The sequence below is a fragment of the Carettochelys insculpta genome, chromosome 18, assembly GCF_033958435.1.
Source record: "Carettochelys insculpta isolate YL-2023 chromosome 18, ASM3395843v1, whole genome shotgun sequence".
NCBI classification, from domain to species: Eukaryota; Metazoa; Chordata; order Testudines; family Carettochelyidae; genus Carettochelys; species Carettochelys insculpta.
In genome coordinates this window covers 27,590,352-27,712,247 of record NC_134154.1, presented here as the reverse complement: position 1 = coordinate 27,712,247, position 121,896 = coordinate 27,590,352, and the positions used below count along the sequence as shown (strand labels likewise).

General features: G+C 44.1%; 6 protein-coding genes and 1 non-coding gene across 11 annotated transcripts in view; 3 read left to right on the top strand and 4 right to left on the bottom strand.

Annotated features, from left to right (window-relative positions):
- Nucleotides 1-1,387: 1,387 nt before the first annotated feature.
- NAA25 (N-alpha-acetyltransferase 25, NatB auxiliary subunit) lies at nt 1,388-51,385 on the top strand. Of its 2 annotated transcripts, XM_075012476.1 has the most exons (24): nt 1,388-1,463; nt 5,887-5,972; nt 6,831-6,969; nt 8,987-9,105; nt 13,507-13,581; nt 14,319-14,426; nt 17,051-17,129; nt 18,378-18,489; nt 21,014-21,103; nt 22,238-22,407; nt 23,568-23,680; nt 26,134-26,341; nt 27,660-27,749; nt 29,275-29,455; nt 31,983-32,082; nt 37,903-38,054; nt 39,158-39,283; nt 39,596-39,839; nt 40,045-40,168; nt 40,527-40,592; nt 42,298-42,395; nt 42,900-43,010; nt 44,099-44,245; nt 48,168-51,385. In XM_075012476.1, the coding sequence occupies exons 1-24, from the start codon at nt 1,406-1,408 to the stop codon at nt 48,288-48,290; spliced, it is 2,919 nt and encodes a 972-aa protein (XP_074868577.1). In that variant the 5' UTR covers nt 1,388-1,405; the 3' UTR covers nt 48,291-51,385. The 2 variants fall into 2 exon arrangements, with proteins under 2 accessions (XP_074868577.1, XP_074868578.1); XM_075012477.1 differs by lacking the exon at nt 13,507-13,581.
- Nucleotides 51,386-54,486: 3,101 nt separating this feature from the next.
- ERP29 (endoplasmic reticulum protein 29) lies at nt 54,487-60,514 on the top strand. Its single transcript, XM_075012526.1, has 3 exons — nt 54,487-54,741; nt 56,572-56,710; nt 57,962-60,514. Exons 1-3 carry the CDS (start codon nt 54,613-54,615, stop codon nt 58,462-58,464), a joined length of 771 nt encoding a protein of 256 aa, XP_074868627.1. The 5' UTR covers nt 54,487-54,612; the 3' UTR covers nt 58,465-60,514.
- A 3,323-nt stretch (nt 60,515-63,837) lies between these two features.
- Nucleotides 63,838-92,585, top strand: TMEM116 (transmembrane protein 116). Of its 3 annotated transcripts, none has more exons than XM_075012611.1 (11): nt 63,838-65,011; nt 65,970-66,016; nt 66,377-66,440; nt 71,164-71,295; nt 78,004-78,108; nt 85,319-85,368; nt 87,654-87,737; nt 87,842-87,980; nt 89,214-89,358; nt 89,498-89,571; nt 91,939-92,585. In XM_075012611.1, exons 1-11 carry the CDS (start codon nt 64,535-64,537, stop codon nt 92,137-92,139), a joined length of 1,518 nt encoding a protein of 505 aa, XP_074868712.1. In that variant the 5' UTR covers nt 63,838-64,534; the 3' UTR covers nt 92,140-92,585. The 3 variants fall into 3 exon arrangements, with proteins under 3 accessions (XP_074868712.1, XP_074868713.1, XP_074868714.1); XM_075012613.1 differs by lacking the exon at nt 63,838-65,011 and adding an exon at nt 65,168-65,414; XM_075012612.1 differs by lacking the exon at nt 78,004-78,108.
- Nucleotides 67,605-67,664, bottom strand: LOC142022909 (small nucleolar RNA SNORD44). The gene has a single exon (XR_012648072.1). It is a non-coding gene; the product is annotated as a small nucleolar RNA SNORD44 (small nucleolar RNA).
- Nucleotides 92,586-95,668: 3,083 nt separating the features above from the next.
- Nucleotides 95,669-99,072, bottom strand: LOC142022832 (disintegrin and metalloproteinase domain-containing protein 9-like). The gene is given in 4 exon segments (XM_075013051.1): nt 95,669-97,410; nt 97,413-97,535; nt 97,538-97,897; nt 99,054-99,072. Coding segments are annotated over 4 exon segments (2,244 nt in total).
- A 1,423-nt stretch (nt 99,073-100,495) lies between these two features.
- Nucleotides 100,496-102,703, bottom strand: LOC142022463 (disintegrin and metalloproteinase domain-containing protein 9-like). Its single transcript, XM_075012313.1, has one exon. It carries the CDS (start codon nt 102,701-102,703, stop codon nt 100,496-100,498), a length of 2,208 nt encoding a protein of 735 aa, XP_074868414.1.
- Nucleotides 102,704-109,180: 6,477 nt separating this feature from the next.
- The window catches only part of MAPKAPK5 (MAPK activated protein kinase 5), a 29,792-nt gene continuing 17,076 nt past the window's right edge, over nt 109,181-121,896 (bottom strand). The window contains exons 8-14 of one of the 2 annotated variants that reach the window (XM_075012314.1): nt 120,679-120,759; nt 117,391-117,578; nt 114,670-114,790; nt 113,838-113,968; nt 111,020-111,141; nt 110,051-110,155; nt 109,181-109,375 (exon numbers count right to left, since the gene is read on the bottom strand). In XM_075012314.1, coding sequence (XP_074868415.1) covers nt 109,281-109,375; nt 110,051-110,155; nt 111,020-111,141; nt 113,838-113,968; nt 114,670-114,790; nt 117,391-117,578; nt 120,679-120,759 — 843 coding nt within the window. In that variant the 3' untranslated portion in view covers nt 109,181-109,280. The remainder of the gene's footprint in view (nt 109,376-110,050; nt 110,156-111,019; nt 111,142-113,837; nt 113,969-114,669; nt 114,791-117,390; nt 117,579-120,678; nt 120,760-121,896) is intronic. The other variant, XM_075012315.1, reaches the window with a different exon arrangement.

The window sequence follows — 121,896 nt, the reverse complement described above, 5'->3', positions numbered from 1 at the left end:
GCATTTGTTTTTGTTGGTAGTGCACAGCTTCACATGCCTTGGTGCACATAACAAAATTTATTCCACCCATGGATGGTAAAAGTTAGGGGAACACTGCTGCACAGGCAACCTTTAATTCTGGCATTTCCTAACTTTTGAGTGCTTGGCTTTAATTTTAATGTGATTTTTATGTATGTAATTTCCTCACTTTTTGAAAGAGCAAACTGAAAAGACAAATTCTAGCACACGGTCTTCCACATACTATGTGCCCACTTTCTCCGATTCCCAACCTCACTCCCTGTGCTCCTTGTCCAATATCCGTGTTCTCCCAACTCCATGTCCCAGTTTCTTTATCAGACGTTCCCTATTCTCCATCTCAAAACAGCAAAATTTGGCAAAATTATAAGCAACTGAAAACTGGGTCTTATAATGGAAAGTGGCATGCAATCTTAAGAAGAGATGATACTACCAGACCTCCAGGTAACACCCGACTTAAATCTTTCCAAGTATTTAGGACTCGTTTAACCAGCCAGTGAAAGTAAGACTGGCCAGACTGGATCAAGCCAATAGTCCATCTAGCCCAGCATTCAGGCTTCTCATGCTGGTGCCAGCTGTTTGACGGGGAATTAACAGGACAATTGTCCATCGATCCCTCATGCTGTCCTCTCTCTGCCTCTGCACGGGCCTGGGGCGTGGAGGGCACCAGAAAAGCAGCGGCCTGCGGAGTGCGACGTGCCGCCGGCCGGCAGCCGAGGGCTTCATCCATAAGCCTTCGCCTGCTTCCAGGCTCAGCACCCCCAAACAACGCCCCCACGTGCTTTGCGAAGCGATGACACAACTCCCGGGCCAAGCACATCGGCGCTGCCTGGCCGCGCACCAGCGCCTGGCCCTCGCTTGCCAAGGGAGGGAGCCACGCAGGGCCTCTCCCGAGCGGTGCTGGGCGCGGCCAGGGGCCTCGCAGCTCCTGCAGCGCCAGGCTGGGCTCTGGGCAGGCAGCCTCGGCGTGCAGCGGGCACCGACCGGCCGCGCTGGAGAGCCCCTGTCGCCCGGCAGGTGGCGGGGGGGGGAAGGCGGGGAGATGGGGCGAGCCCCCGACAGTAGGTCCCGGGCACTACGGTGTTACAAGACGTGGGGGGGAGAAGGGAGAGCCTGTCGCGATAGGCGGCGGGCGCGACTAGGCCCAGGCTAGCTCCCGACTGGCGCGATCACCACCAGCCACATCCGGGGCGGCAGACAGAAGACCCCTGCGCTCGCATCGCGCCAAGCCCCGAGGCGATAGCGGAGAGAGGCGGGAGGCGGCTCCCCTGACCGGCGCGGGAAACAGGGGCCGGGCCCGGCCTCCTTTCCCGCCCCGCCCCGCCCCTGGGCCGAGCGTGGCCGGTCCCGCCGGCGCGGCGGCTGCGCACTGCGGTTCTGCGCTCTCATCATGGCGGCGCGGGGCCATGTGCAGGACCCCAACGACCGGCGCCTCCGGCCTATCTACGGTACCGACCCCTCCCTCGCCCCCGGCGCGCGGCCGCCCCCGCCCGCGCTCCTAGCAGGCCGCCGCGGCCTCGCGTCCTTTCCCTGCCCGGGGAGCCCCGCCGGGCCGGGCCGGGCCGGGCCGAGCCTCGCCTCATCCCACCGCCGCCGAGTCCTGCAGCGAGCGGGGCTCAGACCCCGGCGGGGCCAGGCGCCCCTCGCCAGCTCCTTCCCTAGGCCCTTCGGCCGCCCCTGGCCCCCTTAGTCTGCCCCTCTGTGCCCCCCACACGCAGGGGCCCCCTGTGAGGCCCCCACGCGCCCTGGGGGAAGCTCCTGAATCCCCCTTTCCCCGGGTAGCGGGAACAGATGCCCCAGTGATAGGGGCTTTTCCTGTTCTTTTCTCCGGCTCTTACCCTGCCCCCCGCCCACCACCGCTAACACCCCCCGCCAAAAAAAAAGTGTCCCTATTTTTCACACGTGCTGTGGGGTCCTCTTGGTTCCTGTACGGGCTCTGTTGTGCTGGTTTGCATCTGGTTTTGGAAATAACGTGAGCAGGGACAGGTCACTCTCCAGCTTTCCTCCCTGAAGCACGTGGGGGGTGTAGAGAGGCTTTACATAGTGCTGACCCCTGCTTGAGGTCCAAGGCGGGGAAGGAAATTTCACTCCTTTTCTCCTTTATATACAGGTGATTAAACAAAAGTCCTAAGGGCAGGATTGCTCAGGGAGCTGTTCTTGCTAAGTGTTGGTGATTTTATTAACATGGGGGGAAACTGAGGGGTTGACCCTTTCTTCCTCTGCCCTCTTGGTGTTTGGCCTTATGTTTTTGTTCCACTTTCAACACCAAAACTGGTACTGTTCAAGATGAGTCCCTGCCCCTCTTAGCTTGGTGTGATATACACAGTGGTTTATATCTGCATTAGGGAGCTGTGGAAGCTATTGTTTTTTGCCTTATAGTATCTACTACTAAGAACTGGGCACTGTCCTGTGCCATGAAGAATTTCTTTCTTCTGTACTTGCAACCAAAAACTGATCCCTGACTTTAAACATGACTTTCTTCCCAGCTTTAGAGAATGTGTTCATCCCATCCCATGTTTGTATATTTTTTTCTTTAGGTTGCATTACCTTTTGCCAAATATATAATCCCACGTTAACTGGTTGTGTAGCTTCCATATCATCTGTCTTTTCACACTTGGAAACCTGTCAGTACTCTTTTTTTTTTTTTTTGGGTGGGTGGGGGGCTTCCAAACAGAATTTCTTAATGCAAAACATCTTTAATGGGACAACTGCCATGTTACTTTTCTTTCCTCGTAGTTCAGAGAATTGTGTTCCCGGTTTATTTTGTTTTGCACAAAAGACTGAGAGACTTGAAAGAGTGGATGCATATTTTTAATGCAGAATTGAGCTTTCTTTCCCCATCTGCCTTTGAAAACAAACATCACGTCTTCCCCATTTTTAAGGTAGAAAGTCACTTGTCTGTGAAACTAAAAGTGGTGAGAGAAGACACATGCTCCTTAGAGCTGTGCATTGAAACATTGGGGCACCTAGGAGTCATAGCCGTGGCTATACAAAAATCAGTAGAGAAAGCAGTGAAACTTATACAAGAGAGTGGTCTCATTCAGCAACCTCATGTCTTATAAGTCTGCCCTGAAAATATCCTTAAGTATTGCATGTAGTTTTTCTCCAACATTATTAGGAGACACATTTGGTTAAGGGAGTAATAGAAAAAAATTGCTCTGTATTTGTGCGTGTGCCATGCTGGGATATGTTAAACTTCTAGAATCCCAGAACAGAGAATTTAGAGGGTCCAGAAAATTTTCTTGACTTCCCGTATACAAATAAATCACTGCTTAAAAAGACAAAGGGAATTGAATTTGGTTAGGGATGAACATGTTGTCTTAACTGCACTGTTCATGTTTTAAGTACTTGTCCTGTGAAGAAGACTTTGCAGGTAGACCCACGTATCCCAGATTGAATTCTGGTGAAGTCAGTGGGTGCAGTTCTCTTTGTGGGTTTGTGTGTCATAGGTATTTCTGCTTGTTGTTAACTGAAATACTGTGAAAAATAAAACTATAAAGGCATGGTTATGTAAAGAAAAATAAACCCTTTACAGAAATTGCAATTTCATTGCTCTAGACTTGTTCAGTATGAGGAGTTGAACGTTTCTAGGACATGCTCTGTTTGTGCATTTCAGTGTAGTGATAACATTGGCAGATTAACTTTTTAAACTGGAGAAAATTCAAATGTTAACTGTTAGAAATACTTTAACTTAAAAAATGACCTAAATTAACCCAGAAGACACTGAAATATACTGACTTTTTAACAGAGATGTATTTGTGTTTCAGCCCCGGGTAGTAGCAGTCAGAGAAAGTGAAGCCTTTTAAAATGCAGTGTGCTGAGTGTGTAGTGTTGGTTCTAGAAAGTATCATTGGGAACCTAAGATGCTGTTTTTAATATTTGAGATATGTAATCTTTAGCAAGCTGAACTTAGTTTCTTAAAAATGTAATCATGCAGCTTTAATTAAAGGCCAAAAAGTAGATGGATTTTGTGTGAGGTCGAGGTTCTCATTGCTTGCTTGTAAGATAACTTTTCTGTTTGTACCAGTTTCTTGATTATTCAGGATGCCTTGACAGTTTTGTCTGTCCTTTATCTTAATATGTTGTATATTAATCAGGCAGTTAATTATGTTGCATTTCTATTCATTTAAAATCTCCACTCTCAGCCTTGCTATTAATAATTTGTAATTCTTGCATTGAAGCTCTTCTGTGATAAATGATAGGTGCCAGCTCTTTTGATCTGAGAAACTTGTTCATGTTGTTAACAGGATGTTCAGTAAATTTTTAAGGTTTAACACCAAATTAGAAGGCATATGAGAGAGATTGCTGTGTATCCTGCTCAGAACAGCCTCTTCTTACACATTAATTTTATCATTTTACACCATTATTTTGTTTTAGGTAATACAGATGGATAGCACAATTTGCACTTAACCTTTACAGTTCCCCAAAATTCAGTTAGTAGTAGTTCAGTTCTTTAGCATAGACACTACCATGGAGTCGAATGTTAAAGGTCACCTGAATGTAAATCTCAGTGAATTTTGTAGACTATGGTAGGAAATTACTAAAGGATGAGTACTTAACTCATTGGACACCATCCTCATAAGAAATACAGTTCTAGCAAAATAAAGAAGTGTATAATTTAATTTCACTTAGCTAGTGTTGGCTTCTCACCAGGATTTAGAAGAAAATTAGGACCACTTCACTTATGCTTCATGGCTTATTGGTTACATCCTAGTTGTTAACCTACGCCTAGAGCTTGTCTACACTTAGGCCCCTCCTTTGAGAGGAGCATGTGAAGGAGCCTGCTTGGTGAATAGCAATGAGGTGCTGCGCTGCACATGCAGCACCTTGTTAGCCTAATTCCTGATGCGCGATCTTCAGAGTTAGCAACTTTGAAGCACTGGCAAGCCATGTTGGGAGTAAGGGCACTTCAGAGGTGCACGGGTACTTCAAAGTGCCCGTGGCTACATGGCTTGCCTGTGCTTCGAAGTAACTAACTTCAGAGTTTGCGCAGCAGGATTTAGGCTAGCGAGGTGCTGCATATGCAGCGCAGCACTTCATTGCTATTCAAGCGGGTTTGTTCACATGCCCCCTTCGAAGGAGGGGCCTAGTGTAGACAAGCCCTAGGCGTAGGTTAATAACTGGGACGTATACATGAAGCGTATGTAAGTGGTCCTAATTTTCCTCTAAATCCTGGTTTACATGCCCCCTTTGAAGGAGGGTGCTAGTGTAGACAAGCCTCTAGAGTAAAACAAATCTCGCATTGTCTGATGTGATGTGTAGACTAAGTGGGTTTATTGTTCTGTTCTCAAATTATTCACGTATTCTGAAATCAGTAATTATTAAACAATCTGAGTGTATCCCATTGGATGAAGCACTGAAATAATTATGAAAATGAGAACAGAAAAACACTGAATAGCCAAATTTATATTTTAAAAGTACGTCTACATTGCAAAGCAAAAAAACAACAAAACAAAACATTGGCGGTAAGTTTCAGATCCCCCGTCAGCTGACTCTGGCTCATAGGGTTTGCGCTGTGGAACTAAAAGTGGTAGTTTAGATCTTCCTCCTCAGACTACAGCCCAGGCTCTGAGATCTGCCCCCTCCCTAGGTTTCATATCTGAATCCATTGTGCTGCTTAGACTGTATCATGAGCTTTCATCAGGAAAGACCCAAAGAGTCTCTTACTGTATTAGGATGGCTAAAACTAGAAGAGAAAAGATATATATCTTAGCTACATAATGGAGATAGCCACTGACTAGGAGTTCAGGCATTTTGAACTCAACTTTATTTTGAAACAAGATATCAAACCTTCTCCCCTCCTTGAAATTAGGAAATGGAAGTACATCTTTTCTTGGCTCTCAGTTGTAATCACTTTGTGTTTTTACGTAGATTATCTTGATAATGGCAATAATAAAATGGCAATCCAGCAGGCAGATAAGCTGCTAAAAAAACACAAGGATCTTCACTGCGCTAAGGTAAACTTGATTGCTCTTCTCTGTTATTTTACTGAGTGAACGCATTTCTGAAATTTTGGGATGTTCCGCTGTTCCATGCAAGGTCCCAGTAATCTGGGGCAGGGAGGGTGAGGGGAAGGTTATAGAGTCCATAACGTTTCCTGAAAGCTTTCAGAAGGTTACTGGAACTCTTTAAATTACATAATATCATATTTGTTTGGAAATCAGTAAAGAAATGTTACTTTCTAAACTTTAGAATTCCACCCTTGGCTGCTGTGATGTTACCAGGGTATCTGCTGTTCTGTCCCTTTCCCATACTCCTGGGTAGTGATGGAACTGCTACATGTCTGAGGTTTCCCAAGCTGCAGGAGAGTGAAACTGACGAAGATATTTTCAGTTTCTCATCTGACCACCTAGTTCTGAATAGCAGCAGTGGAAATTGGTAACACTGGTGGGTTCTCACTCTGGTACAGTAGGGACAGTTGTGCAGCATCGCAAACACGGAAACAGCAGTCTGTAACTGAAGAAGGCAGCACCACATCACTTTACACTTGTGGCTTTCAGCCTTTTTTCATTTGCAGGCCCATAAAAAATTTCTAATGGAGGCGCGGGCCCCTTTATAAATCTTAGGCATAGATTGAAAACAACAGTTTCTCACTCTTCGTATTTGGAAGTTCCCCCCCCGCCCCCACAATTGCAAGGGTTAATTTTTTTTTAAAATGAAAGTTTAAATTCTCTAGCAGTGACTTAGTCAAGTCCCTTTCTCACCATGGGCAACTTGAATTTTAATGAAATAAAAGATCTTTATTAAAAATAAATTTTTCCTCTGTAGCTCTTGGGAATTTTTTTTTAATAGCTGCTTCTTTGTTACATATATAGGTGTTAAAAGCGATTGGCTTGCAGAGAACTGGGAAACAAGATGAAGCATTTACTCTCGCACAAGAAGTAACTGCACTTGAACCCACAGATGACAACTCTTTGCAAGCATTAACTATCCTTTACCGGGAAATGCATAGACGTAGGTTTTTGTTTGTTTTGTTTTGTTTTGTTTTTCCATTTTCCTCCTGCAGATTTCAGCTTCTTGATTATAATTGTCATTTTTGCCTGGTCTTTCTTTAAAATGAATGATCTGAAATTCAAAAGGAAGTGTACAAAGTACAGTTTTCAAACATGGGCTCTTTAATTGGTAGTTCAGACAGGGGATTCAGGTATCCAGTTTGGCACAAAAATGTGGCACAAAACTGCGTAACTGCCCCTTTGACAGAAAGGTCTCTATTTGAAAGATGTCCTGGTTAAGTTACTATTATTGAAAATTGGGTCTACAATAATTTTAACATATGTTAATTATATTATCAAACAAGTTCACTCAAATTTATTCCAGCAAAAACAATATGAAGTTGTCGTTATGCTAAATAGGAATGATGTAAATCATATGAGCAAATATTATATGTGAACTTCAAAGAAGCAGGCAATGTAAAATAATGTATATAGACACAGTCAAGAAAGTTAGCTCCTCAGAATGGCTTTAGAAGTTGTGTTGCAGACTTGGAGGAGAAATCCTGACCTCTCCCTTTCCTGTAATTCTTCTGAAAACATATTCTAAATCAGAACTCCTTGGGTGATACACTAATCAAAAGCTGTGCATGCTTACTGTGAAAGAGAAAGCATACATGTGTTCGTTCATCTGCAGCTCAAGGAGATACCTTACCACTATCCTGAGGATGTCAGTGATGTTTGTCATCAAGTTTATTGCAGAAAATTATTGCAGATTGAGAAGCTGATTATTTTGGCATGAGGAGATATAACTGTCCAGCCCCATTTCTTTGACATAGCAATCTCTTGTGTCCTTTACTAGTTAATTTCTGGTACATAAACTTGGTTTGTTAAAACACCTTTATTGTAATAATAATATGAAACATTTTCATATCTGCCTTTAAATTTTTATTTCTACAATTGCCAACTGATACACCCAGAAATTACTTAGTTACTTTTATGCTTATATTTTTTCTGGTTTATTACACTGTCGAGTATACAAAATCATACTAAACCTTATTAATAACTTGCACATATATAGTGCTTTTATATGAAGAATAATTCAACTTTTAAGAAAATTACATTCAGTAATGATTGTGTAAGTACAAATACACTCTTTTTTTTGGGTGCAAAGGGAAGAAGAGATGGTAAAAATCAAATACAAACATTGTCTAAGTATATTAAATATCTAGTCCTAATAACTTTATATTAATAAGTTTTTTTCTTGAAATAAATTATCTTTTATTACATTATTAAAAGAGATTGAAAGCCTAAGAGTCACTTTTGGAAATATCAGGGTATTGTAATGTATGGCATAATCACTCCTAGTACAATAGGCAGCAGTTCTTAAACTATGAGTTGAGACCCTGAAGTGGATCAGGAACCTATTTTAATGGGGTTGCCAGGACTGATGTTAAAATTACTGGGGTCTGGGGCTAAAATCCCTCAAACTCGTCTGTCTGGGTCTGAATCCTGCAGTCCTGGGTGGTAGGGTTCAGGCTTTGGTATCCATCTAACCCCGCCCTGTGCCCAGGGTAGTGGATCTCAGGCTTTTTAGTCATGGAGTGATTTTTGTTGTCAGGAAAGGATCACAGTGCAATGAGGTTTGAGAAGGGCTGTATTAGAGGAAGTTTCCTTAAAATACTTTAAATGTATTTTTTTTAAAAGTAGACAGTCTGCATAATGCACATACGAATTTTGAATTGGTGTAATACCACAAATTGGGTGATCTTGGAAGTTTTGTAACTTCAACCTGAAAGCATTCAGTATATTTCTGAAAGTTTGTTTTTCTTAATGCAGACTTTAAATATACAATTTCTTTTTCTTTTTTGCCTTCTGTGTGTTTGTGCTGTTTGGGGTGCCAGGGGAAAAAGACCACTTTCCGTGGGTGTTGAATGTTGTTGAATTATTCTGCAAAGCATTCCAGATCTTATCTTGAGAGAGCTACTTTATAAATTTCTATCCCAAATGTGTATGAACTGAAACGTCTGTTTTTGGTTTAGCGGAGTTGGTAACTAAACTTTACGAGGCAGCTGTAAAGAAGGTTCCCAACAGTGAGGAGTATCATTCTCATCTCTTCATGGCCTATGCCAGGGTCGGGGAATACAAGAAAATGCAACAGGTACCTTCACGCATTTCAGCTATAGTAATGAGAGGTGGTGCAGTTAACAGTGGCAAAGGCAGAGTTATTGAGAGAAGTATGTTTTTTGTTTTGTTTTTCCCTGAGCTGATGGTTGCATATGAAACACAATAAATAATCTGTTTCCTTAAGGCTCTTTCCTGCATCAAATTGTACTCGTGATCAGCATCTTTTAAAAAAGGATATTTAATATTCTAGACAGCTGAGCTGAATCAAAACTAAAATTCTGTTTCAGGTTAGATATTTGATACAGGGTTCGTTAGAACAACTGCTCATATTTGTGGGTTTTTTGTATAGAAGACAATTGCTTCCTTTCCCCTTACAAATAGAAATATAGCTTTATGAACTGTCATCTGTACTGATGCAGTATGCGGTTGGCCTTCTTTGCCTATTAGCTTCCTGTTGATACCAGAGTACTAAGTTTAGACACAAGGTAGTATATTAACCAGGCTTATTTAGCTTCACTGGGAGCTCCTGAGGGCCACAACCCAGTTTCAACTGACGAGATTTTAATTTTTCTTTCTTGCCTGCACTCTTAGACATCTGAAAACCAGCATGGTGTTAAACTGTGCAGTTTGTATTTTTATGGAAGAAAAGCTTAGTTGTTTCTTCTTAATGTGCATCTTGGTTTTCAGTTGGCAAGATCGTCACATGCCTGTTAGTCTTGTTTTTCATCTTTCCCAGATTAGGTGCCTAGAGAGTGCCTATAAATGGAAGTCTCTTTTCAAAGCGTACACATACTCTTTTCTATGTATAAAAAAATCAGAGGGAAGCAGGCAAATTGATCCAAGCTCTCTTTTGACAGTATTAGGATCTTTGTACTGCGATTCGAGTCACATTGTCACCACAACCAAAAAATAATGGAAAATTTGTGATTGGTCTCTGCATAGCCTAGCTGCGAGTGGCTGAATCATTGGTGTAGATGGTGCCTTATAGAATGATAAGCTTTTGATCAAATGACTCTTCATAGAAGGTTTAAATCTGCAGTGTTGTAACATCATTATGTGTCTGATCTCAGATCTGTCCTGAATTGGTAGGTTAATTTAGACTGCTACTTTAAAATAATTCTTACTGTGCTAAGTATCAGAGGGGTAGCTGAGTTAGTCTGTATCTTCGAATACAAGAAGTCCTGTGGCATCTTATAGAGTAACAGATACTTTTGGAGCATGAGCTTTCGTGGGCAAAGACCCACTTTGTCAGATGCAACTGCTGAAGTGGGTCTTTGCCCACGAAAGCTTATGCTCCAAAAATATGTCAGTCTACGAGTGCCACAGGACTTCTTGTTGGTCTTACTGTGCTATGTACTTTCCATATTAATTTTAAACAAGCTGTAGATTTGACCACATCACTAAGATACGTTTTTAGTTTGCTAATCCTTAACTTTGCTTGACGGTGGTTGTTACCCACTTGACCCACGTTAGCAAGACTTAAGTCTCAAAATAGCCAACTTCCACCTTCATGACTTTCTAGCAGGCTGAGACATTGCACTGACATACGTACCCAGACCAAGTTATAGCATTATTAATAATAGGGGTATGCAGCTCCCTGCACAGTGCTATATGGCAATATGGAGAAATATGGTTATTTGTTTGACATTCCTGCAGACAAATAAAACAGTTTTGGATTTACAGTTTTTTTACATCTTAAAAGGGCCAGATTCTAGTCTGATTTGCAGTGGGTTCTGCAATATTGCACTTATGCAAAACGGCAATTTTTGAGAAGTGCTGTGATAGTTGTGAGTTGGGTATTAATTTAAACTTAAACAGTTGCTTGTTTGAATGTTGGGTATTTTTGCACAAATAGAGGCTTCAAATAATTTTGATTGGTGTTGACTTTAATATATTAAGTATTATAGTTGTACTGATGAATGGAAACCCCAGATTAGCTTTTATGCTTGCTTATATTAAAACAATTGTGTGTGTGCTTTTATTTTGGGTTTTACCCAAAAACTCAGGTTTTTTGTGATTTTTATATAATTTCTATATAATTATAATTTATATAATTTGTATCTAATTCTAGATGGCCCTCTGTGTGTATTCCCTTTAAAAACTTGTTGATTTCAAAAGAAACAGGCATAATTGTATGTTTAATATTTTAGGGTTAAAAGCAATAAGCACTTGATATCTTTATTAATGTCAGGCCATCAGAAAAGGAAGTTTGTTGGTGTCCCAGATTACCAACAATAAAGGTGAAAGTCTAGAAAATGATGACTTGATTAATTTATGACTGAATTAAGCAAAGTCCTTTTTTGCTGCTCTGACAGCAGCATTGAATGCGTGGGGGGGAGAAAAGCTCTTTGTGTAGATTTGCTGGGATGCAAACATCCTTGGTAAGAGAGATAATTATTTGCTCTATGCCGGTATAGAGTGCTACTTTACTGTCTGTATATGAAGTCTTTAAAATTCAGACATTTCATCTTTTAGTAATTGTAAAGTTAACTGAAATAACGAATGGAAAATACCAGTCATACATAGGTGAAGTATGTCACATACATGCTAAGTATTCTGTTCAGACCATTGCACAAACATGTCTGATGAGAGTATCTAGACTAATGCTGCTTTTACATGGCAAATATAGGGTGTTTCTGAATAGGTATGTACTGCTGTACCTAAGGACTCAAACGGAAGCGGGCTTCAGAGGGAGATTAAACAGCGTTGTAAAAATATATCAACTTTTGTTGCATACTGTCATAATTTAAACGAATGGCCTGAAAAATGCAAAAAGGATCAGTCCTAGAATAATCTGAAAAGAAGAAAGTGTGTAGAAATGGACAAGTGATAGTATGTATTTCCTGTAAAAGAAGCTTGCTAATGTAAAATATTGTGTAGTGTGTGCATATGTAATTTTTTAGCAATTTAAAAATCCAGACGTCAACATAAGAAAGTTCAGGCTTCCTATATAGAGAAACGTAATACTCAGGGGATGCAAGTGTTACTAAGAATGACTTCCGTTCTAAGTGAAGTGACTGAAGACTTGTTTGTGTTGATGTTGAGCTATATTTTCAACTTGGCATCCCTTCAGCTGTCTCTTGTCCCATGCCTTCAAAATCTGAACACATGCATGTGCAAGTTAAAAGTGATCAAGTGCAGGTGTTTACATTCATGAAGTATGGGCTTGGTTCTATGTATATGATTAACATGTGCACAAAATGGAGACCAAAGCTAAAAACTTTTCCCTTAATCTGCAGGAGTATGGTGTCTGCGTGCATGCGCACACCCAGTATCTAACTCCATAGACCAGTGGTCTTCTACTTTTTATGCCCAAGATCACTTTCTGAATATAAGGGCAATCCAGGATTTGCCCTACCCCTTCCCCAAAGCCCCGCTCCACTCACTTCATTCTAGCTCTCTTTGACACTTCTTCCACACCCTCACTTTGCTCAGGCTGGGGCAAGGGAGTTCAGATTCAGGAGTGAGTGTGGGCTCTGCGATGGGACTGAGGGGTTCGCAGAGTGGAAAAAGCCTCCACACAGTGCCTGGGAGAGGGGCTTGGGGTGCAGGAAGGGGTGATGGGTACAAGCCCTGTGAGGAAATGTTGGGGTACGGGATGTTGGCTATGGAGAGGAGGTATGGGGTGCTGGTTCTGGGAGGGTGCTCAGGGCTGGGGTAGGGGTTTGAGTTCTGGTAGGAGGCTCCGGAAGAGGACTGATGTACAGCTTCCCTCTGGGATGCATTTACTACAGGCAGCTCCCGCTCGACAGTGCTGCAAGGCTAAGGAGGGCTGTCTGCCTGATCCAGCCCTACCCTACTCCTGGAAGGAGCCAACATGCCCCTGCAGCTCCTGAAAGTTGGGGAATATGGCTCAGTGTGCTGCCCCTGTGTCAGGACCACCCGCTTAGCTTCCATTGGCCACTTTTTCTCTTTCCTGGCCAATGGGGGCTGTGCAGGCAGTGTTTGCAATCAGGAGCAGGCTGCCAACATACACACAGCCTTGTTGGCTGCCTCCGGGAGCAGGCCAACGACATGGGGCTGGGACAGGCAGGTCTCCTGCCTTAGCAGCTGCCCCACTCCACCGCCAGAGATCATGATCGACTGGGAAAGTCCTCAGGATTGACCAGTTGGTAACTACTGCTATAAACGCTTCAGATAAGCATTCCTCCAGAAATCCTTTTCCAGGCCAGCTGAAGTTGTAATACACTTTTTAAAAAAAAAAAAAAAAAAAAAGCAGCAGCAGATAGAGGGAAAGAAACTGCATCACTACTAGTACAGATCTGGGTGGAAGGTGTGTCTTCGGGAATCTATGCAGTTGGGGTTAATCACTTCTTATCTGGTCACTACTCCTAAGGAATTGTGTGTCACTATTGTCATCTCTCTCACTTTCTATGCTGCATCTTATAAATTGAAGCATTTTTGAAATGATGGATACATGTCTTACATTTTTCAGGCTGGAATGGCACTTTATAAAATTGTCCCCAAAAACCCTTACTACTTTTGGTCTGTGATGAGCTTAATTATGCAGGTGAGTACAGCATTGTGATTGAATTAAAGACTTGAACCATGGCTGTACTGATAGCACTGAGTTGTTCTGAGTGGTGATACGTTATGAAGAATACTCGATAACTTTCTTGAATAAGCTGGCTGGCTGCCTGCTAGCAGTGTAGGGTGCTACAATTTTTTGTGCTTTGGCAGCATAAAGACTGAGCCTTCCTCAAATCTGTATTCTCTGTGAGGTTCAGAAACCATGCCCAACGAGCAGCGGTAGCTGGGTTGGCAAGAACATACCTCCCACCAACAGAGCACTGTCTACAGCTGCACTTTTGTCAGTGAGATTTATTTCACTTGGGTGGGGGCGAGATCCACACCCCCTGACAACAGAAGTGCTAGTGTAGATACAACCTTAATCAGGCAAAAAAAAAAAAATCCCCCAGAAACAATATTTGTAGCCTTGGAAAAATTTGGTTGTGAAAGAAATGAATTCATGAAATGGTTGTTGTATTTTCATTGATAACACAGTGTCTTTTACGTTGCTCGGAGACAAATTGTGAAGTGTGAGCATTTCATTGGCTCATCAGGTGCTTACCCAGCAGCATGTTTTACGAACCATTGTGCCCATATTGCCCAAGTGAGGGTAGACCTGAAGGGTATTTTTGGGGGTTTTGTACGTGCTGTGTTTACCTTCTGATAAAAAAGTTAATTTTGAGCTGTACAGTAGGAAAGGCTGATGAAAGGCTACAGTAATTCTTTTCTCTCCCCAAGTCTATTTCAGCGCAGGATGAAAACCTCTCCAAAACTATGTTTTTACCCCTAGCTGAAAGAATGGTGGAGAAAATGGTGAAGGAGGATAAGATTGAAGCTGAGGCTGAAGTAAGATTCGCAGATATTTTCTGTTTGGTTTGCTCATCAGTAGTATATTTTATGAGCTTTATGTTGGGCTAACTGTATTGCTTAATGACTTTGTATAGACTAACACTGAGTCTCATTCCCATTATGGTAGGCTGTAATCTTCTTTTACTGATAAATACACAAAGTAGAACGCTTGCTGGTGATCCAGGAGAATCTGGCTGGGCAGTGTGGGCTCTCCATTTCCAGGTGGTAACTCTCAATAAAAACAGCTCGAGATATTCCTGTTCAAGGGAAACAATTGCTGCTGTTGCCACAGAGATGTGATGTGATTGCTAGCATGAAGGAACGTGGCTGGTGCATGACTAGAAAGCACATGGTGTATGAGACCCTCTACAAAATTGTGACCCGCTCTATGGATAATGTTTAAGACCCCCTAGGATAAAAACCAATTTCACGTCTCAGAAGAACTCACAAGCTACATCTGCGCTAGAGAGTTTTGTTGATTAAAACACACAGAGAGTCTACTCTAAAAATGCATTCTGTTGGCAGTAAATCGACAGAACGTTGCACTTTTGTCAGCAGCCTTCTGCCTCTCCCCGAGGAGGCAGAATGCCTTTCTCCACAGAATCTTTTGGGGCCGGGGGGAAGTCACCTGGATGCTCCAGGAGGCCCTTTATTGAAAGACAGGGCTTCCAGGTCACCAGGCAGCCCTGTCTGCTGTGCTTCCTATAGGCTGTTCTGTCGAGAGAGTGGCTGGGCAATCCAGCCGCACTGTGTCAACAGAGTGGATTGCTTTTTCGATCCGCTTTGCTGTCTGAACGCAATCTGTCAACAGAAGTTTTTTGTCGGAACATGTCTCCAACAATAACGTCTTTTGACAGAACAAAAAAGCAGTCAAATAGCACTTTAAAGACTAACAAAATAATTTATTAGGTGAGCTTTTGTGGGACAGTCCCACTTCTTCAGACCGTAGCCAGACCAGAACAGACTCAATATTTAAGGCATAGAGAACCAAAAACAGTAGTCAAGGTGGACAAATCAGAAAAAAATGATCAAGGTGAGCAAATCAGAGGGTGGGGGGGGAGATCAAGAATTAGGTTAAGCCAAGTATGCAAACGAGCCCCTATAGTGACTCAGAAAATTCCCATCCTGGTTCAAACCACGTGTTAATGTGCCGAATTTGAATATAAAAGACAGTTTGGCAGTCTCCCTTTCTAGAGTAGTGTGAAAATTTTTCTTCAGTAACACGCAAACTTTCAAGTCATTAACAGAATGGCCCACTCCATTAAAATGTTGACTAACTGGTTTGTGGATCTGGAGTGTTTTTATGTCTGTTTTGTGCCCATTAACTCTTTGTCTAAGGGAGTGTGACAGATGGCTGTAGTGGAGACATAACCACAAGTTTAATAAAAATACTATGCAGCTTGTTCAAATAAAAAACAGTACCAGTTTAACCTCTCTAATCCAGAACACTCTCATCTGGCAACATCCGTAATCTGACATTATTTTAGTTAGCTGGATGACCGCTTATCATGGGTATTGCCAAGTTTCTTATGGTCCCATAAAGTTTGTTTACAGCCACGAGTCCTGGCTCTCTGGTTCCGTGCTGTTGTTTACCTCTGATTTACCCCTAAATGTTTTCTAAGGGCCTAGACAATATTGACCTCCCGTGGTCCGGCAAATTTTCTTATCTAGCGCCAGTCAGGTCTCGAGGGTGCCGGACAAGAGAGGTTCAACCTGTAGTCTTCGAGACCATCACGGTAGTAACTTTCCAAGAGCTGGCTTTGGCAAAACATAAAATGGTAAGAGTCTTTCAAGGGACTGTCAGTGAAATACACGTCCCGTTTCCTTTTTGCTGCTGTTATACATACTGGTCATGCTCTTTGGGTTTCTCCTCTTGGTCAAACAAAGCAGTATGGTCAGCAGCTTTTGTTATGTGGTCGTGCACAGTGCAGAAACATCGGAGACAAAAGAAACGTTGATCAGGTTTGTTTTTAAAAATTGATTTTCATTGCTAATTCAACAGGTTTCCCTGCTGTTACAATTCAAAAGAACCGATATAACAATTTTCTGGGAGGTCACGAGGTTAAAAAATAACCAGTAACACAGTGAAATGAGTAAAAATCAACCAGATTCCAGTTTTCTGTTGAACAGGGCAGCAATGTTGATGCATAGAGGGGGTGGGGGAAATATCAGCAATATACTTATCTGCTCAGTTGGCCCTGTGGCCAATGGAAGTTTTGAGCAGGGCTGTTGAGAAAGGAGAGCATGATTGGTGCACATGAAGTAGGAGACTCCCTCAGGCATTAACATGAGGCAAGGTGTGAAACAAGGAGTGAGAGGAGGAAACAGGCAGAGACTATAGTGCATATGGAATGAAATGGTGTGGAAGGAAGTGTGAGGGTAAGTGTGGAACTGCGACAAGTTCATTCCTAGGTGAAGTGATTCCTGTGTAGGGTTTTAACGTCAGGGATTCCTTGGATGTTAAATTATTGCATTTTCCTCCTGGAAAAATTTTTGCAGGCAACATTGATTATTTTTTTCTCCTCTTTCTATCAACAGAAGCACAAACTGCTTTTATTTTTGAACACTCTTCGCTTGTTTTAGTTGCTTATGTCAGTGTATCCAAATCTCTCTCTTCTAAGGTTGAACTTTACTACATGATACTGGAGCGTTTGGAGAAGTATCAGGAAGCCTTGGATGTTGTTAGAGGAAAACTAGGAGGTAATTTACCTTTCAGTGCATTCAGTCAGTTACCAACCCCAGCTGTGTGGAGTATTTTTGCTTTTGCCCCAGTTGGGAACTTGTGTTATGGCGATTGAATTGATCTGCCCACGCACAAGTTTAAAGATAGCTGTAAATTAACCTAACGCATACCAGTAATGCACGTTGAATCCAATTCTGCAGCTGCTACTGGGCAAGATGAATTGTCCCCCTCGTTTCATCAGACTGCTTATGGTATTATTCGCTACAATCAGCAGCTTTTGCATCATCAGTTTCCTTATCTGTGTTAAAGTAGCAGCATGTTGTACAAAGGGCAGCGATCAGATTAACATTACCGGAGCCACAAAATCCCAGCATATCACCTAACAGCTACCATTTTAGAATCCGTGTTGCTTGGGCTGATGTTATGTCCCTTCCTCCTGGAGGATTTTGGGGCTTTATTTTTCTACTACAAAAATGCATTTGTAGCTTGAGATCAGCCAGAAGAGGAAGGTGCTAGTCAGACTCTACATTTCTGCAGTCAGTTTTATGTACTTTCAAATGAGGATTTTGCACCTTGGGCCCAGCAGCTTCTGAGCCATATCTCTAATAGAAAAAAGAGAGCAAAATCAGAGAACACTAGAACTGGAAGGGATCTTGAGAGATCATTGAGTCCAGTTCCCTGCCCTCACGGCAGGACCAAGCACCATCTAGACCATCCCTAATAAAGTCTATTTAACCTGCTTCTCAATATGTCCAATGATGGAGATGCCACAACCTCCCTAGGCAATTTATTACTGTGTTTAACCAGTAGTTGTGTTATTAAGAAGATAGCTTTAATAGTTTCAGTCCCTCCTTATGTCATGTATTGACCAATAATCAGGCATAAAATGTTTTCTTTCTAATCATGGGATCAGTACTTTCTCTCTTGGAAAGTATGTGCCAATCCAGCAAAGAGTTCTAGCACTGTCTCATTGGTTGCGGTACCAGTCCTTACAAATAGTTAAATGTTAGGACTCCCAGCTTTTCAGTAATGAAACCCTCGTTTCCAGCTTCATTGATCTGCAAGACATAGGACCTAATATCTGTTACTGACCTCTTGGTTTAGTAGTGCTTTTTGGCATTGGTCCTGGACTTTGTTCCTGGCCCGCCAGTCACAGAGACAAATGTTTTTCTTTTTTGCATCCTGCCTAGGATAAGATGTTTTATTCTGAAGGTTGTTAAAGAAAAAGGATGGGTGAGATAAATTCACCACTCTTTCTGATTTAGAGAAGTTGACCAGCGAGCTCCAGAGTCGAGAGAATAAGTGCATGGCAATGTATAAGAAGCTGTGCAAGTGGCCAGAATGCAACGCACTGTCTAGGCGGCTGCTTCTGAAAAAGTAAGTTGAAATTTTAGCTGCTGGTTTTGGGGGGGGCGGGGGGGGGGTCAGGGCGGTGAGTGAGTAAGTGAACTGAAAATGAGAAATACGGGCAGTTGTCTTATTTCATTCCTGTTATGGAGCCCATGTGTAGTGTTGAGGTAGAAAAAAGTTAGGGTGGAGTGGTGGGTCCACCTCTGCTACTGACTCACCCTGTGGCCTTGGACAAGTCCCTTCACCTCAGCTACTTTTCTCTCAAGGCTTGAGACTGAAAGATTGAAAAGGCTTTTGAGATCTTCTGATGAAAGGTGATATAGCTGCAAATTATCATTAGTTCGCACAGAGGCTCTGCTAACTTTCACAGTGAACAAGTGAGTTACGCAACATGTGCTTTTCTGAAATAAACTAATTTAATTCTCTATTTCCAGAGCTCCATACCTTGCTCTCCAGCATGCAAATTTTCAGGAAAAAATGCAAACTTGTACTTGAATACTGTTTCCTACAACTATTTCCTACATCCCAGTTCTCTTAATCTGCCAGGATTCTTTCTGGGACTGATTTATACTACTGCTTAAGGCAAGGGTGGGCAATAATTTTGCTGGGGAGTGGCTCAAAGAATTTGGTAATTGGTCGAGGGACACGCTCTTCCATAATGTTAGTGGAGCAGGTGCAGGGTCTAGTATGGAGGCTGGATGCAGAAGGAGCTCAGGCTAAAGTATTGGGGTGCGGGGTCTGAAGAGGAGTCTGGGAGAAGGAAGGGTTGTGACCTGGGGGAGGGGATTGGAGTGCAGGGTCTAGGAGGGTGCATGCCTGCAGGAGGCGGGGTGCGGATGGTTTGAGTTGTGACCTGGGGCAGGTGTGCAGGAGGAGGAGCAGAGAGATGAGGGGAGGGACGGGCCTGGAGTACCAGGTGCAGGCTCTGGCCAGAAGGTACTTACTTAGGCAGCTCCTGGTCAGCAGGCTTCCTGCCTTCTGTGCCCCAACACACAGCTCAAAGCAGCCAGCTGCAAGGACCGTGTGCTTGGCATTCTGCAAGCCCTGGGCTTGGGGGCGGGGGTTGGGTACTCTGTACTGCCTGTGCCACAAGCACAATGCAGGTAGTTCCCATTGGCTGGTTTCCAGCCAGTGGGAGCTGTATGATTCTGCTGGGGGCAGAGGCAGTGCACGAAAGCTGTCCCTGCACCTTTAAAAGCTTGGTGCAGTCAGAAGAGCACATCACACCCGCAACAGGCCACTTTGAGTAGTGTGCAGGGGAGCAGCAATCAGAAACCATGCCTTGGGGCTCCTGCTTGGCTTCAGGATGGCAGTAGGCATGATGTAGCTGTTTGGTGCACCAGATATGGCACATGGGCTGTATTTTGCCCATCACTCACTTAAGACAATGTAACTTACCTTGCTCAGGGGTATGAAAATCCCCCACCAGCCCTGGGTAACACAAGTTATGCTGATTTAAAATGGTGCCCACATTTGATGTTAGGTGTGAGACTGTCCCACAGACACAGCTTCCTCCTCTCACAGATATGGAGTAAATATTCTGATGAGAGAGGAGATAGGAGGAGTTCTGTCTTTACCAAATATAGCTACCGTTGTGGAGCTGTATCGGTGCCCTTCACCCCTTTAGCACAGTAGTGTAGACTTGTTCTGGGAAATGCATCTGCTGGTTTGAACGAAGCATTAAATCAGAACAGAGCAGATGAGATGGATCAGATCTGCCTCTGAGCTGTCGTGAGGGTTTGTTGTAAGGACTCAGGCATAGTTAATGAGATTGTCGTGATCCTGTCTGAAGCTGCTGTCCAAGAGAGCAGGAAAAAAAATCTTTAAGAAAAGGTTGAACAATAACTATAATGGAAATCCTGAGGAGACTTCAGTGCATCAGCTTAGAAAAATCATGTTCGTCTGAGGGTAGAGGAGAACAACTAAGGTCACTTACTATGAATGAAGTTATCAGTTTACTTTATGCATTTTGCAGCACTTCATACATACTCAGTTTCACTGCTTTGTTAATGGTCATCAGTGTTCCCTTTAATTTCTTTCCATCCATGTACAGAATAAGTTTTATGTGTACCAAGGCGTGTGCTGGTGTGAGCTACCAATAGAAACACACGCTGCTGGCTGTGGGAGCTCCATTAATCAGCTGGGCAGCCACCTGAATCTCTTCTGGGCGACCACCCAAGTGCTCAGCTTACAGGGAACACTGGTGGTCGGATATTTTTCCTAGCGCCTATGTTAGCACTCTTACGTTAGGCTTTTGTCACTGCTAATGGGAGTCAAAGTCCCTTTTAAAATTTATAAAAAAAAAAAGTTTTTGAAATGTAAATCTGTATACAAGCTGTTTCAGAAACTTGAATTTCTTGAAATATGTTGGTTTTAGAAACTCCTGGATAACAGTGTCCCTTTCAGATGGGACATTTTCTAGTGGCAGTGGCTCTTAGTGTTTTTTGCCTATGTGATTTAATACTTCTGATTGTTTGTATAGTGGAGTAAACATGCACATGTGAGTAATACTATTCTCACTTTCCTTAATTTTGCTCTTTGCCTGTTTTAGCTCAGATGATTGGCAGTTCTATATAACATACTTTGATTCAGTCTTTCAACTCATTGACAGCTCTTGGACTCCTCCGGCAGAAGGAGAGCAGTAAGTCAGCTACTGTCCTTGTGGGGGTTTTTCTCTTCACACTGTAGATGTCAAAATTATAGTGTGTGTCCACTGATTGTTTTACTTTGGTGCTGGGGTGGGCAAATGCCAGTCCATGGGTTGGGTCTGGTCTGCTAGGGTTAGTCCCTGGCATGCCCCAGCACCTCCATACTTTCCTGCGCTTCTGCAGGTATCAGGCAATCGCAGCTCTCATTGGCTGCAGATCACTGTTTGTGGCCAATGGGAGTGGCGGGAGGGAAGCAGGGCCCTGGTCCCTGATGCTCTCATTGCCCAGGAACAGTGATCCTCAGTGAGGGAGAGCTGCACTTGCCTGGTGCCTCCAGAGGTGCAGGTAAATATAGTGGTGGCCTGTCAAGAGCTAACCCTGGCGGGCTGCCACTTGTTTATTGCCCTTGCCTGCTTTAGTGCATGGATGGGCAACTTTAAGATGGTTGAGGGCCCCTAACCCACTAACACCAATGGTGAGCTGAGAGAGTTGGGGGTTGGGCCCTTCCCCCAAGGGAACGGGAGGAGCAGGGAGAGCTTGTGCTGGCAGTAGCACCTGTCCCTCAGGCTGAGCTCAGCTCCCTGCTCCGGCCTGTTGGCTCTCACCACAGAGTCACATAACACATGCACAGGCAGGACTCTTATGCAGTGTGATGCCCTGTTTCCTTCGACCCTGCAAATTTGCCTGCCCCACTCTGGGCTGCAGTGGGCAAAATAGAACGGTGTGACAGGCCAGATCCCAGGCCCCAAGATGCCCGTTCCCCATCCTTGGTTTAGTGTCTCCATATAGGCAAACAGCTGTGTAAATGCATATTAAGGTAGAGCTCTCTATTTCAAATGTTGTAATGGCTGCCGACAGATGCTGTACCCCAGCTACTTAGCTGTAAAAGCTGGTCCCTATTGCAAGAGGGCACTGATTCCCCCTGGAAGCAGGCATATGGTGCTCATTTTGACTTTTTAGAGCTTCCTTAGCTTTCTACCTTCATGGGTCTGAGTCAGAGAGTCTCTTGAACCTGATTGCCTTGAGGGAGTGGTTCGAAAGCCTCCTGACCACTTACTGACAGTGCCTCAGAAGTGGGAATGATGCAAAAGTACTTGAAATCAATGCTCCTTTCTTTCACTGCGCAGCTCGTCGGAAGGAGAAGTGCATTACTCTACAGAGCAAGCTGTGAAGTTTGTAGAGGAGAGGATAATGGAAGAAGCCCAGAACTCTCGGCCACTTCGGGGACCCTACTTAGCCAAGTTGGAGCTGATTAGACGTTTGCGGCACAGAGGTTGTAATGATGAATATAAACTAGGTAAGAGTCACTAATTGGATGACAAATTAAACCTTAAGGGAGAGAATACTGGCCTAGAACAAGCTCTTTGTACTGGGATCATCAGTGTCATAGTGCCTGATGCAAACTGTGTGCAGGGATTGCATGCATAAAGCATCTTGTGATGAAAGGTTTAATAAATGCCAGGTAGAATTTTTATAACAGTTCTAGAGTGTTTTAGAGCTTTTCAAAGGCATCTAACAGATTTAGGACCACGAGCCCAGTGACTTTCGATGGAAGTAGTGCTTTCATATATCCCTTAATACTTTTGAAAATCCTTGCCTGTTGTCATCCTAATGTAATCGCTGCCTGGAACTACTGTGACAGCCTTGTAAATGGGACCAATAATACTTGTTAAATGCACTTAGTTGGGGGGGGGGTTATGGTTTTTTTTGTTTTTTTTTTTTTTAAAATCCATTTTTTGCGAGTGGAGTAAGAAAAAGAATCGTAGAACACTAGAACTGGAAGGAACCTCGATAGGTTGAGTCCAGTCCCCTGCCCTCTCAGCAGGACCAAGCACCAACGTTACCATCCCTTGCAGATGTTTGTCTAACGTGCTCTTAAATGTGGTTTAACATTAACAAGATTAATGAATGTGGGTAGCTTGGTGGTGGTGGTGGTTGTGATTTTTTTTCCATCGCATTTTTATCAGATGGGTTAATCTTTCTAATTGACTGTAAGATATGAAGTACAGCTATCATGTTTGTAAATCATTGTTTAACTTTGAACATAAGAAACAGCTCTGGATGAGTTCATTTATACTTTTAGAACTGAAAATTTCTCATTAGATATAGAATTCTACCAAGCCTAAATAATTTTGACAGGAAATGCCTGTTTTAAGCCTTTTTTTTCCTTATTTTTATCAGTTTTTAAATTTCCACAAATGCTGGAAAGTATAGGTGGGAGCATCAGATACTAATTGTTTAATGTCTTCTTACACAGCTTTTTTCATTCTTTGCCTAGCTGCACATTTTTATCATCAGTGGAAATACTTTTCCTTCATATTGTGTGCAGTGAAACGGATGCTCATCAACATTTGCTGATAAAAATTTAATCCTTCCAAGCCTCATTATATTGATTTTGCTTCTAATTGATATATTTTAAATTGAACTGGGTTCTTTATAATGGAGTTTCTTTGTTAGGGGACCCTGAAGAACTAATGTTCCAATACTTCAAAAAATTTGGGGACAAACCCTGCTGTTTCACTGATCTCAAGGTATTTGTGGATCTTCTCCCATCCTCCCAGCGTACAAAGGTAAGAACAGAAGCATTGGGCAAAGTAAAAGAGGGATACCTGGAGACTGCTGAGTTTGAGTGTGGTGATGTCAAAAGGAAGTCTTCCTGGGAAGGAGGGAATTATTTTTAAAAAAAACAAATTGCTGAAAATGTGGAATTGTTAATTTTTATTCAAAATTCTAACCAGGAAAACAATACAGGCTTTCTGGAAAAGCAGGAATGCCAAAGTTCTCAATAACGTAGATGACAACATACACTCACAGGGGTTTGTTCCTGCATAATGACTCTCAGGCACAGAGCATTCACTGCCATGAGAGGTTTTTGCTGGAATAATTCAGTAACTTTTTGTGGGACGGAACCTTTCTTTATTTTTCAGCTCTGTGGTGTCCTGTGACCTTATGGTGGCCATGGATAGGTTAAGTCCCTCTGTATTTATTACTGGAAAAATCCTCAGGAAACGCAAAATGTGGTTGATAAATTGCTGATTTTTTGTGGCATCACATTTTGTCACTCTTATTTGGGTTGTCACAGACTGCAATACAAAGTAGAGCCCAAAAGGTCTATCACCATAAAGAGGTTTATTCTCCCTATATAAACATGCACAGCTACTATAGACTAAGTGAGTTAAACATGAGCATCAAGGGAAGAGAAACTTCCATAAAATGAACTTCAGACTCATCTAAAATATCAGAATGAATAATTTTCCCTTTAGGTAATAAGGCTTATGTGACTATTGTGTTAAACATTGTCCTTCTTCCCTCTCTCCTTGTTTATCCTTATACATGCTCTGCATCTAATGGTAAACACTCTGGCCATGTCTACACTAGCCCCAAACTTCGAAATGGCCATGTAAAGGGCCATTTCAAAGTTTACTAATGAAGCACTGGAATACATATTCAGCGCCTCTTTAGCATGCGGGCGGCTGTGGCACTTCGAAATTGACGTGGCTCATCCAGACGGGGCTCCTTTTCGAAATGACCCTGCCTGCTTCGCAGTACCCTTATTCCTATGAGCAGATGGGAATAAGGGGACTTCGAAGTAGGCGGGTCCTTTCGAAAAGGAGCCCTGTCTGGGCGAGCCGCGTCAATTTTGAAGTGCCGTGGCCGCCCGCATGCTAATGAGGCACTGAATATGTATTTCAGTGCTTCATTAGTAAACTTCAAAATGGCCATTTAGATGGCCATTTTGAAGTTTGGGGCTAGTGTAGACATACCCTCTGTGAGGAAAATGTCTTTCTCTTAGTCTCTGTCAAGCATCAGGCACTAATAACACTGCAGCAGTTCCCAGTGACAGAATGGGCACATCAGCATCAATTGAGAGACCTAACTGACATGCCATTTGTAGTTCTCCCAGAATCTGACACCTACTTTATTTAAACTGAAATTGAGAGAGAGGCTTTCAGTAGGGTCAGGAGATGGTAGATGATTTCAGTAGCTAGGGATGCAACAGCTCATTCCCTTGTTCTTCTAGGCCATTGTACTACTACTCAGGGATGTGAGTTGTCTCCGAGGGGTCGCTGCATTAGTCTGTAGCTTAACAAATAACAAGTGGTCCTGTAGCACTTCCAAGACTAATAAATTTATTAAGTAATGAGCTTTTGTGGGCAACAACCACAGAAGTAGGTCTTACCCCCAAAAATTCATAAGCTCCTCTTCTTCGGGTCTTGCCCATGAAAGGTCATTACCTAATATCTCGATAGTCTAAGGTACTAAAGGACTGCTAGTTATGAGGGATGTAACTTAGACTAAAAGTTACAGGCCGTTAACAAAATCTATGTAAACTACATATAGGCATTGTCCATATTAGGGGTTTTTTGGTAAAAAAATTCCCTTTTTTGCTAATGGCGACTCAACTCCCCCAGGAGTGGTAAAGTCGGTGGTCCTACTATAGACAGGCTGCTGCCAGCATCTTAAACCCCATGTTATCTGACCGTGTTCAGAAGAGGTATAATCATTGTGGTGTTAAAGCCATTTTTAGCTAGGGGAAAATAATAGTAACATAACAAGGGTGATTTTAAAAATCACTCATTTTTAACCTCTAAAGTACTTAAGTTTCATTCTAACTCACCCAGGCTTCAGAGAGTTAAATCCTTGGAAAGAGTTGTATGGTTGATGCTGATAAATATGGTATTTTTAATAACCAATAAATACAATTTAATATCTGCTAGGGGCTCTGTATTAGCAAGGAATGGAGCATTCTGGCCATAATCTGGCAAAGCACTTGAAGACATAGTTAACTAAAGCCCAGGGGTAGTCCAGTGGCTTTTGGTGCTTCCTGCATGCTTAGGATCAGGATGCATACCATCTCCAGGACTGAGTCCTCTTAACTTCATATTGCACTTCCCTTATGAAATTGGTAGCAACACCTCTGTCATATCATTCTGTCCCAGTTCCTGAAATGTATATAAGACTTGCTGGTTGCTTGAGGTGACTAAGCACACAGCAAAATTTAATATTTGTTTTTCCTTTCCAGTTCATCAGCCAATTGATGGGGGTTATTCCTTTGTCAGCACCAGCAGAGGGTAAACTTGCATTACCAGCTGACATCAAAGCTTTGCAACAGCACTTGTGTGTGGTACAGCTGACAAGATTGCTTGGTCTCTACCGCGCCACTGACAAAAAACAAAAGCTGAATTTAGTCCGGGAGTTGATGTTAAGATATCAGCATGGATTGGAGTTTGGTAAGAATGTCTTGAAAGTACAGGTTGAACCTCTCTAGTCCAACACCCTGAGGACCTGGCTGATGCCAAACCAGGGAATTTGCTGGACCGCAGGAGGCAGGTTTGCCAAGCATCAGTAAATTTACTGACAGTATGTAAAAAATTAGCCAAAATGGGTTGTGTCCCTAAAGTCCATTTAAAAAAAAATTAGGTGTCTGTTAATTCTGTAAAAATGCAATAAAATTTAAAAACCAGCAATTACTCTATAGCAATTAAATGTCTTCCATGCTGCTTCAGCCATTTTATTGTGGGGCAGTGGAAATTGGATGTTTTAGTTGTTTGTTTAGCTCAATGATTGAGGTGAACCTGAATCACGTGATGTTCTCATCTACATTATCCTGCCGAGTTATTGTCAACACATTGGCAACATGACTAACTAAATGAAAGAGAGTTAAATAGCATATTGTTCTTGTGATGTATGAATGACAACTATTACTTTTCACTTTTGGCCATTTATGTCATCTAAAAATAGTATTAAAAATTATGTCTGTAAAAAAATTTGTAAATTTTTCCAATTTTGTCTGTAAATGAAATTTCTGGGGGTTGGCAACCCTGACGGGAGGTCAATATTGTCTGACAGCATTACCAGCATTTCCACTGCTTACTGGGCTCTAAGAAGTCATGCAGCAGTAAATAACAGCACAAACACTGCGAGCCAGGACTAGTGGCTGTAAACAAGCTGTATGGGACCATGGGAAGCTTCATCAGACCCATGATAAGTGGTCATTCATCCAACTAAAATCCTGACAGATTATGGATGTTGCTTGATTAGAGAGTGCTGGATGAGAGAGGTTCATCCTGTAGGAAATTACAGTTCATTTATATTTAGATTTTCTTATGGTCCAAATTCCCAAAAGCTTGTCACTTATAACATTTTTCTGTTTTCCCAAATGAAAGTAGTTGTTTTGTTTCTGGTTGAAAAACTGTTTTTAAACAGTCATCTGGGGGTTTGTAACCCACACGCTGCAATGCTTAGCTTGTATAAAGAGCCTGAAAGTGAAATGGACCCATTTTACTGTGCACAGTGAGGGTGCTGTAAAAAACAAATGAGCAAGAACAACACGTTGACAATTTATTCACTTTTTATAATCTGGCATTAGTAGCAAAAGTGAGGAAATTTTGGATTTTAAAAATAATCTGTCAGCATCTCTTAGAAATATCTGGTGGGCTGAAAGGTGCCAGTTTGCATAGCTGTGTAAGAAATGATTAGCCCTTCAGTGCAAGTAACAATTTTGACTATGTATGTACTACGCAACACTTTTTTTTTTCCCTTCTCTAGGGAAATCTTGTTTGAAAACTGAATTGCAGTTTTCGGATTATTACTGTCTGCTTGCAGTTCACCTGCTTCTTGATATGTGGCTAGAGGCAGGTAAGTCCTACAGTCTTATTCTTAAAACAATATGTGAATATTTTTCTGTTTTAGCAACTGTGTTCTGCATCCTAGGTACAGGATGGCTGAACCTCACTTCCTTCTAAACTCAGTGCTGGTAGCTACTTATTGGCCAGAAAGTATCTCTCTCAAGTCATGTAGCATTGGTTTCCTGTTTTCTGAGAGTAGCCAGGGTCCTTCTGTTTGAGGCTTGTCCAGGTCTTATTTTACAAACGCTCCTCTAATTGCTTCACTTGGAATCTAGTTACTTAAGGCTAGAACAGGGATGTGTATCAGCTGCTATTAGTTATTATGTATTGCTGCTCTCATCTATAAGAAGATACAGTCTCTGCCCCCAAAGCTGGAAAACAAACAAAACCAACAATTGAGGGCAAGGATACAACACTCTGAGTGAAGGGCTGAGTGGGTGGGTGGGTCAGGAAGTGTCGTCTTCTGTACATTTGAGGGGTGTCTATCAACTCTGCCCAGCTGGTTATCTATCCTCTTCTGAGCTGGAGTTTGCTTGTCCAAACCTTGTCTGAAACTGGAGGTTTGTTATTTTTCAGTCCCGGTAGAATCCTTGCAGCATTACTTTCTTGCTGAGCACTTCCCCATCTTTTCTAAGTCCAGCCTCTCTTCAGGTCCCTCTGCTGTCCCCTTCCCTCTATACAACCTCCTGTTCACTCAAGAGAAATTCAACAGCTCCTACAGACAACTGGCATTGCTGGACTCCAGCAGCTGCAAAGACTTCACCCTTTCGTGATATTAATGTATGGGACTATGGCCACAGAAATCTCCCCAAAGTCTTGGCTGAACAGTGGTTGAAGAGTAGGGAGTTCCAAGGTGGCCCTCCTTCTACCCTCTGGAAGGTGTTTTGACAGCTGCAGGCTCTCCTTTCTGGGGAAGCCTGGGTCCTTCACCCTTGGACATCTCATGGAGGGCTCCAGCCACTACATTTCTCCTGGGAAAGTGGGCAGGTGTAGCCACATGCCCCCAAATTCCCAGCTCTGTTGAGGCTAGGTAGTACCCAGTTAGCCCCCATCCCATGGGAGCTAATCTTCCGATATGATCATAGTCCATAAATCCAAAATGGTCACTTAGCAGAGTGTTATTCTCACTGTCATGTGCTGCTGTTGTGTGGGGCTTACACTGTAAGGTGAATGGCAGCAGTGTTCCTCGTGGAAGCCCGGGTACCTTGAACTAACTCCTTCGAGCAGCTATACAAGTGGGGAAGGGAGAAGGCAAGCATCCTGCTGCATACGGGTTGAATTGTAATATTCTTTATTTAAGATGCCTTCATATCATGTTTTGGTGCTGAGCCTAATACAATTTATCTAGCCATACGTATCATTTAAAGTAGCTGTGCGTGAGCAGAGAGACATACAGGCAGCCTGGAAAGTGTGTCTGAGGAGCAGTGAGAGGCTTTTCAATCCAGGTTAATAGTTTCGCCAGTTTCAAACCTTGCTCTCTATTAAATACAGTGTTCACCCCTAACATCTGTGTGTGCTTGTCTCTTCCTCTCCAGGTGAAGAGATGGCTGTGTGGCAGTCCTTGGCTTTATTAGAAAAAGGATTAACCCACAGTCCTTCTAACGCTCAGTTCAAATTGCTGCTCATTCGAATTTACTGCATGCTTGGGGCATTTGAACCTGTTGTGGAGCTTTATTCCAGCCTTGATGCCAAGCACATACAACACGACACCATCGGGTGGGTAGTATAAACTCAAGATAAGTGCTCCTGTTAGCTCTCTGCTAACCATGTCCAACATTTCTAAATGTTTTATTCTCAGTTTCCTTTACGCTTACAACCCACTAACACACGTTGTTGAAAGGCTCACGGTGACGCACCCTGGGAGTTTTTAATGAGGCCGGGGGGATTTATCCTGGCGTCCTTGGATCAGATTTTCTCTACTGGCCCTATGGTTTTGCAGCATGCTTACCGCCGAGGTCCGTCAACCCACCAGATCTGGCACACGGAGGCAGCAGGGAGTCTCAGCCTGCCCCACCCCCACCTTTTAGAAAATTGTCAGGGCCCCGTCTCTCTTTCAGCAGCTGCGAGCCTGGGGGATGTGGGGAGAGGCATCATGTGCTGCTGGTTTCTAGCCAATGCGGGCTGCCTGTTGGAAGCACAGGCAGTGCACACAGCACCCTTCCCCCAACCCCTCAGTCTCGTTGCTGTTTGCAGACTCACATGGCCCCTGCCATGGCTGGGCAGGCAGGGAGCCAGCCTAAGAAATCTGCTGGGCTGCTGGCTGGGAGTTGCCCAGGTAAGTCACCTGGCCTGAGCCTGCCTCTGGCACCCCAGGCCTGCCTTCCCGTGCACCCTCTGCACCTCCTCGTCCACCTGTAGCCCACTCCAGACCCGAGTCTCCTGCTTCAGGTCACTACCCTCTTGTGCACTAGATTGCAGCCCAAACCCCTGCACCATAGTCCACTGCCAGGTCTCACTCCCTTCTGCACCCCAGTCCCTTCCCCAGGTCACAACCCCGCCCCCTTTCACTCCAGCTCCCTTACAGATATCCCCCACACTCCAGTCCTTTACCCCAAGCTTCCTCCTTCACCTGACCTCCATTGCAGACCCCACACGTCCTCCATTCATACCCTGGAAGAGTGCAGCTCTTGAGCACTTAACCAAATTCTAGGGAATGTCCCCCCAATGGAATATATATTGCCCACCTTGATTTATGTGCTGCATTTGGCTCCAGAGGTAGCCATGTGGCTGTGAGGTTTTGTCAAAATAGCATGTGAGATGGAAAAAAGGTGCTTATGTGAATGTGGCTTCAGTTACACTAGCAGGTTTTGTAGACAAAACTCATGGAGCGTGCACACACACAATGCGTTTTGTCAACAGAAACTGTCCCTAAAAAAGCTGTGTAGACGCTCTGGGGGCCCTTTTGTCCACAGAGCGGGTCAAAGGATCGATCCATTTTTATGTGTGGACACGATCTGTCAACGGACGTTTTGGTGGAACATCTCTTCCGACAGTAACTTCTGTAGACAGATTGCTGTAGTGTAACTGTACCTTGTGAGTTAGTATTACATGTAAAACCTTAGGGGTCTCATTCCCACTGTCCTGTAGTCCATTCCTGGTTCTACCATTTGTTTCTGTTGTGGTTTTATATTGGTTACTTTTAAATCTTGGTACCACTGAGCAAAAGGGATCTGCTTCTGGAAAATGCCCTTTGCATTTGTATTCTTGTTATGTAAGCAGAGCTTAGCTCTGGCATACAGTGCTGGTCATGCAATCTCAGGTCTGGTTTTTGTTGCATACCTATATTGGTATAATTACGTTGCTGAATTTTTCACAGCCCAAGCAACATCATTACACCAAATTAGCCCCCTGTGTAGACAGCGCTGTGTCGGCAAGAGAGCATCTCCCACTGACATAACTGCCACCTCCTAGGGAAGTGGAATAATTAAGCTGATTGGAGCGCTCTTCCGTCAGCTTGGAGCACCTTCATCAAAGCAGTGCAGCTTCGTGAGTGTAGGCTTGCGCACAGATCACAAGTGCCTGGAAAGATTGTGTGTGGAGATCATCTTGAAAGAACTTTCACCCCTTGGAAGAGATGAAAAGAGGAACTCTGTGGCCTGCAGGTTGTGATTAGGCAAAAGTTGGCTTTTAATAATGATAAATAAATAATAGAGGATCCTTGACATCAGTGGTGTCCAAATGAAATTTAACTGATTGCAACAGAACCCCACGCCCCTCAGCCAGGCGCCGTGCCCGAACCAGGCTCTACCTCCCCCCCACACACACTGTGAGATTGCTCACTGGAGCCGTGCGAGCAGCCCCGGGCTGGAACCGCGCTGCGGCTGGAGCTGCTGCCGTGCGAGCCACCCAGGACTAAACCTGCACCGTGCTGGCCACACCACAGCTGGTGGCTGCTGTGGCTGGAGGAGCTGCCTCTGCTGCTGCAGCCACGCGCTTGTCCCGCGGTGTGTTGTGGGGCATGTGCACGGAGCAGCCAGAGGGACGTCCCACATATGTGGCTCTCCTGAGCCACATCTTACCATACTTTACTGCAAATGGGGAGCATATTGGACACTGCAGCTTTACGTTATTTAAAATAATTAGATGAACATTGAGAAATTCCCATTACTTTGTAACTCCCTGAAAATTACATCTGAAGAGAAGTTGTGCTTTGATTCTCTGGTCAGTTAGACCCTTAATGAAGTTAATCTTTTCAGGGCACTGTGTCACAATGTATAACTGAAATTACTCTGTTGTATTCCAGTTACCTTCTGACACGCTATGCAGAGTCCCTGGGTCAATATACTGCTGCATCCCAATCCTGCAATTTTGCACTCAGGTTTTTCCACTCCAACCAGAAAGATGTAAGTGACACTAATTTCTCTCATGACTCTTCCTTGCAAAGCAATTGTGTCTAAGTTACTTTGAAGAGAAGGTGCATCCGACAGAAAGATTTATACAGGATTTGCTGAGGGTGGCTCACAATAGAAAAACTGGACCTATCATGTAGCAACTTGTGGCTATATTACAGATTTGCCTCAGCTTTTTGTTTTTGTTTTCTGTTCAGAAGGGTTTAAAATTCCACTGCCAAACTTCATTGTTTGCTGGAATTTTACTTTTAACCTTTTATTTGCTAAAGGCCAATATATTCTCAATATATTTCCTCAATATTGATCTGGCCATTTCAGATGTAATGGCTAGAGAATAGTGGTTTCTGTATTACTCTACTAAAAAAAACTGTGGTAAGTGATTAGTCCATGATGGTTTAATTAATACTGAGCATTGTGGAAAGTTATGTGGTAGCACAGGATGAGGCCTGGTATACAAATAGTGGGCAGTGCCAGCGTAAGGGGTGCAACTCCAGCTATGTGAATAGCGTAGCTGGAGTCAGTATACCTTAGGATGAGTTGACACAGTGTCGCTGCTGCAGGGAGTCGATGGGAGAAACTCTCCTCTCGACTCTCATTACTCTTCGTATTCTTGTGGCACCAGTGGGAGCACAATCAGCAGTTGATTAAGCAGATCTTTAGTAGACTCACTAAATCAGTCCCCAGGAGATTGATCTCCACAGCATTGATCTCCCAATAAGCATAGACAAAGCCTGATAACATAATGATCCTGATGGCATGAAAAGGTGGTCCTGAAGCCTGGCAATAGATTGGTTGAAGCAGGCTAATTTATGTATGGCTCCTCGGTACCACGGTTTTCACAATTGTGCAGTAGAGAATGAAGAGAGGGAAAATGAAACTAACTTTATTGAAAACTGGCTTCAGTAAAGCAGAACAGAACTAAAAATTAGCTGCAGTAAATCAAGATCAGGATTTCGGATTCTGCAGGGCTAACGAAAAATCATTTCAGCTGCCGCCACGAAGCCAGCAAGGGGGAAAGTGGCTTGGCCTGCAGGGAAGTCTTCCTGGTACGAGTCTCACAACCATGATGGGATGCTTTGAGGTGGGGCTGATGAAAGAGCAGCTGAACTCCCTCAAGGGCATTTGCTACTTCATGCATGTTGGTCCAGCCTCCAGAGAAATTCAGTTGCTTGTTTGTGACTGTTGAAACTTTTAAATTATTGTCACAACACTCTTCTTGGTGCCGTACACTTCCTGAAAGAATCTTCATACAGCCATAGGAAAAATATCTGTTATTCCATTGCATTGTCATGGGAATTTTAACTAGCTAGAAATAGAAATGCTGATATTCAGACTTAGTCTTGGGGATGAGTATTTATTAGGCAATTAACAGAAGAAATTGTTCAAATCTAGAATAATCATTACATGATTATATATACAGAGTTGCTTCCCAGGATGAATTCAGGAGGCACATTTCATACTGTAGAAGGAATATTAATACCTGGTACTTACTTAGTCATGTTTTACAAATGCTGATTCTCCTGACATCCATGAGAGGTAGGTAACAGAGAATCATCCCCATCTTACTGGAGTGCAGAATGGCTGACTTTGCCTCACTTTGGCCATGTCTACACTAGCCCAAATCTTCAAAATAGCCAGGGTGCAAATGGCCATTTCAAAGATTACCAGTGAGGCACCTCATTAGCATGCCGCTGGCTGCAGGTCTTTGAAATTGCCACTTTTCGCTGCTGCGTGGCTCGTCCAGACAGGGGTCCTTTTCGAAAGGACCCCGGGAACTTCGAAATCCCCTTATTCCTATCAGCAGATAGGAATAAGGGGATTTCGAAGTTCCCAGGGTCCTTTCAAAAAGGACCCGTTTGGACAAGCCACGCGGCAGTGAAAAGCAGCAATTTCGAAGAGCCGCAGCCAGTGGCATGCCAATGAGGTGCTGAATATGCATTTCAGTGCATCATTGGTAATCTTTGAAATGGCCATTTTGATGATTTGGGCTAGTGTAGATGTAGCCTTTGAGTCGTTGGCTGAGCTGAGATTAGAATTTAGGAATTTTTGGCTCCCAGTCGGTATCTTACTCACTTTGTCCTTCTAACATCAAATAAAAATGTAAATGTTACATGTACTGTGTAGAAATGTATGTGTGATACATAGAATTCGGTCACAACTACTGACAGACCAAGGAGATTCCTTTTTGCAAAGTCAGAGGTGGGCAATCATGAAGAGTGGGCGGCCCATATGCGTGGCCCTCCTTCACCTCTGTGGGTCACAGCAGCCTGTGGCCTGCTGGGGTTCCACATGCTGACCCCCATCTGCTCCTCTTCCCCACGTGCCTCTTGCACACTGGGGCACTGTAGCCCCGCACCTGTCTGCTGCTCCTCCTGCCACCCAGCACTCTTGGAGAGCATAAATTGTTTAATTCTTGCTCTGTCCCCGCTACTTCTCCTCCCTCCACGAGCTGGAACACCACTCCAGCAGTTCTCGAAGGAGTAGGAAGTGTCAGGCTCCAGTGCCCCATTGTGCAAGAGGCACATGGAGGAAGGGCACAGGTTGCCCTCCCCACACTAAGGTTTTTCCTTATGTGAAGTTGCTGTAATGTTTGAACTCTCTTCAAAGGGTGGAAATAAAGGTGGTGATCTCAGTTGCAAAATGTAGCTGCAACTGACATGGAAAATACCTTGTGGAAGTTGTGGGATGGGAATCCCACGTGTGTGGCAGAAATGCTGGATAGATGACATTTTAACAAGCTTTATCTTATGTTTACTTGCATGTTTTTGGTTTCACTCTGCTGAGCTTACTTGTCGAGGCCTTTGAGACTGATGGGTGTACCCTCATTATAGTGAAAGAAAATCCCGAAGGGAAACGTTCAGTGTTTTGATAGACGAGTCTTGGATTTTTCAGCATAGTGTCTCTTCTTTTTGCTTCATGGAGAAGAGACTCTTGCGTTTGTTAAGCCCTCTTTGATCTGTTTCCAAGTAATTCAGTGGATGGCAGCGGAAGAGACTGCAACTCTGGACACAGTGACTTTCATTGATAAAAAGTTTGACAGCAACAGAAAAAAAGATTTGGAGCAAACACTTAATGGACATAATTCCCTTGGCCAGGAGCACTGAAGACTATAAAGCAGCAAGAAATTTTATTGATTGGGGAAACAGCTCAGATTCAACTAACATCAGCCTGTGTTCTGCCTCTGGACACCAGTGTAGGATAAAGTTATTCTTGTTAGTTTGAATTATAAGAATTCTTGGGATGGAGAAGAACCAGTTGCCCTTTTCAGTAGCTCAGTGCGCACATCTACAGATCTCCAAAATTGCATTCTGTGTGGTGTGGGGACACTCTTGGCATGAGGAACGCTATTGGGAATCTGGTGTGTCAGTTCAGTTTTCAGGATTCATGAAGTACTTCAGTGTGTTGGCAGAGAAACTCATCTGACGGAATTTGAATCAAAGTGGAAAGAGATGCATTAAGACTGTCAACTTCTTCCTGCTAATAAGCCTAAAGAAACAGTTTTGAAGATCTACAGATGTTGTTTTTCTTCTCCTGGATATAGCTTTCCAGACCATTCGTTGAAGGTTGCTGCTGATTTCCACAAGCACTGATTTACTTTGTCATCTGAGCTGAGCAGTTTCCAGTAGTCATCAGTTTTAGGTTTGTTTACTGGAAAATACGCTACTGTAAGCATTATCAGCTTGCCTATTGTATTTGTCTTTAAATCTTGTCTGTTTTGCAAAGTTTGCAAGAGACAAAGGTTCATGTCCAGAGTTTTGTTTAAACAAGACAATATTGTGCCAGCAGTGGAAACATAGGGCTTCTAGTAGAGGTCATGCCTCGAATGTCATGAATTCAAAATCTGCCTGCAATTTTCGTCCCCTCGTGCAGCTCAGTTAGAGAGATGCCTCTTCATCCTACTGGTAGTTCTGACATCAGCTTCCTGGATCCCCTTCCAGTCCCCCAGCAACATCTAACTGCAGTGTTAAAGGAGGACTGTTCTTAAAAGTTACCGTTTTAGCTGGGATACTGCCTGGTCCTTGTTCCTTGCTTTGATTCTTTTTTAAACAGCTTGAAATGTCACCAGAGTACGTGTCTCCACCCTGCTGTCCATATATGGAACGGAGTGAACAAGCCTGTAGTGTTCTGTTCCTCGCACTTTACCTGAAGCAGTACATTTGAGGCTTAAACTGAGCAGTCTCACATAAAAGTGCAGTAGCTTTTAGTGAACAGTACTGATCATCTTAAATTAATGCGTTCTTCAGCTTGCTTGCTGAACATATGCCCCATGTTAAGGTCAGTTAAACCCCCTGGCGAGGTGTCCAATGTTACCAAATCCTGTAGGACACACTATTCAACAATCTTGAATTTTTCTGTTCTGAGAGAGAACCCACAGGGCAGACAGGAGGAAAAGAGGCAGCATGATTGTACTTGATCAAAACAAAAAGACAACTTCATCCTTTTCAAGAGAGTCCTTCTTTAAATCTACAGAATCACAAGTAATCTCTAATTTTCTTGTGTCCGTCCGTCTTTAATTTCTCCAGATACTACAGGCAAACAGAGCACCGAGGTGGCCCCAGGGGATTTAAAAGCCGCGTCGATGCAGTTGAATTAGCGCCCAGGGCGCAATCCCGCAGCCTGAAATGAATTCTGCAAGGCTGTTTATCAGAGGGTATGTTGTTGAATATTGGCATATTTTTCATATTATGCAAATAACCAAATTGCTTGGTAAAAAGACAAAGAACTGGCTAAATGGACGTCCCCTGGTTTTTTTTTTGACAAACATATGATGGCATTTGGTTGTGTTAAGTCCAAGGTTCTAGTCTCTCAAACACTTCAGACCAGAGTGAATCAGTTGGTATATAGTGTATTGTAAACGCACACTAGTTACTTGATCTGGTGTATGTCAGGTGTGAGTTCACCCCATAATGTATCATTTGTGGGGTTTGTTGCAATTTTCCAAAATTTCGTATAGATCGAGTGATTCTAGTAATGTTTGTCTTGTCTTGATGTGTAAATTGCTTCTTATGTCTTTATATTTTGATGTTTACATCAAAATAAGTGCTTGGTTTTGGCACCCTCATGTTACAGCTCTCTTCATGGGAAATCCTTGGAAGGGCCTGAAATATCGGTTTAAAGCTTTTATTGTTGGCTTTTGTTGGAGAGGGAGACACACTGTTGCATGGATTCTGGCGTTCCCTCTGGGATTTAGATTGTATTGAGATGTAACGTGTACATGCTGCATGGCGTTAACCTGTGATGCTGTATTCAAAACCTAATAAAAATGAGAAGCAAAAGTGTAGCATGAGTAATTTTTTAAACCCATGTAAAAGTAACACACAATGGAACATGCCCAAGTCAGATGCAGAAATATCTGGGGTAGATTTATTTTGGTTAAAATGGATTTTCTCAAATGAAATGGTTGCCTCTTTTACGAGACCCCACTTTCTACAGCATACATAACCAGACCCCAAGAAAAGAGGAAGTTGCCACAATTCAAAAAAGCTGTCTTTCGGTTTTAGGGGTGGTACCGACTTGATGTTTCTTATTGTTGGCTTGTTTATTTAATAAAGAAGTTGGTAGCTTGCTAGACACACTATCCTGGGGTGCAGTCTGCTTTTGCTGAAGGAGAGAAGCAATGCTTACACCTCTACCTGTGTGTAGTAGGTCTGGGCAAGCAGAACTGCACCTAGATGATAAGTGCTTGCTAGATGCTACACCTCCAGATTCATGACAGTCACAAATTTCATTTGTTGGATGTAACTCTGTTAGGACTCTGATTGCTTTTACTTTATCATGGCGATTAATACAAAGATGATGTGTGTTTCTTCCTAGACCTCAGAATATATTATTCAAGCCTACAAGTATGGTGCATTTGAGAAGATCCCAGAATTCATTGCTTTTAGGAACAGGCTGAACTCCTCTCTTCACTTTGCACAAGTCCGCACTGAACGGATGTTGTTAGACCTCTTACTTGAAGCTAATATGTAAGTATGGTGGAGAAGAAAAAGCAGTAACACAGGTAGTAAACCAGTCAGGGATTCTGCGTGGGGAGGACATGCATATGCATGTGTAAGCCATCCTAACTCCCTGCCTAGACAGGGCTTGGTCAACAGAAGAATTCTTCCATTACCCTAGCTTCCCCTTCTTAGGGAAATGGATTGCACTTTTGTGCTACTGTAGCGTATAAGTGTAGACAAGCCCTTAGTTTCCCCATCTGTGAGATTTGTGATAATACTAGGGTACCTCAGAAGCAGTTTTCCCTACAAGCTGAGCGTTTGGGCAGCCCAATGGAGATTTGGGAGCTGTCCAGCTGATTAGGAGAGCACCCACAGCGGGCAGCATGTGTTACTTTGGTGGTGCACAAAACAAAATTTATTCTGCCCTGGATGGAAAATGTTAGATGAAACACTGCAAAGAGGGATGATGGGAGTTTTAATGTGTGAGGTGCCTTGAGGGAATATGCTATTTAAGGACAATATAGTTTCATTTATTATAAGAGAGTAAATTCTTTCATATCCAGCAGCCCCGGGACCAGGAGGTTGCCGGATATTCAAATATGTGGATGATAGACAAGTATATCTAGCAATGCATAACACTAAAGAAAAACAAGATTAGATATTAAGAAACAAACAAAAATATATGCAGAGTACTTTATTTATGAACAGCAGTAATACTGTACACTGTAAACTTACACTGTATTTGCTGTATTTATTTGTTTTTACTTTCACTATACTGTACGTATGGGAAACATAACTAAAATTTACATATAGGTAATATACCTGTTGTTGGAGAGTTCCAGGTGATAGAATGCTGGGTATGAAAGAGTCTACTGTAAAAGCTTTCTCCAATACATCTAATCCCTCCAGTAACATTTACTATCTTCAGCATATGATCCAATTAGTCCATGTCAGTTGTTAATTTGCTGTCCCCACTAGTATTACCTCTGCAACATGAGTAGAGAGATTTGTCTTTTATATGTGATAGTTAACTTATGTGCTCTGTAGTGAATATAGACTGTATCGGTGGGTTGGGCTTTCACCTCAACTATTAAACATTAGGTTTAACCATACTAATATTTATGTGCTAGATCAACCAGTTTAGAAGAAAGTATAAAGTCCATGAGTTTGAGTCCAGATGAGGACGACATTCCATGGAAAGATTTGCAGGACAACAGAGACCTGACAGTCTTATTTAATTGGGATCCAAAAGACAGGTGAGTGTAATGGCCTGGTGAGTCTTCGAGAAATGTGTTCTAGGGAGGAAATCATTTCAAGATACATTCCAGGTATCTTTTGATTATTTTCTAAGCTGCCTAACTGTGCACATTTAACAAGACTGTCATTCACATTTTCTAATGTCTGATTTTACTTATTCACACTCATAGCATTCCCCCTTGTTCCCACCTCTCCACGTGTGAGTCTAACCCTTTGCACCAGAGTAGGATAACAGATGTTCATGGACACTTTATAAAACAGTAGTTTTATATTTGTAACATTGTCTAAAAACCTTTGGGGTCTTTCTCTAGGAACATTTCTGAGGAGCATAGGAAGTTGTCGTTGGAGGAAGAAAAGATCTGGTTGAAAATCCGATCTTTAACTTTAAGGCTAGTCAGCGGACTCCCAACTCTTAGTCATACTGTTCATCCAAAGAACTCCGAAAAGACTGCTGAGAATGGTGTCTCGTCCAAAATAGATACAATACGGTCTCTGCTTCAACAACTGGAAGCAGCAGTGGATTCAGGACAGCGGTTTCTTGAGCAGAAAATTCAGGTACGTGTTAGGGAGAAATGATCCCAGAAACTTTAATGACCACAAATGCAAGCACAGAAACTCTGTGCAGCTCGTAACATACTGTAAAATTCACTTAACTGATCCTGAGTTTGTAGAGTGTGAAATCTGAGATGTGCCAAAGACTAAGAGATTTCTGTTTAAGGAAAACCTGTAATATCTTTCTTTTTCTTTGCTTCTTGTCTAGTATCCTGTCCTTGGCCCTCCTCCTACCCGAATGGCTGGCTTCTTCAGTAATGGCAGCTGTCAGTGCCAGACTAGCTTGTTTTATCTTGTTAGCGATATTTATGAACTAGATACCAATGGCCTAGGTAAGTGTTTTGGGCTGCAGGGAGGCTAAACCAACTTGTGTGGGGTGTAGCATGTGGTGGAGGTATCCACACAATTTCAGAATGTCTTTGCGTTTAGCCAGTAAATTATGTTAATGATTTGGAAATGAACTGATAAACTAACCTTGCATATTTTTAAATCACATCTTAGGTTATAAAGAAAATCACTGCTTTATTTAGTCTGTGGTGCTTGATTTTAAGTCTTCCTGAGTTTTCTTACAATATTGATGTTCTGATCAGTCATGCTTGAAGCCTTCCACACAGTGTATATTTTAGTTTGTATTTTTTGAAGCAAAAGAAACATTGGAAAAGATTTATTTGTAACCTTTTTCTGTTTCAGAAGATTCAAGAGAAATCCAGGAGAGGATAGGGAGTAGTTTTAAATCTCTACTAGAACAATTAACAGGTAACTAAGAGTTTGTGAATTAACATTTATAGCATAGGTGACCCTTCAAACGATGATTTAAAAATGAAGGTGGGGACTCACTTAAGCTCCTTTGATAATGTCATCCTTAAATTGCTATAGGCTGAGAATAGCATGTCCTAGTATTTCATTGCTGGCTCCCACCCCTCCCAAAAATATGGATTTATATTAGTCACGCAGGGATTCTGGTTTGGTTTGGGGGTGAGCCACATGATTTGTCTGCAGTTTAGCGATATTATTTCTTTCTTTCCTCATGCCAGGCGTTAACTTAATTTTGAAGCAAAAAGCCAATCACTACAGATGAAGGTTGCATTTTTAAGCACAGAATGGTTTTGTTATCTTATTCAGCATTGTGGCAGTTCTTGTGTGTGTGATTTATAATTTAACATTTATTTAAAGGAGAAGGGAAGACCCTAGAAGACAGCAATGGGCAACCAAAGTTAGGGAGTGGGCCCCTAAGTGGCCCTCCTTCACCTCAGTTGGCTGCAGCAATCTATGGCCCACACTGAGGCACTGGCCCTCCCACTTCCTAGTACTCCCCTTCTGCACCCTCTAGGAGCGCTACAGATCTCATTCATACTCTGTCCCCACTCCTCTCCCTCCCTCCCTCTCAGAGCTGGAACACCACAAATGAGGTAAATGCAGGCAACAGGTGGCGCCCCAGCGGGCCACAAGTTCCCCACTACTGCAAGGGGGATTTGAATCAATTTGTCAGCTTGTAATGGCCAAAAGTTACCATGGTGTGACTGATACTTCGTGTTTTGTGTTGTGAGTTTTCAACTGAGACAAGTTCCCAGCATACAAGTCTGTGTATCACTCAGACCAACCAAGGCACTAACTGTCAACCTGGTAGTCCTAGCGGAGGGAGCAGGGAGCAAATGAACCTTCCCTTCAGTTAAGGTTAAGGCATTCTGATGAGATGCAGATGGGACGTTGGTAGTGCCTCTGCTGTGTCAAGTTTGCATAAGAGGGAGCTGTGTTCACTGGGTCTGTCAATCCTCACCCTTCGCAAACTCTAAAATTATGCACACAAGGTTTAAAAACCTGTAACTGAGTAAAAGCTTTTAGCAAGCTTCAAAGTAAACTTCTGTCTGTAAAGAGCACTGTCTCCATGATAAACGGGAAAACATGGAGCCACCTGAATATCGGTAGGTTGGAGAGCTGGATTCCCCTGCTGAAGTCAGTGATGTTGTGGAAAATGCACAAAGAGATTCTTAGTCAGAAAAACTGGCCTTTTACAGTTCTTTACCTTCCTTATATTCCCCCGTTTCTCCACCTGTAGCTGTCTTTCTTTCTCTAAGCAGACTTGCTGCATTTTGATATAAACCAGTTTTTATTATTAAAAAAACCTGGTGGTGAAACTCCTTCATTGGAAATGTTGAGTTATCTGACTATCCTGCTCCATTTCTGGCTGTATTAATGTGAAAGATGCAGGTAATGACAAACACAGAAAAAATCGCATAGCAAGTTTTTGACAAAGGCTCTGTATTACACATCGATTCAGAAATTATTTTTGAACTGTATCCACTCTAGAAATAGTCTTTGGCCTACTCTCTTTTCATACACTCGTTTGAAATCAGTCCCTTTATAGCTTCATGTAATATATTAAGATGTGTACCACACAGAAAATATGTAAGCATTGTTTTGATCCTTTTTCAGACCTTAAGAACTGTCTTCTTTTTTTCAGACTTGAGCTGCAAATGTAAAGGTGACTTGATGGAAGTCAGAGATGGCATCTTGAAAACTCATCCTAACATTTTAGAAAACTTAGTCTTCTTTGTTGAGGTAAACATTTTTTATTTACTGCAATTCTTGGTCTCTTTGCAAATTCCTGCTGCTGTTTAATTTTTCTGTGATGCAAAAGTCCCTCTTTTAAAACCAGGCTCTGTCTCTTCTGAGTTCTCCCATGTGACTCCCTGACCTCTGCCCTTTCACATTCAGCTTTGTACAAATCATGAGGAGGATGCACATATAAAACCTTAATTCCAATGCTGGAATTAAAACTGGAGAATGCTGAGATTCCTGAAGTTTTATTTCTTGAAGGGGCCTGGTAGTACAGTACATTGCTTTTGGGAAATGAGTTGCCGATGAAGAATGGTACAATGTTTTAGAAATGACTGTGCTCAGGACTTCAGCATAGTAAATGAAATGCACAGATCCCAATTGTTTATGTACAATTATTGAAGCAAGCACCACTCCTTTGCTTTTATATCCCAATTATTGTATTTTAAATCTTTATTAAAAGACACAGTTTTGAACTTGAAAAATGGCTGTTTTTCTTCCTTTCAGACAATATCCATCACCCTATGGGTGTCAAGTTACTGTGATAGTGTCCTGCGACCCTTCAAAGCAAGCTTACAGAAAAAGAAAAAGAAAAAAAAAGAAACCAGTGTAGTTATGGTAGGTGACTTGATGGAGACATAAATTCTAATCTTAATATGCTTCCCTAAAGTGAGTAAAATTTTCAAAAGTACCTGAGTCCCATTTTCAAAAGTGTCCAAGAGCTTAACCTCCAGTAAGGGGCTCTCCTAAACCACTTTTGAAGGTAGGACTTGTAGGTTGCTTATGTGCTTTTCAAAACTAATGGAAACATGCAGCTTTACACAATATCCCATAACCAGTCCTGATGAATGTATGCATTAAGCCATTGAATACAGTTAGTATGATTTCTGTTTAGTCTGTAAACATTTAAGTTCAAGGTTGGTCCAAATTTCAGTGCAAATTGTCCGTTGCAGCCACTTCTCCTCCCACCCCGCAAAATAAAGGCTTCTAACGTGACGATAAATACTATGAAGTTACATAATATTTTTTTCATTTTCAGAGGGATTTTTTACAAACACTAACTGCTATATGACACACAATTTTGAGTAGTCCTGGATGGGAATTTTTCAATAAAATGTTTTCATTTTGAAATACCAGTTGGTCTAAATTGAAACTTGTCATGAAAATGTATCTATTTCAGTGAAACTTTTATTAAGAAGGCTTCTTGGTTTCCAGCTGGAATCAGGCTGATTAGGGATTCGAATCAGGCATCCCACATCCCTTGTGCATGCCCTGACAATTGGATAGTAGAGCCAGATGCTTTCTAGTCTAATGAATGCTTAATTATTTATACCATGTGGAATTGCTCCAACAGGAGTAATTGACCTGTTGACTGGCTCCATAGTCTGATGATTAGGGCATGCATCTGGGATGTGGAAGACCTATGTTCAAAGCCCAGGTTCAAACTGGGCAGAGTTAACCTGCATCTCCCATATAATATCTTAGCCACTGGGCTTATAGAGTTGGGTTCAGTACACAGGAGAATAAAGATAAAATGCTTGCCAGCCAGCCACTCCCTATTTTTACGCTATATTTGAACAACACATTTGTGATTTGGACTCAGAAGAATCAATTTAATTTAAAATAGTGGCTCGAATGTCATATACACAAATATTTAAAATAGGTATAAAAATGTATTCTAATATCCATTCTTGCTGTTTCCATAGCCGCCTGTATTTACCAGTTTTTTGGACTATGTTGTTGAGCTACAGACATTAACTTCCAATGTTATAGATCATATCAAAGGGCTCGAAACAATTCTGACTGCACTTAAACTTGAAGAACTGTCCATAGATGACACTTTACTTTCACAGGTAAGAAACTCTATCTTATTTTGAGAGTTCTTTTAAAAACAAAAACCCTAGAGAATATAGCTTCACCTTCTTAAAAATGGTTTCTGTTGGAAAAGCTTTGTAAACACTGATATGATTGACTCAGTTATTTGCTGTTAGCTAAAAAGGATAGTGTCACAACTGATTGAAACTGACCCAAAGTGGTAGAGTTCTTGCTATAAAATTCCTGCCATGTGGAGTCCAGCTTAGTAACTTACCCTAAATTAATAATTTATTTTTTACTTCCACAAAACGATTGATTTAAAAAATGTGACTGAAACCTCAGAATTCTAAACGTATGCATCTCTTTGAAGTGAGTTGAATGTGTGGAGAACAGAATGTCGTGTGTGATGTGAATTTGTTTCCTTGAAACAGAATGTTCTTATTCCAGCATAGAAAGACATGACAGCATCAAATAATAAAGGCAGTACAATTGTAACAGAAAATCCAGGTGATTCAAGTATTACTTACTAATACAAAGTTCCCAGGAAAATTACTGAATCCATATAAAAGACAAATGACTCTCCAAAGGCAGGAATATGTAGGTGTCAGACATGCAAGGCTCAATATGTGTTAAGATGTATATGAAAATTATTCCCAGTGAAGAAATATCCATTTTGAAGCAGTGAATGCTGCTGTGATTTAAATGAGGGAGAAGATGCCCTGAAGGACCAAGATATTGTGAAATCAGCACATTGTGCTCTAATAAGTCATACTAACTGTACACTTGTTGAGTTTCTTTCAGTGAAATAATGACCTGCCTCTCTGCAATGCCTCAAAATATTGGCTCACAGTGGTGGAGAGTTGAGTTCAGATGTACAGATCTCATATAACAAATACCAAAGCACAGTACTAGTCATTTTTTTATCTTTTAAATGTGTTCAGAGAGTTTACTAAAGTGCAAGACTTGGAATTAGATGGGTGTTCCTGTCTCACCTTAGGTTATGAAAGCTTCAAGTTGTGAAATAATTCAGGTGTGGTGGGGGTTTTTTGAGAACCATGACTTTGTGCTGTGGCCGGGTAGGGAGTACAAGAATTGTTCTCTGTTGGGAAATTTCTTTCCTCACCTAAAATAGTTGGGGGCTGTGTTACAGTTTTTAATTATGAGAATTGTATGAACTGAGGTAGACATGTTTCCAATGGAACTGAAGAGGAAAAACCCCAGCCCGCCGAACTTGATGCCACTCAAAACGCTGTGTGGCAGTATCTATAGCCCCGGAACTCTCATTGGCTTTGAGAAATGAGTGAATAGCAGTTACAGAATCAGATCTGCCAAGGGTGTGTTGCTTCCAGACAGACTCTTACCAGCATGTCTCTTCTGCTATGACTTTTCATTCTTCTAGGAGCTTTACTGACCAACAGACAGACATGGATCCCCCATTAGAACTATAGGGTTTGTTTCAAAAAGACGTTCTTTCATTTAAAAATTACACTTCTGGGTTTGCCTTCAAGTGCTGCATTTTAAATCCCTCTTAGCTGTGACTTGTAACTGAAAGTTTAGAAAAATAAATTGCATTTTTCATTGTGGACCTTGTATATTTGATTGCAGTTTGTGTACTGTTTCCCCCATTTCTGTTTGTCTTTTCTGCTGTTGCTGTGTGAAATTTAATATCCTAAATATGAAAATGTCACTGTACATTTACAAGAACTGTGGCGGTGGGGGGACCCACAAACGAAACTTTTATTTATTTTTTTCTTCATGAACTAGATTTAGTCCCGTCTTATCCCTTTGCAGAATTGCCTAAAACTGCGTTAGCACCTTGAACTGTATTGTCTTTCTGGTTCTTTATTTATCTAAGAGTGGCATAAGCACACTTTCTGCTAACTCGTTCAGTCAGCAGATTCCACATATTTCAATTTATTTCTTCCGAGCATTGGAGAATTTGGAAATCAGAAATGTGGAGGCCTAAAGAAAACAAGTTTCACATGCTTTGATTTTGTGGTATCCTGAAGAATGCATTGACTGGAAGGGGTTGTGGGGTTTTCCTACATGCATACTGTTTGCTATGCTGTTCGTTATTTATACTTTACTGGGAGAATGTCAAACAGTGTGCTTAAGCTGTATAACATTGCCGGGGGCCAGAGTTTCAAAGGTGGGGTGAGGGGGTGCCCAGAGAGTGCTAAATAGCCGCCTTCTGGGACTGCTTTTGAAAAGATCATTGAAGTTTGTGTCAGGTGAATTAGACTTTATGGAACATTTCTAGTGATGCATTAGTGGAGATGTAGCATTGACCCAAGACTTCTAGTTTGGTGCTGATTAACTTAGTCACTGTATGGAAAGAACTAAAGCATAATCCAAGTATTTCCTGTGCACAATGTAGGATGGTGCATGTACTCACTGTTAGGCATTGAATTTTTCCTCAATAATATGGGAGTTATGGTTGCTCCTTACTGTGAGCAACAGACCTGACCTTTTAAATATGCAAAGGGAAGTTGATATCCATCTAATATCGTACTTCAGAGAATAATTCCAAGGAATGTCATTCATAGGTGGGACTTAAGCTCTGAGAAGACAAAACTACTCACAGCAATTTAATTCATGCATGTTTTGAAGAACTTGGAAAATAGGAATTGGGAGGGGTGTCTAGAGCAGTAGGGCACTAATGGTACATCTACCATCGTATGCTTTCCATGGAAGCATAGGGAGAGCATACATGCATAGCCTGCCTGGCATGAGTTTAAGTAGCCATGTAGCTGGGGAGGCACAGTTTAGGTGAGAAGAGACACTCCTGAAGGACATAGGTGTGGAAATGCATGAACCTACACAGCTTTCTCCTTGGCCTTTCTATATACACTGCTATTTTTCACAATGCCTCCCGATTGCTGGAGCCTTTCCTTGCAGCAAGAAGATTCTGGGAGGGAGATTTCCTCTTACTTCTCTCTCCCTTCCCTCTGTCACTCTTCCACGCGCCCCCGGGCTCCCAACCAAACCCTCTTCTCGCTGCATTGAAAGTTTCCAGTAGTATGGAGCTGAATAAGACTTTTTGCTGCTGAAATCTTTGCCTGGCGTGTTTAGCTCTACCCAGGTGGGCAAATTCCAGCCCGTGGGCCGGATCTGGCCTACCTGGGTTAGTCCCTGATAGGCCCCACCTCTAAATGTACCTATGCCTCTGGAGGTATCAGGGGATCGCAGCTCTCATTTGCTGTGGATCATTGTTCATGACCAGTGGGAGCGGTGGGAAGTGGTATCCTGGTCTGTGCCACTTCCCGCTGCTCCTGTTAGCTGCAAATGGCAATCCGTGGCCAACAAGAGCTGCAGCCACCTGATACCGGTGGAGTCACAGGTAAATACAGCAGCAGTGACCCACCGGGGACTAACCCTGGCAGGCCACTGGGTTTTTATTGCCCAACCCCTTAGTGGTACACTGACTGCAGCGTAGACGCAGCTTGCTTTTTGCTGGAACGTCTAGCTGGGCATACCCTACACGACTCCACTCGTGGAGTATTTTGTAGATGTTGCCTTAGTCTTATGAAAAGTTCAATTTCAGCAATTTGTTTTGTATTTAAGAGGGTTTCTGCTTTAATAATTATTTCTGGATCAAAATGTCTCTGTCTTATAACTGACTTGATATTAAGGGAAGCCATCTTTTGGCACTGAATTAGTTACACAAGGATAGTTCCTGCAAGTGTCAGGAAATTTTGTTGTACTAATAATCCTGTGATAGGTAAAAATTAACATTACTGCTTGTGAGGCTTCTTATTCTACACTGATGGGCTTTTTACTATCTTTTTAATAAATTCAAAACTATTATCACCCCCTTACTGATGTATTGAGACTTCAAATGGGACTTTTTTCTCTATTTCACTAATTTCAAAGAAGGCATAGGAATTTTACAGAGAAATTTAAAAGACGAAATGGTTTTTAGCCTGCAGGGTTGAATGACTTTTTTTTCTTGATTTGCAGGAAGAAAACAAGTTTACAAAGACTGTGCAAGGAAAGGTCCAGAGCAGTTACCAGCACTCAATTCAGGAAATTGGAGAGCTGCTGAAAAAGAGACTTGATACCATAAAAAAACTAAAGATTTAACAAATGTACCCTCGGCATAGACTTCACAACAGAGTGACACCATAATCCCAGGCAGAAGCAACATCCAGCATACCATCACTGTAATCCAGAACTTCCTCATAAATGCATGAAGGACTTTAATCATAAAATATTTTTTTTAGGTATTAAAGATCTATTCAGCTGATTAAATTATTGTACATAAACCAGAAGTAGGAACCCTCTGTCAGGGTTTAACCACTTTTTATACATGTTCACAAGCATATTGCAACAGGAAAAAGTCAATTTTCTTCCCTTGTGGTCTCCAGAGACAACTGGAGATAGTCTTTAGAAGCAGCAATAGAAATCCAGTATAAAGCATATATCTCAAAGGAATTGTATTTTCATCACCATACAGTGTTTATAATTTTATATGGTCCTTGCCTTAGAAAAGCTGAAATTGTAGATGCCCACATTCAACTGTACAATATATTATGTGGCCTCTTCCACTGAAGCAGATAAGTTCTGGAGCTGTCTAGTCTACTGACAAGCTGGTTGCCCCACTTGAAATCTGATACCATGTGAGTCGAGCAGAGAGAAGTGACTTCATCTGTGAAGCACGTCTTTTATTTAGACACATACTGCCTTTCCATGATGCTCATCATTAATGGAAGAGGGTCAGAGTAAGTCATACTTACACAATGCAGTTTCCTCTAAAATTGATCCTCAAGTTATTCAAGGAAGGAGGTTGTGTTGGTTTACACACTGATTGTTTCTAGTGGAAAGGTAGTTCTAAAAATCACAAGCCTGATGTATGGCAAACTTGACCATTTCACTTTACAAAAGCAGGAATGGGTGTTTAAGCAAAAAGCTAGGGGCAATATACACAGTGCCTGACATGAAGACAGGATTGACTCTGATCTTATGTCAGTTTTATGTCACACAATAGTCATTGTGATTTTAAAAGGGGCTTGAAACTTTAAGGCTCAACACTGAGGCCTCCATTCCATTAAAATTATTTACCAACTTTGTCTGGTGATAGGTTTGCAGAAGTAATGTTTGCTTCCAGATTGGTATGAGGCTGAGAATGTTCTCTTGTTTGTAACCGTTCCCTTTTGTAACTGATTTTTTATGATTATCTAAATATTTGCATATTAGTCATTCTGTTAGAGTAATGTAACTGCATCATCTGATCCCATAAAATGTGCATCTCTGCTATTTTAATTTAAAGAGGAGTAAATACACACTATAAAACAAATAGGCACAAATATGAACATGTTGCACCTAGGATGTGAGGGACACTTGAGACTTTTACAGATTTCTTATCTTCTGATTAAAGAAAAGCAAGTATAATCTGAAATCTATATTTAAAGTTTTAAGAGAGCTGACAATCCTCGCGTTGTCATCGCTTCTGAATGCATTTTGTTAGACATGCTAGAATGTTGACGAGTATTTTTTTAAAAGCCCTGTGTAAAATTTCAAGTTGCTGCTCTTGCTGGATTTAGTTTTACTTTGTCCTTTCCTTAAAGGGAAAGAGGACTTTCCTATGTTGTTTTGATTGCGATGGATGTGCTTATGATGTAACTGCGGTGTCTGGTAAGTGCTTTGGGCCCAGGGAAAAAAATACCAAATGTATTAATTCTGTTTTATAGTGAAACACTTTTCCTGAGCAAACTGTCTTATACGTTTGTATAGAAATACTTTTGGAAAGTCAAGTGTGCTATTTACATTAAAACAAGACTCATGACTGAAGTTGATCATTTGAAATGCATAGTTTAAGCAAAAGCACTCACATCACTAAGATTGCACAATGACTACTGTGGCACTGAGGTGAAGTCTGCACACACTTTTTTGCTGAAATATTTGCACTTTGCAAATATCCAGTAGGACTTGCTAGTGTAGATGGGGCTCCAGGCATATACTGACACTTATGCATCAAGTTGCAAGCAGCTCTGAACAAGACCAGATCATGCATTACACTATGCTGGAGCTCCAGCCTGTTGTTGCTACCACCAGCAGAGCTGAACAGTAGAAAATCTTAGTGAAGTAAGTTTAGACTACAAGCCTTAAAGCCTTGTGTATGCTAGGAAGCAGAACTTGATAAACATGTTTTTCTGCATCAGTTCCCTTTGAACAGTGGGCTATACATTTGGTTGTGTTAATTTTAGACCACTAGGCTTGAGTGGAACCAGGTATCAATCACACTTTCAGAAATGTCACTGAACGTGCTTGTGTTCAGTCTGCACTAGCATTTAAACCATTGTCAATACCCGTTCAGGAGGAATGTTCATTTTTTCCCAGTGTACAGCTGTTTTCCCATTTCCAGCTGCTGCCATCCAACTGATCCTAAGTCTAAGGTCAAACAATGATTCTTTTGTTACACAGTAGATGTGTATGCTAATTCTGTAGCATGAAAATCAGATTCCTGCTCTCAAAACTCCAGGGCTCCTCTATAAAAGAGGCAAGTAGATGGGTATGCAGAAATGGCTAATTACTGAGCCTTTTGAGAATGTTTCTCAATCCCTAAAAATTTGTGTACAGTTAAATATTTCTTAATAAAAGGCCTTTTCCCCCTCCAGCACATACACTTTCACTGGGATTTGATAGGAAATCCAGGGTATAACCCGTTGCTGCTGTTATCCTTTTTGTGGTGAAACGAACCATGTGTTTAGAAAAGCTACCAAGACTACTGTTTACAGACTGAAAATTATTGCTTTTATACTACTGGGATCATGAGCCAAGATCCTTTTACAGATTTCCTCCTCAACTGATTGCTTTAAATCGTTTGCCTGATGTGGATAAAGGTGACGAGTTCTCCATCTCCCCTTCTCTGCATATAGAAAAATGTACAGTACCTACTTGTGTTGCCCGTTGTTTTTGTATCTTTTTAGCAGTTGTAACTGTTCAAATATTGCATTTATATTTTGCAGTCACTATGTTAAATCATGATTTATGTTAACCTTCATTAATATAAAAGGGTTCTTTTGTTCTATCTGCAAACTTAGCTGAATTTTCTTTTCCTGATTATTTGTTGTAATTTATGACTGTGCAAGTTATGTATGCTTCAGCCTTCTACACAACCACAAGCAATCTGCTTTAAACTGGATGGGGTTTATAATTTATATAAAAGTCAGTTTCGTTATAAATTAGTTTGGCTGCCTTTCATTCAATATATCTCTCTTTGGAAATAGTCCTTGTCTTCACCATTTTACTTTACAATGTTAATCTCTCAGCAAGCTGTGACCCCCATGCTCCTTTTATTTATTGCATCATAAAGGGGAACAAAAGTTGCCTGAAAATAGAACGGGGGGGAAGAAAATAATTTTAAGTGGAGTCCTCTGAAACAAAGCAGTTTGTGCAAAATGAGGAAAAGACTTGCTGGCAGGAATGAAATTAAGACGCAGATGTTCTATGGCATGCTTACAAGGTAAAATGTCGCATAAACTGATGGTTTCTCCTTTACCCACTTGCAACACTCCCAGGTTTTTAAAGATGAAGGGAGCAGGAATTTACAGTATGTTTTGATGCAGCCAATGGAATCATGATAGACTAGCCCTGGTCAGCTTCAAGAATAGGACATGTGGTGGTTGGTGTCATTCCCCTCCGTATGGCTGTCACTGCCCTGTCGTCTCTGACTTCTACTACACTGATTGATAGAAGCAATACATTCTTGGTTTTTTTCATGCCATGTTTTGTGCTGCTTTTTCTCTGAATTTACAGAGGAATAGATCAACTGACCCTTGCGCAGTCACAATTTATTCTGCAGTTTAGCATCTCTATTTACCCTCCCAAATGTTACGTGAACACAGCGATGTTGAAGTTTGTCAAACTCTAGTTACTGTACTAGCAGCACCATAGAATTCTAGGGCTGGAAAGGACCTTAAGAGGTCATCTAGTCCAGACCCCTGCCTCAAGCAGGATCCAGTCCCAGCTAAATCATCCCAGCCAGTATTTAAAAACCTCAGCAGCATGACCAGTTCCTAAACTGCATCCAAGTGCAAGTCAACCCTGATCTGAAGGCATGGATAATCGCTTAGTCTCCTCTGGTGAACCAGATGCTCTGCTAAAAGGTCATATTTGAGGTGACAGTTAACACATGTTAAACTTTTTCCTTCTCATGTTTATATAAATATACCACTTGAAGCTCATGTTTAGCAAAGTTATGCATATTGATTCTCGGCTGAACTCCCACTTTTAAGTGCTACAGTGTTTACGGATAGGAACACAGAAACCCATGGGAATATGTTAACAATATGCTTTCCTTCCACCCTCCTGCCCTTCCCACCCTCTTTATTTTGTGTGTGTGGTGAGTGAGTGCTCATCTGGATGGAATTGGAGGGAAATAGAATAGACCAGAAACTGTAGAGAAGCACTGCCAAAGCCTTAGAAAATTTTAACTAGGTAGTAGCAAAGAAAGGTACATAAATTATGATCACACAGGGTGACCAGACAGCCTGGTTATAACGGGACCCTCGCAATATTCGGGGCTTGGTCTTATATTTGTAGCTATACCCCCTCAGCCCTGAAAAAAATCCCCATTTTTTGCACTTGCTATCTGTTCACTTTATATATACCAAACAGATCAACTCTAACCAAATAGCTCAAGGGACGTTTCTGAAATGAGGCTCAACTTCATAAAATATTCAGGCTAGAAACAGATCTTCTGTAGTAGCATTGCACTGTTTGTATTTTCAGTTGTGGTTTTGCTATACAGACTTGGGCAGCAGGTTCTCATGGAAGAGGTGACCATCTGTCCCGTTTATCTTGGGACAGCCCTTCATTTAAACTGTCTCATAGGCATTCTGACTTTTTTAAGAGAATGGACAGTGTACCCAGTGTCTCAAGGTGGCAGGCCCCCCTGCCAGGAGCTCCTCTGCTGGGTGACTGACCCCCTCCCCACCACCCTTTGGAGGCAGCCCCTGCTGCTGGTGAGCTCCACCCCAGGACAGGCTGACTTATTCCTTGATGCCCCCCTGCTGGGATGTTGGGGAGCCCTCATCCTCTGTTCCCCTTCCTCAGAAGGCTGCAGAGCCCTCATCCTTGGTACCTCACTGTGGGGAAGCTGCCCCCCTTGCTAAGGAGCCCTAACATGGGACAGTAGCCCCTGCTCCCTGGAGGCTGGTGTCCCATATTTGCCATAGGGCAATGTGGTCACCCTACTATAGACCCCCATCTTAACAAGGGTGGTCCCATTCACTATCACACAGACTACTCTTCACGTCATTTACATTCCTTTGGCAACTACTTCAACTGTTTGTATGGACAACCAGTAAAATATTTAACATTTTACTTATTTATAATGTACTTGCTGAAAACCAGGATAGGCGCTTGCACCAGGTTACCAGGCAACTCTCTGGAGATCTGTAAGCGCGCCCTCTAGTTGCTCGCTGTACTGTAATTTAGGGATGACTAATTTAAGGGTTGGTTTGTTTTTCACTAGGAAATTTTAGCAAAAAATAGACCATTGGTGCTTATCCCCAGCTCAGCAGCAGAAGTGGGGAGCCTTGGACTCCAGACAAAACTCTGGCACAGCCAGTGCTATTTTTTTAACATCAGGTCAACCGGGGCACCAGTTTGAATAACATGATAAAAATGCCCAAACATGCTAGACCCTTATCTACCCGAGGGCTGCCCTTGATGTAGTAGGGAAGGTAAGCACTGGTTGAGGGGGGGTTGCTTTTTACTGGGGGGTGGGAACAGCTCTGCCCTTCCTTATAATTTAGCTATAATGGGTTTAAGTGGAGTGACACCAGCACCGTATGTTGTGTTTCTGTGCTTCCCACTGTAATGAATAGATCGCATATATGTTCTTAATTACCAAAACAACTCAGAGCTACTCTTGACTTGATGTGGGGTTGGTCCAAATCTGTTCCGTAAGAGAGTCCAGGGGCCAAGCAGAACCAATTAAAACATTTTTCACATGACTAAATCGACTTCCTCTGATCAGCCCCTGCTCTGGGACCGAGCGACGGACCAGACACCAGGCACTGCCCAGCTGGGCCACAGAGAGATGAGGCTAATTAACGTTAACAAGGCGGCTGCATGCAGCTTGTGGCCCGGGGCCCACGAGCAGGAGCCAGCGGCGCTCGGCGGAAAAGGGCAGGAAGGCCAGTCGCTGGGCTGTGAAATGGAGGTGCTGCCCTGGCAGGACGGCGCCAGTCGGAGCTTGCCCAGATGTCGCTTGCCAGGCCCCGCCCGCCCCCTTCCCAGCCGGTCCGGCCCCGGGGGAGGGGAAGGGTTTACACGTGGCTCTACCGCCGCAGCTCTTCCCGTGCTTCCCTCCCCCTTTTGGGGGGGGGCCTGTTACAACTGATTAGGTCACGTGAGCCGCACAAAGCGCGTCCGCGCCATCTAGATCCTTCCCAACATGGCTTTTGTTAGCCGGGCTGCCTCGCTCTCCTCCCTGCTGCTCTGCTGGCTCGCCCTCGCCTGGCAGAGCGGCAGCGCCCTGCACACCAAGGGCTCCCTGCCCCTGGATGTCATCACCTTCTACAAGGTAAGGGGGGAGGCTGCCGCCGGGCGGCTTCTCGGCGTCTCCTCGGGCAGGTGCCGCACCGGCGCTGGGGCGCGCACAAGGCGGCAGCGGGCCGTGGGGAGGACCTGCCAGCCGGGAAGCGCCCGGCGCGAGATTTGAAAATACGGGGCCGCTGCAGCCGAGGTGTCGGGCCGCTGCAGCAGGAACGTGGGGGAAGCGCGTGCTCAGACCTGGGGCTGGGGGGCTCGGCAGGCGGCGAGCACCGCGCAGCGCCCGCCCTCCGGCAGCCGCGCAAGCGCCATTTTCAGACGCTGCAGCGGGCCGCCGCTATTGGATGGCTCGAGAGTTTGCCCCGAGCGAGGTAACCAATGGGGAGAGGCGGCCCCAGCAGCTGGCCAATCCCAGGAGTCCAAGTGTCTCAATGACATCCGAACGTGGTCGGCGCTTTCGCCGAGGCGCTGGCTCGCCCGTGGCAAGGGGGCAGCGGCCCTGCGGGGGCAGGCGGAGTCCTGAGCACTTCGCAAGAGCTCTCCTAGTGCAGCGCTCCCTCCCCGGCTGTCCCTCAATGCACCTGTTGTTCCGCAGGTGCACTGCGGGACACCTCTACCTTGCCTACACTGCGCATCGCCGAAGGGAGCATTGTGAGCCCGTCCCCAGGCGGGGTCCTAGCTTTTCAGGCGGTAGTCCGACAAGCAGGGAGGCCCAGAACCACCCTCTGCTGTACCCGTATGTAACGGCCTAGTGCGTATTTGCTCGCATGGCTCTGAGGCTCTGGCTCTGTCTAATGGTTCTTAGCAGCCAGTGGGTGAGCTATGCAGGCAGTCCCAGCGCCCTAAACTCTGCCCCTGAGCTCACTGGACAGATGAGTACAGACTCTCTCTCCCCCAGCATGGAAAGGCAGCAAGTAGCTTAAACACCACACGTAGGTTGCGGAAAAGGATTTTCCAGAACCCAGTAGAAATGGAAATACCTTCCTGATTTTTTTCCACTCCATTAACAAAGTGGAATATTGTTATTTAAAGATTTTAAGTTTCTAGCAGGTGAAAGGCCATGTTTAACCACAGTGGGTGGGTGTTAGAACTAGGAAGGGAAATGGATCAGAAATTGTGTCAAAGGGGAGCCCTGTTAGTCTGTATCTGCAAAAACCAGAAGTCCTGTGGCACCTGAAAGATGACCAGATTTTTTTTGGCGCGTAAGCTTTTGCGCGCAAGGCCCACTTTGTCAGATGCAGCTGAGGGAGTGGGTCTTTGCCCACAAAAGCTTATGCTCCAATTAATCTGTTAGTTTATAAGGTGCTTCTCGTTTTTTTTTTATCAGAAGTTGAAATCTTTATATTGTAGGAACTGGCAGTGAAGAAAACTAGCTAAACTGAGAGCTGTCATGGTTAAAGCTTCCAATCCACACTGGTGAGAAGGAATACTAAGCACCTACTGTATAGGTCCATGCAGTAATGAGACTGATTCAGTATCAGTATTCATTGAACTTATTTCTCAGAACATCTAAGGAAGCATCCATCCTACACAAGTAACTCTGGCATGGGCTAGGGATGTAAAATCCTGTTTAATGAGTTAACTGGTTAAGTGCTAAGTTTAACTGGTAAACCATTAAATGGGTGGGGAGGCTGCTGCTGGGCTGGAGCCCCTCTGCTTCTTCCCTCTGCATTGACAGGCAACATTTATTACAGTGATGTGCTTAATTAAACTAATTTCCCCCAATGTGCCTCTCACTTAATCATTCCATAGGAAAAGTAAAAACTGGTCATCACATCTTTTGTATAATTGTAAATTGCATGTTTATGAAGTATTCAATAATTTCTTCATTAATCTTTTGGACTTTTTTCCCTTCTGCTAGGTGATTCCAAAGAATAAGTATGTCCTGGTGAAATTTGACACCCAGTATCCTTATGGAGAGAAGCAAGATGAATTCAAAAAGCTAGCAGAAAGCTCAGCTTCCAGTGAAGATCTGCTCATAGCTGAAGTGGGAATATCAGGTGAGCTGTAATCACACTAATATATCATTTGTAGGGGAACAAACAGACAAAATGGTACAAATCAACCTCTTAAGGACTGTGAAGTCACCCAGCCCGTTGATCTAGCAGGGTTTTGTTATAGCTGGCATGCTGAAAAGTCACAGAGGAATTAAGATGGCCCGGCATGACTGGGTGGGGAAGAACCTAAGAATAAATAACTTCATTTTTAGTTGTTGATATACCAATTTTGCTTTTAGCTGGTTAATAGTAGAGCTGACCACCCTTGCAGCTTCATGAGGAGTGGGAGTAGGAATGCTGGATACCCCCAACCCATTTGTACCACTTAATAAAGCCTCTTAGCACAGTTATAAAATTAAAGTTGATTTGCAGTTCCTCTTGACCAGAGGGAAACCGGGCCTTTTCTTAGCCTCTTGGCCCACTTCTATGGAATATGCCTTATGTGAGCTGTTTCAGCCATAATTCTGGTCCCAGCAAAGGAGCATTACATGATTAGCTCACTCTAGGGAGTACTGCTGACAACATTGTGATAGAGGCATCCGCATAACAACTGGTGCAGACTGAAGTCGCTATCGTTAGTCTCGGGAGAAAAGCCAAGAGTTGTATAAGCAATGCAGATGAAATTGGCATCAGCCCTGCTGTTGCCTCTTTTGTAGATAGGCCCCTCGGCTGGCATAAGTCACTAGGCATTGAAGTCTACCTAAACACAAACCCTTCATACCTTATTAGCATAAGAGAAATCCCTTAATATTCATATTCTAGTTTCAGTAATTCACATGGGACTTAAGTTTCTTCAGCTGTCATCTTACAAATATGCTTGGCATATAGCATAATCTCAACAAGAACAGCAGCTGCAGGGACATCAGCTAGGCCCAAAAGTACAATGGATATCGGTCTGTATGCTTCAGGCTACAAACCAATCTGAGCAGATCAGGAAAGAATCACTCCATCCCATCCCAAGGCTAATAGACAAAATCAGTGATAGAGTAAAGCAAAGTTCAATAAATTAAGGGGATTTTGCATCTTCCTCTGAAGCAGTCAACAACGGTTACTCTTGCAAGCAGGCTAGTGAACTTGCTGGAGTTTTGGGTTGTTTCATCCTAGGGCAATTTGTAGTAGAGAGAGAATGCTGGGGGCGCTGTACTTACAAACATTAATATTAATTATTTTTCAGAGGAAAGGATCCCACTTACTGACTTATTTTTTTCTCTGATTAATGTACTGATCCTTTTCTTGTTTTGTTTCTGTTCACAGATTATGGTGATAAACTGAACACAGAGCTGGGCGAAAAATATAAGTTGGATAAGGACAGCTATCCTGTTTTTTACTTGTTCCAGGATGGGGACTTCGACAATCCCTTACCTTACAGTGGCCAAATAAAAGCCAGTGCTATTCAACGTTGGCTGAAGAGTAAAGGCATCTATCTGGGCATGCCTGGCTGTCTACAAGAGTACGACATCCTGGCAGGCAAATTTGTGAGCGCCACTACAGAGTTAGAGCGCCAAGCTCTTCTCAAACAGGGGCAGGAGAGTTTAGCAAAAGCCAAGGAAACCGAGAAGAAATGGGCTGAACAGTACTTGAAAATCATGAGTAAAATTCTAGAGCAAGGAGAAGAGTTTGCTGCTAATGAAGTTGTCCGGATCACAAAACTGCTTGAGAAGAACAAAATGAGTGATGGGAAGAAGGACGAGCTCCAGAAGAGCCTAAACATCCTTTCCTCTTTTCAAAAGAAGAATAGTGAAAAAGAAGAGCTTTAATTGGCTGGAGAGCTTTGTACAAGCTGTGAAATACTGGCACTAAAGTCTCATCCAGTTCTCCTTATGCAAGCAAACTTCCATTTGATTGCCAGAGGGCAGCAGAATTCCTTCTTGTGTGCTTGGTGCTTTAGAAAATTCAGAAAAAGGCATGTTGTCTTTGAAAAATGACAGTATTCTGTAGTGGGGGTTCAAACAATCACTTCTTAAAGTGAAATGTCTGTGTATTCGTGTATAAATACTACAACACACAAAAATACATTAAAAATAGACTTCAGGTTACAAAGTCAAACACTCAGAAATTCAGGAAACTACCTAATTCAGGTTGCCTGTGCACAACTGTCCTGCCTCTGCACTGAATGGGGTAGGAGTCCTGTGGGGAAAAAACATGTGATCATGTAATTAAAGACTATCTTAAAATGCACATGCACAGTTGGGGCTGAATTGAAGTTGTACAGGCAATCTGAATTCTAGTAGTTCCTAACTTTTGAGTATTTGGTTTTGCAATCTTAATCATCTTTTAATGTAGTTTTTGCATGTGTAACTTCCTAGGTGTCTTGTTTTTTTTTTTAAAGCAAACAGAACAAGCGGAAATCCTACCATGTAGTGTTATGTTGTCATCCACATGATTTGGCAGCAGGGTCGAAACTGATATCCACCACACAGATGTAGTAAGTGATAGCAATTAGCAGGCTGTCATGCTCTCTGTGGATCAGCACTAGAAGTGAAAGATACACTTTGCCAGTGAATTTTGTATTTATTTGTTGGTAACCCAGGATTCTGAGTGAGATCTAGGAATCCTGATTTCTATCCTAGGCTCTGGAGGAAAGTATGGTCTACTGGGTATATAACTTCTCTCCAAGTTTACCCCTTTGTGCTTCAGGGCTGGTTCTTTATTCCAGTTTCTGCTCACCAGGTATCTCATCCCAATGCTTCCCCAGCAAGTCCTAGTTTTCTCTTGCTCCTTAGCGCTTTCTCAGATCTTTGTTCTCCTCCCCCATTTTCCTCACCTCTTGTACATTGGTGCCAAGATCTAACTTCCACCAACTCCTTCTCTGGTATCAGTGTGTCTCTTAGTTTCTCCCCTGATTTCTAGCTCCTACCCACAACTGGCTTTTACTCACCAGCTCTCACTCCCAATTTCTCTCACCTCCAATTTCCAAATAGCATCCCTGTGGCAAAATCTCTTCAGAAAAAATGGTCTCAAAGTTAGCAGGGGCTAGACAACTTTGTTTTGTAAGCCTTGTTCTGAGAAATAACAAACTGTTTTGGCTGACTTTCCAAAAATTGACCTGGAAAGATGCTCATTGTGGAAACATTCCAGGAAACGCAGGTAGTTCCTGAGAGAGATGCAAAGAGTTTAACACAGGATCTGCCAAGGATGAGACTCGGGGCAAATCTATACTACCTGAAGATCAATGGTGGCCAATCTGCTGGGATTTGATTTAGACTGCCTTGCAGTGATGTGCTAAATTGAACACTGAGGGCATCCCCCTATAAAGGAAGGTACTCCTGTTATGAGAATTAAAGCCAGGTCTGCAGTAGACCTGAAAGTGGATCGTGGATACGCAATTCCAGCTACAACTGCAGAGCTGAAATCAATATACCTAGGATAGATTTATCTGACTGTCCTCATAGAGGGAGGTTGGCATGAAAAACCCTCCAGTCAACCTCTGCTACTCCTAGCGATAATGAGTACGAGGGTTGAATGGGTATGACTTTGTGCATCCCTACTTACTGCATAAAATCAAACCCTCTGTGATAGATCCTGCCTGGGCCAGTCTCCCAGTAAGTATAGACGTAGCCTGTGGGCACTTGAGGGAAGAGTTTGACCTCACACAGCGGGGCTGTGGCGGCAGTTCTGCAGGGAGCTGGAGCTGCAAAGCTTGGGCAGAATTTCTTTTTTTGTAGCGACCCCCCTGCCCAGACTCTGGGCACTGGACACAGAATAGGGCTCAGCCTGATCTACTGGCGTGGGAGGCTTTGCTGCCTTTGGAGTGCAGGGCGGGGTGCACAGGGCGTGCTGCTAATAAAGATAACGCGCATTACTACTGGTCCCTTACACCTGTCTGCGTCCAGTCGCCGCGCTGCACACGGAGGATGGGGAAGGAGGAACAACTGAGGTGTGGCGCATGCGCATGACACAGCGGGGTGGGGGCGGTGCGAGCCCCTGAGGGGGCGGGGATGTAACTGCCCAGCGCTTCTCGTCCACGTCTCGTCGAGGGGAGGCCTCAGTCCATCCCCTCAGAGCCCGGGCGCGCCCACCGAGCCCGCGCAAACAGCAGGGGCGGCGTCCCGCGGAGACTAGTTCAGGCTCCCGGCGAGGCTGAGGCGTGAGGAACCGCCCCCATACTGCCCGCCCAGACTGAGAGCGAGGCTGAGGGCGGGAGGAGCCGTTTCCAACCCTCGCAGCCCTGTGGGACGGCGCACGTGCGCCCCCGCGTCCCTGCCTCGGAGCGCGTGACACCGGCGAGGGCGGGATGGTAACGTGAACGGGCGGGGCTGGCTCGGCGGGCAGCCGCGCGCGGGGATGCTGAGCGGGGACTGGGAGCATTAATGGGTGACCCCGCTGAATTAGGCTAGGAACCGCTCCTGTATTTTGCAGGATTTATTTCCCAGCCCGCAGGGGACGGAGGTTATTCGTCCCGAGGCTCTAACTGACGGGGGATTGCAGATTGTAACTCCCCGCCTCAGGGAACTCTTAAACAAATCCATTCAGCCCCTGCAGTAGCAAATGAGGACATGGCTGTGTTGTGTGTCCTGCTTGTGTCACCCTGGCTAGGGGGGTTGTCACTAGCCACAGCACGTGGGGCACTGGAGGCTGAAGAGCCCCTGCGCCACTTTGGATGAAAATACCAGTTGGATCAATGAGTTAAGTGGTTTTGGTTCCGGGAGGGCCTCGTGTCCCAGAGCCACCAAAGGCTTCAGGGGAAATTCGGGACCTAGAACACCTTTGTGGGTCTGCTCCGCTAGGAAGGCAGCCGGGGAAGAGCCATGTAAGGTGTGCATGTTGGAGAAGGAGCCTAAGGTGCTCAGGCCTAGTTTGTTTTACAACAGCCATTCAGACCAGGCCCAGGCCAACCGAAGGAAGTGCAGGGAATTGAGTGAAAGGCAGAAAAGAGAGGTGCGAGAAGGAGGGTCTGAGCCTTGGAGTCATACAGTTTAAGACCAGAAGGGACCACTAGATTGTTTAGCTGGAGCTTCTGTATTTTGTAGCCCAGCATCCAAACACTGCACCCAACAACCGAAATGAAACCAAGGTCCTACAGCCCACAGGAGAGAGGACTGTTAGTGTGTTACAAGCTGCGAACAGGAGAGCTCAAGGTGTGCCATTGTGTCAGTCTCCCAGGCCTGACAGGAAGGGGACACAAAAGTGGTGACTGTCTTAAGGCCCAATGATTCAAAAGGGCTGGGGCTCCCAGCAGCATTGAAGACCTGGCAGGTGGAGGATAACCCCCAGCCCCCACCCATTCTGAGAGTGCTGAACTGGGGCTCTCATATCTTGTGCAGGGACCCAGCAATTCTGTCAGTCTCCCTGGAGGCTCCTGCAAAGACAAATGAACTGAGCTATGCCGGATAACCCTGGCAAGTGACCTGTTCTCACAGACTGCAAAGGAAGGCAACCATCTCTCTGAATCACTGCCAGCCTGAAATGGGGGGAAATTGCTCTCCAGCTCTAGCTCCAGCAATCATTATCCTGAGCATGGGGGCAAGAACCAGCCAGCCAAGCACCTGAGAGAGCGGGAGATTGCTCAGTATCACCTCAGAACCCTGGCCCACTTCCCAAGATCCCACCTCCAGCATGGCTATCAGTGATGCTACAAAAGAAGGACGTACAAAGAAAGCTTCCAGCATACACTGGTGGAGGGGGAGAATATCCCTTCCTGGTCCCTGACAGTGGCATCTGAAATCCTGAGGCATAACAGTGAGATGCAACATTCTTGAGCCCTACCATCACATGCAACTCTGCCAGGTAACTCGTAAATTGTCCAACTCCCACTTCAAGTTAATAAAGTTATTTTCCCTCACAGCTCCTATTGGAGGCTGTTCCAGAAGCTCAGCCACCTGGTGGTTAGAAACAGCCTCATTTCTGGTGTGAATTTGCTCATGGCCAGTTTATATCTATTTGTTCTTGTGTCATTGTTGTCCCTTAGCTTCAACAGTGCTTCACACTCCCTGGTATTTGCTGTCCTACGTATGCAGAGAAAGCGGTCTTGTGTGCATCATCCCCGTTTTCCTTAGGCTCTGCCCCCCAGCTGGCTTCATCACCTCTTCTTAACGGACTAGTTTCCCTTCTTTTTCTCCCTCACCACCCTCTTCTGTCTCCCTCTCTTCCTGATTCTCCAGTGCAGCAAACCTGTTACTTAACTTGATTTCATCACCACTGGCTGATCTTTTCCTTTTTATGGTTCCCCCTCCAATCCCATTCATCAGATTGCTTCCTAAGGTTGGACTGGCTATTTCTTCCCATTCTCACCCGGTGAAACTCCCTCCTGTGCAGGGAAGGAGCACAAGGCCTGTGTATTGTTTATATCCTACAGAGGTGCCATTTGATTTAAATGGGCACAGAGCCTTGTGCTGACCTTTTGCAGTGAACGTCATTCTTAATGTTTTCTGTACTTCCATAATAGTTATGGGGAGAACCACACTGTTTGTTGTTCCTTGTGCCTTTATCCTTCCATTATACAGATGAGGTGAGGACACTTGTAGGAATTTCAGTTAGTGACAAGCTCTTTTGTATCACTTCTCTATACTCTGAAACAGGGGTGAGCAAGCTTTTCCATAAGGCCCCACTTTTTGTCCCTGCAATTAGCAGGGCCTTCCCAACCTGGCTAATGTGCTCCAAACTGATGGAAATTCCATTATGTTCACGTGAAAAAAAAATGCCTTTTGACACGTGTAAGAAAATAACTATGTAGAATGTAAAAATTTTATTAATCAGCATGTAAATATGAATACACAAAAACAGTAACATATTTTAATATTTTTAATTAGATGGATGAACCTGAGATGTAGCTGTCAGTCATGCTGTGCCCCTGCCCCTTTCAAAATGTCATGCCCCTGCGGAGGGGGCCTGTCTCCCCATTTTGCCCAACTCTGCCGTAAAATATCCACCTAAATCCATTGTATAGTGGACTGTTCTTGCCCACCTCAGGAGCTTTTAATCCAGATATTTACTAATTAAATACGTCTAACTGCTAACCAGAAGCAGGTGAAGGTAGAAGTACCATGGACTGGCTCTGTATAAATCTTTTGTAAACACAAAATAGGCCCAAATCATAGGCCAAGTTTATGACAGCTCTTACTTTGGCATAACTTGTCACTTGGGGGTTAGAATAAGCCACCCCCCCCCCCAGAGCGACTTAAGTTACCCCAACCTAAGCGCCGATGTGGACAGTGCTCTGTCTGCAGGAGAGCTGCTCCCACCTACCTCCTGCCCATTGTGGAGCTGGATTTATTATGCCACTGAGAGAATGTAGTACAGTAAATGCACCACCGCTGTACCATTTCTAGTGCAGACTAGCTCTTTAGGGAACCATAGCCCTGGTCTCCTGCAATGCTGATTTGTGAGCACAGCAGTCCTGTAAAGAAGGTGGAAAATGTCAACAGCCCTTGTAATGGTCCTAAAGGCCACTTGTCCTCCAGCAGGAGGAGGATCTAAACTGAGTGAGGCAAAACTGAATGCATGTTTTGGAGGAAGCACTGGTCAGATCAGCCTGGCTGCAGACTGGCAACCCAAGAGGCCGACAGGAGATAGGGAGCTGTTGGAGCATACAGGTGCAGATCCTCAAATGAATGTAGTTGCCTTATTCCCAGGGGCAGTTGTTCGGGGTTGGGCCTAAACCACCACACCTCTGACCAGGGGGTGCCCCAGTGTCTTGAAAATTCTTCTATTGCAGGAATGCCAGGAGATGTCAGGGTCAGGACCTCATTGAGTAGACCCTTCCCATACACATAGGACAAACAGTCCCTGCCCTCAAAGCACTGACAACTGAAGGAGCCTACTGAGATGCAGGTCTAGCAATCCCTCTCATCTCCCACTTCCGAGCAACTTCCACAGGCTGAAACTCACATGGCTTCAGATTCCTTCTGGGTGGGAATTTTCCACCCCAGTCTCATCATTACTTCGAGTCAGCTGACTAAAGCAGCCAGCTGGGATTTTAACCATTTCCTTCTCCCTGGGCTCTTACCATTGCTGCTCCCGGACCAGGTTCAATTCCAGGGGCACGTTTCCAACATGCTCTCTTGGTTTTCCCAGGGTGCAGTTCTCTGCCACGGAGTCTCCTGGCTTTCCATCATCCTTCCCTGCAGGGCAGGGCCCTTGGCTTTCCCTACGGCTGTCCCTGGGGGCGCGATGGTCCTGAGCCTGCCGATTGTCCCTGCAAGGTGCAGGAGCCACGTTTCAGTGCGGGGTGAAGGACGGACCTCGCCCCATGTCCCGAGAAGGTGGAGAAGGCAGGGACCGGCCTCGGGAAGGCTGAGGCCAGGACAGGAGGAAGGAAGAGCGCCGCCGGGCAGCTCCCAGAGTCTCTGGCTGGCGCGGAGACAGGTGCCGGGGATGCGACCGAGGGGAGCTGCCGCGTTCAGAGCTGCTGGGCTCGCCTGGCCTGCCGGGCGTGGCGCGGAGCGGAGCGCTGCAGGCGCTGCTTTCGGGGGGGAGCAAGGGGTAGAGCCCGAGGAGGCGGAGCGGACACTGCCTCTGCACCGCCCGCCTTCTCTCCCGCAGCCCCCGCCCCGGCCCAGCCCTGCCCCGCGGGTCCCCAGGGCCGCCCGTGGCCCGCGGCGACGGGCAGGAGTAGTCGAGCTGGAGCAGAGCGCAGCGCCCCAGGGCAGGGACTCCCCGGCTAGGGCAGATCGCAGCGCCCCGGGACAGGGGCGGCCGGCGCCCGATGGCCCTCGCAACACAGGCTGCCGGGCTCAATGTCACCCGGCTGGACGGGGACTGGCAGGGGGTGAGTGAGCGAGCGAGGCCCGGGGACTGCGGGCTGGGAGCCCCCAGGGAGCAGGGCCAGCTCCCCTGCCCTGCCCTGCCCTGCCCTGCCCGTGCTCTCTAGCGAGCCGGTCCTCTCAGCCAGCCTCTGATCCGTCGCCCCTGCGGCCCCTCCCCGGCCATCCCGCCGGGCGCTTTCGCCGGCTTCACCTCACCTGGGGCAGAGCCTCTTCCCTACTATCACCCCCCATCTCCATCTTTACAGTCCCTCTTTCTCCAGCCTCCCAGCTGCTCCCTCCCTCTGTCTCCAGCCAGTCAGCTAATGGCTCCGTGTTACCAGGGCACGGTAAAGGAAACCTTCCAGAGAGAAACCTCGGGGAAACCCTGGTTCTTTCACTTATAAGGTAGAAACATGGTTTGGAGGGGTTCAGCTAGCCAGCCCAGAGAGTGCCCTGCCCTGCTGCAGCTGGAGTAGAGTTGAGACCACAGTTTAGCCATTTTTATTAGAGACAGAACCTGGGATTGCAGAGAATGTTACAACTGCACTTACCACCTGCTTTTCAAATTTCCCCCCCAGGTTTATTCAGCTCTACAATGGATACAGTTTGTCGTGGCCACTTTAAGGTACAGTAATTTTGGTTTAAACTGAGAACAAGCAATCCCAAAGCACTTGAAAGACTAACACTTTCATTTATTGGGTAATACTAGTCTTTAAGGTGCTACAGGACTGCTTGTGTCTTGTGAAGCTAATACAGTCTGACCCCTCTGAGACTTTTAAACTAGTAACCAAAAGTCAGGAAGGACAGCCTTCCCTGCCCATTGCTTGAAGCTTTCTGACACCCTTTAATTCCCTTTCATTGGAACCCAAGAAAGGAATTTCATATCAATTCTTGTTTTCTTATTAATAAGATAGTAGTAAAGAGAATAGCAAGCCACAAACTAAGTGAAACAAAGTCCAAACCAACCTGCTCTTTATTTTCTTAGTGTTATAGGTTCCAGCTCCCTTATTGCATACGCTGTCTTCCAAAATGAAGTGAGATCCCCAGAGGTAAGGATTCTGCCTTTCTGTTTTTTTAAACTTGAATATTTGTTACCCTGAGGGTAAATCCTGTTTTATGTAACAAAACAGATGTGCTGGCATGAGCCTTCCACTAGGAAGGCTTGGCATTGTTAGGCCCATTCTCTTTTTATTATTAACAGAATGAACCAAATGTTTAATACTGCGGGGTAGATGAATAAACAACCCATGGGCATGTTTTGCTGAAATGATGCGCTGATTGAGGAAGCATGTGTGCTTTCAGTGATTTTTAATCCTTCCCCTTCACATGCATGAATAATGCTAAATAGTGCCTGCTTGGTTTGAGTCAAGGGCTCTTTACTTCCAAGAACTCTTTAGTTCCAACGCTGACTCTTTGGATAGTCAGTTTCCCTCTCAGAAGGAGTGTTCCAGTCGGAGAAATGGAAACAAGAATAAGACTACTTCAGGAGATGAAGGAAAGGGGTTGTGAGGATTAACAACCTATAGAGGCACTTCAGAGGTTATAAGGGCTGAGTTTTATTAAGTCAAATTGTTCATTCAGCTACCCACATGCTACTTCTCTTGATTTTAGTGGGAACTGTGCAACTCTGTTTGAGAGCACAAATTGACCAAATAAAAATAAATGTAAAGTGGTAAGCATTAGCCTAACTTCTGCTGAACAATAACAGAGAGGTAGCCCTGTTAGTCTGTACTCCAACAAAACAAAGCAGCAGAAATGTAGCACTTTAAAGACTAACAGAATGATTTATTCAGTGATGAGCTTTCGTGGGACAGAAGTGGGTCTGTCCCATGAAAGCTCATCTCCGAAGGAAATTGATCTGAAGAAGTGGGTCTGTCCCACAGAAGCTCAGCACCAAATAAATAATTTTGTTAGTCTTTAAAGTGCTACATTTCTGCCAAACAAATGATTCACAACAATAATTTGTTCATTGAGCTTCGTCTCTTTTTCTGGTGATTAGCAGATTTTAAAGCCTGATATATTTATGAATCAAAAAGATGCAGTGGTTTGTACTTAGCATTTCTCCCAAATATGAACAGTCTCCAAATATTTACTTCAAATATTTGCGATTCAAACATCCAAGTTCACACAGTCTAGTTAATTATGTATATGGTGTTTCCTTTCCCCAACTGGATGATTCGTAGAACTAACAAATTAAATGTAAACTGTAAATGTTCCAGTCAGAAATAATTTAAAATTCGCTTTCAGTCAAAATTTGCTTTTCATCAGAAAAGTGCACTAATAAGACTCAAGAACTGTAAAGTTCATGGAAAGTTGAGGGAGGCTGAATAGTAATTTGCAGTCATAAATTAGGGGAGCTGTGTTTCTAAACGTCTCTTCCGTTACAACTATATCAAAGTTTTCTATTTCTGTATCTTTCTTATCTCCAAAACTCACCCAAAACTCCTAAGGAACACAATATACATGAGCCAAGCAGTCCATTGCAAAATTACAGGGCTTATTCTTACGAAATGGGGGACTGTTATCCACAAAGAGCAGACAGGGCTTCTGTGTTTAAGATCTCATAGAAAGAGCCCCACCAATACACAGAGTAAACTGCCAGGAAATCAGTTGATTTACCTTGGGAGAATGAGGGCTGGGTATTATTTGAAGGCAGTAGTTCTTGGGAGCCCTGGTATTTCAAGACGGGTATTTAGTGGTGATTAGAGAATCACATCTGTGTCAGAAAGGTAACAGAGAGAAAGCCATGCTAGTCTATATACTATCAAAACAAAAAAGCAGTCAAGTAGCACTTTAAAGACTAAAAAAATAATTTATTAGGTGAGCTTTCGTGGGACAGACCCACTTCTTTGGACCATAGCCATACCAGAACAGACTCAATATTTAAGGCACAGGGAACCAAAAACAGGAATCAAGGTGGACAAATCAGAAAAAAAATTATCAAGGTGAGCAAATCAGAGAGTTTGCAAACTTGGCTTAATCTAATTCTTGACCTCCCCCACCCCTCTACTCTCTGATTTGCTCATCTTGATATTTTTTTTTCTGATTTGTCAACCTTGATTATTATTTTTGGTTCTCTATGCCTTAAATATTCAGTCTGTTCTCATATGGCTATGGTCCAAAGAAGTGGGTCTGTCCCACGAAAGCTCACCTAATAAATTATTTTGTTAGCCTTTAAAGTGCTACTTGACTGCTTTCTTGTTTTGACTGTGTCAGAAAGTGTCTTATATCAAGCATGGTGACGTAGTGAGTTTGGTTACATAGGAATTATTAGCATTAGCAGCTATCCATCAAGTTTTCAGACTTGTATCCTGCCTAGAGTGTTAGCTAACTCCTGATGCTTCAACAAAAGTTGGGCACCACAACCTTCTCCCTTTCCCCCCCTCACCATGCACCTGGTCTGTTGCAATTCTGTGAGTGAGGGGCATAGGGTGAATCCTTCCTGATGTCTGCCAGGTCCAAATTCTTCCCTGATATGTGAAATTAAAAGTGTAGTGCTTTTAGTACAAAGCTTTATTTCCCAGTAACTGAAAAGTGTGGGAATCATAGATACTTATCTTTCCATATTATAGAACTGGCAGTTGACTGTCTAATTCTCGAAACCCATATTCTAGATCTACAGAAGCTAGAAAACCCTCAGCATGAACTAAACGGTGTTTAAGGCATGACCAGTTAAAAGAATTTTCCCTGTTTTGGGTTAAATTAAAAACAGGGTGACTCAAAAATTTAAACAGGGCCAAGCTCTGAAGCGCTTATGGATGCAGCATTGAAGACCATGGATTTTTTTTATGCAAACAGATGTGCTTTAAAGAGTCCCCAGACCAGTTTAAACATGCATAATTGTGGTTTTGCATTTTGTCCAGCTAACTAGCGATTCTGAACCATTACATTTATTTCCATTTATTTCCTGCTGTTTATAAAAGATCTGGCTTTTCTTCCTGAAAGAATTGGCTTGTCTTTCACATTAACAATGGCGTCACCTTATATATGCCTTTATCTAAATAACACACTAGATAAACAGTTGGGTTTTGATACACTTGCACAGACCTGTATCATCTATTCACTCATTAACATTGGTCACCTGCCTTGTTTAGGGTTGTTTCATGTACCCATAGTAACCACCATGCAGAAAACTCTAGACCAGGCGTGTCCAGCCCGTGGGCCGCATGCGGCCCTGGACAGCTAGTGATGCGGCCCCACAAGATCGTAAACTTTTAACATTATTATGTGATTTATATACATTAACTATATTATATATTTTATATGCGGCCCAAGACAATTCCTCTTCACTCAGTGCGGCCCAGGCAAGCCAAAAGGTTGGACACCCATGCTCTAGACTGAAGTCTTCTGCTTGGTTTTGCTGGAGAAATGGGTGTCAGAGTTAGAAAAGAATGTTTTAAGAGACATTAGGTCAAATCAAGAGAAGAAAGTGGGGATGTCTAGACCACACTCTCAGAAAAACATGCAGCATAGTCCGTCAAGCTCTCAAATGGAACTCACGAGGAAAACGCAAAAGACAGCATGGAGCAGGTCTGCTGATCAACTTGGGTACTCCTAGAGTCAGCTAGAAGTTTTGTCCCGAGACAGAGTGAAGTAGAGGAGATTTGTAGATGACCTGTGCTCCTCCTGGAGTACGAGGGTTTAAGTCAAGTCACTAAATACAGTGAACCTGATGATGGAAACTAGTTCAAGATACTTTTTTTTTTAGCAATAAAAGGTTTTCTGGGGTGACAGGCAATATGGTGACATGGTGATTATAAAAATAAAGATCTTGTGATAGGAGTTTGTTTTCTCAGTCACTGTATAAAACAGAGATGTGCAACTTGAAGGAAAAAATATGCCCGAGAAAAAGCTTAACTAGCATCCATACTCTCTATCTGTAACAACAGAGTAAAGATAAAGCAGTCCAGCAGTAGATTTTTATTGCTGTTGAACTAACTAAATGAACAGGCCATCATTCTTCATCTCTCAGGAGAGAGACAAGCTCCAGCAAATACTGTGACAATCTACATTCACTTTTAATTAAAAGTCAATGTTCCAGTCAAATAAGCCCACAAGTAGGTATTATGAAATAAATAAGATTTCCCAACACTAAAACCTATACAAATATTTGTATGTTTTGTTTAGTTTTAAAAATTCATTTAAAAAGACTAAATTTTGCCTTCTGGTTGCTGAAAGTTAGGCACTGAAAACCGCAGAGTGGCTGACAAGCAGTGGCTTCTGCTGTTAGTTAAAATGTGTGCAGCGTTTTTAATCAAGTGAGTCTTTCCCTGCACTGTTTACCACTCAGAAGTGGTAGTCTTGTGCCAGTTCATGAGAACTTTAATTGGTTAGAAACTAATCACAGGCGATAACGTGATATTCCATTTTCCAAGCTGTGCTAGTTAGCAGGGAAGCAAAGACACCCATTGTCAGAAAAACAGGATTTTTCAAAATACTTCAGCATTTGTCACCAAGGGTGTTACCAATAACACACCAAAAGAAATCTGTTTTATTAAATCATAGGGTTTTGAATCTGCAGAGCCAGATTTGTTACAGTTCCTGAGTCTTTGGGCAGTTGATAATGTGGCTCAAGATGATCATTAAGTAAGGATGCGCCTGGTGGACATTTCAATCCGACTTCCTTCTGTAGGGGTAGCAGTATTGTAAGGCTGGCTTGGCGTGAAACTGAATCAGAAAAAGGAGGATGGAAATGAAATCCTTGTTGTAGTTGACCATTGTGGGACGACATACATGACTCACTGAGTCAAATGATCAATTCGACTTTTCCAGGTGCGCCCTCTCTTCTACCTGAGCCTCTCTGATCTGTTTCTGGGGATGTGCTGGCTCATTGGAGCTCTTCTCTATACCACGCCCACCACAAACCAAGATGTCGTCTGCTATAATCTTCAAACCACTGGTCAGGTGAGTAATTCCGGGTTATTGGCTTGTGATGTCAGGTTGCTTTGCACAGAACCATGTCATGAGCTGGTCACGTCAGAGCAGAGGCCTGGGATTTAGGCAGCCCTGGCTCTGACACTGACTTGCTGACTGACCTTAATAGTTAAGATCCCTCTGTCTTATCTGTAAACTGATGATGATTACATAGAGCTGCCTTGCAAAGGTAGAGCGCTCAGTAGCTTCTGTTAAATGAATTGGTCTCATCTCCTGGCTACCTCTGTGACTCATGTACTGCTGTATTGCCTTCCTGTTAAAGAACAAGCAAATGCTGGTATTCCCCATGGGTCTGGCCCTGTAAATCCTACTCATCTGAGTAGACCCATGGGATTTGCACCTGTTACATTTATACTAACCATCTCCCAAGCAGTCCCATTGGATTCTCTGTGGGCTGCAGTGCATGGGGTAAGCTCAGCCAGATACTCCCGAGGTCAGCTGCATGTTCTATTTTGTGCTGAATTCATAAGCAGGGCCTCAGTGAAGTGGAAGCATTTTTCTGACAGTTCTCTTTGTCCTGTTGGGCTGCTGCTGCATCATTAGGATTTCCTCCTGTCAGAGTCAATTTGAAGATGTCTGAAGCACACCAGGTAATTACTGCAGGGAGAGGAAGTGTGTGAGAGGCTGCAAGCAGGACACAGTGGTAGTAGCAATGGCTCAGGGCAGAAACTCATTGCCCTGCAGTGGCTATTTGGAATAGCTTGTGCTGTAAGGAAGGGAGACTATTTAGGAAGCTGTTTGTATTCAGGATTTTGGGGCTATTTTAGAGCAGGTCTGGTCATATTAAAGATGAACACGGCTGAAGGAGCTTAGCTGGGAAATACAGTGAAGCCTTTTAGTGGGACAAACTCTGCTTCTGCCTTTTATTTTGGCATTGGAAAAGCTTCAGAAAAGGACAATAAAAATGTTGAGGGGTTTGGAACAGGTGTGTGCAAAGAGAAATTTAAAAGATGGGGAGTGTTCAGTTTAGCAAAGAGAAGACTCGGGGATATGACAGAGGTCTGTAAAATCATCACAAGTGTGGAGAAAGTAAATAAGGAAAAGTTATTTGCTTGTTCCCATAACATAGGGGTCACCAAATGAAATTCGTGGGTAGCAGGTTGAAAACCAAAGAGAGGAAGTGTTTCTTCATGCAGCTCACAGTCAACCTGTGGAACTCCTGGCCAGAGGATGTTGTGAAGACCAAGACTTAACAAGGTTCAAAAAAGAACTAGATAGCTTCATGGAGGATAGGTCTATCAGTGGCTATTAGACGGGATGGGTAGGAATGGTGTCCCTGATCTTTCCCTCTCCTCTTACGCTGCTGTAAAAACAGTGATAAAACGTTCACCATGCAGTAAGGAACAAAAAGTTCGTGTGTAATTGAGCCGTTAGGGAAGGCATGGTGATGACCACTTGGCAATGAGGATATAGTCCACTTGGAGGCTCTACAAGCAGAGCAAGCAGGGGCAAAAAGGAGAATCGATATGAGAAGATTCACTAGATGTGTGGCTGCTGGGATCTTACAGGGCAGAGGTCACATAACAGGCCACATATGCAAGTTTGCCATTGCAATGCTGTCATGAGGTCCTGGTTTTTATTGGTAGCGTGACGGTCCCATCATCCAGACACGGCTCAAGGAGCTCAGGGGATTAGGTTGTCATGGGACATGCCTTTGTGGGGAGTGACCAGGCCTGCCATTTGTCTGGGTCGGTTTACTCCAGACTACTTTGAGAGAGATTGGAATGCAGGCCAGCCTGGCGTCAGGGTGCAGCAGGGTGTCATAGGAGATGTGCGTTTGGCAGTGACTTCAGAGAGCTCCTCAATCGAAGTGCAGTGAAGGAGACTGTACGCTCGAGGCAAAGTTCTGTCACCACTGAGTTCAGGGGATGGCACAGTCTGCCTCCCCAGTCTACAGCAAAGCAGCTGGGGGCATCTGCAAGAGTCTGGAGGAAAAGGAGCTGGACAGAACAGCTGCAAAATGAGGGTGTGTGATGTCCCTTTGAAGCATAAAAACTTGGCCACTGCTGAAGGTAGGACATGGACTGTCAGTGCAATCAGGTACAGTGGGTCTTGGGTTCCGGTGAGAGAGACCCATCAGCACCTGCCTTTGTTCCAACCTGAGAGATGGCAGAAAGCGAGCTCCTGTTTAGACGTGTGTGTTGCCGATACCACTCCTGAATGCAGTGAGAGGGAGTGAGTCCATTATCCCGATCACTTATAGTTACATAATGCACCTAGCCAGGGAAGGGGGCTACAGGGGACTCATTCGCCCTGTCCCCCCCGCCAACTGTGCCCAGGTAAGGACAAAGAGTGCTTAGGTCTGGCAGATCCAACTTGCCGTCTGGCAAGATCTTCTATTTACTCTAGAACAGAATTAAAACAACTCAAGTGCTTACTGTAGCAACCCGTCTCAACCTTTGGGATGTGTGATAAAGGACAGGACAGGAAGAGGAGGGGTAAGAACTCAGTCACATAAGAGATGGTTTGACTAGCACCTCAGCAGTGATGTGTAAACTATACCTTCCCTCATCCCCACTTCCACTCCCTCCCTTAGCCCGGGCTCCAGCCAGGACACCACATTGGATGCTACATTTTGTAGGTGTGCAGTAAACAATGATGACATTCCTTTTGTCAGAATGTTTCTTGGCCCAGGTTCATGTTTGTAAGGTGCTACAGTGGGCTGGAGAAGGCAAGAAAGGGTTATTTATTAGTGTGCTTTAATTGCAAAGGGACAGCAGTTCAAGGTCCCTCCTGCTGCCACATCACGTGACCTGGAGGGACCACCTCAAAATAACCCCAGAAACATTAAAGGAGTTTAGACGCCTGGCCCATTCACTCTTTAACATTTTTCCTGAGAGCCAGGAGCTCAGTTAATGTCAGTGCTGTGTGAGCACTAAAGCCAGACTGAGACCGCGCACATTTAATCAAATCAACCACCAATTAGCTGTCAGACAGTAGCAACATATTCAGTCATGGCCGACCTGTACTGGATTATTCACTTTTCAGTGATGCTCATCAATATGAGACCCTGAGCCACCAATATGTTTAGCTGCTCAATTCCCATAAATGTCAGGGAAAGTTAGCTACTTAAAAACCTTTGCAGTCCTAGGCCGGACTGTTTTTTCAGTGTTTCGTTTTCCCTCACAACATCCCTTGAGATAGAAATGTATTAGCCCCATTTTACAGAGAGGAAAAAGCGGCAAGGAGCACTGATATGTCTTGTCCAAGGCCATGGAGGAAATCTGTGCCAGACCAGTGACTTAACAAGACGTCCTCCCCAAACTTTAAATGTCAATCTAAAAGTCAAAGGCTGTAAACCATTATCAGTCTCGAGTGACCTAGTCCTGCCCATTCCCACGACTTCACTAGTTCCCTTGGAGCACAGTCTTATCTGGAATAATTCTGGTCTATGCAACATTTTTTTCACTGCCTTCTTCCTCTTTTGAGACACTGTTAGAACCTGCCTGGAATTGTTTGTTTTCAGACAAAAACATCTTAATTCTGCTCAGCTTTACCAGTGGGACTCACAGAATTTCTACTACTTTCTCAAATGGAAGACAATACAAATTCTGGTTCCGCTCCCCAAATGCAAGGTCAGTTTTCCCCAGGCGTAACTCAACTGGAGTTACAACTGGGAGATCAGTGGGTGATTCACCATAGATGAGTTTGGCCCACACTTAGTTTTATTCCTTCTTCCTCGAGGATTTCCTTCCTTGCAGTCCCCAGCACTTAGATGAACACCAGAAATTAAAACGTGACAGGTTTTCTCCTCTGCTGTCCCTTTCCACTCGCCACCCTGGATTCCGTGATCCAATAATGCGCAGAGAGACACTCAAGACATGCTGTAATTTTGCACTTCATCTGCAGTCTCCCCAATTAAATTCTAATGGCCTAATCACATCCTGGTAGATTCCACTCTGTTTGGCTGGCACAATGGAAAATCACAAAATGATTGTAAGTAGCAACTGAAGAGGGATAAACAAAGAGCTCCTGCTTTCTCCAGCTTTATGTCTCTGCCATGGTCTAATGGAGACCACAGCCTTAGGCCTGCAGGATTATTTTCAGCCCCCAGAAGTTGCGGACTGGGAGCTTGGAGAGTTTAGCTGTTCTTCTGGTTCTGCCAAAGGCTCAGTGAGAGGTCTTGATTAAGTGCATGTGCCTTAGTGCCATCATCTGTGTGATAAGGGTAGTAACATTCACCCAGCTCCTGGGGACTGGGAGACAGAAGTAAAATATCGGTTATGTTGGTAGGGTTCTTTGAGCCTTCCGTGGAAGGCACTGAGAAGGACTGTGGTTCCTTATTAAAAACCCTGTAATGAGCCAGAGTGACTGCCACATACCTTACTGCAAAGTAATCCTCATTTCTCTTGAGCTTCTTAGCAACGACTAAGCACATTGTGGCCTCAGTGGGTCTGTCTACACAGCAAAGAATAACCCATGGCTGGCCTGTGTCAGCTGACTCCGGCTCCTGGGGTTCAGGTGGTGTGGACGTTTGATTGAGGTGTTGACTTCCGGGTTCGGGTTGGAGTCTGAGCTCTGGGGTCCTGCTGTCTCACAGGGTCATGGAGCCAGAGCCACAGGCTAAGTCCAGACATGTAAACAGCAGTGGAACGGCCCTAAATCCAGAGCCCTGCATGCTGAGTGAGCCAGGCCAGCTGCAGGGAACTAGTGTGGCCAGTGAAGCCGGGAATGCCGTTTCTCTTAGGAGGTGACAACAGGAGTGACACTAAGCCTTCAGCACCTTGTGTAAGCAGGAGGTGGACAGTCTGGAGGAAGGATTTTCTCACCCAGTTCCTCCCCTGCTCTGCCAGGCATGCTCATGCTTCCCCATTCAGGCCCACACAAAGGAATTTGGGGCTGGGGGGTAAATATGGATCACCTCCGCCCCCCACAGTGGATCTTGACCATCTCCCCTGACCCTGGCTCTTTAGCTGGCCCTTCCCCCCACTCCACCTCCAGCCCCCTCCTTGGTTTGCCTCCCCATACCTGAATAGCCCTCACCCCATCCCTGCTTGGCCAGAAGATTCCCCCATCCCCCGCTGAGCCTGAACACCCCACCTCCCACTCAGCCCAGCAGCTGCAGGGGTTTGCTCCCTGCCAACACCCACCACACCACACTCCACCTCAGCCTCCCAGCCTGCTGAGCCCCGCTTCTCCCAGAGCACCCCGAGGAGAAGCTGGGTCGGGGGTGAGGGAGGGCTGCCTGGCCCCTGCCTCAGGTAATCGCAGGCCAGGACGGCCTGGTAGGGGGCCAAGGGTCAGGGTGGGAGCAGAGTGGGAGCAAGAAGTGCCCAATGGGGGATATAAAAGCACCCTTCACCCCACCCGCCTACAGGCCTGCTATTTGAGACCTTCCAGAACTAAAAAGCCATACCTACACTAGGCCAATACCCAGTTGCTTCTCTGAACCTGGCTGCCACTGTGGTGTCCTGGCTGGGCACCCACCCATCCAGCCATTGCCATATCACAACAAACAAAGTGAGAGAAATGTCTCATTTGCCAAGAACTTCCTCAAACAAATAATTTTCCATTCTGATTTTCTATGTGTGGTCACGGTGCAAAGGTGATTCTCGGTGCGGGTGGAGCTGGAAGGCACCTCACACAGAACACCTCTAGATCTCTTATTGCTCGCTCACTCTTTAAATTTTTTATGAGGGGGGAAATTCTCCTCCCCTGTCAATTTAGCCATGTTGGCCTATGGTGTAACAATTTCCATTGCTGCTGTCTTCCTGGTATGCACTGTGCTTTGCTATGCCCACCAATTTCCAGTGTGTCCAGATTAGCGTAATGGAAGGTAAGGGAGTGGCAGAGTCTGTGCTGTCCAATGGGTGAGACAAACAGCGGAGGGACACAAGGACGAAGATAGCTTTAAGACATCTTTGGACTGTCTCGATTTTGGACTGCTGGTGGGGAGCGGGTGGGGGTGAGTCAGCCTGGTCTCTAGCCTCGGGGGGTTGCTCTCATTTAAGGCAGTGTGCCTGCAGTTTCCTATAAACTGGGTTCATAGGGAGTGTTCTGATCCCAGCTCCACCCCTCGCCATAGGTGCCAACTCTGTGTGTGCTCTGGGACTGGTGCAGCCATGGAAAAAATAAAGAGGGTGCTCAGAGCCCACCGATGGCCCTACCAAGTGCTCCTGCCATCAGCTGTTCAGCTGTGTTCAGGAGGTGCTGGGAGGAGGAGGAAGAACAGGGGCAGGAAGAAGCAGGGCAAGGGGGTGGGAAGTGCCAGGGAGGGGTGGGGTTTGGGGGAGTGGGGGAAGGGTGGTGAGGCCTGGGGCAGTGGAGTTGAGCACAGCCTAGGAACTGATGAAGTTGGTGTCTGTGCCCCTCAGCTTAGCCCTTTAGTGGTGGGTTGCCTTCGTGAGCCCTGTGCTGCTCCAGGAGATTCTTCCCCAGCCCTTTGTGGCTCCTTTACCGCTGCTGGAGCAGCATAGGAGCTCAAGGGGAGGGCAAGAATCAGCCCCTTAATTTTTGGCATGGCCCGATTTTTGTATCGCGCTCGCTAGGCGTTTGTACCGCGCTCAGCGCTATGGGCTCCTCCTGAGGGCTGTCCCTGTAACACACTCAGGGCTGGTTTTTATAGCTTGTCGTTATGTCCAGGGATCTGGGTTCATTGGTGCTAAATGGAGCTGAGGTGCTCTAGAAAGTGCAAGTGATTGTTGATGGAGTCAAATACGGCCTCCTTTTATTTTTCAGATATTTTATGTAGCTTCCTTTCTGTACACTGTCAACTATACTTGGCACATGTACATGGATTTAAAGCTGAAATACAGTCAGAACCTGTACAGCATGTCCCCTCTGGTGAGTGATACTCTGACAGTTTTTCAAGCTATTTATTGTATGTTCAGAACTAATATTGTGCTCGGTGCTGTACAAACAAAAACCCAATGGCAACTTTTGCCATAAGACTCTCACAGTCAAGGGCCCTGATCTTGAAGCTGATTCTGTGTGAGCTAGAGCCTTGTGCTGAGGGTGGCCGACAGATTTGCTGGGCTGATGGTCAAGATGGGGAGGGGGGAGCTCCACACCAGAAGGGGAGGGACCTCAGGTGGAAGGAGAGTAGCTGGAGTTAGCCTCCCCCAGCCAACCCTTTAGTGCCACCTGGAGTGTGCCACCCAAGGCCACGATGGAGATTTATAGGACCCTGATCCCTTTAAAATTGCCAGGGCCTGCAGCAGCTGACCCCTTCCCCCCCTCCTGTTGGAGGGCCTGCCTTTGACCATAAAGAGCCATTGAAGTCAACGGGGGCTGCTTGAGGGTCTGCTTCTGCATTCTGATTTCCAGACTAGGCCTGAAAGTCCAAAACAGAGAAGACAAGTTGCACAGTAGGTCTCCAGGGGGAAAGAATAACTGGGAGAGCCAGATCCTCAGCTGATATCTAGCCCCGTAGTTCTCTTCAAGTCAGTAGAACCACACTGTTGACCACAGCAGAGCTTCTGTCCCTGAGCGGTTTATTATTGTCGCAAACCCACTTCGAGAGGACATTGCAGAAGAAAGAAACCTTTTGGTGGGAGCTGCAGGAAAGGGATGTGACTTATTCTGGGGAGGCCGTTGGGGCATGAGCATGGAAAAAGGCTCAGAGGTTGATCTTAGTGTCTCGATGCTTCAGTTTCCACACCTGCAAAATGGGAATCATACTGACTGAGTATCTTAGAGGAGTGAGGTAAAGGTCCACTCGTGGATGTCTGTGTATGGCTTTCAGAGCTTCAAGCGAGCAGTGTGATGGAAGTGAGTTGGCATTTAAAGTACTATTCAAATTTTGCGCGGGACAGATTAGCTCTGTGCAGAAGGGGGCCTTACCATCGTCATTAGCCTTTAAAAATAACTCTTCAAGATCAAGCGTAATCTCTGGGAGTGAAGGAACAAGGGCATGGTGCTCAGAAAAACACCCTTGGAGTACAAGCTAAACAAACACTTTGCACATCCTGTGACCAAATCTTTCTGAGCGGTTTCCTTGTTCACACCTGGTTGAATTCTGTCTCTCTGAGAATTCCTCTTGATATAGCGTTGCAGAACAGCAGGCTGTTTATACGCCTTATGCAACTCATCTCACTTAGCACACTGGCTACATTTCTGCATGTCATTCATCCAGTTGAAAAGTCGCACGGATTTCATCCTGCAAGCAGAGTTAAATTCCTCCGATGTTCCCCATTTTGTATGCCTGCTGGGCAGCAGCAGATGCGACAGATGAAAATGCACTTTTGAGAACTTCTGCTCTTCGATGCTGGATCACCTCACAAGGGCAATATTTTCCTGTCTTTACTTCATTCAGATCCAAATTTCTTTTCAGATATTTTATTTCTGATGATGAGTATTGTGACTTGAGACCACTTCTAATCCTTCTGTGCTCAGCTGTCACTTCTTTCTTTATTGGAGATTTAGGTTCATTCCACCTAGGGAACTCCAGTACCAATACTTCATCTTAACCTCAGGACCTCTTTTGCCTAAAACCAGCGAGAGCTCCATCTTCTCCCTTCTTCCCTACCACAGGCTTCTGAAAGAGACAGCCTCAGAAGATATGACATATCCAGGACACAATCTAGACTAATAAACCCCAGTGTTACCCCCTCTCTCTAACTGGGAGGCCCTTTTACACTGGATTGCTGTGGTAGTGACCTCTCTTAATCTGCGCACTCACAGCCTCTAGCGTGGATATTAGTTCCAGTTATATTGGGCATGCTGCAGTCAGCCACTGTTGATTTACACTGTGAGCGGTGGCTCCTGGAAAGAGAGGCCTCGGGGGCAATGGCCATGTGCCCCTTTTCAAGCCCACTTGATCTCAAGCCCCTCACCTCCCTGCCCTTGTTCCGGCCCTGCCTCCCGTCCACCCTTGCTCTGCTCCTTGCTGTCCCTGCCCACTTCTTCCAGAAGCACCACACCAGTTCTGTTGAGGAGGGGGCCAAGGGACTGTTGTGTGTGTGTTCATGTGACCCCAGTGCATCCTTCTCTCCACATTTGCGCCTGACTGCAAAGCAACCTCAGCTAACTTCCAGTCTCAGACTTTCCCCAGAAATATATGTCTCGTACTGCCTGGCTGTCCCCCAGATAATGCACGCTCATATGTAGTCCATCCCTCTCGTCATAGAAGACGATATATGCAAATCCTATTGTCCCAAACATGTCAACTCAACCACACTGGTTTAGATAAATCAAGTTCCTTAACTGCAAAGAGAGATATTTTAAGTGTATACAAGTAATGAGTCAGAAAAGTCAGAAATGTTTACAGGAAAATAAAAGTCAAATGCGGCTTACGCCGAACTTCACAAATAAGAATGAATGCAAAGCCGCCTCTCTGAACATGCTCCTCGGCAGTCCTGCTGGCTGAACTTCTTTCATCCAGGATCCCTCCCCCAGTCTAATCCTGCTTCCTTTGTTCTTTGGGTGTGGTGGATACTGTGGGCGGAGAGAAAAGGAGACACCATTTGGGGGCGCTGCTCTCCCTTCTTCCAGTCCTTTCCTTTGTTGAAGAAGCATCTCCAGCTGAGGTTCAGGAGACAAAACATCTGTGTGGACAAGCAGCGGGGCTAACCTCTACTGCAGACCAAGGGGCAAGGTGGGAGGGCCCCGACTCCATGCCTCCGGAAGGGGCAGGACCAAGGGTGGAAGCAGCTAGGCCTCGGGGAGTCAGCCCTTAGCACCGCCTGCCTCAGAGATGCACGGAATGGCAGAGCAGCACTGCTGCAGTGTTTGAGTGGCCTGGAGCTCTGGCTGCCACACCAGCTGGACCATTGCCCTTTGAAAGGCTGGGCCCTATGCAACTGGCCCCTCAGCCCGGCCCTGTCGGCAGGCCTGTGGACAAGAACCCTGTGCTGTTTCTTTGTTAGGATGGAGATTTTTCACCCAAACCTTCTTTCCTGCCAAAGAATGAGCAAGTCTGAGACATCGGGCTGTCCTCTGTCTCTGAGGAACTGGTTTGGCCGCTCCCCAGACTTGGCACCTTTCTTGGTAACACCCTGCAGTGAAATCTTATAACTTTACATACAGTGTTGCCGTCATACCTCAGAAAGCATACTTGCACAAAGAGTGTTATGAGAATGTTCCGGGGTGAATGCAGGTTGAACCGTTCTCATGTGGCACCTTTTAGGACCTGACCAGTGCCGGACAAGAGAATTTGCCGATCTGCAGGAGATCAGTGTTGTCTAGCAGCATTACCAACATTTCCACTGCTTACTGGGCTCTTAGAAGAGATTTAGGGAGAAATTACAACTAAAGAACAGCACAGAACACTGAGAACCAAGGCTGTTGGCTGCAAATAAGTTTTATGGGGCCATGGGAAACTTGGTCATACCCATGATAAGCGGTCGTCCGGCTAACTAAAATGTGGAGAGATTCAACCTGTATAAGGGTACAGACAGCCATACCTTCCTCATAACAAAGCTGCAAGAGGGGTTGTCACTGGTGTCTGAGACAGCCAGCCAGCCAGAGGTCTCCTTCCTGGACAGGGCATCTGCCATGTTTTTCTTAATCATTTATAGGCACAATTTCTATATCCAATTCTTGGTGTATCAGGTGCCAGCATAGAAGCTTGGAATTTGAGTTTCTAGTTTTGTTTAACCAGATGGTGAATGATCTGTTAGGACCCTGAACTTTCTGTTAAAAAAAGTAGACCTTTAATTGCTTGACTGCCCATGCTATAGCGTAGCATTTCTTTTTCTGTTCAGTGGGTGTCAATTCTTTCCTTATAAAGCAATTAGGTGCTTCTTGTTGTTCTCCCCTTTGCATCAGCACAGCACCTAAACCCATGCCGCTGCATATGCACGTGGGTCATATGTTTTGTCAAAATCTGGTCTAGTTAGAACAGGCTTTTAGACAGGCTTTACTGTACCTTATCAAGCCCTTCCTGGCATGCCTTTGTCCAAATGACCTTCCTGGGTTTTGTCTTTTTATATAGATCAGTGGCTGCCAAATACAAAGTCACTGAACCTGCACGCAAATCTTCTGTAATAGTTTGCCAGACCTATGAAAGATTGGACCTGTTTCATGATGTGAGGTGGAGGCCAACTTATAATGGCTTCACCTTTTAAGGTATCAGAGGATATTTGACCTCCCTGTATCTCATGTACCAAGTAAGGCTGTCCATTGTACACAAAGAGGCTTTTGTGGGTTGGCCTGTCTCTTTGAATTTTGGCAGCACAATTTCCAAGATTTCTAAAATCCAACCTATGCAATTCAGGAGGAATTGGAAAGCTGTATAAATCAGCTTTCTGAAATTCAGAATATTGCAAAGGTTGCTGAATGAGCATTTCATTAAAGTACCTTCAAAACTTTACCAACCAGCTTTGCAATCCGTGTGGGGACTTTCCTCAGGCATGTAATGAACCAGATGCACCACTAATTCTTTCCATCCCTGGGCAGAATAAATGTTGTTATGTGCCCCAAGGCATGTGCCGATGTGCACCACAATTAGAAACACATGCTGCCAGCTGGGGGTGACTCTGGGCACTCTGCTAATCAGCTGGGTGGCACCTGACTCTCTCTTGAGTGGCTGACCAAGCACTCAGCTTACAGGGAACACTGGGCCTGCCCTTCCCCACACTGCTCTCAGGCTGCACTGCAGTGAGGCGCTTCTGAAGCAACAGGCAGAAGGGTGTGAAACAGGGGCAGAGAAGGGCAGAAGCAGAGCTAGGGCAGGAAAGGGAGGGGCATGTGGCTGCTGACCTCGTTCCCCCCCCCCCCCCCCGGAATTCTCTCACCATTTGAGATTGTTACGAATCTCACGTAGTGTTTAAAAAGTGGAGAGGTATTTACCTTGAGGGATTTTTTTGGCCACCATCCCCAATAGCTCCATCTTGTCTCTCCTTCCCTGCCCACCTGCTTCTGAAAAGGCAGGCTGAGGAGGTATGGCATGATCTGGACTGATGGAGAGCTGAGTCACTTCAGCTCTCTAACCTGAGGTGCTTGTACTCGGCTAGTGTAAACACAGCCTAACTAGAAAGTGACATCTTATAACTTTACACACACTGTTGCCACATACATTTTTTCAGGCTGTTATAGACTAATGCGTTATGAGTTTTCCACTGAGCTCTGACAAGACAGAATTGCGAAAGGGTTATTCTAGTGTGCAAGGGATGAATACAGGAAAGAGGAAGGAGAGATGCCAGTTAAATGCCTGATCCTAAAGGGGAAGGCACACTGTGCAAATGTATTCATGGTTATGGGCCTCAGCTTTCCCAGCTATAAAATGGGAATGCCGATCACATCTCACTCCACAAGGGTGCTGTGACCCTCATGTGCTTTTAGATCCTCAGAAGGAAGGAGTGCAGGATTTGCAAAATATTATTCAAACCGCTGCTCCTATAGGAGGATTTTTATTTGTACTACTGCTTTCCCGTGTCTACAGCACAGGGCTACATTGTGTTTTTGCAGAGTGGGACAGTTCTGCACTTTCCTAAAGACAGATTGGAGCCAGCTGCCACGAGACATTCCTAATGAGCAAAATCTCCAAAAGCCAGAACTGTTTGTGCTTGCCTTCCAAGCGCTTCTGCAGAAAGGTGCCAAGTTATGCTGTACAAAAACAAATAACCTACACGCAAAGATCTCATCGGGATCTGGAAACTGGGATCCCCTAGCTTTGGAGGAGGTGCAATTCAATGCCCTCGGCTGGGGAGAAGCAGCTACACACACACCCAAGTTAATTTCTATTGCACCCTGAGTTGTGCACCCTCCAGTTTCACTCAATATAAAAGTTCTTTCCCATGATCCTACAGTGGAAAAATACCTCTATATCTTGTAAGCATGGCCAAAGAAAGGTGTGACCTAGTGAGCTGAACACAGTACCGAGAGCCATTTCAAATATTTACGTACCTGAGAATTCTGATATGGAGATTAGTGAATGTTGAAAGCATTTTGATCTTATAAAGGTCTTGAAGTCTTATTATTCGTAACTTCCTTCTGTCTTGGGCAGGTACGCAGTCATAGGAATAAAAGGATATTTGGATGAGAGTATGCTGAGTATTAGAAAGTGACTCATTCCCCAAAGGAGGAAAATATTTGTCCACATATGATGAGCAACTCTAATTTGTTTTCTGGCACTTTGCATGGATTCTTACACTAAAGTTCATTACAGCTTCTGGTAAACCTAAGCCCTGAGCTGTCTCTGGAACACCAGTCATCTATTCGGTGTCTTCCTAAGGAGAACAGTGTCAAATCTAAATATGCTTCTCTGGCTTGTCCTTTCCTTCATGTAACGTGGTACACTGACACAAGGGTGGAAGGAAATACATGTGTTGTTAAGTCTGTGAAAGTTGGTGGAACAAAATTGCTATTGATTTCACTAGGGCCATGATTTAGTCCTGTGAATGAATACTTGAGGATGTGGTTTGTAAGCCAGAAGGGTGAAAGGCTGGGCCTGGAGGAGTTAAAAAATCAACTAAGGCAGGAAATGCAGGAAACTTTAAAACAAAGAAGTCCTCAGCTCTGATTGTGGTTTTCCCCGCCATCTGCTTCTCTCCTTCAGGCTACAGTCACTGGTACAATTGACGACCATTTACAGATGTGTATTTTAAATTATTATTTATGTTACTGGCCTCTGACTTTAGCCCATTTTCTCTGCAGGGTTTTTCAAAGCAGTTAGAGTTCTCTGCCAGGCACACAGTGATAGCCCCCTCCTCAATGGGTTTCCTGGAGTGGGAATCATTCGTGGAATGGATTGCAGGAGTTGCTGTGAGGGACTAATGCTCTCAGCAAGCCAGCATGTTGGCTGACCTTTAAATTTGCCCTAGTAATCTGGTGTTTTCCCTCCAGTAATTTCTCCAAACTACCATTGCCAGCCCTCCAGGATGGTCGTGGAATCTCCAAGAATTTAAAGATGTCATGCAATGGAATCTCCAGGAACGCATCCAGCCAAAATTGGCAACTGGACATCAAGGCTGGTGCTGTAGCCCTACTGAGAATTCATGCACTGAGCTATTCAGAACACCTGCTTTGTTGAGCCTAGCTGAAACGTAACTAAATGAGGCTTGCACTGAAATATAAGGCGTGATCATGTAACTAAGCTTTTTCGTCTTTCCAGGTTTTAGATTACGCAAATTTCATTGGCCGAATAGCAACCATTTTGTCCAGGTAGGCTGTAGTTGCTTTGATATTGTTAGAGGTTTACAGTAAACTCAAGTGCTCTAAACCAGTGGTTCTCAAACTTTGTGGCTCACAGCCCACCCTACTCAAAGCAAACCTTTCTGTGGACAACCAGCCAACCACCCATGATGACAAAATGCATATACTTGTCTCTAAATACCTTACATACTAAATCATTCATTTTAGGTGACTTGAGCATAAAACATAAATGCACATCTATGACATAAGCGGGTGTATATTTAGATATTATTGCGTATATAATGGTAATATCCCAAACTTCATTTTAAATCAAGTAAAATATTAATTTGTGTCCAAAACTAAAGGTTTCAACATTGTCTTTATTTACAACAGGGGTGGGGAACCTTTTTTGGCCCAGGGAACACTGACCCACAGAAAATCAGTCAGGGGCTGTACAAAGGTGAGAAGCAAAAAACAAACAAACAAAAAAATCCCAACCCTCACTGGGCCACCTCACTCCCCTTGTGCTCCAGCCCCACAGGTCGGGGGGTGGGATCCTGAGCCCATGGCTCACTTGCAAGAGGGTTGTTGACCATTGTTCCGCAGACCACACTTTGAGAACCGCTGCTTTAGACCCAAACTTTTCTTTATTTAGAAACAATTCTTATTAAAATCTGATTGTGTATCTGATGACTTGGTAATTATGGTACCCTTGGCTGACAAAACTCACAGTGCCAGAGCCTCAGCTGTAAATTGTTTGATCTCCAGTCAAGTTAGCTGTGATGACTCAGGCTGCAATGAGTCAACTTTATATGCACATGAGAGCGTGTGTGTGTGTATCCATACACTTCTTCTCTCTAGCACATGGAGCGAGGACTTTGTGTGTGTCATTAAGCCCATATTGTCAATATAGTGAAGATTCCCCTTTTGTAGGATCAAGGTTGTAGTTTCACTGTCACCGTGACATTCAAGCAGCCCTGGTGTGCAGCATGGTGACAGCCACAAAGTCTGGGGTGGACATAAAACAGTTACTGGAGTCCGGGGGTGGGCAAGCTACAAACTGCAGCCCACCTCAGGCACAGAGCAGCCAGCTGCTGCTTTAAGTGGCTTCCTGCTCCATGTCGCTCTCTGCGCTGGATGCTGGGAGGGAGGGGGAGGCTTCACATGCTGCTCCCGCCCCCTTGTAACTTATCTTGGCTCCTGTTGGCTGGTTTCTGATCAATAGGCGTTGCGAGATTTTTGCTGGTGGGGTGTGGGAGCAGTGTGCCAAACCTCCCCCACCCCTCCAATGTCTGGAGCAGAGCGCTACATGGAGCAGGCAGCAGTTTTGAGTGGTCTGGGGCTGCAGCAGGCAGAGAGCTGTCCTCAGAGGCCTGATGGCCAGGAGCTGCCTAGGTGAGTTACCTGGCCAGAGCCTGCCTCCGGCACCCAGCCCTCTGTTCCCCCCATTCCTGCCCTCCTACCCCACGTAACTCATACTCTCTTTCCCCCGTACCCATGCCCCCTCCCAGACCATGCACCCAATCCCCTGCCCTAGGTTACAACCTAAACCTTTGCACCCCAGTCCCCTCCCCCAGGTCACAATTCCCTCCTTCACCCAAACTCCCTTACACCCCCTGCATCACAATCTCTTACTCCAACCTCCCACCTACACCCGACCTCCATCCCAGACCCCCCACCTCCTCTGTTCATATCGTGGAAGAGTGCGGCCCTTGACCACGTACCAAAGTCTTAAAGTGCCCTCCCATCAAAAATGACTGCCCTCCCCAGCTGTTGTCCCTTGCCGACCTTAGGAGGGTTACTCAATACTTTTACAATTCTTTGTATACATAAGGTATTACTGATACTAGAAGTGGTCTCTTGAGATGAAAATCCTTTTGAGGTGATCAATAACAGAAACTGAAAATAGATTGAGACAAACTCTGTTCTCAGCCAACCAGATACAATTCCTGCCATTGTAATCATCTGAGGCCAGTGTTTCCTGTAAGCAGAGTGCTTGGGCAGCCACCCAGGAGAGATTCAGCTACCGCCCAGCTGATGAGTAGAGCAGCCACACTGGCAGCAAGTGTTTCTATGTGTGGTGGACATAACAAAATTTATTCCACCCGTGGATGGAAAAAATGAGAGGGAATGCTGCCTGTGACCCGTACCATGTGCCTCTCAGAAGCTGTTGCCTCTAACATTTGAGTGCTAGACAGCTACTCTTTCAGGATCTGTTCAACTAAAGCAAAACAATAACTCAGTAGTGGTAGAGGAGAGGGCAAGAATAGGAGGGTGTTTGTTGTAACTGAGCTATTGTCATTTTCTCCCCTCAGCTTGATCCCTTTCCTCTTAATGGTTCCTGTGTTTTGTGTGGGCAACAGCCGTGAGTGCTACCAGAACTTCAGCCAGAAACACGGGTAAGCTGTGCCCGACCTATGAAAGCGCCCTGCTTCCTCGGAGATGGAGGAGAGGCATCCCCAGAAGCAAGTGCTCAGGCTGTCTGTCCCCTTTCTGACTGCAGGTGTCTCCTGATGCACACAGAAACGGTCATGCTTACTGGCCAACTGCAAAACCACGGCAGTGCTGTTTGTGCTGTGATGTATTTCTATGGCATTGGAGTCTTCCTCGTCGCCTTCTTCATCAGCTTCATTGCCATTATGGTAAGAAACGTTATCCTTGGGCTTCAGACCAAGAGCTGCAGGTGCCAAGGATGGGAGTGACTGACGTGTGGAGAGCTTCCCATTCCAGTGATCCCTAAGCCGCTTTACAATCACGTCAGCAGTCTCTACATTTACCCTCTCGAGCAGAGGAGCCTGGGCAGTGCCACTATGCCTCTCCTGCCTCAGTTTCTCTATCTGTAAAATGAGGCTGTAAAATGACTTTGTGAAGCATGTTGAGATCTGCTGATGATAAGCTCTATATAAGAGGGAGGCGTTGTTGTTATTACTTGGGGCCAGGCCTTTGTTTGACCAGGTCAGAATTATAAAGGCATTTTCCTTTTCTTTCTCCTATTCTCCTCTGACAATGGTACTATTAATCCCCTGCCAGGAGCTGTTATAAACTGATGCTGGTTTTTGTGTGTGATGTACTTAGTTGTCAGCCTATGGGGCAGATTATAAACTGATGAAATAAATACACGTTTCATTTTGTTTGTGCGCCTGTCCCTTTCCCTTTCCGTTTCCCTTTCCTACTGGCTATCTATAGATGCTCCATCCGAAAAACATAGCACATTGTGGGCACACAAATGATTCCACCCACCCACCTCTTAAATGCCCCCGGCTCTGAGGTGGATGGGAGCAACTGTTTAACAGCCACAACATTGTACAACAGGGCAAGGCAGGAAGTGTAGAAGAATACTAACTCCAACTGCAGATACAGGCCGAATGTATCATTTAGAATTGGGCTGAGATCCCAAGACTGACACATGTCCCAGAGGGTATTTAACGACCACAGGTGGTCAAGACTTCAATTTTGCAGCTCATACAAAAGAGGGATCATTTGTTTTAAAACATGGAGTGATTCATTGTTTCCTGGAGTCCAGCCATATGAGCTAGAATACAAATCATAACTGGAATCAGCTCTCTTTCATTAAAATATAAATCACCCACTACCTTTCTCATCAAGGAGTTATGACGTTATTTGGCCATTATACTTACTTCAGAAGTGTGCTACTGGCCGCTGCTGAGCTCAGGATACATGGACACTGGCTCTGCACTGACACTCCAGTGTCTCTTCTGCAGCTATTTAGTTTAAATAAGTACCACATGAAGACCAACCAAACAGTATAATTCCTCTGCATGGCTTTGATGCACTAGATTTCTGAAATCAGCCTGTATACGAGACATAATGAATCATACAGTTGCCTTCCAGTTATTGTGCATTTTCTTTTCTAGGTTCTTCTCGTTAAAGCCCGAGCTTTGTACAAAAGGTTCATAAACGCAACAGGATTCCTGGGGGATCAGCAGTGGGCAATGATAAAGATAGTGGAACAGCGAGTGGTTTTCTACCCTATTGCTTTCTTCTGTTGTTGGGGCCCAGGTGAGCAGAGAGCTGAGTTACTTCTGCCACGTTCTAAAGCTTGTGTTCTGGCCAGAAGGTGGCAGGGGGTGGTGGGAAGGAGTAACGGTGACTGGAAAAGAATATGAAATAACATCATTGTATCAATCCCTTTTCATAGCCGTTCTCCTCGGAATCTTGAAGTTGATTGTTTCAGTGGACAGCAGAATCTACGTGGCTCTTTATATTCTACAGGTAAAACCCTCCAGTATGAAACCTCTCAGAACTTGTCTTCTCTCCTGTGTCAGTCTTGTGAGCTTATGATTGGTTCTGTACTCCAACACGAAATGTACAATCAGCTTCCACCCACCCAGACAGTGGCTAGCTGAGCTTGTGTCTGATTTATGGATGGAACTGAGGAAGGCTCATTGTAGTCACCTTTTTGTTTGTTGTTTACATACTTTATAAGTCTAGAACCAAAATAAGAAGGAGCTGGTTTCCTTGCCCTACGCCAGCTTCAAGGACTGGAAACACTTTGGGTGTGTGTACACAGCAAAGTTATTTCAGAATAACAGCCGCTATTCCAAAATAACTTTGTGAGCGTTTACACACTGCAACTGCTATTTCAAAATAGCAGATGGCTTAGATCAGGTTAGATAAAAATTCTACAAGGAATAGAGCAAGTTAGTTTTCATAGCACTTTTCTTCCCCTTAGTATTCCCTAAAGCACTTTGCAAGTTTGTTACTGATACACAAAGTATATCTGAGGATAATTTCCCCTCCACTGAATGACAGCTCACCCTGAAGTAGAACCCAACAGCTATTTCCTAGCTCAGAACATCCACCACACTGCAGCTGAGGTTGGGCAGACGTGAAAAATCTGTCTCCACCTGAAAGTGCAGAGAAAATGCTGGAAGAGAAAATAAGTGCCCTGATATTGGGCCAAGAGATCAGAGTTAACAGTCGCACTTTGGAGAAAAGAACCAATGGGATTTTTAGAACCAGGAGTGATAAAGGTCCTAGCTGGTATCTCACTCAAAAGAGCAAGTCCAGCTGCATGTGTTCCCCCGGCAACACACGGGGCTCAGTACTGCCTCTGAGGGAAGAGGAATCAGCTACAGAACTGTAAATTTCACTTCTGGGGGCAGCCTGTGGCTCCCTCGTCTAAGATTCCATTGCATGTGGAGAGTGCTCAAGGTGGAACGGCTGCAGGCAGATTTTGAAACTGGCCTTTACCGTGGCACCTCTGTAAGGTTCCGGATGGTTGCTAACAAGCATCTGCTGTGGAACGGAGTTTCTGATGAGCTCGCTGTGCCCATGACGGTTGTGGGCTGAGCTCCCCACGCGGTGCGGCTGTGCAGCTTCCCTTGAAGCCCCATGCAGGAGCTCAGGGCTGCAGTGGGGAGAGATCTCTCCCAGCCCCAAATCTGTCAGGGCTGGTGGGGAGGAGACCACCTCACTTTGCCAGTTCCAGCAATGAGCTGCCATGACTGGCGGGAAAGGGCCCCTCTTCACTGTCCCCGGCAGAGAGCCACCCAGCTAAGTGCACGCCCCAACTCCCTGCCCTACCTTGAGCCCCCCTGCCTTGAGCACCCTCCTGCTCCACAAAGCCTTCATTCCCCAGCCCCACCCCAAAGTCCATCCCCCAAATCTGTACCCCCCATCTGCATCCTAAACCCCTTCTCTGGCCCCCACAAGTTCCTATCCCCTCCTACACCCCAGCCCAGAGCCTGTACTCCCTCCTGTGCATCAACCTCCTGCCCTGAACCACTCCCCTAACCCCCAGCCCTACCCTAGGAGCCTGCACTCAGCCAGAGCCCTCGCACTCCTGTGCCCCAGACCCAAGCACTCCCTCCCACACTCAAACCCTTGGCCCCAGTCCCGCCACGTGTATTTCGTTATGTGGTGTGTTGCGCATCCCCTCCACGCCTGACATCACCTCCACATTGCTGCACATAAGCAAATTCATTGCGCTCACAGGCAGTGTTCTCTGTAAGCTGAAAGCCTGAGCAGCCACTCGGGAGAAATTCATATGCCACCCAGCTGATTAACAGCATGCCCACAGCCACCACAGTGTTTCTATGGTAGTGCACATCGGCATGTGTCTTGGAGCACATAACAAAACTTGTTCCACACATGGATGGGAAAAATTAGAGGGAATACTGCTTGTGGTCACAGTCTTTGAGGGCTCTTTGGAAACAGGGCAGGAAGGACCCTGCACTGATTCCAAAGGGTACGTGTCTGTGTGCTGAAGCACACACAGTGTGATCTGAAGTCAGTGGGAACTCTTCCTCTAACTTCAGTGGGCTTTGGATCAGGACCTCTGTGATTACATCCTGATGGGGCTGTAAACACTTGTTCTAAGCTCAAGGCAATGCATGTAACCCGTTTATTAGGTCATGGGACCTTTCGTGAGTAAAACCCCCTTCATCAGATGGATGGGATGTGTATCCCCAGCGTGGGTAACTGAATCTAGGAACAGAATGGTAGTGCTGAGCCCAGACCAGAGCCTAGCCCCATGAGCAAGACAAAACACAGGGACCAGAAATTAATCTGCACAGTGGACGGTTTCAAATCTGTGCTGTCTGAGAGGAGGGATTTATGCTCTGGGTTCTCTCCTAGGCTCTAACAGCAGCTTCCCAGGGGCTACTAAACTGCATCGTTTATGGGTGGACCCAGCACATGTTCCGCCGCATGAAACGCAAAGCATGCCGTGACGTCGACACACAGACGCCTCTCTTACGGTCACAGAAGAAGCACTATGCCAGCACTGCTCCCACCAGCCCCCCAGCAGCAGCTGTGGCTACGTCCACGGTGTTGTGACAGTGCTCTGCCCAGCAAAGAAGGAAGGACAGCACGTGGCTCCTCAACCTGGGCCCAGTCGTATCTGAGAGACATCAGATGGATCCATTCTGCCGACCTTCTTCTGAACTGTTTTGTCAGTATGAGGCATGCAGATTAGGGTGATGCTTCAAAACCCTGAGTACATCCAGGTGGAGCTCAGCTGTTTCCAGTAAAGAGCCTTATTTATTTTATAGACTTTTATGGATTTGTAATGGGTTGTTTTACCATCGTAAGCCATTTTTGCGCCATCATTTCCTTACGAAATCATCTTCAGGAGTTGCTGGGGATTGTACGTCAGAGATCCTTCACAACTCTCAAACAGCCTTTCTCATCAGGATAGGTGACCAGGAAGCGTTTTTCTGAGCTCAGTGATGATCAGATATTTGTAATTACAATTGAACAATAAAGACAAGGTGACTATTTATAAATCACACTCTTCTACTGCCATGCAAAAATCCAGGCAAGTCTAACACAAGCAGCTAAATGCATTAGACTTTAAAGTCACACTGCCGGGTTAAAACCACTGGTCATTTTCAACTCTGTGCAGTGTAAAGCAGAAAATTCTGAGTGCAGCGAGACGGCACAGACAACGGCAAAAGAGGAAGAGATAGCTGGAAGTAGAAAGCAGACAGGTGCAGAGAAGTTATTGCCATTGCATTTGGTGCCTTAATTAACTATTGGAATAACTTTTCTAGGGTGCTCCTATTTCCTCACAGGCCAACGATGGGGACAGGAGAAGGGACAGCGATTGAAAAGGGCCCAGGGCTGCAGTAGCAGCCGGAGCCCCAAGCAGCATCCTCTGGCAATGCAGAAGGATTGGTGTGGGGAGGGTAACCCTGCACCCCGCCCGTTCTGGGGTTGCAGAACCAGACCCCCCCACCATCTTGCCCAGGGCACCGGCAAGTCCGTCAGATGTCCTGTTTCCGCTTCACCTGAAACCTGTAAATCCTTGCTGGCTGTCTTTTGGGAAGACACGCCATAGCTCAGACAAGTTATGGACTTCACAAAGAACCTTCTGGTGAAAGTCTCTGGCCCTTGTTGTGCAGCAGGTCTGACTAGAGCCAGGTGGGTAAGATACGGCCCTCAGGCTGAATCTGCTTCCTCAAGTTTTTGGATCAGGCCTGCTGCCCACGGACCCTCTGCTGCAGCCCCAGGTCCTTCAAAGCAGGTGGCTGCTGGGGCCCTGTGCCTAGGTGCTGCTTGCTGCCTGTGGGAGAGGGGGAAACTTCAGGAGTTGCTCCCACCACCAGCACAATGTGTCCCACTCCCATTGGCTGGAAACTGGCCAATGGGAGCAGCAAGAATTATGCAGGGAAGCGAAGGCAGCATATGAAGTCTCCCTCGCAGCACAGAGAGGTACATAGCCCCCGCACCTGGCTCCTGTGTGTGGCCTGGGCTGCAGCAGATGGGCCACAGGGCAACTGGCTGGGAGCTGCCTATATAAGCACCTCCCAGCCAGGGCCTGCCTTTGGTACCCTACCACCTCCCACACCCCAACTCCCTGCCCCAGATCACCACCCAAACCCTCTCCACCCCTTCCTGCACCACTCCCCCAGGTCAGAATCCTCCTCTATGCCTACATCCCCCAGACTCTGCACCCCAGTTCCCTGCCCCAGGCATAACCCCTGTCTTTACCCAAACTCCCTCTCAGACCTCACCCCCTCTCTTGCACTCCAGTCCTCTACCCTGAGCTCACAACCTCCATCCCAGACACCAAAGCCCCTCCATAGAAAAGTGCGGCTCTCGACCACCTACCAAAATCTTGAAGCGCTCTCCCCCCAATCAAAAATTATTGCCTGCTCCTGGATGAGATGATCACAGGGTCCATAAAAATCAATTAACTGGTTTATTGCCACAGCGTCCACTCCCGTGCCATAGGCATGTCTGTGTTATTGCTCCCATTTTACAGATAAAGATACTGAAAGTGCCTGGGGGGAGAGGCAGAGATGGTCAGCCATTTTCCAAAGCCACAGGAGAGGCCAGAGAAGCTAATAGGTACTTAACTCTTAGGGCTAATCTACACTTACTGGATAATTGACTGCACTGTGGTCGCTCTTCCGGAGCTTGATTTTGCTACGTGTGCTAAGATGCAGCAAAATCAATCTCTCTGGGCTCAGCTATCGCAAGGAGTAAGGGACGTTGGTGTCAGCCTGAGGATCCCTGGACTACGCTAGGTGAGAAAGTTGAGTCTGATACGTTGATTCTAGCTATGCTAATGGCATAGCTAGAATTGTGTATCAGAAGTCAACTTTCTACTTTAGCATAGATCTACCCTTAGTGGATTTATCTACACCAGCAAAACAGCTGTTTAAAACTTGCTAACAACACTACTGATTTTCCCACTGTTGTCAGATCTAGTCCACTTAGCCCATTCAGACAAATCGCCTCTCGTGCTATTCAGCTACTCCTGCTTGTGCCAAGAAAACCCTCTGGCTACTTGCCAGAGAAGTCCACTCATCTGCAAGATGATGGCATGTGAGTGAGAGGCCACCTTAATTTCTGAGGCCTTGCCTACACTGGGGATCAAAGTTGATCCAAGATATGCAATTCTAGCCATTCCATTTGTGTAGCTAGAATTGATCTACAAGGATTGACTTTCTTCCCTGGTGTAGACCAGGGATATTTAGATTCACACTGACGTCCCTTACTCTATGCCTCAGCCTGGAGCACCTGGTTCGATGGCTGAGCCCAGAGAGATTGATTGTCACGCCTTGACACACATGGCACAATCGATCCCTGTAAGATTGCAGCGCCCCCCTCAGCAAGTATATACATACCCTGAGTTACATCAGTTACATTCACCAGGCTGCTCAAAAGAGAAGTATATATCCAGCTGTTTCCCTTAGTGCACATGCTGAGAGCAGCCTTGATATGTCCAGATCTGTACACTCAGAGGAAGAAGCAGCAGTACTCTCTCTCAGGCAGCAGCGGTGACTATTAACAGTTTTTATTTCTTACTTGCTAATTTGAAGACACCTAAAAGTTTGGAACTAGCTCCCCTCCATAGTCCTAAATCAGTTCTGGTTGGCTGCACGTCACGGTGTGCTGTAACTGGCCTTTGAAGGCAGCTGGGGTTGGTAGAGCTGCAGGTTTGTAGAGTAGGGAGTTTTTCCGGCTTTCACGGGGTCAGCACTCTTGTAATTTATGTCGAGGAGCTGGGTATCTTAACAAGCCTTCCATGAATTTGAATCATTCATTTGCAATGTGCTTATTCAGTCAGTCTGTTTAAGGAGCACGAACCCAGATTAGTATCATTTTTTCAATTCCTGTGCCAAGCTGAAAACTCTAAAACATTCATGCTTTTGCCTTTCTTTATTTATACCCAAACCAAACTTATTGCTGCTTAGGTATTCCTTGAGAGATGATACCCGTTCTTACACTAGCATTGGAACTTTAAACAAACCTCCCTGAACTAGTAAACTGGATCCCATGATGCTCCTGCTGGGACCATCTGCCTCCGTAGGTCAACAGGGAGAAACGCTCCATGACAGACTTTCCCTTGTGCATTTCAGTGATGTTGTTTCCCTCCTGTACACTTCTTTGCATCCTTTTCAGCAGGATGACCTTTTGGTTGAGGCTTCCTGAGGAACGTATGATGCAGGCATGCTAAGATAGACTTTTTATAGCTTATTGCAGCAATAAGAAGAGACAGGAGGATGAGGATACCCAGAGCAAATATTGCCCAATAAACCCACCACATTTTGTATTCTGTTATTTGTGGAGGAGGGCCACTGTCAATACTTCTTCCAAAGCCAGAGAACTGACAGTTTGGAGGGGCCCAGCCCCTTCTACAATGACAGTTTTTATTATTGTTGCAAATGCCTCTCCCATAGCACTTTACGTTCTCGTCACAAGCTTTTTTGACCATTGAAGCAGCAGTACATGTCCGGTTCATACAAATCTTTGTTTTGCCACACTTCGTGCCATCTGCCACTACCCCTATATCAATGATATCGATCCCTGCATGATAACCCATGCCCCAGCACCACCCATTGCCTGCGGGTGTTTGGATGATGGTGGTATATTCTTCCAGGACATGCAGGGTTGCAATGCTCACACAATGTGCTCTCCCACACAAGCTGTTGTTAACGTTACATTTCTCAAACGCAGTTTCTTTCCCATCCCCCCCGCAGTTGCCGAAGCGATCGGCTTTTAAATTCAGCTCGTTGAAGCACATCTCTGGAGCAGCCTTGCCTCCTTTGCCAAAGATGCTTTGACATTGTAAGTTATGGGTGGTGCATTTCCCTTTATAACAGTGGCCGTTGTCGCTGCATGGATGTCCATCCTGCTTATACACGTTGCCAGGACACCACTCAAAATACCCATTGCAATACTCAGGCAGATCACACTCATCTGCACTGGCTCTACAGGTTTTTCCTGCTGGGAGGAACTTACATTTTCTACAGCACTGGCCAACAGAACAGTTAGCTCCCAGCGTCAGCGTGCAATTGTGATGGCAACAAGGATCTCTTCTGCATTGTTGTAGGTCCCCACAATCGCATTCCTCTCCCTCGTCCACTATGTTGTTACCACAGCGCTGGATGGTAAAACGTTTGTGAGGCTCTGGAACATTATACAAACAGTTTCCTTTTCCTTTGTCCATTAGGGCTAAGAAATAATTTTTACTGCAGTTGCTGAATAGGCTGGTTTTTGAATGTGTGGCGCTCATGATACAGCTTGTGTGTTTGCCGCACATGCAGCCGGTGTGATCATGCTCCGTGCCAAGATTATGATCCAGTTCATGAGCGAGAACCTTTGAAAAGAGTATTGGGCCATTGAAAATGTAGGCTTCAGCGCCAGCTCCGTAAGCACTTTCACAGATCCCACTTACATATGCCCTCCCAACAAGTGATCCAAAATTTTTATAAACGAATAGGTGCCCAACATCGTGTTTCACCTGGTGAACAACATTAACTATTCGCCAGTCATTAAAACTGTGAAGAAGCAGCCTGATGTCTTGCGGAATGTTAACTCGATTGTTCTGAGTCCAGAGCTCTAGCCCCATCAGAAAAACACGTATATTCAGAGGTTGAAAATGGGAGTCTGCCATATTAACTGTATCAACAACGAGATAGATCACATTGGTTTGATTTTTCCCATGATAGTCATACAGGTTTTTGTCTGCCACTATAAAGAGCTCAATGTACCTGGTGTGCCTGAATCTCTCAGTCAAGTCTTTCCCTAGAAAGTCCTTCTTTGGCTCCATTAATGCTGCTGGATGTTTTCTTCCTCCATCAGTTATGTCACAGGCTTGGCTGCTATTTCCTCTGTTCGATAAAGAAGGTGTTGGAATGTAAAGGAAGAATCCACAGGCTCAATGCCATAGTTTAAGCTCCCAATCTGGAGAAACCCTCTGAGTCCAAAGCAGGTACAAGTGACTCTGAGGTACCTTCCACATACCCATGATAGTAGCAATCATCTGGAATATGGGACTGATCAACTCTCAGTTGACCTCTAGCGTCGTAAGTGAAGACTGGGAAATTTTTTGCTAGGAATCCTTTCTTCTGCTTTAGGTGAACAATGTAGAGCTTGCCTTCCGCCTTGATTGCATAGGACACCTCATCCTTGTGGGCTTTGCCTTCCTTTGGGGAGAGCTTCCTTGGAACTATCACTTCATAGGGAGCAAAGCCTGGTGGTGGCTGAGGACTACAGTCTGTGCCAGGAAAGAGAAGCCACAGCAGCACCATAGAGATACACAGTCTGAGGAGCAGCCCTTGTTCCTGTGCCTCGGCCCTTGCTATTTCGGAAACCTCAGCATTAACACTAACCCCCTCTGGATCCAATTTATGGTTGTTGCCCCCCACTCCCAAATTGGAGCAAAGAAGGAAAAATGTGAGGGGCTGTTAACTCAGCAAGGCCACTTCTTCGCTCACTACAGCCCAGTGTCTTAACAGATAATACCTTGCTTGCCACTCCCAGCTGTTTCCCCACGCCCTCTGCCTGTGCACTTCTGTGCGTATACCCAGCAAACATCTGCCCTTATATGTCACACTCCAGGTCAGCATCAAGTAACGCACAAAGGGACCGGCCCCCATTCGCACCCACGTTTCTGTAGGGCCCCCTCCTCACCCATCTCTCTTGTGTAATATCAAGGGCTTGGGGGCAACATTTGGCTGACAGCAGGTACCACAGCACAGCAGCACCCTTGCTGTACAACTCTATACAACGAAGCACAGCCGGGGCTTCCAACCCTCTCTCAGCAAGGAGATGCTGGCTTCTGATCAGGCAATACCAAAACCCCAAGGCGGGCTGGACTGACCCCTTGGAATTCCTGTCGCTGTGGAAGAGCCGGGATGGCGGTTGATTGCGTTGGTGCCTCTTTGAATGTGAAGATTTTATGGCTGGGGGTGGCGGTGGGGGCAACATTCCCTGTCAGCTGGGAGCTTGGGCGGCCACCCAGGATTGGTTCAGATCCTGCCCGGCTGATTAGCAGAGCACCCACTGCCAGCAGTGTGTGTTTCTGTGGGTGGTGCACATAACCAAATGCATTCCACCCAGGGGTGGAAAAAGTAGTGGGAGCCCTGCTCAGGGCAGAGAGGGACTTAGAACGCAGCCAGGTGTGACTCGTGCAGTGACTGACTTAGGGCATTGCCATTCAAAGGCTGGCGGCCTTCGGGGGGCGGGGGGGGGGGTAGGTGGCACTTTTCCATGCGATGCCAGCACCCAGTGCCATGAAATCCCAGCTATGGTCCCGCCCATGCATCAGCTCTGCCCAGCGCTGGTGCAGATACTCAAGCTACAGTTCACCAAAGGGCTCCTGGTGACGCAGTTGAAAATAGTGCTGCCCGTGGCAGATGGGGACGTGCCTGCAGGACAGAAATGAAATGGTAGTGAGCATTTAGTACCGCCCCCTATTCCTGTACCACCCCCCCCCCACCCCCCAGCACTCACACCTCCAATATCAGTGGCCATCAACCATGTCTGTCTTCCACCGTGCCATTTCCAACCCCCCGCCCCCGCCCCCGCCCCCCCAAAGATGAGTTGTTTGTGCTGGGAGAAACACTTTGATGTGCTGGAAGGGGACAGTTTGGTGCATGGGTGGCTGTGAGCCTCAAATAGTGGGTAGGGGGGCAGGGAGACCCTCAAATAGTGGCTCGTGAAGTGGGGAAATGGAGGAGGGCCACAGACGGTGAGCTGCTGTAAAGAAGCATTTAAAAATCAAGCCACAGCTCTCCACAGAGCAGGAGCTGATTTTAAACCCTGAAAAACATTTTTTTTAAAAAAAGCTTTTTTTTTTTCCCTGGTCTGCCTTCTGACTGAGCCTAGCCGACCCTGATTTTGGGGGCTTCACAATTCAACTTAACCCCCCCGCCCCCATGATGAGCTTGCTACCCCCTCCTCTCACTTGCTGCTTGGAGGGGATTCCACTGCACCGTGGAGTGGGTTAGGCTGGCATTCACAGCCGTTTATCCCCCTCTAGCTTTTGCCTAACTCATCTTCCTCCTGACCCTCTATGAGAAGCCTCCATGGTGGCTTCCTTCACTTGCCTATGTTCTTCCATGCGCACCAACCCTTTCTCCCTGCCACATTTCTGTTCTTCATGGCACCCCCATCTGCTGCCTCGCAGAATACGAGGCCACCCTCAGGGCAGCAGAACTTCAGCCCCATTTGTAACAAGGGGGGACATGGACGGTGTCCATTTTTGTGAAGGGCTGCCTAAAGTCCTCCTTCGGAGGCAGTAGGGAAATGGTAGCCATCTTAACTGAGGGCTGCCTCTGGCTTCTCTCTCCCTGAAGGAGCTAGCAGCCACGTGGAACAATGACTTTTCCTGAAGGGAATGGTCATTGGGGGTTAGTCTGCTGAGGGAAAAATCCTGGGGGTTATGAAGAAAAAAATGGTAAAACACAGGAACGTTAATTCTAAATAAAACTCCCAGTTGGGTCTCATCCCCTTCTCTGCCAGCTTCTATGTCACTTCAATGGTATTCTGACATTACAGATTGATGATGAACTGGAAATCAAGGCCACAAGAGCCCTGTCAGAGCCCAGTTACACACCCTGGCTCAGCCCAGCTGTGAATTGCAGAGGGCCTGAGTAGGGGAGGAGGATGATAAATAGGTTTAAATCTTTTTTTTTTTCCCCCTAATTCAATGACCCTTTTGCTATTGATTCCAAGCGAAATTTATTTAAGCTAAAAAAACAAACCCAAACCAAAACAACAACAGAGCAAGCTGCCAAAAGTGTGTGCAGAGGTGTGTATATGTTGGTGTAAAGCAAATTTACACAAGTCCCACTGATTCTCTGGCAGTTTTTCCTCAGGCATTTCCACAGCTGCTCTGAGAAACGATGGCCACCCCTCTTTAGGCAGGCTTTTTGAAGCTAACGCTGCCTTAGTTTTATACGTTCCTGGTAGAGGGATTCCTTTGCTCAAGCCTGTCAGCCATTCTACGAATCATTTTTGATGCAGGCTTTTTAAGTATGACAGCGACAGCAGCAGTGACGATCGCGACAGCAATGGTTATGCCCAAAATAGTCCCGACAAAACTGAAGAGGCCAGTTTTGGAAAGCGGTGGGGGCCCACTGTCGATGCTGCCTCCGAAGCCAGCAAACTGACAGTTGGGCGGGGCCCAGCCATTGTTACAGTGGCAGTTCCCATTACTGTTGCAAACACCTCTTCTGCCGCACTTCTTTACAGTACAGTTTGAGGTTAGCACTTGGGTCTCATTGACACACGTGTGGTTGATACAAATCTTGTTTGTGTCACACTTGGTGCCGTCTTCTGTGGTCCCAACATCAGAGACCTCCATTCCCAAGTGAAAGTCTGTCCCCCAGCACCACACATTGTCCACTGGCGTTTGAATGAAGGTCATGTGATCCTCCCCGTGAGGTATTCTTTTCACATTCACACACTGCACCCTGCCGCACAACACGTTTTCCAATTTGCATTTCTCAAACTTGACCTCTCCTCCATCTCCCCCACAGTTGCCAAACCGGTCCCCTTTTGTGTTCACTTCCTTGAAGCAACTTTCTGGAGCTGCCCTGGCTGCTTTGCCAAAGAGGTACTGACACTGTAAATTGTGAGTCGAGCAGAAGCCATGAAAACAGTAGCCGTTGTCACTGCACAAAGTCCCATCTTGTTTATACACATCCTCTTGGCACCACGGAGAAGTTCCATTGCAGTACTCAGGCAGGTCACATTCATTGGTTTGTGCTCTACAGGTTCTTCCTTCTGGAAGAAACTGACATTTACGACAGCATTTTCCAAAGGCGCAAAGAGCCCCTGGCTTCAAACGGCAAGTGTGATCGCAGCAAGGGTCCTTTTCGCACTGTTTTTTGGCGCCGCAATCACACTGTTCTCCTGTGTCTACTATTGAGTTGCCGCAATACTGCAGATTAAATAGTTTTTGCGTGTCTGGGACGTTGGTCAGACAATGTCCTTTCCCTGACATTATTAGGTCAAAATAGTCTCTAGCACTACAGCTACTGAACTGATGGACTTGGATATGATGCTCATTCATGATGCAGGAACTGCCATTGGTGCATGCACAGTTTCTGTCATCATGGCGCATGCCAATATTATGTCCTAACTCATGAGCAACCAGTACAGCAAACTCTTTCATCGGGCCGTGCATGAATGCTTCAACACCTGATGCCCGTGTCTTATCACAGACACCGCTCAAGTATGCTTTTCCAATATTTGTCCCAAAGTTCACATACACAAACAGGTGTCCTATGTCATGTGGTGCCCGTGGATAAATGTGACGTTGTCTCCAAAGGTTAAAATTGGAAAGAACCTCATTTATATTGTGGGTAATGGTAATGGGGTTGCTTTCTGTCCAAATCTCCAGTGCAGTGAGCAGAATGCGAAGACGGAGATCATAAAAAAGTTCATCTACCATGCTGACGACCTCAACAACTTGCATTGAAATGTTGGTTATATTTCTGCCTGCATATTCAAACCTCAGGTTGTCCACCACTATAAGGAGCTCCATATACTTAGTATGCATCCAGGGACGAAATCCCTCCGCTTTGGGAACCTGTTTCCTCTCCATTTCAGGAGCTTGATGGTTGAAATCTGCAGCGGTTAAGCCGCATATCACAGGCTTGGGTGCCATCACCTCTGTTCGATAAAGAAGGTGCTGGAACATAAAGGAAGATTCCACGGGTTCAATGCCATAGTTTAAGCTCCCAATCTGGAGAAATCCTCTGAGTCCAAAGCAGGTACTGAGGGCCACAAGTGACTCTGGGGTACCTTCCACATACCCATGATAGTAGCAATCATCTGGAATATGGGACTGATCAACTCTCAGTTGACCTCTAGCGTCGTAAGTGAAGACTGGGAAATTTTTTGCTAGGAATCCTTTCTTCTGCTTTAGGTGAACAATGTAGAGCTTGCCTTCCGCCTTGATTGCATAGGACACCACATCCTTGTGGGCTTTGCCTTCCTTTGGGGAGAGCTTTCTTGGAACTATTACTTCATAGGAAGCGAAGCCTGGCGGTGGCTGAGGACTACAATTCGTGAAGGGCAGGAAAGGCTCCAGCAGCACCATAGAGATACACAGTCTGAGGAGCAGCCCTGGTCCCTGCACTTCATCCCTTGCCATTTCAGATTCCTCAGCATTAACTCTGGCTTAAACTGAACTCTCTGGATCCGATTATGGTTGCTGCTTCCCAAACTGGCTCACAGGAGGAAAATCTAATGCAGCAATAATTCAATCACAGAGCCGCTCCTTCACCTAGTACAGCCCAGCATGGTAAAAAGACACAGGTAATATGTCTCTCTCCATTCCTACCTGCTGCCCATATCCCCTACTAACTGCCTGTCTCTTCCACACTCTCTCCCTTATGCATCACCAGCTAGATCCACCAGGAGAAACAAAGCTGCCCTTCACATTCATTTTTATGGGTGTCCTCCCCATCTGTGCCTCCTTTATAGTTTCAGGGGTGTGCTCTGTCTGACCGGGCAATGCTACATCCAACAAAACAGCAGGCCAGCCAGCGAGCCCATCTTGCTGTGGTATACAGCGCAGCAACACTAACAAATCTCTCTACCATGAAAGGAAGCGTAGGCTCCAACCCTGGAAAGAGAACACTTTTAAAGACGTTACTCCCCAAATTTTTGCTGTGGTGGAATGGCTCAGACAGCGTCTGTTTCTCCTCGTGCCTCTTTGAATGTGAACATTCTACAACATAGAGCTCAGAATGTTCCCCCGAGCAGGGAGGGGTAAGGCAGCTTTGTAATTGATATTGATGGGGTAGGTGGCATCCTTACGTGTAAAGAGATTGCTCCTTTACCTAGAGTCCCTTTGCTAGTTAAAGCACAGTGGAAGGATAATATTACATTCCATGTGGGCCGTACCCAGTTTGTTGAGATAATCCTTAACCATTGGCACACAGACCAGAAGAATGGAGCTGTGTCTCACTAGGATTCTACTGCGTAGAAATTTGAAACAAACAAGGCAATGGAAAGATACAGGTTGACAAGCAATGCCTCAATAACTCACTGGGACCTAATACAGCAACAAGCTACAGGATGGGTTATCAGCATTTTTTGGCAGAAGGCTGACCATAATGCCCTTTTCTGCACACCCTGTTGCTGCTCAATCAGGTGCTAACTTTTTTTTTTTTTTTTTTTTGGAAACTGGGTTGCGTGCATTGAGCAACACAGCCTTCTGCTATTAAAGATTCTCTCACAGTTGAAGAGGCAACTCGTTTTTCACCTGCTACAATTTACAAATTTACAGCATGCTGGTGTTTTTATAAGGTCTCTAATTTACCATGGCTTTTTAGGCCTGTTCATTCGTCTTTTCTCCAGCCACATAGAGATGATGTCATAGCAATGCTTTATAGACCAAATAGCCCCTTAACAGTTAGGTCTTATTAAATTGTACCATGGGGGGCTGGGAGAGGGAGTGGGAGTACTGCCCCCCCCAACTGCCATCAAGGTAGCATCCCCATCTTCCTCCACCTCACAGCTGCTCATCTTCAGCACATCTCACCCTTCATTTCCTGTCAATGTCAGGAGTGCAGCAATTTCTTAAGCTTTTTTTACACAGACAAGGTCCTAGTTGGTTTGGTGTCAAGGAGCAGCCTCAAGGCCAATTAGAACATGCCTTGGGATAGTGTTTTCCAGTCTTCCTGCCATGTTCTAACAAGGCTCTAGAGATATCTGACAGCTGTCAAATACAGTCTGTAATACAGTGAAGTGTGAGATAGCCAACTGCCCAAGAGGCTATCAGCCTCCTAGGTGAAGGTCATCTTTACTGAAAGGTTGACCAAAATTCTACTGGAAATCTTGGAAGAATTCTTGTTTTTGTAATGTTCTTATAAAAGCACTATCATTCCAGTTATTTGGTGCTACAGGATTTATCACCATTTCCACAAGAAATCTCAGCAGCGTGAACTCAAGTCATGCAATGCCTTCCTTTGCTTCAGTTTCATTTTCTTTAATGTAGTGCTTTGGGAAAGCTTTCTTTTTATGCAGCTTATTAAGGAAATAATTAGTTTCTGCTTTCAATAATACCTTTACAGTGCAGGATCACCAAATTTAAAAGGAGACATGAGATTTACAGCTTTAAATGGCATCCTAGTTGCCATAGTAGAAACATTAATTTTCTCTCCCTAACTCAAAAATTGCAGGCACATAAGTATACAGCAGAAACTGAGAATTACAAACATCAGAGTTGATTGGTTGACCCCCCTCTCCCATATCTCATTTAAAGTCAGAAGTAAACAATCAGGCAGCAGCAAAGACGTCCCACCCCAGCACAGCCCTGTTTAAATATAAACTAGGAAAAAAATTAAGAGAAAGGAGAATTTTTCTTCTGCATAGTGAAGTTTCAAAGCTGTATTAAGTCAATGTTCAGTGCTGATGTAAACTTTTGAAAGAACTATAATGCTTTGTTCAGGGTTACAAACAATTCAGTGTTCTGAATTGCTCTTCCTTCTGTTTGTAACTCTGAGGTTTAATGTGCAGTATACACTTGATAAAAAGGGCGTCAGCTGCATTCTTTTTGCCTGTGGGATGCTGCTCCCTAGTGCGAGGCATTGTAGTTACAAAAGAAACGAGCTCAGGTTATCTTGCCTTACCTAGGCTACATCTACACTACAAGATATATTCGATTTTTAAACCTCATTCGTATGAATTCAAATTTAAGTGTCCACAAACCTTCTTGAAATGTGACCCACTGTTTTTTGCGTTAACTTTCTGCATCCCCAGTGCCCTATGCAAGTTTGATAGTATGAGCAGTGCATGCCTGTGAGGTACAAAGGAATGTGACTATTCCCTTCTACTACAGACACAGAAAACTGAAGCAGAGAGACGAGATGACTTATTGTGAGCAAAAGAGAACCCAGTTGTCCTGAGTGTTGACTGCAAGATATTCCCTTTCTCCATTTACATGTACAAAGCTGTAAATGCAGCCCTGATTCAAACAAACAGGCCGGATACCTTTTAAGTTTAGTAAAATCATTTTTATGTACACTGATGAATAATATTTACAATCTAATACTGATTCAAAAACTAAAATATTACAGAAAACACAAAAGGAGAAATGAAAATATTCTTAATACACAGAAGTTAAAAACGTAGCGTATGAAGGGCACCAAGAAAGATTTCCAGAGGAAAAACCTGTGGTCATAAGATCCAGCCTTTAATATCTTGCTATTTCCAAGCCAACACATTCTCTTTCTAATCTTCTCTTTTTTTAAATGACCCCAGTCAAATGACAAGATGAGCCAGATATATTGTAAAGAAGCTCTATAGGTCAAATGATTTCAGGCAAAGATTTATTTTAGAATTTTTTATTTAAGAACAAAAGAATTCCACTCATAATAGCTTCCTTTATCCTTTTTCATAAATACAGAAATGTTCTTTTATGGGGTAACATCCATCACACCCTTTCAATTCAAGCTATTAACATTACAGCCTGCTAAGGAGGGCTGGTGGTGCTTATTACTGTTCCAAATAAAAATATGCAAATACCATACAAAACACCTGGAAGTTTCATCTACTGAGAAATAAAAATTCAGGACAGAAAAAATAAAATTTATTTTAAAATATTTAAATAAAATCCCTTGGCATATTCAATTTTGAATTCAAACATTTGTTAAAAATAATCAGTCAATTGTTTTATAAAACCATTTGACCTTCAGTTGCAACTATTGTCACCTTAGTCTCCTCCTGTCTATACACATTTCAAATTAGTCTGTTCTCAAACAACACATCCACAGTATAATCAGAGTAAAAACTTACAAAAATCAGCTTTTCACCACAGACTTGAAAATTTGACTTCTCCTCCTCCAAACATGTACTATTAAAATACTGAAACAATTCTCAGACAAGCCCAAATTTACCAGTCTTGCAATTAGTAATGACAAAGTCACTTTGTTATTTAACTAAATTTAAAAAAAAAAAAAAAAAAAAAGAGACAAATGGAGGATGGACTCAAATCACAATAGTCAGTATCTAGGCAGCCAGTTCTGGGTCTCCATTACCATTTTCTAGCCCTGGTTTGCATTTGTCCTAGAAGTAGCTGTTACAACACTCTTGAAGGCTTTCTTCAAAATGGATTGTCGAAAACATTTGATGCTATTTCTTACAGATGATTACACAACACCAGCACCAAAGGGGTTTTTGGGGAATCTCATCTTGGTTTCACTTCCAAAACAAAGTAAGATGAAAATACCAGGTCACTGGGGAAAGTAGCAGCACCCAAAGTGTGGTCAATGGACTTCTACAAGGAAAACTCTCTCATGATCTCCTTTAATAAGGGAGAAAACCTGCATGAGAGAACAGGTCCCTGCATGCTATACTCCCTCTTACTCAAGGCAGAATTTGGTTGCATCCCAAGAGTGCATGACATGATGGGATCAATATTTTTTGTCGGCCAGCAGTCCATATTAAAGAGGAGGACAGCTACAATCATTTTGTAGGAGACATGTCACCCTGAGGTCTTGGAAAGATGCCAATGTGGTGCATAGCTGGGCAAAGTTTGCGTCTCCTGCCTTACAGGGTAAACTTCAATGCAGTTTGCAGGGAATTAGCTACACAATTCCTATTACAATGACCTGATTTCCTTCTTTAACTGTCCATAGACCATGCTTAAAAGCTAACAATTAAGATGTTCCAGGAAAAGCAGACATTGAGGGAAAGTTTAAAAAAAAGACTTGAATAAAGCTTGAATTGACACAAGCTAGAGATTCATGGAAACAAAAGGCGTACAAACCAGAAATCTTGCCGCTGCTACTACAGAGAAGTGAAGCATGCTCACTTCTGCTAATGCATTGTTCCTAAAAGCATCCATGCTCTATGGACCACAGCCTTGCAAGATATCCCCATCTCATATAGTTTTATGGGGCAGGACAGAACTATCCCAAGACCAAGTTCACTTTCCCAAAATATTAAGTGCCCAGCAAGGAAATATAAAACCATTAGTCATTGCCAGCTATTTCACTACCTTTCTCATTAGTATGCTTCCCTGCACAAATATTCCGTGTAGTGTTTAAGGGTGCAATTCTTAGTTAGGCAAAAGTCTCCCATTGTAGTTCAGGAAGGTGCTAGCTAAGTTAGGACTGTGTCCTAAAATTGCAATAGTTAGGCAGTTTTAAAGCTTAAGCAGTGGGGTACTGAAGGAAGAGATCAAAAGACAGCACACAGAGATCATGTATGCGCTGGAAAAGAATGCAAACAGAAACATCAGCCTTATGTTGGAAAAACAGTTGTTGTTTACAAAATCCTATGAAAAATCTTAGGATTTGCCAGCCAAAGCAGAGTTAAGAGGGAGTTTTTGATTTAAAAAAACGTGGCCCAACTGCCATAATAGAGTACACCGGGAGACGGATGGCTCAGGTCATTAAATGTAAACCCGAGACTAATGAGTTATCAAATATAACAAAGTTCATGAGTAATTAACTCCTAATTGCCCTGGAATTGGCACTTCAGTCTGCAGACCTCACTTTCTCCATGTCTGCACGTGTATGGTACCAAAATATCTCTATAAAAAGACTTCAAGTCTCAAAAGAAAGGAAAGTATTAGAAGATAGAAAACTAGAAATATTTACATTTTTTAAATAAAAAGCAGCTTTTTCTTTTTAAACTTTGGAGCCAACGTTTTAGACTAGTGTATGGATTTGCCCCTAGTGGCCTTCCCAAAATGCTGTACCCCTGGGGACTTGAGTTGGGGGCAGCGCTCGGTCGATCGTTTCCCAGACAGATGACGCTCAAGAAGATCATAGAGCTGAGGTGCTTGGAGTCCATAGATGGTTGATCGCTACCCAACTCACACAGCAGCATTGTGTTTAGACAAGGGACGAGACTTTCCAGCCAGGAGGAAAACCTGGATTCCGTGCATCTAAGGGGTGAGGTATTCCAGAAGAAAAAGTGGGAGTGGTGGTGATTGGGTTTGGGGGACTCCCAAAAAACTCAATCAACTATTTATCTGGGGGGAAAAAGCAAACAAAGCCACCCACATGTTGCTGCCTGAGGGAGATATTCGCATTAAAATAAAAACCAGTAAGCACCAGCGACTTAAGTGCTTCCCTGCTGTTTTAAAGTGATGACAAGGAGTGTGATGTTGCACTGCCCAGGCCTCGTACCGCCAGGAGGAAGATGTGGAGCTGGAGAAGAAGTACAGAATTCCCAATGAGGACTGAAAATTAGATCAAGTGTCTGGATCTGAGTGCACGTCTCCTTAGCGATGCTAAGAGCAGCTCTTCGGTTATTTGGCAGAGGTGAAGGTTACCCTACAATACTGCAGATTTTAAGTAAAAAATGTGCTCATGATGTTTGTTCCAAAGCACTTGTTTCAAACATTTAAATGAACAAAAATGCTAAGAAACTGTGGTTGTCTCATTCATACACTTAGTCACTGCAGCTGTCTGTACAGCAGGTTGAAGGCCGCTTCTGCATCTGGTTATTAAGTAAACAAACGATCTTTAACAATATAATGGGTCCCATTCAAAGGACTCATGAATTAACAGTGCATGATCATATATACCTCCAGGGACTGAGTTTTAAAAAAATATTACAGTACCAATGACTTTTGTATCTACAACTATACAGCATTTTCAAGGAGTGGAAATTTAATGAAATAATTATGATTTATTAATTTACATAAAAATATTTTACACATAAAGAATAACTCTCAAATGGTAAAAAAAAAAAATATTAAGAAGCTCTAGCTATTGTGAATCGTGGGAATTTGTCTGCTCTTCAATAACTTGCTTCACTATTTCTGCCAGCTTGAGCCGGTCCACCTTATCTGTGAATCCTCTGCCTGAAATTAAAGAAAAAGCAAGTCAGTTTCAGTGCAGTGCAGGATGGGGAAAACAAGATTGGCTGAACACAAATGAATGCTTTGATCCTTGACAGTAAAACTCAGAGTAAAATTTTCAAAAGCACCCATGTGATTCAGAGAACCAAGCCACATTCAAAAAACACAATAGGACTTTAAAAAACTTTCACTCTGAGCCTCAAAACAAATTTTAAACAGGTTTTTAAAAACTATTTAATTCATGCTCTGTGCTGGCAAAACTGACCGCCTGGCACCCTCTGAGGATATGTCTAACATTATGCTGAAGATTGACATGGTCATGGCTGATCTTCCAGGGTTCGACTTTGTGCGGCTGATAAGGACACACAAAATCGAACTATCTGCGGTCAGCAGTCAACCCCTGTGCTCCTCGATATCATGAGACATAAGGGAGGTCAATGGGAGAGTTTCTCCTGTCAGCCTCACTCTGTGAGGACAGCCAGGTAAGTCAATCATAGCCAAGTTGATTCTAGTAACACAACTGCCACAGCCAGAATTGCATATCTACAATTGACTTTAATGTCTAGTGTAGACCTGGCCTAAGCCTGAATTTGATTTAGAACGAGTTCATTAAAGTGATTTCAAAACACATTCTGCACGTAACAGCAATCTGTGGCTCTAAGAGCAGGTGCCACTTACCATTCCAGCTGAAGCTCTGGAGAGTGTCTCGCAATAACTTACACTCCCTATTATATTTCCATGCTTCCTGCATCACTTCATTCAGTTTCTCATCTTCATTCTCGCCTATTTAAACGAAAGACAAAACAGATCTGTCATCTAAATTCTCAGCACTCTTGATCCCTTAAACAAAGGATGCACCCAGCTTTTTCTGTTGCTTTCTGGTTCTGGGAGCAGAGGCTTTGTTTTAAAAGCCCTTTTAGTGGCACCACGTGCCACTTCGAAAGCGAAGCATTCACAAGGGGATCAAATCTGCAGTCCGCATGCAATTATAGAAAGCAATCCTATTTTTTTTCAATTGGAAAGTTTTGCAGTGATCTTGCCTACACCTCTGTCTCCCAAGTCTCCATTATGCCATACCAAGAAGACGCCATGAAAGTGCTCTGAGCAGCAACTCATTCCCCAGGCTTTGCAGATCTGCCTATGTTCTTCTCCTGCCTCTTGACCAAACAGGGTGGTGATTTCCTTCAAAGAGCCGCACAACTGACCGTACAGACCTCCAAAGAGGCCCTACAGGGCCACGTGTGACTCTCAAGCATTGGAAGGATCTTCTAGCTAGACATCCTATCACACATAAATCTGCAGAGAGTTACACCAAAGTTATGCATATGGATCAATCTTCTATAATTAAGTTTCTTTGTACAAGGTGCCATAGAGATACACATTCTAGAGAAAAGAGGTATCGATTCACGTGTGGATTAGCTTTGTGTTCATGGTCGATAAAAAGGGACAATTCAAAAGACCGGTGGGCTTTCCTGCAAGGAAACTTTTTGGTTTATAGCTATAAAAGAAGGACTCTGCATCAGGACTCTGCGGCAGGCAATCAGCTCCCTATCTCCTGGGCCTGGGTTTAGCAATAGGAACGCTGCACACACTCCCCTGTGTCTGGCACAATGGCAGATACTCATTAGGGCTCTTAAAAGCGGTGACCTTTACCAGCCTGCGGTAGGATACACTGTGCAATCACATCTCTGAGCTTCTCCAGAGCCACATTAGAATCGTCACTTCCATTTTCAGGATCATGGATATAGACACCATCCTTCGGTTTAGTGCTGGAACAGATCGGAGTGAAATGGAAACACTATTACAAGCTGAGCACAACACAGCTGTGTAACCAAGAGCCAGATCTAAGAAGAAAATAGCTAAGGGTTGAAGTCTGATCATATCCATTACTCAGTACATAATTCCGAACCTAGGCATATTGCTCTGATAGGCTCTGGAAATCTGTAAAAGAAAGCAAATTTATCAAAGTCCTGACATAAAGCTCTGTCTTATGGTAGCACGTTAGATCAGAAGATTAAGATTTATGACAGGTAGAACCTCTCTAATGCAGCACACTCTGGTCAGGCAACATCCATGGTCTGGCATGATTTTAGTTAGCCGGACAGCTATTTATGGGTGTGGTCAAGTTTTCCCATGGTCAGCTGAAGAATGACTTTTCATTTCTTGCCTACAACACTCCTGTTAATACATCCCAGAATGATGTATGGGGTGTGGTTTTTTTTTGTTTTTTTTTTTTTTTTGCAACAGTGTCACACTGCTGACTGGTATTTAACTTGTGATCCACTAGGGCTCCTAGATCTCTTTTCTACAACACTCCTTCCTAGGCAGTCATTTCCCACTTAAGTGTGTGACAATGACTGTCCCTTCCTCAATGCAGCACTTTGCATTTGTCCTTATTGAATTTCATCTTATCTATTTTGGAACATTTCTACACTTAGTCCAGACAATTCTGATTTTTAATCTTATCTTCCAACCCCTCTCAGTTTGGTATCATCCACAAACTTAAATGTATTCTCCAGGCCATTATCTGTATCACTGAGGAAGATACTGAACAAAATTCCTTTGATATGCTCTTCCATGTCTTTAAAAATGACTTTTTTTTAAATAAAAAGATTTAACTTTTTCCTAAACAAAATGCCATAGTACAATGTAATAAAAGATTTCAAGCACCCGAATAACAACACTATTTGAAAGCAAAACAAAACAGAAAAAGAGTAACTATTCTGCTTCTAACCACAGCTCAAGGAAAAAAAAAAAATATACTGAACTGCAGTTTAAAGAAACTCAACTACACAATTACACTCCATTCTATCCAAAATACCATTATACGGTATAGTTGAAGTCTTGCTTCTAATTTTTGAATTTACTCGTGTTATTTGTTCTGCAAGTCACACAATGTTTGTTAGCCTTACTCTGACACTCTTTGATTGGCCATCTCTGTTTAATGTGTTCAAAAAATAGCCTTTTCTTGTTAAGCTTAAATTTTAATGCTTTGGTACACTGCAATTTCTCTCTTAAACCCTGTCCATAAATGCCTCATACAATATATCAAACTTAAAGATAAAAAATAGATAACAACTGAAAGAAAGGGGAAGCTGATTGGCAGTGATAAATATAAATCAGAAGTTAGCTTCCTGTATCAATTTTGTACAATTCCTAATACACACAAGGAGAGAGCTATGACCAACAGTGTTAAGGATAACAAGGAGTTTTAAAAATATATTGGAAACAAAAGATATTCTGGCAATAGCAATTCACTAGAAAAAATGGCTGAAATTGTAATAATAATGTAGAAACTGAACATGTTCTGTAAATATTCTGTTGCGTATATGGGAAAAAATATGATATGGTTTCATCATATGATGATGATTACACTCATTCCCTTGCTTTAGTATTCCTGGAGGATTCTAACAGAAGCTGGAAAAAAGACATTTTAAAATCAGCAAAGAGCTGGATCATTAATTTTGATTTTCAGTAAGTCTGAGCACTGGGGAAGTTCCAGAAGAAAGCTAATATTTTGCCAATAATTAAAAAGGGGAACTGTAGGCCTGGGTAATTAAAGGTCTGTCAGCACCCATCATCCACCCTGGTCAAGATGAGATGCTGATGAGGGTTTATATTAATCATGAATTAAAGGTGGGCAATGTAATTAATTAAATCAGTATGAATTTATAGAAAATATATCCTCTCAAATTACCTTGATTTTTTTATGAGATTATTAGTTTGGTTGATAAAGAAAATAGTGTTGTTATAATATACTTAGTCTTCGGTAAAGTGTCTGACTTAGTACCATATGAAAAAGAATGGCATAAAAGTAACATAGCCTACATTACGTGAATTTAAAAACTGGCTAACTCAGGCAGTCTTAAAATGTAAGCATAAACAGGGAACCGTCACTGAGCGTGACCGTTTCCACAGTGGTCCTGCAGGGATCAGTTCTTGGCTCCAGAGAGAGAACTTCCTGCAGACAGGACCACAGAGTCAAGTCAGCTGAGGAGGACCAGCAAAGCCCCTCAAGCCAGAGAGGGATGTCGCAGAGGACAAGCAGGAAGGTGGACAGAAAGCAGCCCAGGGAGGGGAACGCTCCCTGGTAACCTTTCATGTTTCATCTGGAGTCCCTGACAAGTCAGTGGTAGGATATCCCACTGCAAGGGCCCTGGATTGGGGCCCAGTGGAGCAAGAAGGGCATTCCGCCCTTCGTTCCCAAACCCTGACCCATGGGGATTTACCCAGCAAAAAGGGCCTTTGTTATAGAGACTGGCCACTAGGTCTCATTGCCCTGCAAAGAGGTTTTTGGTATTGAATCTGGCTCCTAGTTTACACACACAGACCTGTGGGGGAGTGAGGCGGAGAAGGAGGTTCTGAATAAACCACCCTGACACAAGATTTAAATGTTAACCAGTGATTGAAGCACCGTGGCTTCTGACACTTAGGAATTATCAGACTTAAAACATTACAAAGTTACCCTAGCAATTTTCTCTTGCGTAGAATTGGGTTGTTGACAGAGTGAAGGGGTTTGAGGCTGACTTTGAGGTCTTGGATTCTCATGTTAGCAAGCTGTTCTGCGTGAGCCTGTTGTATCCCAGCAACCATTGCCTGGAATGGAAAAAAGTTACACACGATGTTTTAATTAGTTCCTTTGTGCATAAAATATAAGCCAGTACAAAAATAGTACATAAAAAGCCTGTACTTGTTTTAGGGATGCACAATCAAATCAGGCTTGTGCTACATGAGACGACCTAGCTTAGTGCTGAGCAGTGATCCAGTGGGGGATAATATTCTGAACTTGCAAGGGTATGGACTCTGTCTATGGGGTTTTCTGCATCGGTAGCCACCATGATTTTAGAGACCTTAATGTGTCACTGCCTTTATGCAAATGAGTTTTCCACTTAGTCACTGAATAGGGTGGATACAGACCACAGAGCTGAACTGGACTGCCAACCAATGGACTCTCGGCTGCAGATCCAAGGTAAACAAAAGGAGGAAAAAGGATGCAATAGTAAAGCAAGCAAAGCTCCCAGAGACAGAAGGGCCATAACCGGTCACATTTATAATTGTCCATCGCCTCACTAGGTCAAGGTTGCTCTTTACAGCCAATTTTCAAGCTTGCTTTTTAGCACAGTTTTAAATGAATCTTTTGGGTTCAGGAACCAAGATTCTCCTTGTCTTTATAAAAGGCATCAATCTCTGATGTCTTAACCTGCAGGACATTATTTTCAGACAAAATGCTCAAATAAGCATCAATGTGACCCCTTCCTAGACTTGGCCTTTTTGATATAATAAAAAGTTATTTAAACCTTGTCCATCATCAGCTGGGCAGAAGGCAAAATGTTATCAAGCGCTTCAGTGGAGTTTAGCCAAGGATGGTCCAGAACTCCTTCTATAGTCAACCGTTCCTCGGGCTTTACCTTCAGCAGCCTGAGACAGAAAACAAATCAGTCCTTAAAGATGCATTGTTCTTTCTATATCACAGCCTGCCTCCCTGCCTAGAACCAGAATGCTGTTAGTTTTGCAGTTACCATCCCTAGAGATGAGACTTCTCCTTTGAATAGGATGCTAGCAAAGCCTCACACAAGCAATTTGCTCCCCGTCAGTCATTTTATTCCAGTGGCCTTTCTGGAGAGGTATTTCAGCACTGCCTAGTTACAGTGGGTGTCACTAGTAGCTACGAATTGAGAAAGGGATCCTGTAATGTCTTCACTCAGCTAATGCCTACCTTCAGGTCCAATGGTAGGGAAAATCCTCTTCTTCTAAGAAATACCCAAAGCAAAAAGGATCAACATTGGAAATGTACTTCTCCAGATGGCCAGGAAGTGGGACTCACTCAAATCGAGGATTGTGTGCATGGAGGAGCAAGGCAAAATTTTTGCTCCTATAATGCAACTTCTTAGCAGTGTTTCTTCAGCAGAAGGATGGACAAGTGTACACCTTTGCAACTGAGGCAACTACCCTCCCTGGTGAATTAACAGCACTTAGTATAAAGAACTTTCCAGTAACACATGAATTTAGATAACTATTTCAATGGCTGTGCTTGCAATAGATGAATGGCTGGCTTTCCCTTCTGCCCTGACACTGATTGCACAGCCTTCAAGATTACTCAGTCCTCCAATGCTAACCGTATAAATTAGCTATTTCCACCTGAATTTCATTACTGGCCATACTGCCAGATATCTGCTTTTTCTTTGCTTTTTACTTGTATCAACATTCAAGGCATTCTTTCACTATTATGTAACAAATATAGATAAGAGTTGCATTATGAGACTGAAAAATTTTATGAATTGTTATGGAGAGAAGCTTCACAGTAGCAATGCAAGAAAGACAAATTAAACATTCACTGGAAAGAGTAGTCTGGAAAGGATTCTGCAGGCAAATTAAAGGTCACACTATTAAACACAACTGTTTAATAAAAAGCTATCAGTGTTATGGATGATACATTACTGGTATTACTGATGGTCAAAGATTAGCAGTGAAACTGGAAATAGATAAACAGTAAGGTCAAATTAAGCCACAATTAAATTTCTTGCACAACTATAGTGTAAATTAATTATTTGATTGTATAGCAGAATAGTTCAATTGTGGAAGAAAAAAATAGGTGACTTTTACAAAAATCTCAGCAGACCCCAAGGCGTATGTGCTTTTATCTTTAGATTTAAAAGGGCTAATGTATATACTTATTCTCAAGTAAAGATCAAGACCACAAATAAGCTAAACATGCTCCAAACAAGCAGCCACTTGAAGGCAGAATGTGACCTTCAGAGCCAAAGCTCATGTGAATAAGTCTTTTTTTTTTTGTTTTTTTAAAGAAAAAACAAACAAACAAAACCAGAAAACAGCACACGTACAGACTAAACCTCTCTCAACCAAGAGGATCCTCTAGACATACTTAAAATATTTTAGCGCATGTTAGGCCATAGACAGGTTCCGACATACTTGTGCTGGGGAAGAACAAGGAGGAAAAGGAATTCTGAAAGTTTATTAAAGAGAATGAGAGAAAAATTGACTTTATCCAAATTAGTGACAATCTGTGGAATCCCATATCATGACCATTCTGAAATATAGTGGAGCCTTCTTAAAGTAAAAATGCAGTATGAAAAAGCTGATTTCATTCTAAATGGTTTCAGTGGAATCATAACTGTAATTTGTATGTCAAAGCAAATCTGGACTTTCTCAATAACATTCTGCCAATAGCTACAAAAATAGGTCACTGCTTCAAGTTCTGGGCGTTTTTACAGTGCTGCAGTGTCTGGGGACAGTGTCAGGTTAAAAACATTAGGTTGATTTTGATTCTTACTATTTAGGGATTTTTATTTTTCATTTCACTGATTGAACAGTGAAAATGAAACTAGTCAGTTTCATTTTTACAAATGCATTTGGACTCTGATCAATTCTATTTTCTGGTTATCATGCAGAGTGCTGCAATGTTTTAACTGAAGTTACTTTAGGGAATACTTATTTGCTTTAACTACCTTCCACTACCCTTTTAAAAAATGTAGAAAAATACCTATATTTTGGGGTTTAACAGATTTTTGTTGCTCAAATATTAGCTCAAATGTGACCACCCTCACAGCATCCCTTTGATAAAATACATATCAGGGGAACAAAAAAACAAACAAACAACCTTTTGTACTCTACTCAAGTGCTCTCTTTTCTGACCTGCTGCTCCTTTTAGACTGGACACACATGCACTAGGTGCTGAAGATCTATATTTTTCCAGAAGTGTTGCATGAGGATTTAATTGTATCACTCCCATAAAAGGCTAAATCTCCTGGCTACTCTAAATATTTTAAGGGTAGGAGCTTTTCAAATTTGAAGACAGTGGTTTAGAAAAAGAGAAACAAGGGAAAACATTTACCAACCTTTGTATTTCATATTCAGCATGAACAATGTTCCCGCCTTATATACAGCAAACAGTTTTTTTTCCTTTTGAAAATGGAGCCTTTGGTGACAAAATATTAAGTGATTTTCCAATTTCTTGCTAGAAATAAAGAATAATATAACATTTTCCTCAACTGACTCACTTTCTCACAATGTCTTTTGCCATTTCTGAGATCTGGCTCCATTCTTCCTCTGGAAATTCAAAACTTCCTGTCATGATCTTTTTCCGCATGTCCTTTGGAATTGTCCGACTGTGGTGTTTGGAGTAAAAAGGAGGGTATCCGCACAGCATCACATAAATAATGACACCCAGGGACCACAAGTCACAGCTCTGAAAGCAAGGAAATTATCACGTTTGGGGCACAATTTCTGGTAAAGCACTGTGTAGCCATGTTAAGAGACCTACACAACTCCTTATGAAATGCTGAAAAACCCTTTGGTCTCTTAACGGTCTAGACTGAATTAGTTTATTGGAGAAGAAAAACAAATCAATGAAAAGTATCAAACTCTAAGAATTTAGATTTCAAAAGCTTTTTTCCTCCCATAGCTGCTTAATACTTTACCTTTTTTTATACACAGAAATTAATTTTATGTATTTGTCAGCTAAATTGGATGCATATTTTAACAACATCTTTTTAAAATGCGTAATTTCAAGTGTACTTAGTAACGTACATTACTTAGTAATGCTTTGATAGTCACATGCTAAGATACAAGTATCTTTGTGTATGGATCAGTCAAAAAAGTTATACAACACTTCATCAGTTTGTCCCGTATTCTTTCACGTGCCTCTCACGTAATGAAGGACCTTCTGACACCTGCTACCTGGGGTGGATTTGTAAAGTACGTACCCAGCGTGTTTTACTTCTACGGAAAGTCAGTTTTTTGTTTAAAAAAAATTAATTCAAAATTTTCCCCAGGCTTCCACTGATCTCAATGGAAGATAAGAGCCTAACTCTGAGCACTCCACACTTAGTGTGCATCCAACCCCCCAAAAAATGTTACACACACACTTCTGATCTAGTACACACAAAATTGGAGAAAGAAAAAAAAACAACAAACACTCAAAGGGTTCAAGGAAGGGCTTGTCCTCCAATTTAACATTGTAGCAAAAAGACATAAGCAGCATTTATTACTCATAAAGATGGATCATTAAACATTCTGCAATCAGAATGGCGCTGAATTACCATGTAAAGACAATTTACATGGGAATTTATCACAGTCTATTTCAGAAAGCCAGGCACATGCTTGGTGCAGTTTGTGCAATGAGTCACACTTGGCAAGAGGATATGGGTAAGAACATTTTATACACCATTCCTAGCTAGTAAATGAAGCTATGACTGAGAGTTGTTCAAAAATGAGCTGGAACGGTTTATTAGGTGATCTCTGTCATGTGCAAAGAAGGCTGCTATATGACAGTATAACTCCACAGGACAAGAGGACAACTGAACAGGGTGAAGAAGAATAACATGTTGGCAGCAAACTGGTTTACCCTGTCAATACACGTATACTCCATAGAGTTCCTTCATGTTCTCGTGACTCTTTCATTTATTCTAAAATGACTCATATTTGGATAAGGTATGGATTTAGTCCTTTATAAGAACAAGTTCTGTATGAACATCATAGTGAAAAAATATTTTATTTTTAGGACTTGCCAGAGTTTGACACTTCTGTACTGAAACGGAGAAAATTACTTACCTGCCATTGGGTAGTCTACCTGTTGTAGTCCACAAAAGTACACCCATGTCCCCCTGTTATGACTTTAAGAGCTTATTCAAAAGCACTTGGAACCCTTTCCCTATCACTGAGGCTCAATAGCAAATGGATTAGAAAGGTTGCGACAGTATCAGCATATGCAAATCACTACACTGAACGAAACTCCTGTCGGAGACCTGCTGTCTGTTGTATTACTTATATAAACATCTGGAAAGTACTGGCTGCTCCTTGCTTGACTCTGCCCAAACTACTTTTCAGGGATTTTTCCTGCAAACAAGGAAGAGATTTGGGGAAATACAGTACAGATCACCTTTGTGGATTGCTATTTTGATTACTGATATAGTCTGCTCAAATGTACCCCTGTACACCAAAGACTCCCTTAGGGTATGCTGAGCTAACAAATTAACCTTGAGAGGGATCAATGGCAAACAGTTTCCCTTGCAACCAGAGAACTTCAGGCTTTCTTCAATCAAAGTAGAAAACATTACAGGAAAACACCAACACACTATGAAAGGAAAGATGCAGATAAGCCAAATTCCTTTTCTGGGAGCAGCCAAAAAGGAATGTGACCTTCCTGGTTAGGCTTGAGAGGAGTCATAAAAGGAATCTCAGGACAAATTATATCACTACCTTTGCCAAGACAATCCTAGCATCAGCTGTGACACTTACGATCTTTCTGGTACAGATATTAGTTTCCCATTATATAGTAAAACTATTTCTCATTTAAAAAAAGGCCGCAGAGTAAAGGAGAGCTCGAATTAGTAGATTCTGCTATCGTGCATTCAGGAGCCTCTACTATCAAAAGACGAGAGGAATCTTTTGTAAGAGCCTTTGATGGTGGTGAAAGAATTGCTTCCTCAAAAGGTATATCCCAAGGGAATCTCTTTCCTTGCATAGTTTTTAATGCTGTTATTGTTTATTATTAATACTGTGCTATTGCTAACCGTGCTAGTTAATTTCTCATTTAATCAGGCTATTATGAAGTAGTTGAGACTTCAAACCAAGAGATCAATTCCATCAGAAAGAAGAACTCAAAGCCAGAAGCACTAGATCTGAGACACCTATCTTCACACCCCACATAACAAGCCTAAACTGATCATAGTACCCCTGAAATATGTTAACCCGAAAAGAATTGATGATTGACAAAAGCAGCTATGAAAGACAGGGATATGTGTTTTGAACTAATAAGCTAAGCTGCAATTACATTGCATTTCTGTCGCAATATTTTACTTTACTCCATATCATAATACTCACATGCACACAATTCTCCAAGCCGATTTAAAAAACCAGACCAACAATGTACCCAGGAAAGAATAATGGACAGGACCTGCCATTGCATCACCTGTTTTTTTATTTTTAAAACCCTCGTTACATGGTGAAGGAGCCAAATCAAAAACGCTACCTCTGAAGTTATTCCATATTCTTGCTACAGACATGATCATTTGGCAAAGTGACATTTCCACCTAAGGTTGATTATCATTCCTGCTTTTCACTGGGAAACTCGATTGTGGAATATCTGATTACTTTTATGCATCACGAAACCTACATCCTGAATTTTTTTTTTTTTTTTTTTTACACTGCTCATGGTCACAAATGCCCCACTTCATGGTAGCGTGATCAGCAGCTGTTACAGTTACTTCTATGGTTGCATCTACCTGCACAAGGAACAAGCACTTTTGTTAAAAGATGTCAACACTCAGGTTCTCTGGAAAGTTTACCTTGTTGTAAGTGTAGGGTGTTGGTGAGGTAGGGATAATACCAGATTTCTCTTTCTGATGTCGTCTTTGTGCCTCGAGTACCTAATGTAGGGAGATGAAAACAAGAATCCACCTCAGCAATTACATTACAAATCCAAATCACATGCCTATAGTTAAAGCTGCCTGACAATTTCCATTCTTTGAGCCCCTATTTTCAGCTCCTTAAAATTTTGCCAAACAAACTGTTCAGCCTGAATATGTCCTTGGTAGGTGTCTACTTGAGGCTGAATTTTTTGGGAAAGTTTCAGCTAAAATGGTTCTACCTATTCCGAGAATGACCTTAACATAAATAAAGTTAAAGAATGAAGGTTAGCTGTTTAGTGTAACACAAAAAAAAAAATCCTTCCATCTCTTTTGTTGGGAAGTTCTAGCATCTCCATGCTCCGGGGCTGAAATCTGGCTGCCGGGGGCCCTGCCCTTGAGTATGGTATGTGCCCTTTTGCTATCCTGTGACAATCTGTCTAAATTTGGTCAAGTTATAAGCCTCCAAAATACCTGGTCACCAGGTTCCTTAGAGCAGTGGTTTTCAACCAGTGTGCCACGAGAACCATCCAAGTATGCTGTGAAATTCAGTCCATTCTGTTCTTGTAATATACCTTTTAAAAATGTAACTTCATATAAGCTCACGCTGGGGCAAGGAGTCTGTTTTAAGGCAACCAGAAGTCACTTTCTTGAGACTGTAATGCAGGTCTCAGCCCAGATGCAACAATAGGTTTCCTCCCAATTTACAGATGATCCTCCCCACAAGGGAGATCATAATTCAAGATATAAAATACATCTATCTTTGTCCTGTGAGGTCTACTAAACACTGAGAGCTGTGACAATAGCAGACCTGTTTAAAATTTGAAAAATACAATAATATTGTGCTACTCTGCACATCTATAGTACATTTCATCTATTGATCCAATACCACATTTCAAACAACTAAGTTACACATCCCCCTTACCTCCATTTTACTAGTCCATACTAATGCCGTTTTATTAGGAAAACTACAAAACAGGAAGGATAACTGATTTAAACAGGAGCCTGCAGCAAGGCAAAGCCCAAGTCTAGAAACAGACTCTAGAACCCTTATCTCACATGCCCCTGCTGTAACCAGTAAATTGCAGTGGTGGAAAGCAATAGGCCATTACTCTTGAAAGGCTGTCCGCACTACCCAGGTATCCACCACTCCCACAC

Bases quoted from the DNA above. Each gene is read 5' to 3' on its own strand.
- ERP29 (XM_075012526.1), top strand. From the start codon at position 54,613: ATGGCTTTTGTTAGCCGGGCTGCCTCGCTCTCCTCCCTGCTGCTCTGC. The intron at 54,742-56,571 runs GTAAGGGGGGAG...CCCTTCTGCTAG, and splicing joins ATGTCATCACCTTCTACAAG to GTGATTCCAAAGAATAAGTA. The intron at 56,711-57,961 runs GTGAGCTGTAAT...TTCTGTTCACAG, and splicing joins AGCTGAAGTGGGAATATCAG to ATTATGGTGATAAACTGAAC.
- LOC142022463 (XM_075012313.1), bottom strand. From the start codon at position 102,703: ATGGCAAGGGATGAAGTGCAGGGACCAGGGCTGCTCCTCAGACTGTGT.
- TMEM116 (XM_075012611.1), top strand. From the start codon at position 64,535: ATGGCTTCAGATTCCTTCTGGGTGGGAATTTTCCACCCCAGTCTCATC. The intron at 89,359-89,497 runs GTGAGCAGAGAG...CCCTTTTCATAG, and splicing joins CTTCTGTTGTTGGGGCCCAG to CCGTTCTCCTCGGAATCTTG. The intron at 89,572-91,938 runs GTAAAACCCTCC...GTTCTCTCCTAG, and splicing joins TGGCTCTTTATATTCTACAG to GCTCTAACAGCAGCTTCCCA.
- NAA25 (XM_075012476.1), top strand. From the start codon at position 1,406: ATGGCGGCGCGGGGCCATGTGCAGGACCCCAACGACCGGCGCCTCCGG. The intron at 29,456-31,982 runs GTGGGTAGTATA...GTTGTATTCCAG, and splicing joins ATACAACACGACACCATCGG to TTACCTTCTGACACGCTATG. The intron at 39,284-39,595 runs GTGAGTGTAATG...GTCTTTCTCTAG, and splicing joins AATTGGGATCCAAAAGACAG to GAACATTTCTGAGGAGCATA.